This window comes from Manis pentadactyla, chromosome 4 (assembly GCF_030020395.1).
Source record: "Manis pentadactyla isolate mManPen7 chromosome 4, mManPen7.hap1, whole genome shotgun sequence".
Taxonomy (NCBI): Eukaryota; Metazoa; Chordata; class Mammalia; order Pholidota; family Manidae; genus Manis; species Manis pentadactyla.
Window position 1 is genome coordinate 151,784,843 of NC_080022.1, and position 139,028 is coordinate 151,923,870.

General features: G+C 39.8%; 2 protein-coding genes across 2 annotated transcripts; both read left to right on the top strand.

The window, feature by feature from the left end:
- The first annotated feature begins 9,431 nt into the window (after positions 1-9,431).
- LOC130683513 (AP-2 complex subunit beta-like) lies at positions 9,432-82,735 on the top strand. Its single transcript, XM_057501221.1, is given in 17 exon segments — positions 9,432-9,745; positions 14,353-14,412; positions 20,005-20,110; positions 23,216-23,351; positions 33,230-33,475; positions 44,950-45,140; positions 47,141-47,362; positions 47,871-47,991; positions 48,122-48,217; positions 55,419-55,534; positions 57,287-57,452; positions 58,772-58,870; positions 64,396-64,422; positions 64,424-64,462; positions 64,464-64,660; positions 82,073-82,155; positions 82,596-82,735. Coding segments are annotated over 15 exon segments (1,848 nt in total). The 5' UTR covers positions 9,432-9,745; positions 14,353-14,375; the 3' UTR covers positions 82,122-82,155; positions 82,596-82,735.
- A 26,325-nt stretch (positions 82,736-109,060) lies between these two features.
- On the top strand, positions 109,061-115,845 carry LOC130683514 (uncharacterized). The gene is made up of 6 exons (XM_057501222.1): positions 109,061-109,179; positions 109,292-109,393; positions 113,340-113,386; positions 114,717-114,765; positions 114,846-114,952; positions 115,062-115,845. The coding sequence occupies exons 3-6, from the start codon at positions 113,340-113,342 to the stop codon at positions 115,183-115,185; spliced, it is 327 nt and encodes a 108-aa protein (XP_057357205.1). The 5' UTR covers positions 109,061-109,179; positions 109,292-109,393; the 3' UTR covers positions 115,186-115,845.
- Positions 115,846-139,028: the final 23,183 nt, after the last annotated feature.

The following is a 139,028-nucleotide window of genomic DNA, read 5'->3' on the forward strand; positions in this document are numbered from 1 at the left end:
CATCTATAGAGCAAAAAGGCATCCTACAGTTTGAGAGAATATATTCATAAATGACAGATGTGATAAATGGTTGACATCCAAATTATATAAAGAGCTCATGCACCTCAGCAAATAAAAAGCAAGCAATCCAATTAAAAAATGGGCACAGGATTTGAACAGATACTTCGCCAAAGAAGAAATTCAGATGGCCAAAAGACACATTCAGAGATGTTCCACATCGCTAATCATCAGGGAAATGCAAATTAAAACCACAATGAGATATTACCTCACACCAGTTAGGATGGCCAACATCGAAAAGACAAACAAAAACAAATGTTGGTGAGGTTGTGGAGAAAGGGGAACCCTCCTACACTGCTGGTGGGAATGTAAATTAGTTCAACCACTGTGGAAAGCAGTATGGAGGTTCCTCAAAAACTCAAAATAGAAATGCCATTTGACCCAGGAATTCCACTCCTAGGAATTTATCGTAAGAATGCAGCAGCCCAGTTTTAAAAAAAGACAGATGCACCCCTATGTTTATCACAGCACTATTTACAATAGCCAAGAAATGGAAGCAACCTAAGTGTTCATCAGTAGATGAATGGATGAAGAAGATGTGGTACATATACACAATGGAATATTATTCAGCCGTAAGAAGAAAACAAATGCTGCCTTTTGCAACAACATGGATGGAGCTAGAGGGTATTATGCTCAGTGAAATAAGCCAGGCAGAAAAGACAAGTATCAAATGATTTCACTCATCTGTGGAGTATAAGAACAAAGAATAAACTGAAGGAACAAAACAGCATCATACTCACAGAACCCAAGAATGGACTAACAGTTACCAAAGGGAAAGGGACTGGGGAGGATGGGCGGGAAGGGAGGGATAAGGGGGAAGAGGGGGCATTGTGATTAGCACACCTAATGTAGTTGGGGTTGGGGACATAGGAAAGTCAATATATGCAGAGAAGAGAGGTAATGATTCCGTAGCATCTTGCTGTGCTGATGGCCAGTGACTGTAATGGGGTATGTGTGGGGGACTTGATATTAGGGGGAGTCTAGTGACCATAATGTTGTCCAAGTAATTGTACCTTAATGATACCAAAAAAAAAAAAATTAATTGATCAGTGAGAAAAAGAAATAACGAGTCACATTTCCAAGTGAATTTTAAGTCATTTCTTCATTCTTCCCATATGAATCCTTATGAAATACAGACTGACCTCCTGTCAGCCCTTAGTGCTACGTGTTTGCACCATAAGCTGCAAAGGGACTGTACCATTTGGAGCCGGGATTTGTATGCAGATCCAATACCAAATCTTATATCCAGTGCCACCCCTAGAGACCTCCAAACGAAAGGCCTTACACAAGGTAAACATCAAACAGGTCAGTGGAATTTCTTTCTCTAGAGGCCATTTGAATCTGTGAAGATTCTGATCCCCTGAAATATCCTAACAGGAAGGCTGCTGTAGGCACTGCCCTAGTCAGGGTCCCCATCACAGCCCCCACGGCTCCTCAGTCTCTTGGCCTCTCTCATCAGGACATAAGCAAAACGGGCCCTAGATGCCTCCCCTTAATTGCTGCCTTTCCCACCCAACGATGCCCACTGACGGAAAACCGCCCGCAGGGATCCGTTGGAACCCAAAAGAGCGCTGCTCCCATCACCACCGCATTCCAGGCGGGGGCATGTGGGCGGGAGATGGATCTCAGGGCAGCGACTCAGGGTCAGCCACTACCTTTATCTGGTCACGGTGGTGGTTTTCCGCGGAGACGATGGGGAGGCTGCAGTGCCACGTTCCCTTATTTACCTTTGAATTTTATAAATTTTAAAAAACAAATTGGGAATTAGGAGTCCCTACATAAGGTCACTTTACCAGGACAGTGACTTCCCCAGAGCTGACTTTGCAATCTGCCTGAAACAAAATAAGTTAATAGATATCACAATTTCACATTTAATTTTTTCATAGCTGAAAGTTTTGACTCGTGGCACCATCTCTCTGCCCTTGTGAGCTCACAGGCAACATGGTGAAGTAATGAGGAGCAAGGTGACGTTTAAAGGACAACTCAACCGACTGCAGTCCTGGTTGGTAGCATTTTTGTCCTGAGCAATGTGTGATGATTGTGATTTTATTCTGCATGAATAAACATGCCCATAGTACCCGTTGGGAAGGTTATTCCTACTTCAGTAACTGAAAGAAGCGTTCTGCGAAATGCACCACTTCCAATGCCTTGCCTCCTGCGCAAGTTTGAGAATGGGGAGTACGGAGATAACAGGGGATGGGGATCCTGCCTGTAACCTGCGTTCAGGCCGGTTAAGGTGGGAATAGGGGTAGGGGGAGCTGTGCAACAGCCAGTCATGCTTTTAGAAAACGAGTAAGTATAGACCGGAAGGGGATGGAAGAATGTACACTGTTCTGCTCAAAAGGCAACCCCCAGAACAGTGATTTCCAAGCTGTGGCCACAGGTCCTTGTGATGCTGGGGTTTTTGTTTGAGGAGTGGAAGAATGAACTTAGCAAACACCCAAGGTAGGCGAGCCAGGGAGAGGCTTTTATTGAGAGAGACAGTGAGAGGACAGAGCTCCTGGCTCGAGCCAGGAGGATACAAGAGAGCCCATAAGGGTTTTATAGGCAGTTGAGGATTTGGGGGAACATGAAAAAAGGCTTACAGGTGTGGACTTGTTAAGTGGGCCCTGAATATTTAGAATTAACTTAACATAAGGAATTTCCTGCTTTGAGTTCTCCCTGGGATTCCAGCATCTTGGTCAGGGAGTGTTAGGGTCCAGGACTCCGGGGTTTCCCCAGAGAACAAACCACACGGACACGGAGATGTAAATCCAAGCAAAGTCTTTATTCAGCCAGCTAGCTGGGGCCGACAGCACCTCTCCTGACACGCAGGTCGCAGGTCGAGTCCGAGCTGTCGACCCCCCAAGCAACTTTAGGTATAGATTATATAGGATTTCCACAGCCATTGCACCAAAGCCCACACATTACCACAACCAATGAATTTGAAACACATCCCATACTTTAACCAATAAAGTTGAAACGGGAACCCGCCGCTTGCCTGACCTTTGCACGAGCATTCCTTAACGTCTTGTCACGAGTTTCGTCCCCCTTAGGGTATGGAAATTGGGTGGCTCTCGCTCTAGGGTGTTTCTTGCATTCCTTTACAGGAGCATATCAAACAAGGCCACCTGCCCTGCTTCCAGAGTGGACTGATTTATTGTGTATTTGTTAAAGAGTAAGTTAAGAATCTTACTTCTTAAACTTCCTGGGTGTTAAAATGCAATCTTTTCTTAAGGTGGAATCCTTCTTTCCTTTTACTATGTTGTTTACAGCTGGGTCTGCATGCTGAATTCGTTGCCCAGTTTGCAAATCTCTTCATCAGATCTGAAGGAGGAAAGACAGCACATAGCCCTGAGCCTTTTAGCATGCTAAAGTGAATCTTACACATGATTACAAATGATTAGCATAATAAAAGCATGTGCTACTCTTCTTTATCTGGGGAATATTAACTGATCTCACTGAAGAATGATTCTAGGGCTTAATATTTCACAGAGTTTTGGTAGGGGAGGTTTCTTGCAGGGAGTTACATTGCTCTGACTGTAAATATCCTGCCTTGCTTTTTCTAGAGGCCCTCACCCTACTCTGACCACATCCATGGTCCCTGTCTCACTTAGAAGGCCAGTTAGAGCAGGGGCCTCTCAATCATGTGCACACAAAGCACTGTTCAGAGAGCAAGCAAATCCTGTGTCTCCAACAAAGGAAATTGCTGTATCACTAACAGCGATAATATATTGAGTCTAAGTACATGTTGTCTCTCTGAAATCTTACAGCTTCCTGTGAGGTAGATCTTCTCTCCAATTAATCAGGAAACTGAGACTTGGGGTGCAGGTGAGTGGGCAAATAACTTGCCCTAGTTCACAAATACATTCATCACCATTCTTTATGTTCCAAGAGAAAGAAATCAAACTAAAATATGCTTAAACCAAAAATGGCATACAGTATATTGGCTGTAGGTCCAAGGACAGGAAATCCTGGGTAAAAATAACTCTTTAAAAACTGAAAACAGTCAAAGGGAGAAATAAAGTTTAAAATCTGTTTATTGCTCACAGACTGCAGTCTGGGGCCGCTTCTCCCTTTCCTGCTCCTGCAGAAGCCAAAAATCGACCCTCCCCCTCACTTCTCGGGTACAGATAAGCCCTCCATGGCCCAGGTAATTATCCATTGATATGGAGATGAACTTCTCTCCACCTCTGAGGAATGATGCAAATGCACTAAAGCCTTACTTCTTTCCACCACTGAACGCCTAATGATATGCAGATGTACTAAAGCCAGGCAAGATATTCTGGAAATGTTACCGTTTTACCCACAATGGCTCTTATAGCAGGGAGGCCTAGGGGCTTAAAGTTGGCTGCATCCAGGGCTCAAACAATGACCTCCTCCCCCTTCCGTCTCTCAACTCTGCTTTCCTCTGTGATGCCTTCTGCCTCAGGGGTGCCTCACTGTGGCAAAGATGGTCCCGGATAATTGCAGCTCTGCACCGCCGCGGAGCTAAGCTCTCAGAGGAAAGCCCATCCTCTGAAAGCCTCTAACTGGCCTGCTTGGACAACGCGTCCCGGAGGAGGAGACCCCAATTTGCCATGCATGGTCATGTGCACATGCTGGGTGGGGCCTTAAACCCGCGCTTCATTCCGACTGGATCGGAGGGAGTAGCGGGAGCTCAGTGAAACGTTACGAGAAAGGATCTCTCACCAGAAGACCAGGGGGTGAGGAAAGCGCCGGAGGGATCAAAGAGTGAATGAAGTGAGATTGATCCAGCCCTTAAGCCTAAAGTCTTCACAGGCTTTCACATGTCAGTAGATGCTATCCTGGTAAATAAAAGAAATTCATTGACAAGCCTTCCTGGTAATTTTTGGTCCTTCTGTATTTTTTTCCAATTAATGCATACTAAAGGTATAAGTACTATCCTGAGGTGGTCCCAAAACGTTCATGTTAAATAGGGATCCTTAACTTGAGGTTGTGCTCTTGCAAAGAGAGAGTAAAGGAAGCAAGAGAGGGGAGCCGGGAGGGGAGCTCCGGGATGGCAGCTCTGTGACAGGTGGAGGAGGTGACCGGACACACTGGAGGACAGCCCAGGGAGGGGCTCTGAGGGAACCGGGCACCAGCTGCTGCCGCAGAGCACTGGAGGGGAGCTGGGGGGTGGTAATGGCAGGCAGCACAGAAAGGCAGGTGAGGAAATTAAACCCCTGGCGTCTGGGCACGCAAATGCAGGACACCATTAAGCTCTGGGGTGCACAATATTGCCACAGTCACACTTCTGTAAACTTCATTCTCTGGAAAGGGTGACATAACTAAACCTCAAGAATGGACTGGGCCAGGGCTGTGAATGAACTAACTCCTTGCCGATGTCATTAGGAAGTCGAAAGGCAGTGTCTACAATGGATAGAGCAAAACCCAGAAGTACAGGAGATGTGGAGATGGGCGCCAGAAGTTTCAGCTGGAGCCCAGGAACAGCGGGCGCGGCCAGGGGCTGGTCCTGGGGAACAGCTCGTGCGGCACGTTTCATCACCATTTCAGTTCACTTAGCACTATTTGAAAACTGTGAATAATGCAAGGTATTTTGAAGTTTATTATTTTGTGATGTTTATTTTTCCCCCAGCTTTATTGAGGTACAGTTGATAAAAGATTTTAAATCCATTTTTGAAAGGAGCTCGAAGGACCAGCTTTCTACAACAGAACCCACAAGAACAATGGCTGTTCCTCTGTCAAGAGAGAGGGCCGCGTTATTAAGAGTTTGTTGATTTCAATCAGATGCCAAGTAAGGATATAAGTGGGGTTCAAACAAGAAAGGGAGGATCTCACTCCAGTGCTCAGAAGTGCAGTTAAAGGCAGGGACCTGACTAGACTGGAAAGATGAGAATTAGCCAGAACTGTAATAACAATAGCTAGCCATCTTTAAGTGCTTACTGCAGACCAGAAACTGTCCTAAGTACACTATTTTTCCCAGTTTACAGATGAGGAACTGAGGCTCAGAATTTTTGTAACTTCCTGAAGTCACATCCTGGCCTCTCTGCCTGAGGCTAAGGGGCCATAGGGTGGTGTGACTGACTTTCCTTCTCTGAACATCAAAAAAAGTTCACTTAGAAGTTTCTATCTTCAATACCATCTAAGGGGGCCTGTGAAAAGTACCGATACTGTGGCAGCTGTTTCAGCCCCACCCCTCAGGCTGCCCGGGTCCCCTCACTGTTCTGGGAAGAACCAGCAAACAGTGTGGGATAGAGCTGGGGTTCATCCCTAAGCATTCCTTGTTCCAAAGCCCACTTGCTGTACCACTGAACTATGCTACCGCTCCCACCAGAATCAGAGAGAGCTGGAGGAGAATTCTGCTTCTACCATTCATTAGTTGTGTGGGCCCCCAAGTTACTTAAACTCCCCTAAGCCAGTTTGCTTACCTGTACTGTGGGGACAGCAATGTCTCCAACCTTCCTGGGGGTTGGTGAGGACAAATCACAATTCCTACCTGGCAAACAGTTAGAGCCCTTATTTCCCACAGATGTTAAATTCCGTACCCCTCGTCTCCTAGGTAAGGTTAGGGCAGAGATTCTCACATTTTATTGTGTTTCAGATCCATCGATGATGAGGACAGGACAGAAGAGGGGAAGTGTCAAGCGTAAATTTCCTGGACCCCATCCTAGAGTGACTCTCTGGGCTGGGGTGGGGTTCAGGATTCTCCAAGTTGGACCCGTCCCAGGGGAATCCGGATGCCTGCAGTTCTCCCATCTGGCTTTGAAGAACCCTGGATGGTGCTTGAAATCTCACAGACCCGCGGGATGAGAGCTGCCTTTGCAAATGTTTTGGGCCCCTCCTGCACTGGCCTCCGTGTCTGTGCATTCTCCCTTTCCTCCTTATCTCCCTCCCATTCTGACCTCCTCCTCTTACTCTTTTCTTATTTTCTGGCTTCCTCTCCACCTCTTGGTGCACCGTCCCCCGAGCTCAGCCTCCACTCCTACTGATCAGATGCTTTTTTGTCAGTACCTTCTGCAATGGCTCTTTCCTCTACTCACCTGGAGGTCTCAGATCAAAAGTCACCACCTGTGGATACCCTTCAGCCCCCTCCTCTGGTACCTTGACGATGCCGGGGTTCTTGTTCTCGAAGCCAGACAACGAGCTTCACAAACACTCAAGGTAGGAGAGCAAAAGTACAGGTACACAGTACTTTTTATTTAGAAGTACAGTGAGAGGAAAGGGTGCCTGGCTCATGCCAGGAGGAAACGAGAGGCTGGGTTGGTGCATTGTCTAGGGGATTTATAGGCAGTTGAGTATTTTTGGGAATTGGGGTCTTTGGGTGTGGACTTGTACCACCTGCCCTGCCCTCAAGGTGGACTGGGTTGTTGTCTGTTTGCTAGGGGTGTTTATAGTGAAGTCACAGGTTATGCTGAGATACCCTTGCAGAATGCTCAAACATTCCAGGCCAAGTTGCTCCTGGCCTTTTGACATTTAACTGATCTCACTGAAGTTGTCTGTATTCCTAGTCTGGTGTCTTTACCTAGAGAAGTAGTGTGACCTTGACTTTGCATAATGCTGAACACAGAGTTTTGATAGGTACTTTACATTGTTACATTGCTTTGACTGTAAATATCTTGCCTTGCTTTTTCTGGAGGCCCTCACCCTAGTCTGTCTAAGCCCATGGTCCCTGTCTCAGTAACCCTTTGCAAGCACCTTTCTTATTGTTCAAATTACACTGAAATGTGAGATGTGTTTTCTGGCTGGAGTCTACCTGGAGGACTCACGGTCCATGGATGAGATCTTTTGTGGAAATGTGCATCATGTGTGTGCATTCCCGTCTCTTTCATCCCTGTATCCCACATTCCATCCTCCTCCCCAGGATCCAAGGCTTCACTCAGCTTCACAAAGGGGTGCAAGATGAAGATGTAACTGCAGAGGGAAAATCCCGGGACAAAATACCTTTGAAACCTAAATTGAAGGGAGAAATCAACTGGGAGAAACTCATTTTTTACCCTACAAGCAGTCAGTCATCCATTTCTACTCTCTACTGCCTCTCACAACCCCGGTTGCAAAAGGGGCCCCACCCAGCCTCTCCTGTCCAGATAAGCCCTCTATGGATATGAAGACTACTTCTCTCCACCCCTTAGAAACACCTGTTGATATGGAGATGCACTAAACCAGGAAAGATATTTTGGAAGTATTGCAGTTTTACCCCTACCCACTCCCAGAACAAGCCCACACATGCTGCAGGGATGTGGACAGGCCTGGGAAGTAAGAAGACCTGAGATGGAGCCTCCTAAAAAGTGAAACAGGAGATTAACTGTGGGGGGGGGGTCCCCACAGCTTTTGCAGACAACTGGGCAAAAACTTTTTGTAATAACAGGGATGTTGTGTGCTCCATTTTGGGGGAGGGGATGCTTGTGTCAAGTCACTGATGCTTGGCTGCACCGGTTATGACCAGAAAGGACTCTGACCTTTCCCAGAGATAGGAGGACATCTTCCTTCCCGGAGAGGCCCAGTGAGCACAGGACCCCTGGCAGAAACCAGTGGAGCTTGCTTCCAAGAACTGGCCTGTTTCCCAGCCAGCCCTGTAGCCATCCCCGAAGCCCTCCTGGACTCGCTCCTAGTGGTAACTCCTCACCTCCACACTCAGGCCCTAGGCTCCCATTTGAACGAAGCCTACATGTGTGAAGTGTCTGTATCAAGACAAGACGCTCCCTGCTACTTTTGACCTTTTCTGAGTCCATTTGAAAGAAAAATGTCACTTCTATCGCGAAAGGCAAGTAAACAACATGGCTAGTGAGAATCAGCTGACCGCTTGAGCCTCGTGCCCGGCAGGGCTGATGGGCGGGTTACAGAAGCGTGCCCAGGGACTCTCAAGGAGCTCCCTCGGTATAAGGTATGGTTAAAACATGTTTTTTTTTTCTTGAAGTCCGCCAGGCTCTGCCGACCAGACTGCTCTGGTGCTCTCAGGGAGGCCAAAATAGAGTAGGCATTACTGGTCCCACTTTGCAAGTGGGCAAACTTAAGTAAAGGAGGCCAAGCTACTGCGCCAGTGTTACGGTGTTGAGACCAGGCAAGGTCAGCAACCCAGAACAGCATCTAACTCTGACGCAAACCCTGCTGGAGGCGGGCAGTAAGGACGCCTCAGCGCTTGGTGCTCGCGAACCACAGGCGGGCTCCTAAGCTGGGAATCGTCCGGTTTCCAAGAGCACAGGCCCAGCCCCGCGGCTCCGCTGGCCTTGCGATTGGCTCCATGGGGCGGGGGCGGACCAGAGCGCCTACTCGACGTCATGGCGTCGGGCAACGAGTGCGGAGCTTCCGTTTGTCAGTGGCCGGGAGGCCGCTGCGTCGCGTCGTAGGTCTGAAGCCCGCTGTCGCCGTGTAGCCCTCGACCTCTCCCCGCTCCCTCTGGTGAGTTAGGGGTCGGGGGCGAGGAGGGCAGCGGAAGAGCGGCTCTTCGTGACGTCAAGCCCCTGGTTGCCTTGAAACTCCTGCTTCAGACCCCTTACCCTTCCCAGTCCAAAGCCCGGGGCTTTGGCCCACTCCCACGCTAGCCTGCGGCTCGCACTGCCCCTGCGGGCATGACGTTACGCGCGAGGCGAGGTCTTCTGACGTGAAACGTAACTGTCCACCATCTTTGTCCCTGGCAAGTGGGTTTTGCGCAGTGGCTTAGACCTGGAGGAATCGTGACGCGCAGGAAACCATTAGACCACCTCTCTGGCTGCGCCGTCAGGCAGCTGCCGCCCCGCCTTTGCCCTCGGTGAGTCCAAGACAGCTTACTTTGGGGTATGTCCCTCACTGGGGGAAAAGGGGAACCCCAGGTTGGGCGCAGGCACGCGCGGCAGAGGAGATCCTGGGAGCGTGACCGTTGAGGCCGGAGTGAGCCGGCGGGTATGACCGATGGGAGGAGGGGGTTTAGAGAAGGACTCCGCCGCTCTTCTGGGAAGAGGGGCTCCCCTGATGTGGTCGCTGGGAGTTGAGGGGCACCGGGGGGGAGATGTGTTCGAAGAGTCGCGGTGGGTTAGCAGGGCCAGAGACCAGGGGTGTGGCCGTTAGAAGCGAGAAGCCAAGGGGAGAACCTTCCTTGTTAACGTCTTGGCGTCGTTCACTGAGGTACTGGGAACGTGCCTAGCCAGCATGAGGGAAAAGGGGTTCCCCAGAGGTTGGTCGCTTGGTGGGCAATCTGCGCCCGTCTCCCGTAGTTAAAGGTTAAGGGACTCCTCTTTCCCATCTGGTAATGGAGGAACATATCTGTAGAATCTTGAACACCCAGGGAAAGAAGACGAATTCCTGACATTTGGGGGAAGGGAAGAGAAACCTCCAAAACTGACCTGATGTGAGAGAGTGGGAAGTGAGGGGGGTTCCATTTCAGACTTGGATTTTTTTTTTCTGGATTTATCAGGAATGATCTAGTTTGAGAAAGGCTGTAGATTAAGCCAGAGGTAAAGAAACTGGAACTTCCTGTTTCGTATTCTTTGAATGCAAAGAATTTATTCATGCTGTTTTCAGAGCTGTCTTCTTTGTGAGGGGCAGGCTTTAAGTGTACTCACTTGGCTGCTTCATTATCCAGCGTAAATAGTGTTGATGCCTCATTAAACTTGGATTTTATAAAGCAGTATTTGTTTGTTTGTTTGTTTTTATTAAGGTAACATTGATATACACTCTTAGGAAGGTTTCACAAGAAAAAACAATGTGGTTACTACATTCACCCTTATTATCGAGTCCCCCCACCCCCTTACGCCATTGCAGTCACTGTCCATCAGTGTAGTAAGATGCCACAGAGTCCCTACTTGTATTCTCTGTGCTAAACTGTGTTCCCCGTGACCCCACACACACCAGGTGCACTAATCATAATACCCCTCAGTCCCCTTCTCCCTCCCTCCCCTTTGGTAACCACTAGTCCCTTTGTGGAGTCTGTCTGCTTAAAGCAGTGTTTTTTAAATGCCAAACACTGTCCTGATAATCACTGTGGTTTAAAAGAAAAACGCAGGTAGTAAGTTTAGAAAAGGCAGAATGACAAAAAAGGTGGTCTGAATGAGAAAAAATTTAAATCATTAGTTACTTTCCTGGTATACCTCAATTGCTTAGCCTCAGGGTACATTTATAAAGTAATAATAGAGAGCAGTGGATGAAGGAGATGCAGCTGTACAGCAAAACGTGTAACACATTCCAGTGATGACAAAGCGTGGCAGTAAAGTGAGAACTATTCGCAGGTATTTGAACAGTTTAAACTCCCAAGGAAGCAGAGAGGATAGTGTGTTCCAACTGCCTCACTGAAAGTTGGATGGTGAAAATTAATAGAAACCTAACATTCTGTGAACTAAGAGACTGAAGAAAGTCCAGTTCTTCCAGTTTTTTTTTTTTGAACATCCACATTTTAATGTGTACTATTGTAGGCACTGGTTTGAACCAAGCTGAACATGTAATGAATTGAGTAGGGTATGTTCCTTTTCCTTCCTTCTTTGCTAACTTTCAGGCTTAAGTTTTCCAAAGTTTAGTGGTATTTCAGTTAAGAATTGGATGTAAAACTTTTAAGCTTTGCTCTTTTTTCCTTACTGTGTAATATTAACAAATTGCTTTGGAGTCTGTCATGTTTAAATGGAAATCAGTTATAATTTCTTATGAGCTAAATGATAACTGAAGATACTTTTGTTTTTGCAGCATTATCGAAATAGCTGATTACCGCCTGTCACCCTTGTAATAGAAGTTTGCTGGAATGACCTTTCCGCTTTATACTTTACTCTGGCCAGTTTTTCACTATGAGCACCAGGCTGTAAATTCCATCTGTGTGTAAAAAGGGGTTTAGTGGCCTCACCAACTCTAATTTAGTTGTAATTTCCCAGAGACCTATTTTAAATTAAGACCTTATTAATTTTTTTCTGGCCTTATTTTCTTTAGGAGAACTGGAAGGAGGGAGTATAGGAAGAGAAGAGACTTTCACAAGCTGTATTTGGTAGAAAGTAGGTTGTGTTAAATCTAGATACATAATCTGTATAGGGAGGAGGCCTTCTCTCAACTGTATTCCAAAGTTTTTCAAAAATATATAGATAATATAACTTTTATATGAAATTCATGTAACATAAAATCAACTGTTTTGAAGTGAACAGTTCAGTGGCATTTGCAACTGCCACCTCTTCTCATTCGTTTTTGTTTAGACTTTCAGGGAGTTTCTTTTGGGCTTAAGACAGGAACTAACTTGATAAAGTCATTATGGGTAAGCTCTGTACTATTACTGTGTTACAACAGCGTGAGCTCAGAGAGTATGTTTCTCCCTTTAAGAGCTGGGATTCTTAATGTAGGATCTAAGATTGCTTGATAACCTGCTCTTGCTGAAATTTTGTGGGTGGCACATTATTCTCTTGTTAAGAGCACTGTGCTCACAGTGTGAATAGGACAGAATACATTCCTTGACAGTGAAATTTGGTAGGGGAGGTAGTGAAATGTGTGGGTCGCTAATAAAGGTAGGATTTAAGACTAGGTTAATTTAGTGTTTAACAGATTGTGGTGAAAACTGTTAAGAATTTAATGTGTGTGTATGAGAGCTTTGGAATACAGAAGAATTTCTTGTGCCTTCCAAAGAAACTGGGTGAAAAATTCCAGAGTTTTGGTTTTAAGTCTTCAGCAGCTTCTAAATGTTGATGATCCCATGGGCCTTAGAATAGCATAGTAACATCTTGGACAGACTGTAACAGCCTAGAGTCCAGGTGGGCTCAGTAATCATTTCTGGATACTTATTAGGTAACCAGATTTATTCCAGGTCTCTTATGTGAAGGGCTCCTTTCCTCAGTTTGCTCACTTCACATTTAGTTTACATTGTGAATTGATTAAATTATACCATTCTTTGAATTTTTGCTGGAAAGGCATTATGATAAAGTATTGCATAAGGCAAACCTGGTACAGATTTTTAGTTATGACAAATACTGTGAAAACAAATTTTTGCATTCTATAATATTTGTGAATTCTAGCTCACTTCTTTTTACAAGGTAATTCAGTGAAATTCTGGTTCAACCAAAACATTCTTATATAAGAACCAAGACTGTAAATAGCAAGCAGCTGCTTGAAGAGATAGCCTATGAGTCTAATTTCCCTTAGAGTGTCCACGTAACACATTTAGAGATCAGATTTGAGCCAGGCTTTTTTCATGATTTCATGTTTATCTGGCTCTTTTTCCTTAATTACACTGATTTCTTTAGTGCTTAGGTCTTTTCTCTCAGATCCATATTTACTGTTGTTTGCCAAATGTGTTATCACTCAAGTTTGCCAGATGTCACTCGTTTTTGACTGAACAGTACCGAGCAGGTGCCAGGGTATCTGTCCTAAATTTGGTAGTAAGTATTGGTAGTGATTGTGATAAGGAGCACGATACTCATTTTTGAGTACAGAAGGAATGTTATTAAAAGAAAATTTTAATGTATTTAGAGAAATCAAGTACATTGGACAAAGTCTTGGAGTTTTTCAAATGAGAAAACATTGTGTCATTGTTTAGGAAGAAATGTGACCAGTTGCTACTGTTTTTGTTTTACTGGTAGAGCCATGTGTCCCTTGGATTAATTCTCCTGGGAAATGGAACAGCAGAATTAACCTTGAGTCTGGGACTCATGTTCTTTTAAGTTTTAGCACCAGTTCTGATTCTCTTTTGTTATAAATATGACAGAAAAACAGTCACATTTTTTTTTGCCCTGTTTTTAAGTGTAAACTGATATTTATTCTTTGGGAATAGTGTTAGGCTAAGTGTAGGTTGTTGCAAATAAGAAAACCATGATTAAAAAAAGAATTCATGTGTAAAGCATGTTTACCTCTCTAAAATGCTTTTGGGGGAAGAATACTGTCCTATTAATTTAGGCTTTTTTTCTGAAAGAGCTTCCTTTCATTGAAAGTTGCCTGTAATGATGAGTAGGGTAGCAGAACTGTTTTCTCTTTAGACCTTATACTGCTTCAGAATACATGTTTTGGAATGACTCCATTTTGAGGCAGAAAGTAAGTCATATTTTCCTGAATGGAAAACAATGGGGAGATCTTTCAAAACAGCTTTTCCCTATCTTAAATATTTGAGTCACTAACTGAAGGTGTATTTACAAAAAGGTCTAGTTTTAGGTCTTTTAAGCTTTGGGTAGAAAACTGTGGATAAAATCACAAAGCCATAATAGGTTCAGATTATCGCTCCATTCTATTTGGCCTTTGCCCCAATTAGCTCCTTGAGGCAAGAGTTAAGTTCTTTTATCTTTGCATCTATTGAATCACGAGTAATGGTGATAAGAAGATACCCATTTTTGAATACCGAAGTTCTTACAAATGTCCTTAAAATTAATCAAATGCCTTGCTGGACATAAATAACTTGGATAAATGAATTCTTTTTTCTTGCTCTAGGTGCACATTAAAGATCCAAAACCATGACAGATTCCAAGTACTTCACAACAAATAAGAAAGGTAAGTATACAAACCTGATCAAAGAACTTTTGAGTTCTCTTGAGATTCTTCAAAAGTTGTGGTATAAGATTGCCACGAGTGGAAAGTTCTTGACGTCTTCAGATAAGTAGACATCCACAGTCTCATTGAGGACCTTCTGCTTCTACAGAAAAGTATATTTGAGTAAATTCCTGAAGTATAGGTTTCTAAAGATAAGACTGTGCTGTACATCATTTTGACTTAAAGGTCATGTTTTAGTGAAAGGAAGGGCTCCAACACGGATCCGTTGAAAATTGATAGATCTGAGAAGAAAAGAGTAAGCAGCATGTTTCTTTTCTTTTCATTTTTTTACTTGGAAATAAACATTTTATAAGAAATATGATTAAAGCAGTATAGATATATAAAAAATAAAAATGAAAGTTCTTTTTCCCCTCCTTGTACCTGAGGGGAACTAGGTGTGTATACTCAGTCTTTTTCTGTGCATATAAATGCATATATTAATACTTACAGTTTAAACATTTTTCTGTCTTTAACAAAAAAGGGGCCATGCAAAACTACATAGAAATGTGATGTTTTTACATCTTTCCATACAGATCCACCTCATTTTTGGGCTTTGTTTAATATATTCTTTGTAGTTAAAATAGGGAACCATTTGAGTCAATTCCATGATTTTAAAGTCAGGCTGTTGATTAATAAATTTGAATTTATTAGCTCGTCCATCTTTGTAGTGAGAAATAACATTTGTTTTTACATATGACTGTGGGGCTAGAAAGTAAGCGTTCTTAGGAAAAGTCCAAATCCCTCATCTTTTGTAAAATTGTTCCTAAATAACAAAGTTCATTTCTAGTGCTATGTACATGGCCCTCCCATCAAAAGCAGGCCAGTTTAGCCCTTCTCAGGCTGTTGTGCGCCTCAGCTGAGCTGAGCTTACTCCTCAGGATCAGAATTCTGTGTTATTGTATTCAGTCATCCTTATAGTTACTGAAGTATTCTGGGCATGGTACCAACTAGCATTCCTCTTATTCTCCAACAGCTTACCTTCTCAGATGTACCTTTTCTCCTCTCCCCCAGGGGCTGAAATATGACTGCTTTTCTGCCCCAGAATTTATCTTTTTTGTTATTCCATGTAATGTTTACTGGCCTCAGCCTCCTGACTGTTGTGAGATTGAACTGAGTTTGGTCTTTCGTCTTGAACACTTTGCAGAGCCTTTCTACGTTGATTTATTAATTCCATTCATTTATTCGGTAAATGTTTATTGAGTGCCTACTATGTGTGAGTCAGATTTTCTCAGCACTGTAAAATATATAGAGTTACTATTAAATGCCCTAATTTCTTTCAAGTTAGAGTATACCAAATGCCTAGATCTTGTTTTCTAAATATCATTTCCCACTAAAAGGAGTCATGATTCTTTGGAGAAAGGGCTGATTCCAGGGCAGGGTCAAGGCAGAGTACTAGGTGAACATAACATCTTGTACCAGAAAGGGGGGGAGCGCTGAAAAAACAATGGGACATGTCAAGGAGCGATGTGGTTTGAAGGGGCTCCCACTGGCCAAATTTGAGATGGTTTAATCATATAAAAAAGAGATCACGGTGAACTCTAACTCATTGAATAATATATATGTATATACACATAAATCATCATCATAACTAATTCAGGCAGGAGTCACTGATGAATGCTAAACCAACTAGCGGGTGAAAGTTTTTGAGGAAGGGATATTTAAATAGTCTCCAAGTTACCTTTTCACAGATTATTTACTAATTATAAAGGAAAAAATAGTAACTTCACAGTGTCAAAACTTGGCATTTACCACCTTAAGTATTCCATGCTACCATCACCAGTAGATAAATTAACATTTGTCTCTTGATGTCGTGCACTGAGAACACACCATCACTTAAGAATTTGCTGCCAAGATGCTTAACCTCAGTGTAATCGTGAGGGAATACCTGTGACAAACCCAAACTGAGGGCGTTCTATAAAATAACTAGCCTGTACTTAAAAGAAAATACTATCATGAAACACAAAGGCTGAGGAACTGTTGCCCATTAAAGAAGACTAAAGAGATATGACAGTAAATGTATTGTATGATCCTGGGCACAGCAGGGTAGGGGTAAAATTGCTATAAAGGACATTATCAAGACCTTTGAATAAAGTCTAAAGATAGATGATGGTGACATATCAATTGTAAACTTCCTGATTTTGATCATTATATTTTGGTTATGTAAGATAATTGTTCTTACGAGTTATACACTGACATATTTAGAGCTAAAGGACATGATGGCTGCAGCATACTGTTAAATGATTCAGGGAATAAATATGTAAATCTAAAATATGGTAAAGCAAATGTGGCGCCAGCATTAACAATTGGGGAATTTTGCAACTTCCCTTTAAGATTGAAATGATTTAACAGGCACATGAAAAGATGTTCCACATCACTAATTATCACGGAAATGTAAATTAAAATCATAATGAGATATCACCTCACCCCAGTTAGGATGGCCACCATAGAAAAGACTAGGAACAACAAATGCTGGCCAGGATGTGGAGAAAGGGGAACCCTCCTACACTGCTGGTGGGAATGTAAACTAGTTCAACCATTGTGGAAAGCAGTATGGAGGTTCCTCAAAAAACTAAAAATAGAAATACCATTTGACCCAGGAATTCCACTCCTAGGAATTTACCCTAAGAATGCACAATCCCATTTGGAAAGAAATATGCACCCCTATGTTTATCACAGCACTATTTACAATAGCCAAGAAATGGAAGGAACCTAAGTGTCCCATCAGTAGATGAATGGGTAAAGAACAGGCGGTACATACACACAATGGAATATTATTCAGCCATAAAGAGAAAACAAATCCTACCATTTGCAACAACATGGATGAAGCTGGAGGTATTATGCTCAGTGAAATAAGCCAGGTGGAGAAAGACAAGTACCAAATGATTTCACTCATTTGTGGAGCATAAGAACAAAGCAAAAACTGAAGGAACAAAACGGCAGCAGACTCACAGAATCCAAGAATGGACTAACAGTTACTAAAGGGAAAGGGACTGGGGAGGGTGAGTGGGAAGGGAGGGAGAAGGGGAATAAGGGGCATTATAATTAGCACACATAATATATGTGTGGGGGGCACGGAGAAGGTAGTATAGCACAGAGAAGACAAGTAGTGACTCTATAGCATCGTACTATGCTGATGGACAATGACTGTAAATGGGGTATGTGGTGGGGACTTGATAATGGGGGGAATCTAGTAACCACAGTGTTGCTCATGTGATTGAATATTAATGATACTAAAAAAAAATACTGTTAAAAAAAAGTTTGAAATTATTTAAAAAGAAAAGAAAAATAGGTCATACTATAGTTGCCTGGAGTGAACAAGGAGCTCCAGAACATTTTCTAGAAAACACAAATATGTCAGTCCTATTCTGTCATTTGGAGGTATGTAAGGGTACATTACAGAAACCTCCACAGTGAGTTGTTGAAGTGTATCAGCTGCTAGTGGCTTTCAACCTTGCCTGCACCTTAATGTCGCCTAGGAAGTTTAAAACAATACTGGTGAGCCCCCAGAAATCCTGATTTCATTGGTCTGTGATGTGGCCCAGTCGTGGGGGATTTTTAAAATCTCCCCACGTTTTTCTAATTTGTAACCAAGATTGAGAACCATTGCTAGCTGCTAACCATGTTTGGTAGATTTTTATAGGGGGAGGAGTAGGGGTAAAAGATAGGAATTTAATGGTATGTACAAGATAGATGTCTGACTTAGTGGCCCTCCTTGGCTCCACCCAGCTTATTCCCTATTTTTATTAATTATATCTCCCCAAAACCATCAGTCCCTTGTCACTCATTTTCAGCTTTTTTCAGAATCTCTTATTCTGAAATGTGTTTATTTATTCTGTTAATGACCAAGCTATTCTATAATGACATGAAAGGTTTAATTTTAAAACTCACCTAACTTCTCAAACCTTCCTTCTCTTGCAGTGGATCCTGGTAACCTTTTTTAATTCAGGGATTTGTTTAAGTTTAAGACTTACAGATTGAATCATACCTGGGTGAACCACCACATTTAGAAAAAAATGGATAGACCGAGTTCCCTTTACTTCCTACATCGCCCACCAGAACTGCCACTGGAACATACTCTTTAAGTTATGCTGTTGGAATAGTTTCAGTTACATCCTGTTTTGATTCTTTAAGTCCTGCTGCTAGTCCCAGTGCAGACTTTCTGAAACCCTGCTGCTTGTCCTTTACAGTTCCCGAAAGTAAATGATGGGAACCCAGAGAGCTGGATTTGGCAGCAGAGGACTTGGTGAAGAGACAGCTGACTCTTAAAAGGTCTAGCTTTTCTGGTTCAGCTGTTTTTGCAGCTGTCCATTAAATCAGTGATTTTTGTAACATTGATTTGGTTGTCCTGTTGGCCATGGCTATTTGTGTAATAAATCTTTTTAGTGCTCAACTTGTATGTTTCTTGCCAGTTTCATCCTTCCCATTTAGAGGCTTTAGCAGATCACATAGTTTGCCGCCCCCACTATTTCTAACTGGTGAATGAGGTCTGGTTAAAATGAACATCAAGAGCAGCCGTAAAGGTGGAGGGAAATGAGGCAGTTATTGTAGCAGAGTTTAAGCATACAGATGGAAGGTTGAACTGGGAGTAGTCTACTTTTTCATGGACTTAGTGGTGTATTTTCTTTCTTTTAAAAACAGCAAGGATTGTTACCTTCTCTTTTCTGGTTCAGCTTTCTGAAGATAGATGAGCCTGGGCCTTATAGTTCCCCTGGCCTTCACAGTGCAGGGCCCGAGGGTCACTCAGGTTGGACCTTTAGAAATGACTCTGGTTTGTACCATTCTTGAAACTTCAAGATTATAATTTCTGTTTGATTGATTGAATAGGATGAAGCCTTAAAACCCACTGGCTTCTAATTAGAGAGCAGTGATTCTCAATCCTAGTTGTGCATTAGAATCGCTTGGGGGAACTTAGAAAAATATGAACTTAAGAGTTCTCCTTGACATGCTGATTTATTTGGTCCAGAGTGGAGCCTGAGCATTGTTATTTTTAAATACTTCCCAGGTAATATTAGTGGGTGGCCAAGGTTGAGAACCTCTGGATTCAGCAGTCTGGAGAGACAGCTCGAAGGTAGCTCGCTCTGTCATTAACTCACTGTGACCTTTGAGCCTTGGCTCTTTATTTGTGAAGTTGAGAGTGGGTGAATGATATGATAACTGGAGTCTCTTCTGGCTTGAAGACAATGATTTGTGAACCCTTTCCTTGTCTGCGTGTATTGTTCTCCTAGGATCTTGCAGTTCTGATGGGAGGTGATCCCGCAGATGCCATTTTTTCCTCATGGTGTTAAGATTTCAGGAGATCCGTTTTCCCACTCCTGTGCCTCCTCAGATCTCGATTGTACCTTCCTCTTTGGCCATACCTTAAAAAACGGTATCCTCATCAGTGGGTCAGTTGATGTTCTAGGGACTTGACTTGTACCTATCCGATAACTGAAAAATTTTTATTTCAGTTACTGCCCTGCCTCTGGTCTGGTGTTGTTGTGTTACTTGTTATGTGGTACACTGTTCTGCTCTGGTTCTCCCGTTTGGGGACCTCACCCTTCTGTTTTCTTGTAGGAGAAATCTTTGAATTAAAGGCTGAACTCAACAATGAAAAGAAAGAAAAGAGGAAGGAGGCTGTGAAGAAAGTGATTGCTGCTATGACTGTGGGGAAGGATGTTAGGTAAGGGTGGTCACCCCTGCCGTTGGTCACTTCAGACCCATATCCTACTTTATGGCTTTTACTGCTTTTCTTTGACAACTGTTATAATCATAGACCCTATGAAAATGGATTTGTCCCACTGAAAACGTCATGAGGGAAATTACTTCTCTGTTAACTCATGGCTTAAGCTTTCTTGATCTTGTTTTGGCAGAATAAATAGTTTGATTTTGTTGCATACATGCAGCATAAAACCTGAGAGCTGGCACAGTTACAAACCTGTTCCTGAATTTTAGAAGATGATAAAAATATACTGGGAAGCAGAAACTCTTATGTTCTTTAATTGGCTCAAGTCAGTACCCTTAACTTTACAGCTCTACATTCAGTTGCTGAATTCAAGATGAAAACAAATGTTAACAAAATGCATTGGGTCTTTTTGGTTTTTTTATTTTCTTTCTTCCTTCCTTCCTTCCTCCCTTCCTTTCCTCCTTTTTCTCCCCTTCCTTCTTCTTTTTTTTTGTAGTTGATATATCAAGAGCATTTTGAATTAAGTAAGGATTATCTGTAGGCCTCTCAGGATTCCTAAGATTCTTCCAGCGAGTCCATGAGGTCATATCTATTCTTATAATAATAATACTTTGCTTTTTCACTGTGTTGCCATTTGTACCTCTGATGCCTTAGCATAAATCAAGGCAGTGATGCCAAACTATGACAGTAGTCAATGTATATTCTTCACCACTGTGTTTTTACAGGAAAAAGGCAGTTTCACTTAGGTCTGTCCTTCATGAAGCATTGAAACTTCTACTTTGCTAAACCTTGAATCTTGAGTACAGGTCTTACTAATAATCCATGTGGTGAAATAGGATATACTGAGTTAAATAAAATAAAATAATTAATTTGTTTTACTTTTTTAATGTCCTACCAGAAAATTTAGAAGTATGTCAGTCATTCAAAAATACGGTGTCCCCATTTCAAACAATTGTGCAAGGGCTTTTCTTTTTCAAGTCAGCCACCACACTTTGCTGTGCAGAAGTGCTTTATACGTAATTATTATATTTTATTTAACTCAGTATATCCAAAGTAGTATTATTTCAACATGAAGTCAATATTAAAAATTTATTAATGAACTCTTACATATTTTTCATGCCAACTCTTCAAAATCCAGTATATGTTTTATATAGACATCACATCACAGTTCAGACTAGCCACATTGCAAGCGCTCAGTAGCTCTATGTGACTAGTGGCTAACCTATTGGAAAGTTCAGGTTTCTAGCTTTATAGGTTGGTACTTAACAATTTTTACCACTAGAACTTTGACTGTTCTTTTTTCTTGTGTTGAAGTATAGTTGATATAGAAGATTACATTGGTTTCAATTATACAACACAATGATTCATCAGTTAAACCCATTATTAATTCCTCACCCCAAGTAGTGCGGTTACTATCTGTCAACACAGAAAGATGTTACAGAGCCATTGACTATATTCTCCATGCTGCACTACCATCCCTGTATATTATGATTGGAAGTTTGTGACCCTGTATACCATCCCCAACACCCGCCAGAAGCCCTCGCTCACCTACTCACACCACCCCTCCTCCCCTATGGTGTCTGCCAGAGCTTTGACTATTTTTTATCAAGATCTTGATCTTGTGGAGGTTGTTGGAATTCGTTTCTTTAGGATCTTACATTTACTATTAGCTCATGTTTCACATTTATTTACTGGTTTTACTGTTGTTTTCACATGAGCTATTTCCTATTACCCTAGGACATGGAAAGAATGGTAATTTTTGAAGAGTGTCAGTTAGTGTTTTAAATATCTACATGTGCATGAAACTACACTAGGTACATACAGGCAAGTTAAACATAGAGTTTGCCTTCCAGGTAAGAAGTCATTGGTTCATTGGAGGTAATGGTGGATTCTTTGACTTTGCAGTCCATCTTCATCTTTGTAAATAATTTATATTTCTGTATACTGTTTTTCTGCATGTACAGGAGTTATACTATATAAGCAGGTTTTCAGTCATTCTGTTAACTTTTCTGTAGAATGTACTGACATTTGCTTCTTCTTTCTCCTGTACTATTAGTAAGATATTTAGAAGAACTGAAAGTTTGTAAGGTACTTTGAAAAAGCCTTGGGGGACGATTAATTACTAACTTCGTGTAAAGGTAACGTTAACCATACTTAAAAAATACGGCTTGTAATTTAAAATCTGACACACTCAATCCTTCCATGCAAAAGGTGATTCTTTGTGTACGGAAATATAAATTTGTTTTCTTTGGCTTTATAGGTGAATGATAGACCAGGCAATGACTTGAACATGGAAAAAGTATAAATTCCTTTTCTTTTTGAGTGCACTCATTTTCATTTGTTTGAATGTGTAATGTTAAAAATAAATACATTCCACTAAAAGAGAATCAGGATGTATTAAAAAAATGACTGAGTCTAGTTGTGGGATTAGAAATACACAAAATGAGCCTGGATGGAATGTGCCTTGTTCTCTCAGAAAGCAAGGAAGCTATTGAAAACACAGATATATATCACAAGAACCCAGGAGTTAATAACTAAATAAGTTAAAATCAAGGATGGAAGAATATGAGTTTTAAAAAGCTTAACAACTGTAGTTCTTTGAAACTGCAATGAATTGATAGGAAGAATTTGAATTTTTGTATGTGATACTGTGATATTTTAAAAAATGATTCCTCAAGGTATGCCCAAAAATATTATGTATAAATGATAACAATGTCTAGGATTTGCTTAAAAATAATCCAGAGCAACCATATGGAGTAGGGACTGGGGGAGGGAAGAGTAGGTTGAGGCTATATATCAAATAAGATTGGTCATGGGTCAAAAGTTGTTGGTGACTGTGTGGAGAATATACATCAGGTTCACTCTACTACTCTTTCCTTTTGTTTGACAGTTTTTGTAAGTTAAAAAAAATTATTTTTAGAGACCTTCGTGGAACCAACACTGTAATTTCTTTAGTAATTTGTTTCTGTGATAATAATTATCATGTGGGGACACTTGTCCTTGCATCCAATCACTTTGTAAAATAAGGTCATTTCTTCATATTCGATCCAACAGCTTTAACACCAACATCTGTTGACTCCCTTCTTTTTTCTCTCTTCTCAGCTCTCTCTTTCCAGACGTAGTGAACTGTATGCAGACTGACAACCTGGAGCTAAAGAAGCTCGTGTATCTCTACTTAATGAACTATGCCAAGAGTCAGCCAGATATGGCTATCATGGCTGTTAACAGCTTTGTAAAGGTAACTTCTCCCCAAAGACTCAAGAGCAGTCTCTTCTACCTCAGCCTTTACAGAAGTGTTTCTTGATATAGTGCAAACAAGCAACCTCTGTTCCAAAAGAGGGCCTCCAGAGAAGTAGAGGCAGTGACTGGGAACATTCATATCTTAAGCACGTATATGCCTGCATTTGTCATCCAGTTAAATGGGGAGCCTTGTTAGTTGGGCTTGGTGCATCCTTGGAGATGGAGAAGAAAGCCAGGTGAAACCTGTTGTACCTTCCAAGGCTGACAGAGGTTGGGCTTACCATTGTAAGATCAGTAAACTGGGGCTTTAACTATTTTATCTTTGTAGAAATTATGCTTACAAGTCCAAAGTAGTGGAAAAACTGCAGGAGCTACTACTTTTGCTTCACATAAGGTGTTAAAATGTTTGATAAGGTTTTGTATTATGTGAGTTTTGAAATGTGTTCAAGGAGAGGACATAGTGTAGTATCTTCCTAAATACCCACCTTGGCAGTTTCAATAGTTACCAACCCACAGCTGGGCTTGTTTTAATTTATACTCCTCATAAATACTTTGTTGACCCCTACCCCTCTCCTCCTGGATAATTTTAAAGCAAACCCTGGAAGTTACAAGGATGAAAAATAAGTTCATCCTTACATTTATCATTATCAGAGTAAGATCTGTTTTCCTTCCTTCCTTCCTCCCTTCCCTTCCCTTTCCTTCCCTTCCCTCCCCTCCCCTCCCCTCCCCTCTCCTCCCCTCCCCTCCCCTCCCCTCCCCTCCTCTCCCATTTTGGTATCATTAATGTACAATTACATGACCAACATTATGATTACTAGAGTCCCCCTGTTATCAAGTCCCTTCCACATACGCCATTACAGTCACTGTCCATCGACATGGTAAGATGCTATAGAAGCACTACTTGTCTTCTCTGTGTTATACTGCCTTACCTGTGTACCCCCTCCCACATTATGTGGGCTAATCATAATGCCCCTTTTCCCCCCTTACCCCTCTCTTCCCACCCATCCATCCCAGTCCCTTTCCCTTTGGTAACTGTTAGTCCATTCTTGGATTCTGTGATTCTGCTGCTGTTTTCTTCCTTCAGTTTTTCTTTGTTCTTATACTCCACATATGAGTGAAATCATTTGGTACTTGTCTTTCTCCACCTGGCTTATTTCACTGACCCTAATACCCTCTAGGTCCATCCATGTTGTTGCAAATGGTAGGATTTGTTTTCTTATGGCTGAATAATATTCCATTGTGTATATGTACCACATCTTCTTTATCCATTCCTCTACTGATGGACACTTAGGTTGCTTCTGTTTCTTGGCTATTGTGAATAGTGCTGCAATAAACATAGGGGTGCATCTGTCCTTTTCAAGCTGGGCTTTTGTATTCTTACAGTAAATTCCTAGGAGTGGAATTCCTGCGTCAAATGGTATTTCCATTTTGAGCTCTTTGAGGAACCTCCATATTGCTTTCCATAGTGGTTGAACTAATTTACATTCCCACCAGCAGTATAGGAGGGTTCCCCTTTCTCTACAACCTCGCCAGCATTTGTTGTTTGTCTTTTGCATGGTGGCGATCCTTACTGGTGTGAGGTGATATCTCATTGTGGTTTTAATTTGCATTTCTCTGATGACTAGCAATGTGGAGCATCTTTTCATATGTCTTTTGGCCATCTGCATTTCTTCTTTGTATAACTGTCTATTCAGCTCCTCTGCCCGTTTTTTAATTGGATTGTTTACTTTTTGTTTGTTGAGTTGCATGAGCTCTTTGTATATTTTGGATATCAACCCTTTATCGAATCTGTCATTTATGAATATATTGTCCCATACTGTAGGATGCCTTTTTGTTCTACTGATGGTGTCCTTTGTTGTACAGAGGCTTTTCAGCTTGATATAGTCCCAACTGTTCATTTTTGCTTTCGTTTCCCTTGCCCGGGGAGATATGTTCCTGAAGAAGTTGCTCATGTTTATGTCCAAACGATTTTTGCCTATGTTTTTTTCTAAGAGTGTTATGGTTTCATGACTGACATTCAGGTCTTTGATCCATTTCGAATTTACTTTTGTGTATGGGGTTCGACAGTGATCCAGTTTCGTTTTCTTACATGTAGCTGTCCAGTTTTGACAGCACCATGTGTTGAAGAGACTGTCATTTCCCCACTGTATGTCCATGGCTCCTTTATCGAATATTAATTGACCATATATGTTTGGGTTAATGTTTGGAGTCTCTATTTTGTTCCACTGGTCTGTGTCTCTGTGCTTGTGCCAGTACCAAATTGTCTTGATTACTGTGGCTTTGTAGTAGAACTTGACATTGGGGAGCGAGATCCCCCCCCACTTTATTCTTCCATCTCAGGATTGCTTTGGCTATTTGTGGTGTTTGGCGTTTCTATATGAATATCTGAACTATTCCAGTTCGAATGTTGTTGGTAATTTGATAGGGATTGCATCGAATCTGTGTATTGCTTTGTGTAGGATTGCCATTTTGACGATACTAATTCTTCCTTTCCAAGAGCATGGGATGAGATTCCATTTGTTAGTGTCCTCTTTAATTTCTCTTAAGAGCATCTTACAGTTTTCAGGGTATAGATCTTTCACTTCCTTGGTTAGGTTTATTCCTAGGTATTTTATTCTTTTTGATGGTATTGTGAATGGAATTGTTTTCCTGATTTCTGTATTAGTTCATTGTTAGTGTATAGGAGAGCCACAAATTTCTGTGTATTAATTTTGTATCCTGTAACTTTGTTGAATTCGATATTAGTTCTAGTAGTTTTAGAGTGGAGTCTTTAGGGTTTTTTATGTTTAATATCATGTCATCTGCAAATAGTGACACTCTGATTTCTTAATCAATCTGGATTCCTTGTATTTCTTTGTTTTGTCTAATTGCAGTGGCTAGGACCTCCAGTATTATGTTGAATAACAGTGGGGCGAGTGGACATCCATGTCTTGTTCCCAATCTCAGAGGAAAAGATTTTAACTTCTCGCTGTTTAGTATGATGTTGGCTGTGGGTTTATCATATATTGCCTTTATTATGTTGAGATACTTGCCCTCTATACCCATTTTGTTGAGAGTTTTTGTCATGAATGGATGTTGAATTTGCTGAATGCTTTTTCAGCATCTATGGAGATGATCATGTGGTTTTTGTCCTTCTTTTTGTTTATTTGGTGGATGATGTTGATCGATTTTCAAATCTTGTACCATCCTTGCATCCCTGAGATGTATTCCACTTGATCATGATGGATGATCTTTTTGATGTATTTTTGAATTCGGTTTGCTATTATTTTGTTGAGTATTTTTGCATCTGTGTTCGTCAGGGATATTAGTCTGTAATTTTCTTTTTTTGTGGTGTCTTTGTTTGGTTTGGTATTAGAGTGATGTTGGCCTCGTAGAGTGAGTTTGGGAGTATTCCCTTTTATCCTACTTCTTTGAATGTTTAAAGAGGATGGGTATTAGGTTTTTACTAAATGTTTGATGAAATTCAGCAGTGAAACCGTCTGGACCAGGAGTCAATTTCCTTGCTGATAATTGGTGTATTCAGATTTTCCGTTTTTTCTTTGGTCAGCCTTGGCAGGTTGCATTTTTGTAGAAAGTTGTCCATTTTTTCTAGGTTATCCAGTTTGTTACTATATAATTTTACATAGTATTCTCTCATAATTCTTTGTATTTCTGTGGTGTCGGTAGTGATTTTTCCTTTCTCATTTCTGATTCTGTTTATGTGTATAGACTGTTTTTTTTTTTTCTTTTTTCTTGATATGTCTGTCTACAGGTTTATCTATTTTGTTTATTTTCTTGAAGAATCAGCTCCTGCTTTCATTGATTGTATTGTTTTATTATTCTCATTTTTATTCATTTCTGCTCTAATCTTTATTATGTCCCACCTTCTCCTGACTTTGGGCCTCATTTGTTCTTCATTTTCTAGTTTTGTTAATTGTGAGTTTAGACTGTTCATAGGGATTGTTGTTCGTTCCTGAAGTAGGTCTGTATTGCAGTATACTTCCCTCTTAGCGTGGCCTTTGCTGTGTCCCACAGATTTTGCATTGTTGAGGTATCATTGTCATTTATCTCCATATATTGCTTGATCTGTTTTTATTTTGTCACTGATGTATTGATTATTTAGGAGCATGTTGTTAAGCCTTCATGTGTTTGTGGGCTTTTTCATTTTCTTTGTGTAATTTATTTCTAATTTCATACCTTTGTGGTCTGAGATGCTGGTTGGTACAATTTCAATATTTTTAAATTTACTGAGGCTCTTTTTGTGGCCTAGTATATGATCTCTTCTTGAAAATGTTCCATGTGCACTTGAGAAAATTGTACATCCTCTTGCTATTGGATGGAGTGTTCTGTAGATGTCTGTTAGGTCCATCTGTTCTAATGTTGTTCAGTGCCTGTGTCTCTTATTTTCTATCTGGTTGATCTATCCTTTGTTGCTATTGGATGGACTGTTCTCTAGGTGTCTGTTAGGTCCATCTGTTCTAATATGTTGTTCAGTGCCTCTGTGTCGTTACTCATTTTCTGTCTGGTTGATTTGTCCTTTGGAGTGAGTGGAGTGTTGTAGTCTTCTAAAATGAATGCATTGCATTCTATTTCTCCCTTTAATTCTGTTAGTATTCGTTTCACATATGTAGGTGATCCTGTGTTGGGTGCATAGATATTTATAATAGTTATATCCTCTTGTTGGACTGACCCCTTTATCATTATGTATTGTCCTTCTTTGTCTCTTGTGACTTTCTTCATTTTGAAGTCTGTTTTGTCTGATACAATTACTGCAACTCCTGCTTTTTTCTCCCTATTAGTTGCATGAATATCTTTTTCCATCCCTTTACTTTCAGTCGCTTGTAGGCAGCATATAGACGTGTCTTGTTTTTTTATCTATTCCGTGACTCTATATCTTTTGATTGGTGCATTTAGACCATTTACATGTAGGGTGATTATCGATAGGTATGTGCTATGTACTTATTGCCATTGCAGGCTTTAGATTTATGGTTACCAAAGGTTCAGTGGTAATTCTCTTACCATCTAACAGTCTGATTTAACTCAGTTCGTATGCTATTAGAAATACAACCTAAAGGTCTTTTTTTTTTTTTTTTCTTCTCTCCTTTTTCTTCCTCCTCCATTCTTTTTGTATTAAGTATCATATTCTGTACTCTTTGTCTATCCTTTGATTGACTTTGGGGGTGGTTGATTTGATTTTGCATTTGCTTAGTAATTAATTGTTCTACTTTGCTGTTGTTTTATTTCTCCTGGTGATATCTGTTTAGCCTTAGGAATACTTCCATCTATATCAGTCCTTCCAAAATGCACTGTAACGGTGGTTTGTGGGAGGTAAATTCTCTCGGCTTTTGCTTATCTGAAAAATCATTTAATCCGTTCTTCCAAATTAGATGATAACCTTGCTGGATAGAGTATTCTTAGTTTGAGGCCCTTCTGCTTCATTGCATTAAATATATCATGCCACTCCCTTCTGGTCTGTGAGGTTTCTCTTGAGAAATCTGATGATAGCCTGATGGGTTTTCCTTTGTATGTCATATTTTTTCTGTCCGTAGCTGCTTTTAAAAGTCTGTCTTTATCCTTGGTCTTTCTGCCATTTTAATTATTGTATGTCTTGCTGTTGTCCTTTTTGGGTTCCTTGTATTGGGAGATCTGTGCATCTCTGTGGCATGAGAAACTATCTCCTTCCCCATATTGGGCAAGTTTTCAGCAATTACATCCTCAGAGACACGTTCTATCCCTTTATGTCTCTCTTCTTCTTCCTCTGGTACCCCTATAATGCAATAGTTGTTCCATTTGGTTTCATCACACTGTTCTCTCAATATTCTTTCATTCTTAGAGATCCTTTTTTCTCTCTGTGCCTCAGTTTCCTTGTATTCCTCTTTGCTAATTTCTATTCCATTAAACATGTCTTCTGCTGCCTCTAATGTGCTTTTAAATCCCTCAATTGTATGTTTCATTTCAGATACGGAATTTCTTAATGATTGAATCTCTATCTTAAATTTGTTCTGAGTTCTTGTATATTTTTCTGTACCTCCATGAGCATGTTTCTGATTTTTGTTTTGAGCTCTCTTTCAGGAAGATTGGTGATTTCAGTTTCATTTGGCTCTTGTTCTGGGGTTTGTGAGATTTTGGTCTGAACCAGGTTCCTTTGACGTTTCATATTTCTATGTGGTGCCCTCTAGTGCCCAGAAATTCTAGTGTCTGGAGCTGCTCAGCCCCTAGAGTGAGGTTGGGTGTTGTAGTGGAGGAGCTCTGGTGCCTGGGGGCAGGATAGAGCTGTTTCCTGATTCGCAGCTACAGTCGCCTGTCTCCAGTATCAGAGCCAGTGGGCTGAGCACAGAGGTGTAAGTCTCTGTGCTTTGCGTCTCTAGCTGATGTAGGCGTGGCCTCCCTCTGTCTGGCCTGACACCAGCGCAGTGACTGCTGATTTGTGAGCAGGTACCGGCAGGCCAGGAGGAAGGCTCAGTAGGCTGGGTGTCACATAGCTGAGTAGTCAGCCAGGGGGATGGAGTGCCTGAAGCTCCACAAAGTTCCCAACCTGCTAGGCAGAGCGCACCCAGACAACCTTGTCCACCTCTCCCTTCTCCTGTGCAGCAAGCTCTGTGCAAACCTTGCCCCTTCAGCAGCCCTCTCACTGCTAGGAAGCCTCTCAGACCTACTGCCTTTCCTTTGTCCCAGAGCAGCCGGATGTGGATCCCTGTCCTGCTCAAACGGCCCGAATCTCAGTCTCTCAAGCACTCTGCCTGTCCCACCTCCCCAACCCCACCAACCTCCAGAGCACCACACAATGTAGGTTTGTACTTGCAAAGTAGATCTCCAGGGCTGGGTATTCATCAGTTCTAGGCTTCCTCCCGCTCCGTGCTCCATTTCTCTCCCTCCTGCCAGTAAGCTGGGGTCGGGGAAGGACTTGGGTCCCAATGGATCAAGGCTTTTGTACGTTACCCTGTTTCATGAGATCTGCTCTGTTCGTGAGGTTTGTATGCAGTCTGGTGCAGCCTTCTTTTCTGATGCTTTTTTAGGTTTGGTTGTATAAACTATATTTTCATACTATATGTGGTTTTGGGCAGAGTTCTCTGTCTCACCTCTCACGCCGCTGTCTTGAATCTCATCAGATCTCTTTTGAACATAACTACATTACCATTCTCACATCTTTAAAAATTGACCATTAAAAAATTGCTTACTTTACTGAATATTCAGTCATGTTTTTCCTACCATTAGATTTAATTAACATGATAACGATGTTCCAGTTAGTGTATATATATTTTTTTACTTCTTGTTTTTTTTCCTCTGGAATTCAGTCTGCATTAAAAAAAAATCATACGGCATTTCTAAACTTAGCTTCTGTTAAACTGTTTTGAAAAACAACAAGTGTGCTCTCTTCCTTCTCTTGGAATTTTTGTTCTTTTCCTGTGTTTAGCTACATAAAGCAGAATCAGAGATAACATAATATTTCATACTGTCTGTTACCTCATATATGTACTACATCATTGGAAAGAATTTAGTTTACATTTTTTGGAAGTGAGCATGCACACAGGTTTATAATAATTACAGAGACTTTATAAGGTAGGACAATTTAAGGTGTGGTCTTTTTGTGGTATACTTTGGAAGCACTTGCTAGTAAAGGAGAATGTATGTTACTCAGGATTTCAGAGGGCATTCTTAACTCCAGAAACGTAGGTCAGGCCCAAAACCAGTTTCTGTGCTCTCTCCTTTCTTGTCTGTAGGCCCCAGAAATCCAGTCCTCTTTTCTCCCTGCTTGATATTTGCAGACTGGCTGTGGAGTGGGACACGTCTTTCCACTTCCTCATTTTATCCCTGTATCAGAATACCAGACCAAAGGCCTTTACTGTTTTTTGTTGTTGTTGTTAGACTGTTATATTATTAAGGTAATGTTGATATATACTCTTATGAAGATTTCACATGAAAAATATTGTGGTTACTACATTCACTGATATTATCAAGTCCCTTCTGTACCCCATTGAAGTCACTGTCCATGAGTGTAGTAAGATGCCACAGAGTCACTACTTGTCTTCTCTCTGCTGCAGTGTCTTTCCTGTGACTCCCTGCACAGCATGTGTACCGATTATAATACCCCTCAATCCCCTTCTCCCTCTCTCTCCACCCACCCTCCCCCACCCCTTCCCTTTGGTAACCGCTACTCCCTTCTTGGAGTCTTTGAGTCTGCTGCTGTTTTGTTCCCTTATTTTTGCTTTGTTGTTATACTCCACAAATGAGTGAAATCATTTGGTACTTGTCTTTCTCCGCCTGGCTTATTTCACAGAGCATAATACCCCCTAGCTCCATCTGTGTTGTTACAAATGGTCGGATTTGTTTTCTTCTCATGGCCGAATAGTATTCCACTGTATATATGTACCCCATCTTCCTTATCCATCCATCTACTGATGGACACTTAGGTTGCTTCCATATCTTGGCTATTGTAACTAGTAGGGGTGCATATAACTTTTTGAATCTGAGATCTTGCTTTCTTTGGGTAAATTCCTTGTTCAAATGCTATTTCTATTTATAGTTTTTTGAGGAACCTCCATACTGCTTTCCACAATGGTTGAACTAATTTACATTCCCACTAGCAGTGAAGTAGGGTTCCCCTTTCTCCACACCCTCACCAGCATTTGTTGTGCTTAGTCTTTGCGATGTTGGCATCCTAACTGGTGTGAGGTGATATCTCATTGTGGTTTTAGTTTACATTTCCCTGATAATTAGTGATGTGGAGAATCTTCTCATGTTCCTGCTGGCCATCTGAATTTCTTTGGAGGAGTGTATGATCGTCCTCCCATTTTTTAATAGGGTTATTTGCTCTTTGTGTGTTGAAGCAGGTGTTTGAGTTCTTTATATATTTTGGATGCTAATCCTTTGTCAGAGATGTCGTTTACAAATATATTCTCCTGTACTGTAGTATGCCTTTTTGTTCTACTGATGGTGTTCTTTACTGTACAGAAACTTTTTAGTTTGATGTAGTCCCAGTTTTTCATTTTTGCTATTGTTTCCCTTGCCCAAGCAGATGTGTTCAGGAAAAAGTTGCTCATGCTTACATTCAAGAGATTTTTCCATTTTCTAAGAGTTTTATGGTTTCATGACTTACATTCAGGTCTTTGATCCATTTCAAGTTTACTTTTGTGTGTGGAGTTAGAAGATAATCCAGTTTCATTCTCTTACATGTAGGTGTCCAGTTTTGCCAACACCAGTTGTGGAAGAGGCTGTCATTTTGCCATTGTATATCCGTGGCTTCTTTACCATATATTAATTGAGCATATATGCTTGGGTTTATGTCTGGGCTCTCTATTCTGTTACCCTGGTCTGTGGGTCTGTTTTTAAGCCAGTACCAAATTGTCTTGATTACTGTGCCTTTGTAGTAGAGCTTGGTGTCAGGGAGTGTGATCCCCCCAGCTTTGTTCTTTCTTCTCAGGATTACTTTGGCTATTTGGGGTCTTTTGTGGTTCCATATGAATTTTAGAAGTATTTGCTCTCATTCGTTGAAGAATGCTGTTGGTATTTTGATAGGGATTGCATTGAGTCTGTAGGTTGCTTTAGTCAGGATGGCGAAGCCTTTTCTGTTTCTAGGACAGGTCCACTAATGGCCGTGGGATGGTAACACCAGATTGTTAGGCTTCTGTCTAATGCAGGAATTAATACTACTGGTTGTTTTCTTCATTGTGTATATAAGGCTGTTAAATGAATTCCTAACATAAACTCTTGTTTGTACTTGAAGTGAGTATGAAGATTTATACTTAGAAAGAGGGTATAGCATGAGAGATTGAGTTCTGGTGTAGAATGTAACTGGATGCTTACATTAATGAAATACTATTTTGTGGCTTATATAAACTAGACTGTTGACTTTAGTCCCTGTGTACGCATGTAGTTGTCAATGATTGTTTTTTGTAGGACTGTGAAGATCCCAATCCTCTGATTCGGGCCTTGGCAGTTAGAACCATGGGGTGTATCCGTGTGGACAAGATTACAGAATATCTCTGTGAGCCCCTTCGGAAGTGCTTGAAGGATGAAGATCCCTATGTTCGGAAAACAGCAGCAGTCTGCGTGGCAAAACTCTATGATATCAATGCCCAAATGGTGGAAGATCAGGGATTTCTGGATTCTCTGCGGGATCTCATAGCAGATTCAAATCCTATGGTAATAAGATGCTGCTTTTTTTTATAAGAGCAGTGTTTAAAATGGGTCCCTTTAAAAAAGCATGTTTAAAACAAATCTTATCTTTGGGACATTAAACCATAGGTTAGCTATGGAAAGCATGACTTCTGTGTCTACCATAGTTTGTCTCTCTCACACCCTAGGTATTTCTGAGGTGAAAACCAAGTACGAAAGTACAGGGATCTTAAAGCAAACCTCTGCATCATCCCTACCCCTGTATTTGTTAAAAAACAAACATATTCTTCATCATTTTTTTAAGGAGGTTTCACCTTAACTTTATATCAATTTTTTAAAAGATTACTTCTTCAGATAGATGTTTGTGGTATTTTCTGGTAGTGTGGGAATAGAAACCTAATAAAAGGTACCATTACTGGCTAATGACTATAATGAATTCTTCTGCAGGAGAATTGTAGGACGAGATTATTTTTAGCCAACTTAATTATGTTCAGATGTTTGGCGGCTAGAACATATTTCTCTTACTGACATTTTAAACTTTTCCTGTACAATGAATGGGCATGAGTCCTAAGTGGTACTTTGACTCTCTTAGTGACGGAAGCTCATTTGAAACTAGTGATTGGTCCCAAAGTATCATTTACCAAGAAGATGGAGGACTATAGCTACGTTCTCTCCCCATTTTTCCTAATGAATTATTTACTTGGAGGTGAATTACATTAAGAGTTAATCAGTGGGTAACCTCTGAATACATTTTTTTGGTTGAACTTTTTGAAATAGATGGACATGTCTGCTTTGACCTCTCCTTTGGTTTGTCTTACTCTTTGGATAGCCATGGATTCTGTTTTATAATGTCCTTCAACTTTTAGTACCGAAGTCTAAGGATGACGCAAGCCACATTTTTTTAAAGGTACTGAGATACTAGCTATCATCAGGAATCTTTTAGCCGCCTCCTGGGCATAGAAGTGGGTGTGTGTTTGTATGTGTTTAAACCATGACTTCTGACAGGGTTGCCACCAGTGTTCGAGGATTCAACCCTGCCTTTTCCCCCTCAAGCAGCACTGTATGACACCTTTTTAAAAAATTCATAGATTTATAAGGCAGTAATATCTGTTTTTTAGAATATTGAGCTGGCACCCACTTGTGCTTTTGGTGTTGCTTTTGATTCAGTGTGTTATTCTGAGCAACTGTCTTTGAAATTTTCTGCCTACGGACAAATGTGAAAATGTTTTGCCTGCACACTCCAAGTTTTGGGCATCCAGATGAGCAGGATATCACATACCCTGTGGAAACTTGTTGAACATTCAGTGGGGTTAAGAATGTGGAGTGGGATGAGGTAGAAATGCGTTGTATCTCGTACAGGCAATTCCATTTGGGAGAGAAAAAGGCGTTTTTACACTGACGTAAGTTCTTCAAAGCAGGACCTATAAAGTCAGATGGTCAGGGATACGGACTAACAGAGTTTAGTAAAGGCTTTTTTTTTCTGGTACCTAAGAAGCACTTAAAGATCTTTATTCAGGTGAATTGAGAGGTTGAGATTATCTGGAACAAGCCTAAGTTGTCTGATTTATTCAAAGTTTTCATTGTAGAGGATGGGCTGTTTTTTACATAGTCCATAGTACTGATGGGAATTTTCAAACATACTCAAAAGTAGAGTGACTAAATGAATAAACTAAATATAAAATGAATCCATGAACCCATTTACTATCACCACAATCAGTAATTATCAGTACATGCCAGTCATGGGTCACTATTTACTATAACATAGTAACTATAGTCCTTTTTAATAATTCTCAACCTGGTTTTACTACAAATCAGCAAATGATTTGGGGAAATTTTACAAAGTATCTTTGAGAAAACTTCTGGAGGGAATTTAAGGTCACTTGGTAGATTTTTTAGGAACCGTTTCAGGAATGCCTTTTGTTTTATTGTATCTTTATTGCATATTTTCTTAGAGCAGGTGTCAGCATTTGGTCCTAAACTGTTGGACCTACTTCCCCCTAAACAGAGTATCTTTCTGGTTCTTGTCAGATTTCTCAGTAGCAGATCTTTCCCTGATACTGTTCAGCCTATTGCAACCAGGGTGCCCAGGGTGCAAAATTCAAGGAAGCATTTGCTCTCAGGTGCCGACTCTGAACTTATGTAAGCCTGAGAGTGGGGTGGCTCTTTACAGTATGTGCCGGAGTGGCTTGCCTTACTCTTCTCCTGGCTTTGTTTTACAGACTCATTTTTAAATCATGTTTTGAGTTCTTCATTCTTGTTGTTTTAGTGAAGGACTTGAAAGGCTTGGACTAATAGGTAGCCAACACACATACACACATGCCTACTTTTGATCTTGAATCCATACTTTTCCATCTCAACTGTATGTCCTGCTTTTTGCCAGATAGTATTAAAACTATCATTAGACCACAGATCTTCCTTTAGGAGTTCGATCAAATGGTGTTGATGGGAAACAGGTAAGTGTGTGAGTGTTAAGCACCTTCCAAGATGTAATGGTGGAATGTAAGGTGTAGTAGCTCAAACATACGAAAATCTCCTAAGGCTTATGCTGACCCTCTGTCATTAGGAAACAGGAAATTTAAATTTAAGTGTATTCTGTGCCAGGCACAGTGATGAGTGCTTTTACTTACAGTGTTTTACTTAGTTGTCATATCTTCCCAGTGATGTGGAGGTTATGTACTACATCTAGATATGTATACTCAGAGAGGCTAAGGAATTATCCCAGAGTCATATAGCTAGTGGTAATGTAACCGGGTTCTATTCCAGTTCTTAGTCCCAGTACCCATTATTGGTCCTCACCTTAATGGATGTATGTCTACAACAGCATTTTCTCAAAACAGTTAAAAATTTGAACATGAAGGCCTTTAATTATTTTTAAACTGTTTTAATATGTAAATCCTCTCAGTCCTCTTGTTCTGATAATGGGTATGAGTTCTACTTTACTGCTCTTGAGGGGTAGTTTGGGTCTACTTTTTTGGAAGTTGCTCCACACAGTGGCAGCCCTATTACCAGCAAGTAGTAAAATCACTTGCAAAAAAAAAACAACACTTCTAGGGGGTTCTGCCTTTGTAGTTCCCTTGTAGCTCACTTCAGAAAGATATCCTAGATGTGAAGGCCCCCGACCATCAGCAGATGTGACCTTGACGTCTGAGAGTGAACTGTTGGTCAAGGTCTGGCTACTCTTGGGGTTCTGTGGACCTCCAGGCTTGTTCCTGGATGGTGTAGCTTGCTACAAGTAAAGAACTATTTTATGTTCATTCCCTGTCTTTTTTGGTCTTCATTTTCCTGCAGTTGTTTTACCTTTATACTTGAGTTAAAGCTGACTTACAGTGAAATACGGATTGAAAGAGAACAGACTTCAAAGTAAAAAAGTCTCACTGTTAAGTTGTAGTGTAACCTCCCTGAGTCTGTTTCCTCTTCTGTAGAGTGAGGGGTGCTGTGTCAGAGAGTTGTTGGGAGTATTAATTGAGCTTTTGCATAAAAGTACCTTGCTTGTGGGAGCTAATGAGATGACGGCTGCAGCTTCTGTAATTATTAAATAGATATTAGGCAAAAGTTAACATTATTGCTAAAATATTTAATGATTCAGATGATTCCTGTGGTATTTGTGTAGTGGATCCTTTTCTGAGGGAATTAGAGCTAAACTTGTTTTCAGGTGCAGATTTTATTAATCCATTATTTTGCAAGTAAACCTGTATTCAGAATGAGGAAACACTGTGGAGTGACAGGAAAACAGCTCCCAGGATTTCTTCACAAATGTCACTTTGCACTTTTCAATGATAGACTGTTCTCTGACGTTTTTGCCCACACTTTAGGATTTTCCCTCCTTAATACGGTGTTTCTTTTCTTTCTCAGAGGTGTTTTGAGGTATTCCAACTTCAGTTACCATATGTTTAAATCTGCCACTTGAGACTCTCTTGACAGCCCCACAACATGGGCTTTGCTTGTTAGTGAGCCCAGTTTTAAGTCCCTTTGGCTTAGGGACTTAGCCCCCTTTGGTCTCCATCTTCTAAGCCTTCTCGGTTCAGATTCCATCACTCTGAGAGCTGCCCATGGGAATACCCCTCTTCCACAGCTCTGTCTTCTCTGCAAAAGCACAAACTGCTGAATTAGTTAAAAAAAAATAATTTGTTGAAGGCTCTTGTGCAGAAGCAGCATGCTCTCAGAAAAGCCTCCCCTTGGCCCATTATAGCCTTTAGCAAAGGTTCTAGTTAAACTGTCAGCTTCTTTTAATTTGAACTTATTCTGGACAGCTGTTTATGAGAAATACTTTTCTTCCCAGAAATACTGTATTTTAACCATGCGCTAGCCAGCATGTAGAAGCAGCAGGGTATTGTGGCAGAGGTTCTTAGCTGGAGGTGATTTTGATCCCCAGGGAACGTTTGGCAATGTCTGGAAACACTCAGTTGTCATAGCTGATGAAAGGGGTGCTGCTGGCATCTAGTAGGTAGAGTCTAGGGGTACCTTAAACATTCTGCAGTGCACAGGGCAGCCTTACAACACAGAGTTGTTTGTCCTGAAGTGTCAGTGGTGCTGCTAAGGTTGTGAACAGTGGAGTTGTGGAAATAGCACATAGCCTTTAGGGCAAGAGTGCCTGCTGTTTTGAGTCCTGACTTGACTTCTTACTAGTTATTTTAAATGAGCCGCAGTATCCTCATGTGTGAAACAGAGGTAAAATGCCTATTTTACTGGATTATTTTGGACACGAAGGACTTTATTTATAATGCTTGGTATACAGTAAATGCTTAATAAACCGCAGCTATTCTTGAGGAACAGACCTACCATCATGCAGGCTTTGATTTTTGTAATTTTATTTAGGACTTAGGAGGTTTACTTTATTGTGGCTTGTTGTCAGTGTGAGATTATAATAAATCCTGGAAAACTCAGGTCTCTCTAGGTCACTTTGTAAATTCCAGAAGGATTTTTGTCAGAAATATTTGGTGTCCATGTGGGCCATGTTAAATTGTCTATTAAAGATAGGCCTAGAACAAAGAGAAAACCTTAATAACCTCACTTGATTTAGTAGTTTGACTTCTTTTATTCCCAAATATATATGAGTAGGATAGTTATAAAATTAAAATATTATACCCAAGTGATACTAGAAATGCCTAATGCTCATCATGCCAAATGTCCATAAAGAAGTCCCAGAGCTGGTAGAATTTTCGTCATGCATGAGAGTGTCAGTGTGTGGTCGGCAATTGACAGGAGTAATGTAGGAGGTAGTACGTTCAGTCTGTGTCTGGATCCCCTAAGTGAGTAATGTTATATTTCGTACTAAAAGAGGAGCCACTGTTAATTTCTGCAGGATTGGAGTTGTTGTGTAAGTGGAATCCTTGGAGGCTACTTTGATTTAAGTCCAATTACCAGCTCTTGAATTTCCCACTGGTTCATCTGAGTGCTTTTCGGTCTCTACTTAGAGAGGAAGCAAGTCATTTCTATTTTCCTTTATACTAAAACTTATAGAAATCTTTTTCTGTGTATTCTCATTTTTTAAAAAACATCAGTTTATTTATATTATTACGAACTTAGGTGTTTTTTTTTTGTCTTAGCTCATTTGGGGGAGAATAAGTTTAGATTTATAGAAAAGTTGCAAAGACAGTACAGCAGGTTCCCGTAGGCCTTTCATTCAATTTCACTTACTGTTAACTGTTACCATCTTACGTGATCATGTCACATTTATCAAAACTAAGAAATTAACATTGGTACATTACTATTAAGTAATGTATAGGCTATTTGAATTTTACCTGTTTCAACACAAATGTCTTTTTCTATTCTAGGATTCAATCCAGGATACCAAAATGTATTTAATCACTTCTTTTTATAAACAGTTGACTCTATATGAAAGTATCTCAAAAACAGAAAAGTGCTTTGTAACTGAAATTTTTTAACCACTCCATAGTGGTTAAAATTTAGGCTCTGGAACCAAACAGACTAGGATTTGTATCCTGGTTTTGCCGGATGTTAGCTGTGTGGTCTTTCTAAACTTCTCAGTATCCTCATTTCCAAATTGGGAATTGTAAACAATGCTTCTATTATGCAATTGTTGTGAGCATTCAAGGATATTAAGTTTGCAGAGAACTTAATACTGGACCTCATATAGAGGTAATCTGATAAGCCCTTAATAAAAATAACAAACATTTATAATCTATATTGTACAGTGAGCATGGTGCTAGATGTTAATGAGTTTAGAAGGGTTAATCTTTCAATGGCAAGTGGATATTTTTACAGATAACCTAATTCTTTTGTGTATGTTATTTAAGGCCAGACATAGTTTTTTTAGGGTAACACTGAGGGCAGCTTGCCCATAAATGAAGTTACATCTCTTTACAATATTACTGCGTCATTCTCAATTACTTTTAAAAAGTAAGTGTTCAAGGATGTACCTTTAAGGCAGTTTTCATCACAACTTCCTGAAAACTAGGTCTGTTGTACACATTAATTCAGTAATGTACCAAAGATCATGGCTTATCATTTCTTAGTGTCCCCTTTTAGATAATTTCAAGGCTCTAAATTGGAGAAGGATTATTTTACTGTCGAAAGGATGATTGTAAGCGTTAGGAAAATAACTTGTGTTGTTTTGTACATGTTGCAGCATTCTTTAGTGTGATTTTAGGGTCAGTGAGTCAAGTAACTCCTTGATTCTTAAGAGTGCCTTTTGTCCATTTGTAGGTACTTATTTGTAGTGTTTTGGCTTTGAGAATATTTCTGTTTTTTTCTTACCACATCTTAAACCATGTAAGTAGTGAATTTTTTTGAGTCTACTTTGAAAATCGCTTCTTGTTACCATGTATTCAAAGTTTCTTGCCATAATGAGATCAGCTAAGTAGATGTTGAGTCAACTTCCTAATTCCAGGGAAGAAGATGGGAAAAAAAATCCAACAGTGTAGAATGTATTATAGTTGATATGTTACCTGTTAGCATTCTGGACAGTGTCTTAGATTAAAGCCTGAGCTGTAAGTGTTACTTGTTTGAGGGGGAGAGTTAACTGGTACTGCATTGTCTCTGTGTCCTTAAGGAGAGGACAATGACTGAAACATTCTTAGACCAAATATATGTTAAAGCCCCATGCTTTAACATGTCCTTTGAGGCAAACTCCATGAAGGAGAAAGTGAGATCGCAAACTGTTGCTGATTTTTAGAAGGATAAAAAATATGTAAACCACCTATTTATTTAATCATAATAGTTCTGGTCAGTTATTCTACAGCTTTCAGCGTATTCAGGTCTTCAGGGGCACCCAGCCGAAAGAGTTGCAAATTGAACTGGAAAGCTGATTGTGTGACCTTGAAGGTCATTGCTTAGAATTGAAAATTCTCTAAAAAGTAATTTAGTTAATAGGAGGAAGGCACTGTTTTGGAAAGTGCTATCTTGGGTTCTGAAGCTGTGAAAATAAGTGGAAGGAGTGCAGGATGAAAACCATTGAAAGGAACAGGCAAGTGTGTGAGAGATTTCTCATAAAGGAGCTTCTGTCTCTGATACTCCACTTCCACTGTGTACCTGGATTTCCTCTGGGGTTCTTTTTTACAGGATCACTTTTATTCTAACCATACCCCTGCTGCTCCAGCTTGCTCCTTTAAAAAAAGAAAAGTCAAATTCATGTCCTGCATCTAAGGTAGGGGTAGCTATAAATAAGATTTTGTAACTGGAGAGTAAATCTTGCCTCTTTCAAATGCTGCCAGGATATGATTATCTCTGAAATATATGAAGTAGAAGAATACATTTTCCTCTCCATGTAAATCTGCATGTCACCTTTGCCTGGAATAATATTTTGATATATCTCCCCCAACTTTTATTTTTCTTTCCCTTCCCCCCCATTGCAGGTCACAGCTCTTGGAACTTGCTTAGAGTGATTAGTACTCTGTCTCTAGAGTACTAGTTAGACTGTGGTATCAGATATAGGCCTAGAGTTCATATTTAAGCACTACCCCTTTCTGGCTATATTGAGTAAGCAAGTCACAGAATTTCTCTAACCCCATTTATAAATTAATTTTTAAAACCTGTTTTCTTTATCTGTAATAAGTGGATTTTGATAGCAGCTACATCAGAGTTGCTGTGAGCATGAATGGTGCACAGTAAGTCTTCAATAAACTTTAGCTATCATTGTCTTTTTGTACAACTCATTCTATTAAGTATAGGTCAGAATGCAAATTGCTTACTTTAAAGGACATTCAGCAGGCTCCAAGGGTTCATAGAAGTACTAAATTGAAGAGAAGTCTAGTTAAGGCAGAGAAAGATTTGTCTAGTTTTGAGTGTGATTTTATATGTATCTTCTGGCAAGATGAAATATAAAATATTATTTTTACTCTATGGATGTGTTCTTTTGTAGCCTAGATGCCAACTTTTTATAAATCGACCAATGTACTGAAGAAACTCACTTAAGAAAACCTATTTGAAAATCCATTTTTAAAGCAAAACTTGCTTTAGAAACCCTTTCTTTCTTGGGAAGTCTAGTTTTTCACTGTTGTCTTCATGTTCTTTTAGTATTTCCTAAGAAAAATGGCAATTTTCTAGGGGGAAAAATACTAACATGTGTTAGTTACAGTTCAAATTCAGAGTGATGGTTCAAGTAAAAGAGAGAACTTTGTTTTAATATATGGTATCAAGGCAGTTACTGCAAGGGTTTGATTTGTTCTTTGTGATACTGATTTATTTTTTGGAGGCTTTCTAGGAAGAGGAAGTAAATCTTAAGTTTCAATTTTAATTTTAAAGTTTATTTTTTTAAATTGGCAATATAAAAAGAAAATCAACAATATAGGTACTAGGATATAGTACAAAAATCTGGAGAAACAGAGTATAAACATTGACAATTGAATCATCCTGTATACCCTAGTTAGCCATCCAGTTGCTGTCTTGAAGTCAGTTTCTTTCTTTTTCTACTTAAAATTCAGTGTAACTGGCTTATTTTAAGTTTCCAGGAAAGACTGAGAGAAACATGGCTTATTGACCAGGAGAACTCTAAGCAGTCTCTTATGAGCCTGCTTTGGTACATTTCTGAAAATGTAACAGCCTGAATGTGAAGATGTGGAGATGAAAGGGAGAAGGTAGAGCTTTGTTATTGGGGGGGGGGGTACATCTTTCTGGTAGATCATTGGCTCAGTGACCATTTGGCAGTGATCTCCTTTTCTCAGTGAAGGCTTTTCTAAACATGATCTTGTAATCTGGTTTCTCTGGATCTTTTCATTAGACTTACATTTCCCTATTCCCTTTCTTGTTTTAATGTGATAATAAGCAGAAATCGCCTGTTTTACCACCAGAACATATGCTTTATTAGCTGCATTATATACTTGGTTTAATTTCCAGTTGCCTGTGATACTAACAGAGGGATTCTAATGCTTCATTCCTTTCAGCCACTGCTTTTTTTAATTACCCCAATTTTCACTTTTTCTTCTATGTCTCCTATTAATAGACCTTATGTTTAACTTAAAAAAAAAACACCATTAAAGGTTTTGGCTGGCAGCAATAGTAAATGTGGTAGGATGTTTTATTTTGGACAACTGGTTACCAAGACTGGGCATATGTTGGCAGCAATAGATGAAAACAATATTTGGTCTTCCTGTATGACATTTTGATCCTTTATCCTGTAATTGAATCTATCAAGTGTATCATGCATGGGAAATAAAATAACCTTTTTCCTGCGTGTAAAGCACTGAAATGATGGAGGGGATTATTCTTTCACTCTTTATGCCTTTAGTTTTCACTAAATGCCATCTTGATGGCGGAGTCAGCAAATAAAAATTAAGTCAGAAAACAACTTCATATATGCTACCATGTCATAGGTGGACTAGTTGTTTCTTCCCAATTTGTCTTAATAACAAAAATACTGTATCCATAACCATATTTACCACAAGTCGTTGATTTCTCATCTTGCAATTTTTGTTGTGATCATAAAATTATAGCTAAAGATGATTCTATTTGTGGCATTATCATTCACACAATAATGGATATTGCTATAAATGTATTATTCAGCTAAAAAGTCATATTCTCTCGACACTTACTTTCTAGGTAAAAACATGCTAGAATAAACCGCCGGCTACCTAGATAATACGGGTATTCAAATAGTTAAATTGTGGCCAATATCTTTCTTTTCTTTCCAGCAAAAGGATAATCACACAACTCTTAGTTTCTCAAGCTTTTTACAAGGGACTTTAGCAAGAACTACAATGAGCTGACATTTTTGAGAATTTTTTTTTTTTGAGAAGATGGGTTTTTATTTCTTCTTTAAAAAATAAATAAATACAATGAATACACTGGCAGAGAGTGTCTTTGATATATGTAAGTAATTACTGAAGCTGCTCTCTCCCCTCATGTCTCATTTGTACTTAAGAATATTTATATTTAGCCTTACCTTGCTATTTTTAGTAACAACTGGGAGCCTCACAGCAAACATGGTTTTAAATTGACTTGTACAGGACCGTTGTGTAGTTTTTCTGTTGTTTTATTTTTAGGTGTTGTTGGAGTTTTTAAGTTAAACATTGATTGGTTGTAGATTTGTCAGTTATATTAAAAACCTATAATTTTGGGAAAACTTAAAATTTGTTTTCATTTCATTTTGTTTATTTTGCAGCTTATGTGGATTCCTAGATCTGTAAGTCAGGATACAAGTATAGTTTTTAAATTTGGTAGCAATTTTTCATTTATTGTACTTCCTGAAAGGAGGATACAGTTGAGATACCATAATCACTGATTCTAAGATGCCAGTGATTGTAAGATGCATTGATATTTTCTGTGGTACCTGGAAAGAAAAATACTTCCTATTAAACTTACATGCTATTGATTACAAAAGGCATCCCAGTTTGAGGTGTGAATGTAAAAAATTTCAACTTACCCTTAATTAATTATGCTGTTATTATCACCTTAAATTTGCACAAGGCTTTGTAGATGCGCTTATACATATGTCATCTGATTTTATCTTCAAACTAAAATCGATGTTTGGATTAAATTATTCCCAGTTTTCAGATGAGGAAACTGAATTTCACAGAGATTGAAGGTTTGTGGCAATCCTGCATCAAGCAAGTCTTTCAGCACCATTTGTCCAACACCATTTGCTCACTTTATGTCTCTGTTGTCATGTTTGGCAATTCTTGCAATATTTCAAACTTTTTCATTATTATTATATTTGTTATGGTGATCTGTGACAAACTTGCCAAAAGCTTAGATGTGGTTAGAATATTTTTTAACAATAAAGTATTTTTTAATTAAGACATACACATTTTTTTAATGCTATGCTACACTTAATAAACTGCAGTATATGTAACATAACTTTTATATGCACTGAGAAACCAAAAAATTCATTCGACTCAGTTTATTTCAGTGTTCACCTTGGTGCAGTCACTGAGCTAAGGTGTGCTTGTATGTTTTGAAAGCAGTTTTATCTGTTTATGCTGCCTGTGGAAATGTTCAGGAATAGTAATGACTTGATATCTATAAAGTGAGTTAGAGAAGGTTAAGTATTTGTCTGTAGATGTACTGTTTTTGGTAAATCAAAGTCTTACCTGCTTCTTTCCCAGGTGGTGGCTAATGCTGTAGCAGCATTATCTGAAATCAGTGAATCTCACCCAAATAGCAACTTACTTGATCTGAACCCACAGAACATTAATAAGCTGCTGACAGCCCTGAATGAGTGCACCGAATGGGGCCAGATTTTCATCCTGGACTGCCTGTCTAATTACAACCCTAAAGATGACCGGGAGGCTCAGAGGTCAGTCTGTTTGCCTGCATGGTGTCTGGGAGTCTTGTCTGATTGAACAAGTTCTAGTGTCTGTATGAGAATAAGGGTCTGTTATGTTGAGGAAGATCAGTGGCTTATGGGATAGATACTGCTGTCCTCGTGGTACTTTCTCATTCAATTTAGGAACATTTTAGGTGGTGGAGTAAACCATGAAAAAATAGCTTTTCTTAAGCAGTGTGTGTTTTTCATTTCTTATGTGAGCAGTACAGTTGATTTCTCCTAAAATCTGCCTCATCGTGGTCTCACATCTCCATACAGCGGTTCCTGGCCATTTGACAAACAACGGTTTCTGAGTGTCTCATTGTAGTGACAAACTTTCACTCTGTCAGGTACATAGTAAGTGGCTTGATAGGAATTAATTGATCTGAGCTATACCTGTAATTTAGTACTAGGTAAAGTGTGTTTGCACCACACACACAAAAAATTTCTATATTTAAAGTATTACAATAGATACAGAAATCAAAGCACTCTGAATTTAGAGAAGATTTTTAAAGGTACACCTGGATTGTTCTCAGCCCTTTGCTCCTTTCATGTTACAAATTTTCTCTATCAGAAATGAACTCCTACTAAATTTCATATACACATACTCACATTTTAGTTTACAGAGTTGGAATCTTCACCAATTTTTATGAGCATTTTATGTATATAGGCATTGTAGTAGGCAAAGTACTTCTGAAGAAATATTGGCTTTGTATTAAAGCTGACATATTTTAATTATGGTAGATAAGAACCTTCCTTGCCTGGCTGAAGCTCAAGCTACTATAACGTAAGTGCTCTTCACTTGTCTGGGAAATTGTTCCCTCTGGACTTCACTAAAGTTTACCTTGATAGATCCTTTCACTCATTGAAAGTACAAGTATCTTCTGGAAAGAACTTTACGATGATAAAATTTTATTTTCTGTTGGTCATTGACATCTCACACTTAATTACTCAGCAAATATTTTTTGAGTCCATGCTCTTCTAGGCCCTGAGGATATAGAAGTGGATGGGCAGAAATTGTAGCCCTCCTGGAACACTTATTCTGAGGGATGGGGACAGAAGTACATATTATATGTATATATAGTAGAATACGTAATATGTCAGATGATGATAAGTGCTAAGAAGAAAGGTAAAGCAGGGAAAGATCTAAGCGATACTGGCCACTTGGGACTAGTCAGGGAAGGCCTTCCTGAGCAGGTGGCATTTGTATAAAGACCTGAAGGAGGTCAAGGAATTTAGTCAAGTAGATCTAGGAGGAAAGGAGAGAAACAGTTTATCTTGTATCCTTAACTGAATATAGGTAACTAGCTGCTCATGTTGCATAAGAGCTATAAAAGATTAATTTCTGAAGAACGCTCGAAAGATAACTCAGTATTCAAGATTTTGTAAGGCATGTAAGTGTACGTGGCAGGAGCTAAGACAAGGAGAAAAGGTTGAGAGAATATTTCAGTGCTTCTGTTAAAAAAACAAACAAAAACCCTTTGAAAGATTCTCTTATTCTGAAGACAAGCAGTTGGGTAGTTTTCTCTGTCAACCCACTTCTTCCTGCATCTTACAATGAAACCTTCAGCCACACTTGGATGGTATCTCTCACTATGAAATAATACTCAGAATGCTTAATTTGACTTCCTGTATGTTGAGGAGAAATAGGCTGTGAGGCAGGGAGCTCTTACATAATAAGGGGACACAGAACTCTGAAAAGGAAGGTAAATAGTGTGAGCTTCAAGTGTTTGGTTTAGTAGCCAGTTTCCTTCCAGTTTGAATATCCCTTATTGTTGATTTCCTAAAGTCTACCACTGTACATGCTCTGCCTGTAGTTTGCTGGCTTTGCAGTATTGGATCCCAGTTTTATTACCTATGCTTGGAACTTTGACTTATCTAATTGATTCTTTAAGTTCCTATACTTGGGCCATGGAACTCTGACACATTATAGACTGGATTAAGCACAGAAATTATAACTCAAGCTGTTAATCTTCCTTTTCTGCCCTCAGCATCTGTGAGCGGGTAGCTCCCCGACTATCTCATGCCAACTCAGCAGTGGTGCTTTCAGCAGTAAAAGTCCTAATGAAATTTCTAGAGTTATTACCTAAGGACTCTGACTACTACAATATGCTGCTGAAGAAGTTGGCCCCTCCACTTGTCACTTTACTGTCTGGGGAGCCAGAGGTGCAGTACGTCGCCCTGAGGAACATCAACCTAATTGTCCAGAAAAGGTTGGGAAAAAATGAACTAGTGATGATTTAAGTGTTTATCATTTTGAATTAAACTGAATATCGATATATAAAGAGGCAATTGTTAAGCTGTGTTTAATGTATGGAAATGAAAATGTGTGGCCGAGCAACTTGCTCAGAGTCAGCAGGGCATTGATTTCAGAGTGTTCCTGTAATAAATGCTTGGTGTTGCTCTCCAGTTGGGTTTGTTTTCTGAGGGCCTCTTAATGGTATCCTAGCTACTGCCTGCTTAATATGGAGCAGGCCATTATCTGGAGGCAGATTGTCATTCTCCCAGCAATTCTTTTTGGCAGTATATATCCTGACCATTAAAAAGGCTAAAATAGTCTGCCAAATAGACAGTTAAAGGGATGTAGAGGAAGTTTGTGGGTTTTTCCCTGGGGCGAGTGGATAGGGAGCAGAGAGGCACAGCTTAGGTATCAATACAGACTTAGTAGGATATATCAATATATGTCTCACTTTTCTTATCTCGGGTTTCTTCATTCCACAGGCCTGAAATCTTGAAGCAGGAAATCAAAGTCTTCTTTGTGAAGTACAATGACCCTATCTATGTTAAACTAGAGAAGTTGGACATAATGATTCACTTGGCATCCCAAGCCAACATTGCTCAGGTGGGATCTAAAGCAGACTCAAATTATTTATAGTGACTTAGATCTTAAGGTCTGGCTTTCAGAAAAAGGTAGACCATGAAATTGCTGTTTGAAAATGCTTAGTCATTGTCCACTTCTGGATTTTTACCAGGTTCTAGCAGAACTGAAGGAGTATGCCACAGAGGTGGATGTTGACTTTGTTCGCAAAGCTGTGCGGGCCATTGGGAGGTGCGCCATCAAGGTGGAGGCAAGTGTCTGGTGGTAGCTCTGATCACTTCAGGGGATTCTGAGTATTCACTCCTTTCTTTAAAATACATTTTTAAAGTTTATTAAAGGAATAAAGGACATAGTTAAAATATTAAAGAACTTTTAGTAAAAAGCAGGTGTCCCTGGTCCCTCCCCTGCCAGAGAGAATCATTTTGACTGTTTCTCATTTTAGTTGTTTTGATTATTTCTGTATCTCTAATATGTTTGTGTTTTACTTTTTGATTTACCAATTATAGACATTGTCTATTAACTTTCTGCTATGACGTAAGCAACTTAGTTCATATATCCTACCATTCCTACTTCTACCCTCCTATTCTCTGGTATAGTTATACCATGAAATTTATGTTCCTTTATTGATTATCCTTATAAATTGAGATAATACACCTATATCTCTTGTTCTGTCAACTGTAGTCCTGCAAAACAGTATGCATACTGTGACTGTAAATATGTAGAGTCACCACAGTACACATAATAGTTATTTTCTTACACAGACTTCTTTTTCTCAAGTTTTATGATGGCCTCTTTTTCTTGAATTGTGTGTCTTCATTCTAACCCTATCTTCAACCAGCTTTTCAAGCTTATATCAAATCTGTATAAACATTTTGTCCTAGTCCCTTTGAGCTTCTAGTCCTCTGTCCTCTCTCTTCTTCCAGTCTGGCTGATTGCTTTCTTGGCCTCTGCACAGCCATCATTCCATACAGCCTCTCTTCATTGCTGTTTCTTGTCATTGGTACGTTTTTGTAGTGATCCCTTTTTTTGTGGTTGTAGTAGGTTCTCAGTCTGGGATATGAATTGTTGTTTGTTTCTGCAGTTTGAATTGAATCATCTGGGGTATTATATGGGTGACGTTTTCTTGTGTATATATATAGCTTTTCAATTAAGGTGTTTACCATGCATATAGTAAATTGCAGCCCATTTATATTAAGAATGAGATGACAGAAAGTTCACTAGGATTTCTGTGCACCTGTAGGTAACACTTTGTATTCGCAGGTTTTCTGCTTTAGGGCAGGGAGTTGATCTTGGTAGTCCTGGAGCCTCTCTGTGGTCTTACAGGGCCGATTGGTTTCTAGCTTGGTTGCAGCCTTCCAGTAGGTATATGAGCTACAACTTGCATTGCCCTGCTTCATCAGTCACCAGTCCTCCACTTGTTTTTCCTCATTCAGAAATTTGTTGAAAATATTGATGGCCTCTATTCACTGTGATTGGTAGATTCAGAACTCTGTATTTGTTCTTACTCCTTGACTGTGTGCAGTTCTGCTTAGATTCAGTGTTGGACCATGTGATTTCTCAAGGATCCTAAACTAATTTGTGCAGTATGTCCAGCCAGGACTTCATGAGAAAAAAAGGAAACATCCTGTGTCAAAGAAGCTTCTATGAAAGCCCAGTTCCTAATTGCCCTTCCTTGTTTTTATTCAACTCAGTGATTCTTCATTAGTTAACCACTGATACATCATTTAGTAAACTAGCTGTTACAGCAAGGAGTTAATTAATCCTCTCTCCTCCTGGTTCTTCTCAGTTGCTTCAGATTCTTAATACAGTTCTGTCACTCCATTTCAGAAATGGGAAAGTCTGTTACATCTTTTTTTTTATTACCACACTTCACATACTTACCTGTCTTTTTTCTTTTTCTTACTGAGGTATAACCACCTACTTAAGGTAGATAGTTTTCAAAAGAATTGTGGTAGCTTAAGAGTTTCTTTTTGCTTTTCACTGCCACACTGTCATTGTCTTACTGATCTCTGATAAAGTTGTAAAGAGTTGTACAAGATTATATCCAAAGTTAAAGAGATTTTTCTACCCCTGGAATTAACGATGGCCTCATGTATTGGAAATGATGGCCTCATGATGGAAATTGTTTTCAAAACATTTATATTCCTGGAGGCCATTGGTGCCATGATTGTCACTAATGGAAAAGTTGTCATAATGTGGAAGAGATAAGCTTTTCTTAATTTTTTATTAAAGTATCATTGATACACCATTTTATTTTGGTTTCAAATACACAGCACCGTGGTTGAACATTTATTTACATTATTAAGTCCTCACCCCGTCCGGTGCAGTCACTGTCCACCAACATAGTAAGATGTTTCAGCATCATGAACTACTTTCCGTGCTGTACTACTAGCCAGTGACAAACCTATATTGTGATTGTGAATTATTGTGCCCCTAATCTCTGCCCCCCGCCCCAACCTCTTACCCTTGCTAACCACTATTCCCTTCTCGGTGTGTATGAGCCTATTGCTATTTTGTTCCTTCTGTTTTGCTTTGTTTTTATACTCCACAAATGAGTGAAATCATTTGGTATTTGTCTTTCTCCACCTGGCTTATTTAACGGAGCGTAATACCCTCTAGCTCCATTCATGTCGTTGCAAATGGTAGGATTTTTCTTTTTATGTCTGAATAATAATCCATTGTGTATGTACCACATCTTCTTTATCCATTCATCTTTTGATGAACACTTAGGTTGCTTCCATATCTTGGCTATAGCAAATAGTATGGCAAAAAACATAGGGGTGCATATCTCCTTTTGAATCCAGGATCTTGTTTTCTTTGGGTAAATTCCTAGAAGTGGAATTCCTGGGTCAAATGGTTTTTCTATTTTTAGTTTTTTAAGGAACTTCCAAACTGCTTTCCAGTGGTTGTATCCATTTGCATTCCCACCAACAGTGTAGGAGGGTTCCCCTTTCTCTGCATCCTCACCAGCATTTGCTGTTCCTTGTCTTTTAGATAGTAGCCATTCTAATGGGTGGGAGGTGGTATCTCATTGTGGTTTTAATTTGCCATTTCACTGATGATTAGCGATGTGGAGCATCTTTTCGTGTGACTGTTGGCCATTTGAATTTCTTTGGAGAACTGTCTGTTCATATCCTCTCTACTTTTCTTAATTGAGTTACTTGTTTTTTGGGTGTTGGGGGCGTATAATTTCTTTTTGGATGTTAATCCCTTATTGAATAATTGCTTACAAGTATATTCTCCCATACTATAGGATGCCTTTTTGTTCTGCTGATGGTACCGTTTGCTGTACAGAAGTCTTTTAGTTTGATGTAGTCCCATTTGTTCATTTTTTATTTTGTTTCCCTTGACTGAGGAGATGTGTTCAGGAAAAAGTTGCTGATGTTTATATCTAAGAGATTTTTGCCTAAGTTTTCTTCTGAAAGTTTTATGGTTTCATGACTTACATTCAGGTCTTTTTGATCCAGAAGAGATAAGCTTTTGATGGCTTTCACTTCTTCCTATGACTCAGGGCTCCGTGGTGGGAAAATGAAAGTATGTGAAGAATGAATTTTCTCTGGAAAGTTGAGATCAGCCTTCAAAAGTCGTGCCTTTTTTCTAGTGCCCCGTTAGCTTTGGTTACTTGGATTTGCCTGCAAAGTTTTTGTAGAACTGTTTCAATTATGAAAGTTACCAGTTGGAAAGAGTTACCTAGTCCCCCAAACACAGTGGTTGGGAAAGGATAGGCAATGATTGCCTTGGGATAGAGGGACACGACCCAGCCAGAGAACTGTGACAGACTTGCTGTACAGCTTCTAAACTGAGCTTCTGCTTTCTCTCAGGGCCTCTTTCTCTTTTTTTCAAATGCACAGTAGGTTTCAGAGATATGACAAATGAGAAAAAAGGAATTTTCATTTAGTACTTAGCTAAGAGAACTAGGCCTATTGGAAAGTTTATGTGTCTTTAAGAGTTGGAGTTATATTTTTATCATAACTGTAAGTTCAGGTGTGTCTGCAAGTATACTGAGGTGAGGAAAATGCATTAAGTTGTTTAAGTTAAAGATCAAGCAGTATGCTGTTGAGTCAATAAATAATACCGAAAAAGCAATCCCATAGTACTGTTTTTTTATTCCAGTAACTTTTGCCTTTTTGTTTTTTTTTAATGGGTTTTACTCCCCCACCCCCAGCTTTACGGAGATATGATTTACAAGTTAAAGTTGTATGTATGTACAGTGCATACCTATTTCTTTAAGGAGAGAAGCAAACCCCTCTCCGTTCTTAATCTTCTAGATAAAATCAAATTATTTTATTTAAAATAATTTAAGGCACTAAGTTAAGACCAGGAGTTCCTTACTTCTTCGTTTTCTGTTCTTTGGTGTTCACTATTTCTTATTTGTATAGATTAAGATAAGATACTGATTTATGTCTTATCCCTTAAGTCAGAAATAAACAACATTTTCATTTTTTCCTATTAGGAAAGTCATATGTGTTTACTACATAGGGTGATAAAATAAGACAAGTCGAAATAGAACACACTGCTTTCTCTTTACCCCCATCCGTGTTCCATCTCCCAGAGATGATATAGGCTTGATTTTAAACCTTGGTTTATATAGTTCTCCATGCATGGGTGTATTTTTTCCAAAAGTGAAATCATCCTACAAATGCTATTAACTTTTGTAGTTTGCTTTTTTCACTTATTATACATGGACATTTTCCCATGTTACCAATAACATTTTGTGTCAGTTTTAGTGGTATAGACAAAATGTGTGATTGCTTCATAATTTATTTAGCCTTTCCCTTATTGTAGGACTGTAAAGTTGTTCTGCTCTTTTTCCCAATAATGGTGTAAGGAGGATCCTTGTAGTCAAGTCCTTGATTTCTAGTTGAGGTGAACATATTTAAAATCCTTTTTTATTAAAGATATTAACCCTTCCTTTTTTTAGCAGTTATTTTCCCAATTTGTTTTCCTTTGGATTTCATTTAACTTCTTAATGCACAGATGTTTACATTTGTTTATGTAGGGAGTTCTCAGTTTTTTTCTCAATGGTATCTCCATGGCACACCCTACAAAGTAGTCTTTTTCACTTTAAAGTTAGGGGCACCTTTATTTTCCAGTTTTATGGCAGTGATTTTTTTTTACACTTAAAGAGGTTTTTGATAATTAAAATAGAAATAATTTTGCTAAAAGATATGAATGTGAGGATCAAACCCCAGAACAAATCATTCTTTTCTTACTGTTATGAAATATCTTAATCATATACTAAATTTTATATGTGTGTATATGTTTCTTTGTTTTTGGGGCTTTTCATATCTCCAGTGATTAGATGTTGATTTTGCTCCTCTGCCATCCTGCTTTAATGGTAATTTTTTTCAAAATCAAAAGCAATATGATTTTGATGACAGTTTGTTCAAAAATTATTAGCCCAGACTTAAAATGTTTTTTAAATGCATCATGGGAAATGGTTTTTTGTTTGTATTTATAATAATGATACTAAGGGCTCTCTAAATGTTAGCTTTATATCAAGCCCTGTGCTAAGCACTTATTAGCATTATTTAACTTGTGAAAATTTAAACCTTACAGAAGCCTATATTCTACATACTTTATAATTCATCATAACTTCTATATTTAATTTTCCTGTTTTGCTGTTGTAATAACAGCACAGGAATTACTTGCTGAAAATGAATTAAGTAGAATCCAAAAATAGCGAATATAGAAAAGGTGGCAGAGTCATTTCATGATGCAACAGAATCATCCTATATATGACTTTGTGTAAATAGCCTCAGCTGCAATTTTGTTTTCATTAAATGGCTTGGAGTGGTTGAAGTTATTATGGTATCCGTGACTGTAATGGGGTATGTGGTGGGGACTTGATAATGGGGGGAGTCTAATAACCATAACATTGCTCATGTAATTCTACATTAATGATATAAAAAAAAAGTTATTGTTCCTTTAAAAGATTTTATTACAGAAATTTCAGGCATACAGTAATGTAAAATTGATTAATCAGTTCTCATGTACTCATCATGCATCTGAACAAATATGTCTTCTCCCTCTCCCTCCCTGTTTAAGGGAGTGGGGTGCTATTGTATTTTAATGCATATGCAAGATATGATCTTAATAGAGTAGTCCAATGTGTATATGTAGTAGATAAGGTCCTTTAAAAAGTATTGTCACAATACCTTACCCATACCCAACAACTAACAATAATTCTTAATCTCATTGAATACGCAGTCCATTTTCAGTTTCCCTGATTGTCTTTTGTAGTCAGCTTGTTCAAATCAAAATCTAAATAATATCCACACATTGTATTTGGTTATTATATTTCTTAAGTCTTCACTTATTTGGTGCCATTTATTGAAGGAAACAAGTCATTAGGCTTGTACAATTTCCCAGTCTGTATTTGGCTGGTTTTATTTTAGTGATGTCATTTATCTCATTTCTCCATCCCCTTTGGATAATTAAATCTAGACGCTTGGTAGTACTCATGTTTACTGTTTTTAACAACCATGCCTCTTAGGTGATGCTGTGTGCTTACACAGCATCTTATATGGAGGCATGTAATGGAGTGATCCATCATAGTACATTGTTATATATGATAAATCAGTCATTGGTTCGTTTAGAATCTTTCTTCTGCAACTTTTCTCCTTTTAAAAACTGACCTACAGTTTTATTTATTTATTTATTTTATTAAGGTATCATTGGTATACACTCTTATGAAGGTTTCACATGAAAAACATTGTGGTTACTACATTCACCCATAGTACTATATCCCCTCCATACCCTATTGAAGTCACTGTCCGTCAGTGTAATAAGATGCCACAGTCACTACTTGTATGACTTACAGTTTTAATAGATTAATTTTGTTATTTGTATTCTCCCAAATTCCCCTCAGTAATAAAAGCTGAGTAGATTAAATTCCATTTTTTAGATGTGCTAGAGGCTGTGTAAATTGCAATTTAGGGCCATAGACTTTCAGTTATATAGTTCAAAAGATGGAAAATTTTCCTTAGAGCTTTTTGATTCAGATAACTTTGAATACATAATGGAAGTTGTGGACTCTCTCCCTGGAGAATATGCTTATATGTACATTTATTTCTATTTAAAGACACCTTCAGGCTGTCTGCACTCATCCGTGAACTCCAGATAAAGACCTCTGACCTCATTCTTTCCTTATTCTTTACTCCTACCTTAACTTATACTTTCTTTTAATTTCTATTCTTCTGGCTATCCAAGATGATTATTTTCATTTAAACTAACTCATATGTTAGTATACTTTGTAATGAATAAAATTTGGGGTTTATCTAGAACTTCTGTGTCTCGCCATCAGTTAGCTCAGCCTTGAGTGTAGGTTGCTCAGATTAAGTGCCTGGTCTTTTAGTCTGGTTTGGTTGATGCACCTGTTTGTTTTAATGTTGAGGTTGCATTATTGGAAAAATCATCTGACTACTAATTTAATATGTTCCTCTTTGCAGCAGTCTGCAGAGCGCTGTGTGAGCACATTGCTTGATCTCATCCAGACCAAAGTAAATTATGTGGTCCAAGAGGCGATTGTTGTCATCAGGGACATTTTTCGCAAATACCCCAACAAGTATGTTGAAGTACTTCTGCCCTGCTTTCTCAGATAATTTAGGAAAATTTTTAAGTAAGACACTTTGAAATTATCTAGGTAAGAATTATTCTTACATCATGTAACTGGTCTTAAGAGGATACTTTATTAAATATCACCTATAAAGTGATTGGCACAGGATTAAAACCTGATTTTTCAGTAATAAAAATTCTTCATTACTTTTAGAAGAATTGAAACTCTGTCTTAACATGTACTGTTGGTTAGCATATATTGAAAACGAGATTCTTTGGTGGTGAAGTTACTATTAATATTAAGATACTCATATAGTCTAGGTTGTCTGGGTATAATTACCAGACATAATTAATGATTATGTCTTTTCATTCTCAGAAATGTCTCAGTTTGGATGATAAATTAAACGACCATCGTGCTGTAAAAGCCAGGAAGGTGACATCTGCCCTGGTCACTTTACATGTTGCCTAGTACTTTGTAGAAAATTATAGGACATGTAACAATAGATTTTCAGTCTCAAGCCTTTTTTGAAGTATTATAGCTGTTCCCATAAAGCTATGCAAAAAATCTACATTTTCACTCCACAGAATTTTTACATTGAGGTCTCTTAGTTTATGAAGTGAAAATACTATTTTAGTTTTTATTTTGAAAGCAAGTATTTAGAAATCTAAGAGAGTGGAATAAGAGCAGGTCTTGAAAGCATCCTAAATTTCATTTTGCCTTATAGTCTTAGAGAGATCTTGTGCTTGAAGCTTCTTTTTAGTCCTTAAAGACAGTGTTAAATGAAGGAACTTGCAGTACGTTAGCTTATGGTAGACTCGTAATTAGGAAAAATATTACAGCAAAGTTGTGGTATATTAAGCATTATATATATATATATATATATATTTTTTTTTTTTTTTGGGAAAGGGGCCATGTATTTTTATCACTCTTCTAGAAAAGAGGAGGGTTGGCTTCTAAACTTGGTGATTAAGGTAGAGATGTATATCTCAATATGATTGGTAGAGAAATGTGTCTACTTTGGTTTATGATTAGCATGTTATGACAGTTTTAGGAAGAGCTACCAAGAACCTGGTTTAATCAGTGGAGGGAGGGCAAACAGTTAAATGAACTATTCAGTTGTCTACTTCTAATTTATTATACAGTGTCATTCAATGTTTTAAGTCAAATTAGCAAGGAGACAGATTCAACATGGTATAAGAGAGCTGTAGATCTGTAAAATTAAAATAAATATTTGAATTGTTTCTTTGGAGAAACATGTCATTAGTGGGGGTACCTTGGAAGGAAAGAACATAAGTATGTCTATAAAAAGCAGAAATAGGTGGATTAAGGGACAGAATTACTATTTGTAGTGTGGATGCTGCTGTCTAACTCTATTTTCCTAAAAGTAAAGTGGGGTTTCTGTTCCTCTACATGAAGGCAAAATGGAATTAGACAGGAATCTTCTTCGATCTAGTTATAAGAAAGATTGTTAGAAATATAAGTGGTATCATGTGACATCACAGGTTAATTTTTCCTTTGAAAATAATATATGATGAGCTTTCTATAATATTTTATGGTTTAATTATTAAAACATAATTGAAGGGAAATTTAGGACATTTATTATCTTCTGGCCTAAAGTCTTTATATTCTTTTGACTGTGAAAGCTTTTATAGTTTGATGGTTTGGTTTAGGGAACCTTGTCTGTGGTTTTGCCTTTAACTCACTGTTAAGTACAGTTCACAGTTTAGCCCTCAGTAACCACAGTCCATTTTGTTTTATCAGGTATGAAAGTATCATCGCCACTCTGTGTGAGAACTTAGACTCGCTGGATGAGCCAGATGCTCGAGCAGGAATGATTTGGATTGTGGGAGAATATGCTGAAAGAATTGACAATGCAGATGAGTTACTAGAGAGCTTTCTGGAGGGTTTTCATGATGAAAGCACCCAGGTGAGTGATCTGTATCCTGTGTCCTAGATCTTTTGGGGAAGATTTCAGGGAAAGTAAAGGTTAGGTAGTTTTGTATGTGTGTGCATGTGTGTGACTTGATATGTATATATAGTATACATATATATGTATGAATACACACATGTACGTAAACTGTATAGAGACAGAAAGAGAATGTTCATTTATGTGTGTGTGTGTGTGTGTGTGTGTGTGTGTATATACATATGCATAGTATGTTCATTTTTTTGCCAAAATTGATGACCTTTTTCAGTTGTGCTGATTGCTGATTTCTGGTGGAACAAATCTGCCTAACTTAGACCATGGTTCCCAAACTTTAATGAACCGCAGAAACACCTAGAAAAAAAACCCCACCTAGAATGCTTACTAAAGCACAGGTTGGTGGGCCTCACCCCTGCAGTTTCTGACTTGGTATGTCTGAGATGGGCCTAAGCATTTTCATTTCTTACAAGGTTCGGGGTGCTGCTGCTGGTCAAGACCACACAACTTTGACTTAGAGCAGTAGTGGCTTAACAGGTAACTACCACCTGTTAATTTCCTGTCACCTGAAGATGATTACCCATTCCTGGAAGTAGTCGTTATGGCTCATTACAGCAGGGGTTTCACCTGGGGCTTCGGTGAGGGCTGGCAAGTTTAGTTTGTACAGGTTCTCTGGATGGCTAGACTCCTTCCCATCTTCTCTCTCTCCTTTACCAAAATTGAGAGACCTGACCTAAGAGCCACAGGCTCAGAGAAGCAGATAAATTATTTAACCCTTTCTCCTTGGCATTTGTACTCACTGCAATTTGAAATTCATGTATGTAGTTCACCACAGCAATTTTAATAGGCATTTATAAAGGACCACATGTAAGACAGTGCCTGCATGGTTCAGTAGCCCACTCTTAATTAGCTATGATCTGGCATACTTCTACTGTGTTGACTCATGCCCCAATACAACAGATGATTATTCCCCCAAAGTTGTTGTTTTGGTGGAAGTAAATAATAAATGACTTGCTTAGGAACCAGTTTCATTGCCATCAGGATGTTAGCATGTACTTTAAAGAAATACAGGTGATTATCTGGGCAGGAAATAAATAAGCAATTTTTGATGCCAAGGATGCGATTGGGGGAATAGGAGGCATAATGAGTTTTTAGTTGTTGAATACCTATGGCCATTGTTGATACTGACTGAATCTTAACCTTGTCTCAAGCAAAATCAGAAAGATCCCATTGTAATTTATAGTTGGGGAAATGCCACCTTGGGAATGATAGTGTGAAATAATGCAAATGCCTTCATTTTTATCTACTGAATTATATCTGCTTAGGTGCAGCTCACTCTGCTTACTGCCATCGTAAAGTTGTTTCTCAAGAAACCATCAGAAACACAGGAGCTGGTACAACAGGTCTTGAGTTTGGCAACACAGGTAAGAATTCTGGAGAAAAACATGAGGTTGATTTGTCTGGTTAAATGGTGAGAAATTATGAAGCTCTTCCAAAGAAGGTTCATTTGAGGAGATTTTAATTAGGAGTGCAGTCTTTAGATCCTGTTAAAATATAAAAACAGTGCCTCTTACACATATTCCAGTGAATTATAACTGATTATGTGGCTTTTAAATGAATTAGACCGACTCCACTTTCTATGATAATTCATGAGAATAGAGTTTCGACTCTAGTGTTAATAAAGGACATATTATGTAAAAAAGACATTGAGTCTCACAGTACCTACTTCTGGGTGTCTTAATTTTAGCTTTCAAATGAAAATAACCATTGTAGGGGTGGTAAGTGCCACGCCAGAGATTTCACACATTGTCTGCCATGTGGAGTGCAAGGTGCTCATGCTGCTGCTTCCTTAGTTACTTGGTATTTTTCATCCTGCCCAGGATGGGCTCTGCTTTCAGGAATGTGGCAACTGGCCTTAGAGGTCAGGTAACTGTTAGTGATCATCAATCCATCATGATTTAATGATGTTCTTCATTAAATTGGAGAACAGGCTGGCTTTAGCAGGCTGTCAACTCTTCAGATGTGTCTACACATGGAATCTGGTCCAGATGGACCATATACCATTTTTCTCTTTCATTTCCACTGAAATTTGAAACCCTTTCACAGCATTTGCCTAGTTCTGAGCTGTCGTCCCTATTATTAATTTTATATCTTTTACAATTTATTTGTAAGAAGTCTTTGAAGTGATTTTTTAAATTGCCCTTCAGATATCTTCCTTTGCCTGAAGCAATTACCATAACCGTCAAGGCAATGGTTACTTAGTATTACTTTTTCCTACTGAATTGAGCATTCTAGACTTCCTGTTCCAGACCCTTGATCACGCATTTGTGTCTCTATTAAGATGAATTCAAAATAATTTTCTAGAGAGAATTTTGGCCTTGTTCCCTCCCTGCTAACATCTAAATAGATAAAGGATAATCTCATCATCAAGCAGGTATCATTGGTAGGTTGCATTGTATTCACAAGTTCTTGACCCTATCTCCATCCATCTCCATTGTCTATTAAGGCCCGTATTTAACAGGTAGCATAGGAGAGCTATATTGAATTCTTATCAGAGTTCAAACTCAATCTTATTAACTCCCAATATTTATCAAAATTTTGCCTGAGGTAAAGTGTTTTGGGAATATTGCTTAAAGGTTAACAAGGACACTTGTATTTACAGATGATTGAAATTGACCACTGAACCAACCCAGAATAGTAGAGAGCTGTGTATCTAGACTGTATTGTATCTGACCCTTAATAGAATTGCTTTTACTGAATTAGACTGATACCATCATCTTGTAGTAAGGGTTGCCATGAGAAACTATCATGTTTGGATCTGTTAAAATCATTGTTTATGCCATTATATATTTTCTTTGTTATGAGGCCCCGTGAAATTTCTAACTAGTTTTGGGTTCTCCTATACATTGGTGTATATAGTTAATTGCCTCTGAATGGCTTATCTGACGAGATTACTTTTTTATATTAGTTGTTTGAAACCTTAGAGTCAAATAAAAATGTTATGTAAAAAATGTGTAGGTTATTGTGGCATATATTTTTCTGCCTCCAGTTCCAATTTATGCTCTCTAGCCTAAGATGAATTTTTGTATGTTTTGCTAAATCCTCTTCTAGAACTGGCAGGGTATAAATAAACCATCAGACATTCTCGATTCTAGACTTTCTGTACAAAGACTAGTATAGAATCTTATTAGCAACACTCATCTGTACACTGCTTACAGTGTACCAGGCATTTTGATAAGCACTTGAGATATTAATCTCAGTAAGCATTGATAATGTTAGTATTTCTATTTTATAGTTGAGGAAAAACTAAGACATAGAGACCCCTGTTAGTATGGGCTGGAGCTAGGACTCAAGTCCAGGTAGCCTGGCTCTAGAGTCTGCCCTTATCCACTAGACTATGCTGCTTTTCCAGTCTGAAGATTTAAGAATGACTTTGAGAGTACACATTCCCTGCCTTCCCTGCCTGAAGCACTATTGTGCGTAAGCCAGTGTGTATAAATGAAGCATGTAATTTTAAGATCATTGTGGATGATAATTTCATATTTGGATGTGTATCGTGTCTAGGCTTGCCTTTCCTATCCAATTAATGAGGTCTGAGAAGTTAGAACAAAAGAGCAAAAGTTTTTTCCACTGGATGTTTTTTCAGAGATTTTTTTTCTCAAGTTTGTGAAATAAACCAAATTGAATGAAGTTGGTAAGTGCCAATTTAAGTTGAGGGCAGTGTAATCTGAATTATGTTCATTTGAATTTGGTGGTAGAGTTCTGTTTCTGCCACATTCAGTGGTTCGGGACATGATTGAGCATATTTCCGTTTCATACTGCTACCCTTCTATCTAATAGAGTTAAAACTGTACCTACGCTGAGAATTCAGTGAAGTATATGTGAAATCTTTGTGCTTCTAATTTGAAATAAAATGGTGGTATGCTTAGAAATACTATTAGCTAGAGGAAAAGAAAACCACCCCTTGAATCTGTGGCTTCATTTCAAAAATTTATACTTTTTGCTTTGACAGTTAAAGAGGAATTAGTAAACAATGCATGCAGAAGTGACCAGACTTCAGTAATTAACCTTTGCAAGTACACAGAAGAGAAGTCTTCATCTTAGTTTTTCTATGAACGTGAGACTACCATCATCAAAATCACCTGTGCTGCTTGTTAAAAATCAAATTCCTGGGCCCCATTGCTGACAGAATGAATCAGAATCTCTGTGGTTTGGGCCTACTATAAGCACTTTCACTAAAGTTGGTGCACATTACAGCTTACAAATTACAGTTTTAGAGCTTGCCTGGTAAGAATTGTTTTGGAAGCTCTTAAATGTTTAGAAATACACTGTTTTCTCAAGATCCTGACAAAGTCCTTTGGGGTCAGCGGTACAGTAGATTGAAAACCAAACTTTAAAAAAATATGTAACTATACTTTTTTTATACCATTGATGTACAATCTTATATTGATTTCAAATATATGACACCGTGGTTCAACAGTTACCCATATTATTAAATCCTCACCCCCTGTAGTGCAGTTACTATTTGTCAACATAGAAAGATGGAGAACCAAATTTTTTGAGTCACTGAAGATGTAATGGCACCTTAAATTCATAAAAAGTTTCCATTTCCTTGTCACAAGTCTTGACCTGTGGCCCTGATTGTGGCCTCCATATGAATAGTGAGACTGAAAGCCAGCTTTTAGTTGGCCTGATGAATCAGCCCTCAGAACAACAGTTTGAACAGGGGAGGAGGTCCTTGCCTGCTCTTGACGTTAGTCTTGGAAAATTTGTACTCATTTCTCATAGGACTATTTTTTTAGTCAGTGTCGCTTAGGACTTAAAGTGTTTTTCTATCTTTGATCCAGTGATTCTGTCTCTAGCAACTTGCTCTTTTGCAGTGTTTTGAATTTGTGAGAGACTCATAAATTTTTTTCAAAGAAGTACATAATTTTGTGAATTCCCAAAGGAACTTTCTCTTTTTTTTTGCCATTTGGTTAAATATGTGCATAATATATGAGAGAAATAAATTGAAGTAAAATATTTCATTTTGATCAGTATATTATTATTAAACTATATTATAAACTTTAATTCCTTTAACTATAGTACGTGCCTATAAAGACAAATGAATTTTCCCAGATTAGTGATGTGCAGTGTTTATTTTAATTGTGTAATAAAACATAATTAGTCTACAAATTTTAAATGATGTGCTTTGGGGACTGAATATGAAGTTTAATGTTTTAATTTATATATTCAACAAGAGCTAGGGTAAGGATTGCTTTCCTGACCTGATGTTTTGAGAAACTTGGGTTACGCTCTTTTAAAAAGTCAGCTTGTTCATGTTTTATAATGTTCAAGCTTTATTTCCCAATGGAAATCTAAGTGAGAGGTTTCAGGCTGCTATTTATAAACACTTCCTCAGAAGCAAATTATCCTGCTCCCCCAAAATAACAAAACAAAATCATCTACATTGGATATTACCACTTTTCTTTAACCCTGGCATTTCAAATACTCTAAACATTTTTATATGACATGAACTTCACACATATATATATTTCTAATAGAATATTGCAAATAATGAGATAAAGATTATCCAGATAAAATTTACCACTTTTATACTCTGTTAACTTGCTGTATCTCAGTGTTGTTTGTGTTTTTCTTTGTCTTTAGCCAGCAATGTGTTATGAGTACAGATTGATACATAACTAAGAAAAACCGTTTAAAACAATGTAGTCAAAAACATTCGGGTCTCTACTTGTATTGAGCTGAATAAGTGCCTTAAGTGGCTAACTTAGGAACCAGTTCATCTGCTTGATGAGAAACTCGTGTAAAAGCTTTCAAGTTGGCCTACTTTAAAGAAAATAATTTTGTATGTGTGTTTTAAACACAGAAAGTGAAATGGAGACTTAGTATTACCTTTAATAACATGTTATTGCTGGAACAACTGGTACATAAACAAATATAGACATTCTGAGAAGTAGATAGCAGAATATTTATTGCTACTTTGTAATGATTACAAAAATAGACAGATAGATAAATGGAAGGAGGAAGAAAGAGGCAGCAATCTGAATGTCCATTAGTAAGTAATGACAGAGTACTGCATATACAGTGGAAAACTTCACCTTTGTGTGCCAGTATGGAAAGCAACTTGCAAAGCACCATATATCATATGAAACTGGTTTTGTATGAAATAAATATACTGATGCATGGGAGTTGTCTGGAAAAATATATATACCACACTGTTAATATGACTGGGGGGTAGGGATTTAAGATGGGGAAGGATGGATGATTGAGGAAAACTTATATTATGCACTTCTAAATTGTGATGTGGCATTGATTAATTTTGTTTTAAGCCATTAGCATGTGTAAAATTATGTTAAAACTAACTTAAAAGACCACTAAATTCAAGTGTCACCCTTTTTGGAAGCACTTAATTACATGCTGTCTTTAACAATTTTTATTATTTTAGGTAATAGTCCCTCCCATACAACATTGTGATGATGAATCTGTGATCTTGTTAAAGTGAGGCGCTATGTGCTGTTACTTCTTTATTTCCAGGACCTAGCCATTGTCACCATAGTAGCTACTTAATGCATATTTTAATAAAGAAGAAAGGTATGGATGAAATATATATGAGATATATTTCATGAACAATCCTGCTAGTATTTATAGGAGTTAAAAAATTATTTTCATGTCCCGAGACCATCTCAGACAGTTAATTTTTACTGGGTTAAACTTTAGTTCCCTTTTCTCAACTTCCCTTTGGATTTGAGTCTTAGGACTAACCCACTGCACTTAACATTTAAATTCCTTGAAATATTAGAGATTACAGAATTATGACTGTATTAAAACTATATTGAGTCTAACTATGTAAATCTCTCCAGCATTGCCTTCATAACAAACGCAACAGTCTGGGTTCCTGTATGCAGAAAAATGCCACTTACGCCTTCTTTCCCTTGCCTTCCCCAAGGATTCTGATAATCCTGACCTTCGAGGCCCGGGGCTGTATTTATTGGCGCCTTCTCTCAACGGATCCTGTCAGTCACAGCCAAAGAAGTAGTCTTGTCTGAGAAGCCACTGATCTCTGAAGAGACAGATCTTATTGAGCCAACTCTACTGGATGAACTAATCTGCCACATTGGTTCTTTGGCCTCTGTGTACCATAAACCTCCTAATGCGTTTGTGGAAGGCAGTCATGGAATCCATCGCAAACACTTGCCAATACATCATGGGAGGTAAGCAGGTGAAGTAGATGAATTAGAGTGAGAAGTGACTCTGTTTAGACAGAGTTGGTTTTCTTCATGTTTTTATAATGTAGAAAAGAACTTGCATGCATTTTGCCTACCTGCTGGACTGCCCTGAGGGTTTCATCTGAATACAGTGAGCACACATACAATGACAGACAGAGGCCCCTCTGTGTTCTAATCTGGGAGAAGATAGGATTGTGGCTTTCGTGGTGGTGCAGACCTTCTAAACTGATAAAATGTGAAAGCTGCTTAGGTCTCCAGTAAGAGGCTAGAAATCTTCCCAGGGTTGAAAACTTGGAAGAACTCCTATATGTACATTTAACTGTCTTTAGCCTTTAACTTTGGTTGGGGCTTATGGAGAAAGTTATCAGATATTGCTTCCCTTATGTTGTAAAGCTGTTAATGAAATAATATTTACAGGTTGTTTTATAAAAGCAGCTTACATTCTTTGTGGACATTGATTCTCAGTTACTTGTGCCTGTTCTAGCAAATTAAATTGATCATCTCATTAAGGAAATTCTGTTATGAATAGGTTCTCAGGTAACGTGAAACTCGTAAGGTATCTTTAAATTTTAGTTTGGGAGGAATGACTGTAATAAACTCTTATAGTGGGAATCTTGGAATCCTTTTGCAGTCTCCTTCATTAATCATAGTAAGGCTTAAATCTAAGTAGAATTTAATCCCAGAGGCATTAGAGTACTGCACTTCCATTAAAGAGTGTCTCCTACCATTCTCTAATATACACTGCGGTTTAAGTGGTTAATGAGTAGCCAGAGTGCAGGATTTATTGCTTTACAAATTAGCGTAGTCCACATTTTGGGTTGACTATTTAAAATCTATTTAAACAGACTGTGGGCACGGATAGACAAAAAGGAAAGGGCGATACCAAAAAAACTTAGTTTCTTTCATTAGCCTTTATTTGAGTTGAGTCTTTGGTTTTAGGGTAAGTGCTATGATTTTCACCCATAGGGGATTTGAGGCTTCATAAGGATTAGGCCTTGTAGTAATAGTGTGTTTTTCCTTGTAGGCAGGCATATTTAACATTCTCTAGATACGACCATTTGATTTTAAGGTGTCTCTCCTTGTCTTGCTCTGAGTTTTGATAATAGATAGGAATTTACTGATAACTTTTGATCTTCACCTGGGAGAGGGAAAGTTAAACTAACAAACAGAGCAGCCCTTTCTAGAACACAAGGTAAGAACCAATATTTAAACTATTTAAAAAGAAACAATCTCTTATATAGGGTCTTTACCTGACTAATAGCCTTTAATTTCTTACCTTCACAATACCATATGTGGTTCGGCTTTTTAGATAACCTTTCTGTCCATTTGTCCTTGTTTTCTGTTCTTAAAGGAAACACAAACACAGAAAAGTCCCCTTTGAAATAAATAGGGGCGGTATATTGCTGTAAATGGCATGTCTGTAGTAGTCCTGACATTACCTAGCTCTCTTCTGCAGCATAAGGTTAATAATGATATTCTTCTGACATGAAATAACAGCAACATTGTAAAACCTTATTCTGCCTCTTCTAGAAGTGTAAAAATACTTACCTTCAGTAAGTCTTTTAAAATCACTTGGGAAAGAAAGGGAAGTGCTTTTCAGTTGGGTGTTGCTCGTAGTACTTGTTAGCTGTAGGGGTGAGATGGTAAATAGTTGTCTAATTTAGAAAAATCTCAATTTTTAAAAAAACTTCTTGCTTTGACAGCTGTGCAGTTAATGTCCCATGAATTCACAATGGGAAACATTTTCATGTTAATTTGCTTGTATTTTCCACTAGGAATGAATGCATAATAATGATTTACCATGTTTTTAACTTGTAGAAATTATTGGATCATTTACCTCTTTTCATCTGACTCACTTTGTCTTCTCATAATACTCTTCCTTTTCCATTACAGTGAAGGAATATATGTACCTTGTTCACCTATTCTGCCTTGTATTTATTTCAAGGTTCTGATAAACAGTGTGACAGACATCTCCTTAAATGGTATGTGTCACAAGATGAGAGAATTTACATCTGCAGAGAATAAATGCCCTTTATAGAGATCTCATGTACTTCTTACCAGATGTATATGAAATCGCTTCCCCTTTTGGCTTTATTAATTTGGGGCTTACTTATATTTGCCCCACCCTGTCTACATACTTCTCATCTTGGCTTCCTTGACACTTTTTTTCCCTAGGTTATCTTCCTTAGCTTGTTTTTCTCTCTTTAATCTTTGCAATTCTGTGTTCATTCCCTTCTTGATTATTAATCTTGTTTGTATCACAAGGTTCATTCTGAACCTTCTCTTTCTGTGTTTGTCTTTGTATTCTCTTGGCAGAATTCATCTGCTAAAAACAGCAATACCAGATAGAAGGTTTTACAGTTTACACCATGTTTTCATTTGATCCTCTAAAGTAAAACCGTGTTTTGGTAACATTTTTATCATATTATTGGTGAGCAAACTGTCTCAGAGTTGTTGTCACTTGCCCAAGATCATGCAAGTCGTAGTTGTTGGAGTACCACTTGGTCTTGGTACTCTTATTCTAGACCCCCTACTCTTGTCACCACATCACATCTGCTGATTTCACCTGAGATGTGTATATGAATTTCTTCCAAGTTTACCTCTCTGCCAGTCCCTTGTCTGTAACTCACTGTTGGACTTCTTTTTTTTTACTTGAAACTTCACAGTTGAAAATACTGTACTGTTTTTCCCATTATCCTTCCAGATTCCTCTGTGATTATAAGGAGCATCACTAGTGTTGTGCTGCTTAGTTTTTGTTTGTGTATTCTCTGAGTTTGAGTCTTCATTGTTTGTCTTCTGTCTTCAAGTGTTGTCAAAACCTATCTAGGCTTTTTGGGTTTTGTATTTTAAAAAACATTTGTTTATTTACGGACTTTTTTTTCTTCTACATTTTTTCTTTTATTAAGGTATTATTGATATGCATACACTCTTATGAAGGTTTCACATGAAAAATACAATGTGGTTACTACAGTTACCCATGTTATCAAGTCCCCACTCATACCTCATTGCAGTAACTGTCCATCAGTGTATAAGATGTCACAGATTCACTATTTGCCTTCTCTGTGCTACATTGTCTTCCCCATGACCCCTCACACCATGTGTACTAAACATAATACCCCTCAATCCCCTTCTCCCTCCCTCCCTCCCTCCCTCCCCATCTGCCCTCCCACACCCCTCCCCTTTGGTAACCGCTAGTCCCTTGGAGTCTGTGAGTCTGCTGCTGTTTTGTTCCTTCAGTTTTACTTCATTGTTATATTCTACAAATGAGGGAAATCATTTGGCACTTGTCTTTCTCTGCCTGGCTTATTTCACTGAGCATAATATCCTCCAGCTCCATCCATGTTGTTTCAAATGGTAAGATTTGTTTCTTTCTTATCACTGAATAGTATTCCATTGTGTATATGTAACATGTGTCTAATTTATCCATTCATCTACTGATGGACACTTAGGTTGCTTCCATTTCTTGGCTGTTGTAAATAGTGCTGCAATAAACATAGGGGTGCATATGTGTTTTTAAACCTGAGAACTTGTATTCTTTGAGTAAATTGCAAGGAGTGGGATTCCCGGGTCAAATAGTATTTATATTTAGTTTTTTGAGGAACCTCCATACTGCTTTCCACAGTGGTTGAACGAATTTGCATTCCCACCAGCAATGTGGGAGGGTTCCCCTTTCTTCACATCCTCACCAGCATTTGTTGTTCTTGGTCTTTTCGAAGCTGGCCATCCTTACTGGTGTGCAGTGATATCTCATTGTGGTTTTAATTTGCATTTCCCTGATGATTAGTGATGTGGAGCATCTTTTCATGTGTCTACCATCTGAATTTCTTCCTTGGAGAAGTGTCTCTTCATATCTTCCGTTCGTTTTTTAATTGGGTTATTTGCTTTTTGGCGTTGAGGCGTGTGAGTTCCTTATATGTTTAGGATGTTAACCCCTTGTCGGATATGGCATTTACAAATATATTCTCCCATACCGTAGGATGCCTTTTTGTTTTATTGATTGTGTCCTTTGCTGTACAGAAGCTTTTTAGTTTGATGTAGTCCCATGTGTTCATTTTTTGCTGTTGTTTCCCTTGCTTGAGGAGATGTGTTCAGGAAGAGGTTGCTCATGTTTATATTAAGGAGATTTTTGCCTGTGTTTTCTTCTAAGAGGTTTATGGTTTCATTACATTCAGGTCGTAAATCCAGTTCGAGTTTACTTTTGTGTATGGAGTTAGACAGTAATCCAGTTTCATTATCTTGCATGTAGCTGTCCAGGTTTGCCAACACCAGTTGTTGAAGGAGCTATCATTTCCCCATTGTATGTCCATGGCGCCTTTATCGTGTATTAATTGACCATATGTGGTTGGGTTTATATCTGGGCTCTCTAATCTGTTCCATTGGTCTATTGTTCTGTTCTTGTGCTAGTACCAAATTATCTTGATTATTACTGTGGCTTGTAGTAGAGCTTGAAGTTGGGGAGCATAATCCCCCCAGCTCTATTCTTCCTTCTCAGGATTGCTTTGGCTATTCAGGATCTTTTGTGGTTCCATATGAATTTTAGAACTATTTGCTCTAGTTCATTGAAGAATGTTGTTGATATGTTGATAGGCATTGCATTGAATGTGTAGATTGCTGTAGTCAGGATGGCCATTTAAACAATACTAATTTTTCCTATCCATGAGGACGGGATGTGTTTACATTTATTGGTATCTTCTTTCTCTCGTGAGTGTCTCGTAGTCCTCAAAGTATAGCTCTTTCTCTTCCTTGGTTAGGTTTATTCCGAGGTATTTTATTCTTTTCTATGCAATTGTGAATGGAATTGTTTTTCTGATATTAATGGAATTTTTAGTGTTCTTTTTAACTTTATTTTCTTTATACAATATTTATATAAATCTTAGAAAATATACAAGATAAAATGGTGTAACAAACATACACTCATTGCTCAGCTTCAACAGTTACCACTATTTTGCCAGTCTTGGTTCACTTATCGTACCCACAGTGCTTTCTTTGAGTTTTTGTTTTTTGTGGGGTGTTTCTGAGGGAGCTGGAGTACTTTAAATCAAATCCCATTCCAGAACTCATATCATTTCACTACTAAATCCTTAACTTGGTATCTTGAATAGATAAGGACTTAAAAGAAAATCACATTATCAAGCCTAACAAAAGTAGGAATCCGTAATAGTCAATACACAGTCTGAATGACTTCTAGATTTTCTTGTCATCTATATTTTATTTATTTATTTACTTATTAAGGGGTCATGGATGTACAGTCTTAAAAAGGTTTCACCTGAACGGTACTGTGGTTTCAACATCTACCCATGTTATCAAGTCCTTACCTTTCCCCACCCCCGCGTTGAAGTCACTGTCAGCATAGTAAGATGCTACAGAGTCATTACTTGTCTTCTCTGTCCTGTACTGCCTTCCCCATGACCGACCTATATTGTGATTGTTAATTATACTACCTTTCAATCCCTTTCTCTCTCCCTCCCCAATCCCTTCCCTTTGGGAACCGCTAGTCCCTTCTTGGAGTCTGAGTCTGCTGCTGTTTTCCTTCCTTCAGTTTTGCTTTGTTACACTCCACAAATGAGTGAAATCATTTGGTGCTTGTCTTTCTCCGCCTGGATTATTTCACTGAGCACAGTACCCTCTAGCTCCACCCATGTTGTTGCAAATGGTAGGATTTGTTTGCTTCTTATGGCTGAATAATATTCCATTCTGTATATGGACCACACCTTCTTTATCCATTCATCTGCTGATGGACACTTAGGTTGCTTTCATATCTTGGATATTGTAAATAGTGCTGGAATAAACATAGATGTTCATGTGTCTTTTTGAATCATGGGTCTTGTTTTCTTTGGGTAAATTCCTAGGAATGGAATGACTGGGTCAAATGAGATTCTGTTTTAAGTTTATTTATTTTTATATTATTTATTTTGGTATCATTAATCTACAGTTACATGAGGAACATTATGTTTATGAGATTACCCCATCATCAAGTCCCCCCCACATACCCCATTACAGTCACTGTGCATCAGCGTAGTAAGATGCTGTAGAATCACTACTTGTGTTCTCTGTGTTTTACAGCTCTCCCCGTGACCCCCACCCCCTACATTATGTCTGCTAATAGTAATGCCCCCCTTTTTTCCCCTTATCCCTCCATTGCCATCCATCCTCCCCAGTCCCTTTCCCTTTGGTAACTGTTAGTCCATTCTTGGGTTCTGTGCGCCTACTGCTGTTTTGTTCCTTCAGTTTTTTTCTTTGTTCTTATACTCCACAGATGGGTGAAATCATTTGATACTTGTCTTTTTCTGCCTGGCTTATTTAACTGAGCATAATACCCTCTAGCTCCATCCATGTTGTTGCAAATGGTAGGATTTGTTTTCTTCTTATGGCTGAATAATATTCCATTGTGTATATGTACCACCTCTTCTTTATCCATTCCTCTACTGATGGACACTTAGGTTGCCTCCATTTCTTGGCTATTGCAAATAGTGCTGCGGTAAACATAGGGGTGCATATGTCTTTTTCAAACTGGGCTGCTGCATTCTTAGGGTAAATTCCTAGGACTGGAATTCCGGGGTTAAATGGTATTTCTCTTTTTAGTTTTTTGAGGAACCTCCATACTGCTTTCCACAATGGTTGAACTAATTTACATTCCCACCAGCGGTGTAGGGGGGTTCCCCTTTCTCCACGTCCTCTCCAACATCTGTTGTTGTTTGTCTTTTGGATGGTGGTGATCCTTACTGGTGTGAGGTGATATCTCATTGTGGTTTTAATTCGCATTTCTCTGATGATTAACAGTGTGGACCATCTTTTCATGTGTCTGTTGACCATCTGAATTTCTTCTTTGGAGAACTGTCTGTTCAGATTATGTGCCCATTTTTTAATTGGATTATTTGCTTTCTGTTTCTTGAGGTGCGTGAGTTCTTTATACATTTTGGATGCCACCCTTTATTGGATCTGTTATTTATGAATATATTCTTCCATACTGTAGGATGCCTCTTTGTTCTGTTGATGGTGTCCTTTGCTGTAGAGAAGCTTTTCAGCTTGATATAGTCCCACTTGTTAATTTTTACTTTTGTTTCCCTTTCCCAGAGACATAGGTTCATGAAGAAGTTGCTCATGTTTATGTCCAAGATATTTTTGCCTATTTTTTTTCTAAGAGTTTTATGGTTTCATGACTTACATTCAGGTCTTTGATCCATTTCGATTTTACTTCTATGTATGGGGTTAGACAATGATCCAGTTTCATTCTCTTACATGTCGCTGTCCAGTTTTGCCAACACCAGCTGTTGAAGAGGCTGTCGTTTCCCCATCATATGTACATGGCTCCTTTATCGTATATTAATTGACCATATATGTTTGGGTTAATATCTGGACTCGCTATCCTGTTCCATTGGTCTGTAGGTCTGTTCTTGTGCCAGTACCAAATTGTTTTGATTACTGTGGATTTGTAGTAGAGCTTGAAGTTGCTAAGCGAGATCTCCCCAGCTTTATTCTTCATTCTCAGGATTGCTTTGGCTATTCGGGGTCTTTTGGGGTTCTATCTGAATTTTAGAACTATTTGTACTAATTCATTGAGGAATGCTATTGGTATTTTGATAGGGATTGCATTGAATTTGTAGATTGCTTTGGGCAGGATGGCCATTTGGACAATATTAATTCTTCCTAGCCAAGAGCATGGGATGAGTTTCCATTTGTTAGTGTCCTCTCTAATTTTTCTTAAGAGTGTCTGATAGTTTTCAGGGTACAGGAAGTTTTCACTTCCTTGGTTAGGTTTATTCCTAAGTATTTTATTCTTTTTGATGCAGTTGTGAATGGCATTGTTTTCCTGATTTCTCTTTCTGCTAGTTTACCGTTAGTGTATCGTAATGCAACAGATTTCTGTGTGCTAATTTTGTATCCTGCAACTTTGCTGAATTCAGATGTTAGTTCTAGTAGTTTTGGAGTGGATTCTTCCGGGTTTTTTATGTACAGTATCATCTTATCTGCAAATAGTGACAGTTTGACTTCTTCCTTACCAATCTGGATGCCTTGTATTTCTTTGTTTTGTCTAATTGCCATGGCTAGGACCTCTAGAACTATGTTGAATAACAATGGGGAGAGTGGGCATCCCTGTCTTGTTCCCGATCTTAAAGGAAAAGCTTTCAGCTTCTCGCTGTTCAGTATGATGTTGGCTGTGGGTTTGTCATATATGGCCTTTATTATGTTGAGGTACTTGCCCTCTGTACCCATTTTGTTGAGCGTTTTTATCATGAATGGATGTTGAATTTTGTTGAATATTTTCTCAGCATCTGTGGAGATGATCATATGGTTTTTGTCCTTCTTTTTGTTGATGTGGTGGATGATGTTGATGGAGTTTGGAATGTTGTACCGTCCTTGCGTCCCTGAGATGAATCCCACTTTATCATAGTGTGTGATCCTCTTGATGTATTTTTGAATTTGGTTTGTTAAATTTGTTGAGTATGTTTGCATCTTTGTTCATCAGGGATATTGATACTTAATTTTCTTTTAGTGGGGTCTTTGCCTGGTTTTGGTATTAGAGTAATGCTGGCTTCATAGAGTGAGTTGGGAAGTATTCCCTCCTCTTGTATTTTTTGGAGAACTTTAAGGAGAATGGGTATTATGTCTTCTCTATATGTCTGATGAAAAATTATGTTTCACATATATTTTAGAACTATTTGTTCTAGTTTGTTGAAGAATGCTGTTGGTATTTTGAAAGGATTGCATTGAATCTGTAGATTGCTTTAGGCAGCAGGATGGCCACTTTGACAATATTAATTCTTTCTATCCAGTCATTTATTGGTGTCTTCTTTAATTTCTGTTATGAGTTTCTCGTGGTTTTCAGAGTATAGTTCTTTCACCTCCTTGTTTAGGTTTATTCCTAGTTATTTTATTCTTTTTGATGTAATTGTAAATGGAATTGTTTTCCTGAGTTCTCTTTCTGCTAGTTCATTGTTAGTATATAGGAAGGCAACAGATTTCTGTATTTCGTACCCTGCAAGTTTACTGAATTAAGTTATTACTCTAGCAGTTTTTGGTTGATTCTATATACAGTATCATGTCATCTGCAGACAGTGACAGTTTAACTTCTTCCTTACCAATCTGGATGCCTTTTATTTCTTTGTGTTGTCTGATTGCTGTGGCTAGGACCTCCAGTACTGTGTTGAATAAAAGTGGTGAGAGGGCATCCTTCTCTTGTTCCCAATCTGAGAGGAAGGACTTTTGGCTTTTTGCTGTTAAGTATGATGTTGGCTGTGGGTTTGTCGTGTATGGCCTTTATTATGTGTGGTACTTAACCTGTATACCCATTGTGTTGAGAGTTTTTATCATGAATGGATGTTGATTTTTGTCAAATGCTTTTTCAGCATGTGTTGAGATGATCGTGTGATTTTTCTCCTTTTTGTCGACATGGTGTGTGATATTGATTGATTTTCAAATATCATACCATCATACCATCCCTGGAAGGATGCCTGCTTGATCATATGGGTGATCTTTTTTGTGTATTTTTGAATTCTTTTTGCTAATATTTTATTGAGAATTTTTGCATCTAGGTTCATCAGGGATATCAGTCTGTGATTTTTGTTTTTTTTGGTGTGTTTGTCTTGTTTTGGTATTAGAGTGATCCTGGCCTCACAGAATGAGTTTGGAACTATTCCCTCCTCTTCTACTTTTTGGAAAACTTTAAGGAGGATGGGTGTTAGGTCTTCTTTAAATGTTTGGTGAAATTCAGCAGTGAAGCCATCTAGTCCAGGTAATTTGTTCTTATGTAGTTTTTTGATTACCAATTCAGTTTCATTGCTGGTAGTTGGTCTATTCAGATTTTGAGTTTCTTCCTGATCAGTCTTGGAAGGTTGTATTTTTCTAGAAAGTTGTCCATTTCTTCTTGGTTATCCAGTTTGTTGGAATGTAATATTTCATAATATTGTCTAATAATTCTTTGTATTTCAGTGATGTCCATAGTGTTTTTTCCTTTTTTCTTTCTGAGTCTGTTTATGTGTGAACACTCTCTTTTTTTGACAGGTCTGTCTAGGGGTTTATCTGTTTTGTTTATTTCCTGAAAGAACCAGCTCCTGGTTTCATTGATTCTTTCTATTGTTTTATTCTTCTCAATTTATTTATTTCTGTTCTGATCTTTATTATGTCTCTCCTTCTCCTGACTTGGGGCCTCATTTGTTCTTCTTTTTCTAGTTCCATTAATTGTGAATTTAGAGTGTTCATTTGGGATTGTTCTTGTTTCTTGAGGTAAGCCTATATTGCTATATACTTTATTCTTAAAAGTGCCTTTGCTGTATCTCACAGGTTTGGGGCTGTTGATTTTTTATCATTTGGCTCCATATATTCCTTGATCTCTGTTTTAATTTGGTCATTGATCCATTGATTATTTAAGAGCATGTTGTTATGCCTCCATGTGCTTATGGGTCTTTTTGTTTTCTTTGCAGAATTTAATTCTGGTTTCATACCTTTGTGGTCTGAGAAGCTGGTTGGCATAATTTCAAGCTTTGTGAATTTACTGAGGCTCTTTCTGTGGCCTAGTATTTGATCTATTCTGGAAAACGTTCTATGTTCACTTAAGAAGAATGTGTATCCTGCTTTTATTGGGTGGAATGTTCTGTAGACGTATATTAGGTTCATCGGTTCTAATGTGTTGTTCAGTGCCTCCATCTCTTTACTTATTTTTCTGTCAGGCTGATCTGTCTTTTGGTGTGAGTGGTGTGTTGAAGTCTCCTAAGATGAGTGCGTTGCATGCTGTTTCCCCCTTTAATTCCGTTAGTATTTGTTTCACATATTTAGGTGTTCCTATATTGGGTGCATAGACATTTATAATAGTTATATCTTCTTGTTGGACTGACCTCTTTACCATTACATAATATAATGTCCTTGTTTGTCTCTTATTACTTTCTTTGTTTTAAAATCTATTCTGTCTGATATAAATAAGTACTGATCCTTCTGCCTTTTTCTCCCTATTATTTGCATGAAGTATCTTTTTCCATCCCTTCACTTTTAGTCTCTGTGTATGTCTTTGGGTTTGAAGTGAGTCGCTTGTAGGCAGTATATAGATGGGTCTTCTATTTTTATCCATTCTTCAACTCTGTCTTTTGATTAGTGCATTCAGTCCATTTACATTTAGGGTGATTATCAATAGATACATCCTTAATGCCATTGTAGGCTTTAGACTTGTGGTTACCAAAGGTTCAAGGATAGCTTCCTTACTATCTAATAGTCTATCTTAAATTGCGTATTGCACTATTTCAAACACATTCTGAAGGTTCTTTTTTTGTTCTCCTTGTCTTCTTCCTCCTCCACTCTTTATATATTAGATGTTATATTCTGTACTCTTTGTTTATCCTTTGACTGACTTTGTGAGTAGTTGGGTTAATTTTGTATTTGCTTGGTCTACTTGCTTTACTGTGGTTTCATTTTCTCTGGTGACAGTTATTTAGCATTAGGAGCACTTCCATCTAGAGCATAGGTTCCCAACCTTTTTTGGCTCAGCGCCCACTTTTTCAAAAAGTGATTTGATAACAACCGCATACGTGAATTCTACTATACTATAGATAAAACAAGGGCACATTTTTTCAAAATATTTTATTAGAAGTAATTAAAAATATTAACATATTGCTCAACGTATAATTACAATTAAGAAAATTTTTTTTAATTAATGTTTTAAAAGATTAATGAAGTCCTTATGAGTGAGAGGGTTGAGCTTGGTGAGATGACACTAATTTTTCGATGTTTGCTGTCATTGTTGTCATGAGCAACCTTTTTTTTTATTTTACATTTTAATTTAATTTTGGTATCATTAATGTACAATTACATGAGCAACATTATGGTTACTAGACTCCCCCCATTATCAAGTCCGCACCACACACCCCATTACAGTCACTGTCCATCAGCATAGTAATAAGCTATAGAATCACTACTTGTCTTCCATGTGTTATACTGTCTTCCCCGTGCCCTACCCCCTACATTATGTGTGCTAATTGTAGTGACCCTTTTTCCCCCTTATCCCTCCCTTTCCACCCATCCTCCCCAGTCCCTTTCCCTTTGGTCACTGTTAGTCCATTCTTGGGTTCTGTGAGTCTGATGCTGTTTTGTTCCTTCAGTTTTGTCTTTGTGCTTATACTCCACAGATGAGTGAAATCATCTGATACTTGTCTTTCTCTGCCTGGCTTATTTCACTGAGCATAATACCTTCTAGCTCCATCCATGTTGTTGCAAATGGTAGGATTTGTTTTCTTCTTATGGCTGAATAATATTCCATTGTGTATATGTACCACCCCTTCTTTATCCATTCCTCTACTGATGGACAGTTAGGTTGCTTCCATTTCTTGGCTATTGTAAATAGTGCTGCGGTAAACATAGGGGTGCATATGTCTTTTTCAAACTGGGCTGCTGCATTCTTAGGGTAGATCCCTAGGAGTGGAATTCCTGGGTCAAATGGTATTTCTAGTTTGCGGTTGGTTTTTTTTTTATTATTCATTTTATTATCATTGATCTACAATTACATGAAGAACATTATGGTTACTAGACTTCCCCCTTCAGCAAGTACCACCCCACAAACCCCATTACAGTCGCTGTCCATCAGCGTAGTAAGATGCTGTAGACTCACTACCTGTCTTCTCTGTGTTGCACATCCCTCCCTGTGCCCCCCTCACATTATACATGCTAATCATAAGGCCCCCTTTTTTATCCCTGCCCTTATCCCTCCCTTCCCACCCCACCTGCCCAGTCCCTTTCCCTTTGGTAACCGTTAGTCCATTCTTGGGTTCTGTGAGTCTGCTGCTGTTTTGTCCCTTCAGTTTTTTTCTTTGTTCTTATACTCCACAGATGAGTGAAATCATTTGGTACTTGTCTTTCTCCGCTTGGCTTATTTCACTGAGCATAGTACTCTCTAGCTCCACCCATGTTGTTGCAAATGGCAGGATTTGTTTGCTTCTTATGGCTGAATAATATTCCATTCTGTATATGGACCACACCTTCTTTATCCATTCATCTGCTGATGGACACTTAGGTTGCTTCCATATCGTGGATATTGTAAATAGTGCTGGAATAAACATAGATGTTCATGTGTCTTTTTGAATCATGGGTCTTGTTTTCTTTGGGTAAATTCCTAGGAGTGGAATGACTGGGTCAAATGAGATTCTATTTTAAGTTTATTTATTTTTATATTTTTTATTTTGGTATCATTAATCTACAGTTACATGAGGAACATTATGTTTATGAGACTACCCCCATCATCAAGTCCCCCCCACATACCCCATTACAGTCACTGGGCATCAGCATAGTAAGATGCTCTAGAATCACTACTTGTGTTCTCTGTGTTATATAGCTCTCCCCGTGACCCCCACCCTCTACATTATGTCTGCTAATAGTAATACCCCCTTTTTTCCCCTTATCCCTCCATTGCCATCCATCCTCCCCAGTCCCTTTCCCTTTCATAACTGTTAGTCCATTCTTGGGTTCTGTGCGTCTACTGCTGTTTTGTTTCTTCAGTTTTTTTCTTTGTTCTTATACTCCACATATGAGTGCAATCATTTGGTACTTGTCTTTCTCTGCCTGGCTTACTTCACTGAGCATAATACCCTCTAGCTCCATCCATGTTGTTGCAAATGGTAGGATTTGTTTTCTTCTAATGGCTGAATAATATTCCACTGTGTATATGTACCACATCTTTTTTATCCATTCATCTATTGATGGGCACTTAGGTTGCTTCCATTTCTTGGCTATTGTAAATAGTGCTGCGATAAACATAGGGGTGCATCTGTCTTTTTCAAATTGGGATTTCCTTTCCCCCGGACTTACAACAGCGCTCCTCTCTCTGGGGTCGCCTCCACATTCCAAGGGCATTGCTGTAACTTTTTCAGCACACCTCCCTCTGCGGTCGCCTGTAGTTTCTATGTCTGTAGCCTTAAACTTTCACCAGCCTCTCAGGGTGCATCTCCTCCCTAAGGTATCCTACACATTTTCTCTCTTTAAGTAACTTCAAATAAAACTTTTACCCCGCTTCACTACTGTGACTCTGCCCTTCCATTCTTTGTTGTGGTGGGGACAAGAAGCAAGGAAACTACACAACGCTGCCCCAACACCTGGACAGCGTGCTGGCCTGGTGGGGGCTACTGTTGGCTGTTTCAGACAGCTGCGTCTGGAGGATGGCTACTGACACCTTGTGGCTGCCAGAAAGCCCTTCACAGAGATCCTCACCCCCAAGGGATGCTGCCAGCCCATGTCACTCTCCATCACTCCATCTGTTTCTGTGGAGATGTTGCGCTGGTTCTGACGTTGCCCAGCATCACCATGTTCGTCCGTGACCTCCAGGGTCGTCTTTGGCATTGCTGGTGGAACCCAGAATCCATTTTCCTCAGGATCCAGTTCACAGAGTGTTTGATGAGGACAGAGAGGACACTGAAAAAGGAGTCGGTGCAGCAGACGCCAGTGAGGTTGCAGACAAATTTGGCGAGGCAGTAGAGGTCTTGGCTTTCATACTGGGCATTCTGGCTGCTGACAGAGGTCTCCAAAGCCAATGATGCTGAGTGCCACAAAGTAGAGCGAGGCAAAGTAGCTCTACCCCGATGTAGGCATACATGGCTGAGGCGCAGCAGACGCGGAGGAAAGTCACGCACAGGATCGCATGACGTAGTACACGGAGGGCTTCCAGCCAGCCAAGCGATCCACCTCGCACTTGCCTGGGTTCTTCGGGCGCTCCTGCGTGGTGGCGGAGGAAGCTGCACAGCTCGTAGCGACTCCATTTGCAGCGTGGCTGAGGTTGGCCAGGCGCTCCTCCCAGCGCTGCTCTGCCTGGCGCGCGTGCCATATCCCTTAAGATGACCAGGGCTGCAGCTGCAGCCGCAAACCCCACTGGCCTTGGCCAGGCCACTAGGGAAAATCCCGAGCCGGTAAGCGGTGGCTGCAGGCTGACTGGCCCAGTCCACCCCCACCCCCACCTCCCCGGGAGGTTCGGGGCCAATTGGGGCGCTCAGCCCAGCCCCGGGACGCCCGATGGCTGTCTTACCCAGGGCCGTTGGGCCCTCCACTGGGCACGCGGTTCACAGGGCCGACTTGTAGACCGGTCCTGTGGCGCTAGCCCCCCGCCATCCCCACCCCCCCTCCGATCCACTTTTTACAAAGCAGGGGCGCATGTTGCACTGGCGCAGTACTGCGTGAGCCTTGGCCACACATGCGCAGTGACTGAAGGATAGTGACCTTTTGCGGTTGACACTGGAAATGACAAAACCTTATGGGTGTGGGAGCTGAGCTCTGGACCGACGGCTCAGGTCTCACATGTGAGCTGGGCCAAGATTTAGGGGTGGATGGGGAAAGCCGCCCCTCTGGTGATCAGGACACCAGGAGCCCTGCCTTAGCCCTCACCCGCCTTGTAGTGTCCGCTGAGAGGAGTCTTTTTCTGGAGCGAACCTCGGCAATTCACTGGCCCCAGCAGATTTTTGAGAGGAAGCTCTCAACAGCACGTGTTGCCTTCTAGTGCTTCTCAAGTCCTAGGATTTCAGAGGAAAACACAATTGTTCGTGAAATAAGTGTTTTGGGTTGCACACTCTCCACAATTACCTGGGGAATATGAGGGGATGGGAATTCTGTTTCCAGGACGGGGAATTTCATGTGCTGTACTTGGCGTGGGACCACCCCACAGCATTCTCTGTTCATAGTATTCTCCCAGTTTGGCCTTCCGTATTCAGTCCAAGCCTTCCCAAATGCTGCAGTGGCCTGTCCTGGTTTCTATGCCATCATCAAGTTTTATTCAGCAAGGGCTGCCCACGAGCCCAAAAGGCATGTGATCAGAAGCAGCTTTTTGAGAAAGCTGGAGTGTTGGTGGGTCCAATTCCTAGCTCCACTGGGATGAAGTGCTGAGTTCAATAATTCACAGGCTAGCATTTGCACAGCACTCTGGTTTGCAGAATGCTTTCAGCTCCATTGCTACACTGATCCTTTGCTTCTCCCTCCGCCCTTTCTTTTTAGATGAAGAAACTTGAACTCGGGATGGTTAAGTAACTTAGTTAAGGTTCATGACAATAACTGGAAACTAGAAGTCAAACCCAAATATACTGATGATACACCCCATGCCATTTTATGCTACCCCTTAAGAAATCTTCACAAGAGATGTCTTATGTTTACTATCATGTGGATTTAGAATGTGTGAGCTTGACAAACTCTTTCATCAGTTGTAACATACAGGAAGCTTCATAGTCATAGTCATCACTCTCAAAGTGTGTATTCAGAACTGCCTTCAGTTTGCAGAAAACAGTTAAAAAGTTCTCTAATACATTGTAGAAATCTTACTCCATATTCTGCCATCCAATTTCACTTTCCCAGAGCTCCAGAATTACATTTCATTATGCACCTAAATTCGACCACCAATTTCTTTATCAAGGACCATTTCAATTCCTTTAAATAAATGAGTGAGGCTTAGATTTTGCAAACCTTTCACTTTATAATTGTATGATTCCATAAACCTTCTCTGATTGTTCTTGATTTGGCTATTTGCTACTGACCTTACTGCCTATTCTTACCCATATTCCTTTCCTCCTTGATTTAACCTTGATTAAATTTGATGACTCTCCTCAGATGTGACTCCACTTCTGTACCCTGTTGAACACCCCTTCAATACTGGCTCTATTCCCTGTGACTGCAATGATTACTTGTTAGACATTCTTTAATTTGAAGACTATGATCTGCTTGCTTCTATCCTGTGACAGTTTCACATAGCCACTCAGATATTACAGATGGTATTGGAAAGATTACAAAACAATTACTTGGTATCAGTTATGATGCCAGACCCAGTGGCTTCCTTGGGAAACTGCACCACCTCCACCCTTACCCTTCTCTTAACCAACAGCCACTATCCCTGGGCCACTATCTGGTCCAGGGCCACCCAGATGTGCAGCCCAAATCCTGTCTCTGTCAGTGGGAAGGGGGATCTGGAGGGAGGTGTCTGTAGCCTTTGCTTGGGGAGGGGACGCTTGGACTCCATGATTCTGAGAAAGGACTCGCTCAGGTGGTGTGGAGCCGATCTCAGCCTGAGCCTAACGTGTCATATATGAAGGGTGGGACTAGGCAGGGGAGGGGCACGCAGTTGCCAAGGATATGTGAGCATCAGAGAGCTGTCATAATGGTTCTGCTCTGGCTTAAGGGAGCTGCTCTGGTCCTCTGGCTCACTGTGCCCTGGAGTCTTTGCTGCCATGTCCTGGCTGCGTTTCTGGGCCCCGTGGCTTCTTGTGTTGCTACCATTGTGGCTGCCTGTCCAGGCAGCCCAGCCTCCGGGTTGGGCCCTGGATCCTGTGCAGCTGACCCCCAGACCCCCAGGGCCAACCGAGTCCTGGTCTTCAGATCCCTCCAATCTCCCTCTTGAATTTCGCCATCCACGTCAACAAGTGATGCATCCTGTAGTTCCTTTCTGGTACACAGGTCCAGCTGGAGAGCTGCCCCCAGGACCAAATCTTTGGGACAAGCCTGACCAGCATGAAAGTCAGCCAGAGGTGGTTCCGGTGGTAAGTTGAGACCAGAATCGGGTCCTAGATCTGCCTCCTTGACTGAAAACTGAGACTAAAACTATAAATGTAGATCAGGCTGAACACCAGTCATTTGAAATACTTGTTCCACCTCTAGGTAGTGATAGTTCAAAACCAACAAGGTTTATTGTTTCACTTCCAAACTCAAAGAAAGATCTAGCTCAGTATCGACGGCTTACCAAAGTTCTTATTGGAACTCCAGGCTGGTTTGCAGAGAAACATCTAAAACAACAATTGCAGGATGATTATTTAGCTCCCAATAGGGATGTTGTCTGTGCTAAGGAGAAGCTACCTGTAGAGTTTCTGGGTGGCCCACATCAACCTCCAGAGGCCCCTGAGGAAATTGAAGCTTTCTCCCAGAAAAGTGTCCCCATTCATCATGGACAGAAAGTTGAGGAGGCTGAATCTTTTCTCCCCAGGTGGATTTTCAGGATCAGCATCCAGAGTCCCCTGAAGAGCTAGAACCACTTCCATTGAAGCAGGAGGTTTTGTCTCAGCTTCCAGAGCCCCCAGAGATGGATGAGAACTACAAAGACCTGCAGGCGGCCCTGGCTGAGCCTTCCTACACTCCTGAAGAGGCTGAGCCTCCAGTCCAGGAGGAAGCCCTAGCTCCATCTTCAGCACGCCCTCAGGGGACACTTCCACATCCCGGGCAGGTTCCCAGTCAGCGTCCAAACCTGACTCAGGTCACAGCTGCACCTGTGGACCTGGACGTTTCCGGACCTCAGCAGCCAGAGCCATCTGAGACAGGTTTTCCATCACTGACTCAAAATTCAGTGGTGAACACCACCAAAAACAACATATGTGAGCTCTGTAGCTGCACAGATGAGACGCTGGCATGCGTAGGTCTCAGCCCAGAGCAGAAGCTCCAGAGTGTGCCCGTGCCAGAGCCCAACGCTCACAATGGCACCTTCACGATCTTGTAAGAACCGCCTCTTTTCATTTGTTCTCTGCATCCTGCCTGACCTGGCAGCATTTTCCTCAAGGTCTTCCTGGCCCCTCATTTCCATACCCTGTGTTGACTGATTTTGTTTTTATCTTTTGTTAATTATTCCTTGTCTTCCTTTTCCTTCTTAATACTGTTCTCCCTTCTCCATTCTTTTACTTGTAATTGCCCTCATTCTTTTTCCTCACCTCCTTTTTTTAGTTCTGCAATTTAAGTCTTTAACCTCTATTCTACCATTTTCCTATCAGTTTTAGTCCATCTTCTTTATAGTAACATGTCCCTATCCTCCTTTCACTGGTTAAGAGTAAAGATTCCGGAGATAGACTGCCTGAGTTTGAACCCAGGTCTGTCATTTATTAGCTTTGTGACTCAATTTCCTAATCTGTAAAGTGGGGATTATGGTAGTTACCATCCCATAAGATTGTTGTGAGATTTAGATGGGTTAATACACGTAAAGCTCTTCTATATGTGCCTAATGTATATATGAGTGTTAACTGTTATTATTTGGTCCCTCAGTTGTGCCCAAAACCTTTTCCTTGGCTTTTTATTTATAGCACCCTTTTTTTGCACGACCCAGGGCTAAGTACTGTGGGAGCCACGGATGTATAAACATTGTCTCCAGAACATGACAGTGATAGGTAGAAAGAAAGAATATGCATCAAAAGAGAGATGATAATTAAGTACTAAAAGAGATACAGACTCTAGGTACTGTAGTTCACCAGACCCTGTAATCACTGGGATATGGAGGTCAGGGAAAGCCACTTTGGATAAGTGACAATTTTAGCTGGGACTTAAAGAGTAGCTATAATTTGTTAAATAGGGGGGAAAATGTTCAGTGTAGGCAAAGGCATGGCTGCAGGAGTGATCAGGATTTCATAGACCAGTCTGGCTGTAAAGAACTGGTTAGGACGCAATGAAAGATTTTGAAAAGCCTTGACTCTCAGCTATCGGGGTTTGAAAGTTGCAGTATGAGGATGGAGAGCCATTGAGAGTTTTCAAGCAAGAGAGACAAATGATTAAAGCAGGAGGATTGTTTTAGATTCCATATGTAGCGTGATCTAGAGAGGAGAGCTTGATTCAGGGAGACCAAATGTACTAGCAAAGCCTAGGAGTGAAGTGAAAAGGGGCTGAATCAGAAGGGTAGCGCTGGGAGTAGAAAGAAAATCCTGAGAGCGCGACAAAGGAAGAGTCAGTAGGACTTCGTAAGTGACTGACTAGAGCTGGTGGGTGGGATGTGCAGGAAAAGAGGAAAATCAAATTTGACTCTAAAGTTTCTGTCCTGGGTGATGAGGAGAGTGATGGTGGTAGAACGGGGGGAAGTAGAGCAGCTGGGAAGGAGAGCCCGTTTGCGGGAGACGAGTTCAGTTGTAGGTGCCTTTTATCGGTGAGCGTAAGGCACGCAGAAGGCTTCTGGTTGGGTGGAAATTTCCACTAGGCAGAGGAGCAGACAGGTATGAGCTATTTCTGACTGCCCTGAAAAATAGGGAACTTGTTGCTGAGGGAAGAGAAGCTAAAGGGAAAGATTCAAAGTCATCCAGAGAGTTAGTGGTTGAACGTCAAGCATTAAACAGCTTCTTTTAAGCACAGGTAATTTATGGACACATTCTCCTTGTTAAAAAAAGAAAAAAGTCACAGAAGTATATAGGATAAAATGTGGAAATCCCAGTCCACCCTGCCTACCGCCCATAAGATAACTCCTGTTACCATTTTGGTGTGTGTCCTCCCTTCCAGTCTCTTCCCTTTGCATTTCCCCCCAGTGAGGTAATAGATTATTCCTTGCTCGGTGATTTGTGCATTTCCCTATGCACTGTCTCTAAGAGATCTTTCCATGTTAGTCCCTCTAAATTGTAATTGCCCTTCTCCTTCTTACTACTGGAGAGATCTCAACAGCGGGCACTGAGCCAAGTGTTTCCTTTATAAAGAAATCATAGTGTTTCTTTATATTTATTGTTGATGATAAATTTTTGCCATTTTTGCTATTTAGTTGTTTATCATTTTCTCTTTGGAAGGAGTCATTTGAGATACCTAGGTGATTTTAGAAAAAAATACTTTCAAGGTAATTAACTGGCATTATCTGCCCTAGAAGTTGGACAGAGAGGAAGTTCAGTTTCTGAGGAGATGCTCTATTGTTTGTGCCCCGTGTTACATGTTTATTAGCTGTGCAAACTAGGAAGCTGATAGCTGTGGTCACTAGAAAGCTGGTATTTTCTGCATTTGAATATTCCCCTGGTTGCCATGATAAGGGTGCCATGATTCTTTTGCTTATTCTGTTCATTCTTTTCCTACCTATTCAAGGATATGTACTGTGTTTCTTCACAGAAATTTCCAAGGAAACTCTATTTCTTACGTTGAAGAAAATACATGGAAGTCATACACTTGGGCTGAGAAACTGTGAGTATGTTCTCTCCAAATATGAACATGAAAAACTAGCTGCATTGTAACATGTTTCTTGGTCAAAAGTTTTGAGGTCTGAGAAAAGTTCTGAGAAAAGGTATTTCCCTTTCCGTATCTCAAATCTACCTCTATTGATTGCAATTCTATATTTATTTTAAAAATTAAATTTGGTGGGTTCTCTTTAAGAGTCAACTTAAACTTACTTTCCAGTATGTAAAGAACGCATGATCATGTTCTCGATGTATAAAAATGAAATAACAGGAAGAGTGAAAACCTTCCGTGTGCCCTAACCCCCCACCCCTGAGGTTACCACTACTCTGAATTTAGTATATATCCTTCCAGATCTTTTTCCATGCATTTGTCTATGTAAGTATTTACAGATAGCAAAATAGGTTTGTTGTGTGATTTTCTTACCTTTTCTACATAAAGGGTAACATCCTATGACTGAATGCTTTCACTTTTTGACACGATTTAGATTTCTTCCCACTACATAGAAGGCTACCCCATCTATTTAAACTCCTGCATGATATTTTATGGTATAGATTTATCACAGTTAATACTTCCTGAGTTGCTGGATGCTTAGATTCTGTTGTTTTCTTGTCACATGCATCGCTCCAATGAATATCCTTGTACTTGCATCTTTGTCAACATGAGCAAGTATCTCTGTAAAAGAGATATCTAGAAGTGGAATTGTTGGGACTAAGACTGTGTAGGTAGAAAATCTGAATTGCCCTCAAAACGGTTGTGCAATTTATACTCTAATCAACAGGCCATGACAGCTTCGTTTTCCTACACCCTCTGCCACTGGGTATTTTTTTGGCTGGTGTGTGATGGGTGAATAAGAGGGGCCCCATCTGAATTTGAATTTTTCTGATTACTTGGGAATTTAAATATCATTATATGTCTGCCAAACATTTGTATTCTCAGAATTGTCTGTTCTTTGCCTATATTTTTGTTGTCTGTAATTGTTTTTATTGATCTGTAGAAAAGTCAGTTTAGACACAAGTGATTTTGGAAAAAATATTTATATTTAAAGTAATTGACTGGCATTTTTGAAGACTATTGTATCATTAATCATTTGTTCAACTTGGACAAGTCAAATGACCTGTGAATTAATATTAAAGGACATGACAGTCATAGTAATCTAAAAACAGGGATTATGACCACCCTCAAATAGACCCCCCTTAGTTGTATATCTTATTTGTAAGGAAAAAAATGCTAGAACTGGACAGTTGTTTTTTTTAATTTATGAATTTCTTAAATACTATATATAGTTTATATTTCCCATGATAGAATATGATGTGGAGATTTTATTTCCCAGACTTCTAAGAAAAATGAAAGTAACTTGACACAAGAGATAAATAACAGCAGTTCCCACTGTGGAGTAGAGAGTCGAGCGTGAGGGTAGGCTGAGCGGCAGGGGTAGGAAAAACGTTTTGGATTGTGTACATCATACCTTTGGAAGTTTGAGCCATATAAATATGTATTATATGTTTTCAAAAAATAAACTGAAGTTTAAACGTAAATTTTTAAATCCATTTGTTGTAGAGTTTATACAGTATAACATGAGTCCAGTAAGGTTAGAAGATTTCCAAGTCAGTTTGAGATTTATACTTGGTAAGACGGAGGTTCCTAACTTGGAGTCAGTGGTCCCCAGGGCAGGATTTCTTAACTTTTTATGTTCTGTGAATCTATTTGGTGATCGACAGAAGCCTACCTAAGAAGTGATGTTTTTAAATGTATAATAGGTTAAAATACATATGAAAACAAAGAAAACCAATTACACTGAAATACTCTTAAAGAATAGTTAGTAGTGATATAGTAATAAATCTGCTTTTCTTGCATTAAATAACAATATGCAGTGGTATTTATTATAATGGTAATTATCATATGCAGTGGCATTTATTATAAGGTGAAGGTAGTGATGAGAATAAAGGAATTTTGAGATATCTGCAACAAAGGCATGATATGAACATATCTGATTTCTACTGGGGGTCAGATGAGCTATACTGCTACTCTGTTGTGGTTTGCTGCCTACATTCATGATGGAAGGAAATGCCAATTTAGAGGTTTTTGAAAATAGAGACAGACATGATTTCCCATTCAGGTTCGTACGCTGCATCCAAGCCATTCTGTTCACAGACCTGTGCCCTAAAGGGATGATAAACAAATGGAAATTGCATGTGCGCTTTTGCATATATTCAAGAAAGTGAAGTTTTCTAGGAAAAGGGTTCATAGCTTTTATGAAATTCTCAGAAGGTTCTTGTCTCAAAAGATTGAGTCACAAATGCAGATGAAAAGAAAGACATTTGTTTTTCCTGTAAAATTGTATTCATGCACATGGTGATAAAGGGATGATTTGTTTTAAGTAAAGGTAGTATATCTGAAAATCAATACCTATCACTTTGAATTCATTTCACAAATATTTACAGAGCATCTACTATGTGCCAGGAACTGTTTTATGTACCAGGGATACAAGCCCAAGAATGAAAAGACCAAATATCCCAGTTCTGAAGGGATTTACAAATATGTAATATAAATAAATATATTAACTATAATAGATAGGTGTAATTTCAAGTAATGGTAAGTGCTTTCTAGAGAAAGCAAGCAGGGGAAGGCGAGTAAATCAATTCCAGAATGGCCTACTGTTGACATGTATGTATAGGTAAGCCAAAAAAAAACCACTCTGTGCCCTGTCAATTTCCTAGAAGTTACAGAGGTGGGGAGAAGGATAGTTGCCAGTAATGTAGAGTCAAGAATGAATATTGCAAAATTCAGAAGATTGCTTTAGTGAAAGGAAGTGTGATCAGAAGATAAACATGAATGTTTCACTAATGTTAGTTCATACCTGGTTTTGATGTTTTCATTTTGTAAGAAAATTTCAGATCCCCCTTTAACTCTGATTCCTATAGTTCTACATATTTTTGCTTTAGTCAAAAAATATTTGGAGTTCTCCAGATCAATATGTTTTATTCCAGATTGTTGCTATGTGAAGCTCGTTTTTGGTGTAATTTTTCGATGACACTCATTCTCAGTCTAACTTTCCTTTAAGGTTGAATTTATTAGGGTTATTTTAAAAAAATTACTACCATGTCATCCAAAAACTTCAGCGAAACAAATCCCATTAATTGAAAATACAGACTCTTTAGTTACTCCCTGTCTTACCGTGATATTCTCTCCTGAACCAAACAGTCTGACAAGGGCATCAGCCAATCAGAGAAGACACTGCCATCAACAGCTGAGTTTCCGCCTCCATCTCTTTTCTTTTCCTATTGAAACCTTGTCAGTATTTATAATTTTTAAAGTGAGAATTAGTATACAAGTTTCATATTTGTCCTGATTTTTTTCATATACCATCATTTCCTATGACCTTTTTGTATATCATCAACAGTGTACACATAAGTTTTGTTATGTGATATGGGGGGAGGTACAGTTTTTTCCAACTGTCTATTGTTATGAAGAGGGTTACGATAAACAGTGTTGGACATGTTGATTTGTTTTTTTCTCTTTGGATCATTTCCATGGAAATATGAAACCATTACCTGACAGAAATGGGAGAACAGTCATAGCATCACCTGGTGACCATTCCCCCTGCACACATTCTGGCCACTGCTGCTGTTCCTTGTAATGTGAATTTCAGGCGAGGTCAGGGTCTTTGAGGCATTCTCAGGGCTCCAGGAGTTCTTTGTGGGAATCAAAATTTTTTGTCTTGGGATCCTTTTAAATGTATGTGCCTATATTCTGTGTAATTCTGTGTAATGTGAACCACCGTATAACAGAAAGGAATTAATCTATGAGGTAGAATTAATATCAATATGTGAGTAAGAGACCCTGTGAGGGAAAGCAGAATGTTTATATGCAGAACTTGGTGGAAATAGTTCACAAAGCAACATAGCATGTTCTCAGATTCCCCAAGGTGCTTGAAGGATGTAAAACTGTTAATATTACCTCCCAGGAAGGTAATTCCCAGGGAAGGGAAATTTGCTTTTGAAATCTTAAAGACTTTCTTCTGTAGTGGATCTCTTATCACTCCCTTGCTCCACTCTGGGAGACACTGGCTGTATACTCTCCTGCTCATCAGGTGTGAAGAAATGGGTGCGAACCATCCTGCCAGGCATGTTGTCTTTCCTGAGGGACTAGGTGAAGCAAAGGCGTGAACATTCGTGGGCAAACTCAGGTGTCAGGCTTGTCTGTGAATTATTCCCGTTCCCTTCATTCTGTATTCTGGAAAAATCATTGGCAGGATCTCTGTTTTCTAATTTATTCTTCAAAGGTGCATATATTGAGGGTTTTTATTATTATTAATAATAACACTTTTCATTCATGTAATCCTGAGTTGATTCTTTTTCACGGATGCACTATCTGACTTAGGATATCAGTTATGCCATTCTAAAGTCCTCTCGTGCTCCCTCTCTTCGCTCTGGTTCATTGGCTATCAGCTCATTTTGTTTTGTTTTCTGCCCGTAACGGAGCTGGCTTTCTTTGTCATTTGGTCATTCCTGAGTTTAGTTCATCAGTTGAGATTCTCCTGCTTGTGTTTCCTGTCTCTCGGACAGAGGTGACTTGAGCTGCTGGGGCTTGTTATTCCTAAAGGAGTCCCTGAAAGTCAGAGGAGGTGGGAGGTGGCTTCTGGTGGCGAGACAGAATTCTCAACCTTCCCCCAGGTTCTGGGCCCCAGGCCCGTTGAGCACCGATGCTCCCACCTGGAGGAAAACGCCCTTTGCTCTCTGGCCTGAGGAGGGAGGATTTGGGGCCACGGGCTGCCCCTGCTCCTGCAGCAGCATTTCAGCTCGTCACCCTGTGGGTAATTCCAGGCCATTTCTGGTAGGGAAGCATGTGTGGAGCTGCTCCCACACTTTGAGGTAAGGTTGTGGATTTTTAAATCATGTCTTTTCCATCATTCTTAGGGATTTAGCTGGTGGTTGGAGGAGTAGAGACTTGGCATTTTCCCATTTGCCAACTTGAAATAGCACAACTTCTTAGGAGAACAGTTTTTTGTACCCCTGCTGGATCCTAGGGAAACTCAGGCAAATGCATATCAAAATAGAAGTATAAGAAAGTTTAAAGCAGCATTGTTTGTAGTAACGAAAGCTAGAAAAATCTTGATATCCCCCAACAGTACAGTGAATAAATTAAGTCTAGCATAGTTAACAATGGAATATTATTCTTTAGAAACATAATGCAAGGCACATAAGTAATCTTTAATTTTCTAGTAGCCACTTAAAAAATAAAAGTAAAAAGAAACAGATGTAATGTGAACGCATTTTATTTAACCTTCATGTCCAAAATAATAATATTTCAACATGTAATGATTGTATACATTGTTAAGATAGTCTACATTTTTTTCATACTGTCTTTAAAATATCCAAAGTATTATAATTTCTACATGCAACTGGTATGAAACTTATGCATTCATATTCTTTTTTCCATATTAAGTCTATAAAATCTCAGTTTAGTTGCAAGATTTTTATCGGAAGTTACTTGATCTCTCTTTAGATATCATAAAATTTACAGTTGGAAAAATAGCATCATATGGCCAGGTCATTGCAAAATACTGAAATGTTTTCCAATAACTGCATTCAAATATCAATTTTGAATTTAACTTTTAAAATAGTTAAAATTAATTAAATTCAACTTCAGCTTCTCAGTCACACTAGCCACTTTCAAGTACTCAGTAGGCACATGTAGCCAAGCATGTAACAGTAGGCCTTAAAGTGAACCAACCTCAGCTGCACCTGAGGATAGAATGAATTTGCAAGGTAAGGTTGAATGAAAGAAGCAATGTAGAAAATAATACATATATAATATGATTCCATTTATATACTAAGTTCAGGAAGAGGCAATACTGCACTATGTTGTTTATGGCTGACACCTCACAGGTAAGACCACATTCCAAAAGCAGGGAGATGAGTTAAAAAGTCAGGACAGTGGTTACCTCTAGTGGGTCAGAGATCTGTTTGTGATGCGAAAGGGGCACACTGAGGGCTTCTGGGATGCTGGCAGTGTTCTTGATATGAATGATGTTACCTGGGTATTTGCTTCATAATTATTAACATGGACATTTTAACTCTTTTTTATTAAGGTATCATTGGTATACACTCTGATGAAGGTTTCACATGAAAAACATTGTTTACTACTTGTCTTGTGTGTGCTACACTGTCTTCCCTGTGACCCCACACACACCATGTGTATAGTACCCCTCAATCCCCTTCTCCATCCCTCTGCACCCAGCCTTCCCCACCCCTCCCCTTTAGTAACCGCTAGTCCCTTCTCAGAGTCTGTGAGTCTGCTGCTGTATTAAATGGGACATTTTTCTTATGTGTATCTTAATGCACTTTTTAGTTCCCCGAAACAATATTTTAAGTGGAGGGGGGGCATTGAACAGCTTCACTTGCAGCCTTGACATAGTTCTGTGTGGGGCTCCCGTAATAAGGTTCAGGCAAAGAGAGTGGGAGGAAATGGCAGTTCTGCTGACGATGGTGCCACCCACAGTTGGGTTCTGAACGTGACTTGGGGATCGAGAGAGTAGGTACTAAATACACATTTTGGTGTGAGGAGTGGAAAGGTGTGTGTGTGTGTGTGTGTGAGGGAGAGAGAGGGACACAGAGGAGGACATGACAGGAAAGATGTGAATGAAAACAGAGCAGAGATCACCATCCCTAAATTAAATAAGAATTAGGTTGTTTAGGTGGTACCATTATCATTACCCAGGTCTCCCCCACATGTAGAAATTAGTCCGGTACAGTAAATCGTTGTAATTATTTTGCATTTTGATTCAGAAGTAACCTTTCCATTTTTCAGAATTCTCAGTGACAATCAGTTGAGTGAATTACATAAGGACTCATTTGAAGGCCTGCTATCCCTCCAGTATTTGTAAGTTAGTTACTCACACTTATTTATGAGCTTTTAGTTATATTATCTATAACATAAATAAGGGGTTTAAATTAGACAATTTCTATAATTTCTCCCAACAATAAAAATTTATAATTCTGTAAGTCTGTGTAGGGAGGGCACTAGCCACTCTCTAGCATTAAATACCTCCTATGTGTTTTCAATTTTTTAATTATATGGACAAGCTATAGATAGAAAAAGCCTTCAGTTACAGAGGAAAAGTTGTAATGAGGTCTGAGCAATTACAGACACCCATAGGAGCCTTGGTATGTAAGTGTTCCTATGCCCTCTGTTTATATTAACATTTAGTTTATGGCCTATGGATCAAATCCAGCCCATGGTCCATTTTTATAGAGCCCTTAAGAGTGATTTCTACATTTTTCAAGGGGTCTAAAAGGAAAAAAGAAAAAGAAAGAAAAATATGCAACAGAGACTTTATGTAGCCTGAAAAGCCTACAATATTTACTTTCAGGCCTTCACAGAAAAGATTTATAAAAGTTAGTTTAGTGAGATGAGTGGAATTAAAGTGAACCTCATATTGTCACTTCAAAGACAAGAAAATATAGAATACTTACATAAACTTGAATTCCATTAATCCAGAATATTTTCACAATTTAATCTAAATTAACATCGTTAAGTACTTAGGCAGATGAATTATGTAAACAACATTATCAAGAACATAGCTACCAAGAGAAGAGACTGGTGTTCAGGATTTCAATGCAGGGATTGTTGTAGCAATATTAAAAACAGATGTTTGAATTGGTGATTAACTGGTAGAGTTGGAAATGTTTACATTGACACTAAATAAGCATATCAGAAATGGCCCTAACTTCTCTAATTACCAACTAATTGGCACCAGTCTCATTGTCAAGTAATGCCTGCATAGTACCTTTTTTTTTTTTTTTTTTTAGATAATTATTTTTTATTGAAGGGTAGTTGACGCACAACATTACATTACATTAGTTTCAAGTGTACAACACAGTGATAAAACATTTATATACATAATTCTAGGTTCCAGCTATCACCCTACCAAGCTGTTACAATATCTTGACTATATTCCTTATGCTATACATTACATCCCGGTTACTTATTTATTTTACCATTGGAAGTCTGTCCTTTTTTTTTTTTTTTTTTGTGAGGGCATCTCTCATATTTATTGATCAAATGGTTGTTAACGACAATAAAATTCTGTATAGGGGAGTCAATGCTCAATGCACAATCATTAATCCACCACAAGCCTAATTTTCTTCAGTCTCCAATCTTCTGAGGCATAACAAACAAGTTCTTACATGGAGAACAAATTCTTACATAATGAATAAGTTACATAGTGAACAGTACAAGGGCAGTCATCACAGAAACTTTCGGTTTTGCTCATGCATTATGAACTCTAAACAGTCAGTTCAAATATGAATACTCATTTGGTTTTTATACTTGATTTATATGTGGATACCACATTTCTCTCTTTATTATTATTATTTTTAATAAAATGCTGGAGTGGTAGGTAGATACAAGATAAAGGTAGAAAACATAGTTTAGTGTTGTAAGAGAGCAAATGTAGATGATCAGGTGTGTGCCTGTAGACTATGTGTTAATCCAAGCTAGACCAGGGCAATAAAACATCCACGTATGCAGAAGATTTCCCTCAGAACGGGGGGGGGGGTGGTGGTGGTGGTGGTGGTGAGGTTCTAAGCCTCACCTCTGTTGATCCCCAATTTCTCATGCATAGTACTTTTTGTTTGGAAGTAAGCAGATACTATGAAGCTATAAAAGCTCAATGTTTATTCTTCGTCTTTAGCATGCAGAACTGTATATGTCATCCTTATTATGCTAATTAATGATGCTCTTTTGCAAACAGATTCTTCTTGCAAAATAGAAGCTTAAGGGAATCGGATGTAAAGGGCCTTCCACGACAATAAAAATAGTCCCTTGAGTTTTCAAACCTTCCAAGCCATAAGGGACACTTTTGTATTGATCTTAGGTACCTCTGCCATGTGGGCTCCAAACCTTCCAAACACAAATGAAATAACTGCTCAGTGGATTAGGCCCTTCATTACTTCTATTATAAAATATTTTGTAAGCTAAGTATTTCACTATCGTAAGTATTCTCATTGCTTTAAAAAAATGCCAATCGATAAAAAAGCCAAAAAAGAATATGACAACCACTGTGCCTCGTATTACAGGCACAAAGATGGGTAAGACAGTGTTCCTACCGTCTTATGACCACTGTGCATAAGCACTGAATGAACGACAAAGTGCTGCAGAGGCCCAGAAGAGGGAGCTATTTGAAAAGCCATTTATTTTTAAATGATCACTTTTCTTCTACTCCCCAGCTCTTCATTCATTTCATAAATATTTGAGTTTATGTCCATGCATCAGTTTTAAACATGGTAGACAGTGCAGGTAAGTAAGAAGGAAGTTTATGCTCAGAGGAAATGGATGTGAAAATACCTATATTAAAAAGAGGAAATGGATGTGGGCGGTGAGAGTTATGAATTGTTCAGGGAGCACAAAAGCGGGGAAAAAGACTTCAAGGTGGAAAAAAAGATGTTACAAGAGCAACGCTGTTAGGGCAGCCGCTTGAGGGGCTTTTGGGTATCGTCAAACAGACATCTTGGGAAGAATAAGTTTGCAAAAGAAGAGTGGCAGAAGGGCAGCACACAGGAAAAATACCTTGTCCTATAGAGTACATCGGGTGTTAGGGCCAGACCTTCTGGGGCTTCGAAGGCCAAGCCAAGGGTAACAAGCTGTCATGTTATCTCGGCAGCACTCTAGGACAAACTTCAGCCTGCTGGAAGATCACTTGGAGGGCTTCTCACAGCCCAAGCACCCACCCCACAGTTACTGATTCAGTTGATCCCGAGTAGGGCTGAGAATTTACATCTTTGATAAATTCCCAAGCGATGCTGGTGTTTGAGAACCACTCATGGAGACTTAATGTGGTGACTTTGTGCAGGACCGATTAGAAAGGAATGAACCAGAGGCAGACATACCCTTCAGAAGAGTTAATACACATCTAGGTGAAAAGTGAGGGATTAAGCCTGAATCAATGGAAATAAGAGAGTCACCTCTAATAGTCAAGAGTGAGTGATTTAAAATAAAAATCCGATCGCATGTTGTTGTTTTTTGTTGTCCCACCAATGTGCAACTGAAGCAGTTAAATTCATGGAATATTAAAGCAATGGAAACCAAAAAGGAGCTTCCGTTAAAATAATAGAAAGTATAATTCTGAATTAGTTTAAAGTAATTATTAATTAGAGGAGTAACCTCCTTTCGAATTATGTGAAAGACGTCTTTTATTTTTTCTGGTGTTGAAATGGCCTAGAAAGAATAAAACCAGAAAGGTTTGTAAATGTGAGAATATTCCTTTCAATATTGGAAATTATATATGGAGATGAAAACTTTTGAGCTCCTACTATGGAATTTGATGGGACCAGAAAAGTTGATCTAATCAATCCTTCTGCTGTCAGGAAGGATTATCTCAACAATCTCTCAAGATGTATGGTTGTATATTTTATTTATGAAGATAATGAAAATGAGACTTAGGTGAGGGCAGGGATAGGGGCTCTGGAAGGTTCACATAATTTCTAAGGTTTAGAGTTTAGATAAGAGCTACTTATTCAATGTGGTTATTCTAACCTCTACTAGTTATCTCTGCTAATGAGATATCTGATAGCTGAGACAATATTTTTCCTTTTCCTTTTCCTAGAGATTTATCCTGCAATAAAATACAATCTATTGAAAGACGTACATTCGAATCACTACCTTTTCTGCAGTTTATGTAAGTTACAAATACAATTTAATTATGTTTGGAATTTTTATAAACTTAATTGTAAACCTCTTTGTTATTCATTTTGAAATATTGAAATATTTTAAATGGAGAGCTACTAAAATTATGTGGCCACATCCTTTTTGTGTCTAGGAAACCCTGGTGTAAGAATTATCATATCGATCCGAGTGACTCATTCTAGAGCAGGGGTCCTCAAGTAGGGTGATTTTGTGCCCAGGCGACACTAGGCCGTGTCTGGACACATTTTGGTTGTCAGAACTGTAGCTATGCTGCTGGCATCTGGGGGGCTGAGGCCGGAGATGCTGCTCAATAGCCTACCGTGCCCAGAACAGCGCCCACATGGGTTATCCAGCCCAAGATGTCAACAATGCAGTCATGGAACCCTTTTCTAGAGAATTAAGGATCACTTAGATGAGTGTGTTTTGAGCACTTATTCCTTTATATCTAGCAATACATGTGTAAACATGAAAGTATAAATCTTTCATACAAATATATTTTTATTCATATTTTCTGTAATAATACCACTGATACCAGGAAAAAAACCTAGATGTCAATTACTAATCCATCTTTCTCTTTTTTATAAAACAAGTATACTTGATAGACAATCTTTTTTTTCATACAAATGTTAAAAATAAAACAAATGTCTTCCGTAGTGAGATTTCTTTAGTGTACGAGGAAGTATTGAGGTTACGTTTCATCATATACAGATTAGAATCCCTGCCAAGGGGTAAATCATCTGAAATAATTTTTTCTTCTTCTTCTTGTATATTTTTTCTTGTAGAAATCTTGGTTGCAATCTAATTACAGAACTGAGCTTTGGAACATTTCAGGCCTGGCATGGAATGCAGTTCTTACACACATTGTAAGTGAAATAGAAGATGAATATGTGTAAAAAAAATGATGTGTAAAAACATGATACAGTTACTGGTTAGCAGCGGGTAAGCTCAGTATGAGCTCTGAAAAATTGTGTTAAGATCCATTTTTTTGCAATGAGGAAAGGAAGGTACAGAGAGGGGCCAGGAGACATGTCTGAGTCATACATGGCAGGCTCCACTTTCCTGATCTTTCGCACAGGCAACAACCGCACTCCAGCATGTAACACCCATGCCAGCATTGTCACGGGGGTCCACGACTGTGACTCTCTCCATGGTGGGTGGGCCTCACAGTTCCACTTCTGAACCTAACTGTTTCCTGCTCTGGGAACACAGCGCTGAAAGAACTGGGCTTAGGACAAAGTTCTCCAGGGAGCAAATGGTGTCGGTGCTTCCTCAGCCATCAGTTTCTTTTAAATGAAAGGAGTTCTGAAAACTTGCCACACGGATCTTCTCTCCCCAGTCACCCAGAAAAATACCTTTCAAACTGTGTTCACCTCTGATGTGAATTATCTGAGCAGTAGGAACCTTTGAGGAATGGGAAAAGATGTTAGTGTTAAGCTGTCATGTGCAAAATAGTCATAAAGAAAATACATTGCTGTAGCCTCATTCCATAAAGTTTCTTTCCTGACTATCTAATAAGGAATGGGGCTTTTCCTCCCTTTTGCTTGAGTGCTCTGTGGCACAGCCGAGTTCTCTGTGACACAGGCAAATCACTGGTTTCATAGTTTTCAGTGAATCAATCTTGCATTTCTTTGGCTAAATTTTTTCCTAAGACTTACTCTTTGTGATGCTGTTATACTCAGAATTGTTTTCTCAATTACATTTTTGGATTGTTCACTGCTAGTGTACAGAAATACAGCTAATTTTTGCTTACTCATTTTGTCTTCCACAACCCTGCTGACCTCATTGATTAGTGCTAACGGTTTTCTTCTAGATTCTTAGGAATATGTCTCGTGGGCTTCCAGTTTCCCAGGAATGTGTTGGAGCCTTTCAAAGTCTCTGTGAACATCTCCTCCCTGAGCTTGTCCTTTTACGCTTTTTGGTTGGACTATTTTTTTGTCCACTGCCTCACACACCTACCACATTAAACCATTTACCTGTAATTGTTTTAAAAAATGCCCTCTGAGGAGAGGCTTTTAGCACTAGGCAGCTCCCAGTCAGGTCAAAGACAAGCCTTTCAGGTAAGGTCCTCCAGGGCACCACCAGACAGTAACACGGAGACAAGTCTTTGGGAAGGAGGCTCTGAGGGACCTCGGGCTGTTTTTCAAAGCTATCACTGGACGGAGAGCAAAGGTCTAGGAGAAGTTAAAGCAGCACAGATCTCACTGTTTGTAGAGAAATTAATGTTTTTCTTGAACAAATTCTCCCCACATTGCTGTAAGCCCACTGATTAAATATCCAGAGTTTGGAAAAAGCTGGTTTGGCCATTTCTGCTAGCTTTTTGTTGTTGTTGTTGTTGCTTTTATAGGATAAATTTTCAGATGTCCTTACTCCATCATTTTCACTGATTCTCCTGCAACATGGTTTTAAATCTCTAAAGTCTCAATGAACACAGGCTAATTAGATATTTAAGCATGGGAGATGATTAGGGAAAAGGAATAAAAAGAGAAAATGTAATTCTCATAGAGGTTTCCCAGATGGGTAGATCAAGTTCGAAAAGGTATTTCTATATTTAGTGCTGTCAAAATTGAGGTTAAAGTAAAAGGTGTCTTAAATCCCTTTCTCCCATACAAGTTAAACCCAGGCTTTGGAACCAGAACTGAGTTCAGATTTCAGCTCTGCTTCTTAGTACTATCTTGATGATTTAGGACAAGTTATATAACCTCTCTTTACCTCAGTTTCCTCGCTTGTAAAATGGGGTAATAATAATATGTATCACATAAGGTTATTGTGACGATTAAATGTGAAAAGCTGATCACAGATGCCTGGCACCCAATATATATTAGTTGTGATAATAATACTCTGCAAAATGTACTGATGATTCTTGAGTAAAGTTAATTTACAAGAAGATTTTCCCTTCCTGTTTTTTTTTTCTTTTGGTCTGTTGTTTGTTTTAAAGAATTGGGAAGAAAATCTCAGCATTTTGGAATAAAAATTTGCATCAAAAATGAATTTGTTCATTGTATTGATGTGTAAGCAAAATGTTATTTATTTATTCAAAAAACTTTTATTAAATACCTAGTAAACACCAGGCACCATGTCAGGCACAGGAGTGACACTGACAGTAAAGTGTGGTCCCTGCCCTCAAGGAGCTGACAATCCAGGAGACTGACTAAGTGAACAGGTGGTTGCGTGCAGTGTAGCCAAGGCTGTGACAGGTGCAGGGGTTTTACCGCCTCCTCTCAGGTTTATCCCTTTCTCTTTGGATCCAAAAGCAAGGAACTGGTCCTGCTGTCACTGCGTGGTTTAAACTGTGGAACTGTTTTAATTTCCAGAACTGAAAGAAAAGCACCTTGAATTACGGAGGACCTAGGAATACCATTTCCTTCAGAGCAAGGGGATTTCCTCCCAGCATAGTCACTTTGTGGGATTCTCAATCTGAAAAGTTTTTGCTTTCCACTTTTTTCTGTGTTTTTCCTCTTTCTGTTCTCCCCTTTATCATCTAGAGACCTAGGTAGGTAGTTCCCAAAGGAAGAGTGCTTTACAGACTCTAAGTGTGATTTATAGTTAAAGACAGATAACAATTTTTTCTTTTAACCTTTAAGTCCTATTCCAAAAAAAAAAAAAAAAATGAATGCAAGTTTCGTGACATGCAGATAATTTTACTTCCATTGCATTTTTTCAGAAACCTCAGTCTTAATCCTCTGACAACTGTTGAAGATTCTTATTTTCTCAAATTGAGAGCATTAAAATATTTGTAAGTATTGCAACAATCTCATGGTTTATGAGATGATTTCTGCTCTTTTACTTTCATCAGAGATTACCTATTTTGCACTTTGGCTAAAAAAAAGTAATTTTAATTTTACCTGGGTTATTGAAATAAGAGTTTTGGACAAAGAAAGAATTAAGAAAGAATGTATATGTGCAAGACAAGCTATCAGAGAAAGAGAGTGGTGCTGAAGAACGCACATAGATATGGAATGTGCACATGCACGTAGAAATATAACTTATTCCAGAAAGCCAAGAGGAATACGGTGTATTTAGAAAAAGTCAATAATCTAGAGAGGTGGGTGCAGGTGAGAACGAGGAGCAGGGCGATGACAAAAAGATCATAGTGTTCAGGGCCAAGGTCATTAATTTTTAAATTTATTCCATAATTTCTCTCTGGAATTATCATCTGTGGCAGATAAACTCCTGCTGGCTAGACAGAGAAGCCAAAACTGAAGTAATAATGTGTCATTAAGTATCTTTTTAAGTATAGGGCTTTTGTCTTTGGGTTCGTATCATAAACGTTTGTGCTTTTTTACTTCAGAGACATGGGAAAAACCCAAGTGACACTTAAAACACTTGAGAGCATCGTCATGATGAGCCCCAAGTTAGAAAAACTGTAAGTTGATTTTTCTTGTATTTATTTTCACTTAGTTGATTTTTTAAGCTTTCATTATTTTATTAAGTCAGGCTTATTGAAGTATGATTTTCATGTATTAAAATTGGCTAAGTGTACAGTTTGATGAATTTTATCAAATGTATAGTTACGTAACCACCACCATTCGAAATGCAGAACCCGTGTTGTCTCCAAAAAGGCCCCTTATGGCCGTTTGCAGGCAAACCCCTCCTCCCACCACCAGCGCCTGGCCACCACCAGTCTGATTTTCGTCCCTGCAATTTTTGCCTTTTCCAGGTCTTCTCAATGAACTCATATCGCATGTAACCTGTTGTGTTGGCTCTTTTTACTTAGCATAATCTTTTTGCGGGTCATCCATGTTGTTACAGCTGTCCCTCCTTTTTACTGCTGAGTAGAGTTCCATACCAGTCATCAATTAACGAACATTTGAGTTGTTTCTAGTTTGGGCTATAAAAAGCTATGACAAACATTCACACGCAGGTCTTTGTGTGAACATGTTTTTGCTGCATCATATGCTAGGTATGTATTTAACTTTTGTTTAGCCTCCATGTGTTTGTGAGCCTTTTTGCTTTCTTTGAACAGTTTATTTCTAGTTTAATGCCTTTGTGGTCTGAAAAGTTGGTTGGTAGGATTTCAATCTTTTGGAATTTACTGAGGCTCTTTTTGTGTCCTAGTATGTGGTCTATTCTGGAGAATGTTCCATGTGCACTTGAGAAGAACGTGTATCCTGTTGCTTTTGGATGTAGAGTTCTGTAGATGTCTATTAGGTCCATCTGTTCTAGTGTGTTGTTCAGTGCCTCTGTGTCCTTACTTATTTTCTGTCTGGTGGATCTGTCCTTTGGAGTGAGTGGTGTGTTGAAGTCTCCTAGAATGAATGCATTGCATTCTATTTCCTCCTTTAGTTCTGTTAATATTTGTTTCAGGTATGTTGGTGCTCCTATATTGGGTGCATATATATTTATAATGGTTATATCCTCTTGATGGACTGAGCCCTTTATCATTATGTAATGTCCTTCTTTGTCTTTTTTTACTTTCTTTATTTTGAAGTCTGTTTTGTCTGATACCAGAATTGCAACACCTGCTTTCTTCTCTCTGTTGTTTGCTTGAAATATCTTTTTCCATCCCTTGACTTTAAGTCTGTGCGCGTCTTTGGGTTTGAGGTGAGTCTCTTGTAAGCAGCATATGGATGGATCTTGCTTTTTTATCCATTCTATTACTCTGTGTCTTTTGATTGGTGCATTCAGTCCATTTACATTTAGGGTGATTATTGAAAGGTATGAATTTATTGCCATTGCAGGCTTTAAGTTTGTGGTTACCAAAGGTTTAGGGTTAGCTTCTTTACTGTCTTACTGTCTAACTTAACTCGCTTGTTGAGCTATTATAAACACAATCTGATGATTCTTTATTTCTCTCCCTTCTTATTCCTCCTCCTCCCTTCTTCATATGTTGGGTGTTTTGTTGTGTGCTCTTTTTAGGAGTGCTCCCATCTAGAGCAGTCCCTGTAGGATGCCCTGTAGAGGTGGTTTGTGGGAGGCAAATTCCCTCAACTTTTGCTTGTCTGGGAATTGTTTAATCCCTCCTTCATATTTAAATGATATTCGTGCTGGATACAGTAGTCTTGGTTCGAGGCCCTTCTGTTTCATTGCATTAAGTATATCATGCCATTCTCTTCTGGCCTGTAGGGTTTCTGTTGAGAAGTCTGATGATAGCCTGATGGGTTTTCCTTTGTAGGTAACCTTTTTTTTCTCTCTGGCTGCTTGTAATACTTTGTCCTTGTCTTTGATCTTTGCCATTTTAATTATTATGTGTCTTGGTGTTGCCCTCCTTGGATCCCTTGTCATGGGAGTTCTGTGTACCTCTGTGGTCTGAGAGGCCATTTCTTCCCCTAGTTTGGGGAAATTTTCAGCAATTATTTCTTCAAAGACATTTTCTATCCCCTTTTCTCTCTCTACTTCTTCTGGAATGCCTATGATTCTTAAATTATTTCTTTTATATTGATCACTCAGCTCTCTTAAAATTCTTTCATTCCTGGAGATCCTTTTATCTCTCTCTGCATCAGCTTCTCTGCGTTCCTGTTCTCTGTTTTCTAGTCCATTAATGGTCTCTTGCATCTCGTCCATTCTGTTTTGAAGTCCTTCCAGAGCTTGTTTTATTTCTGAATTCTCCTTCCTTAGTTCTTGCATATTTCTCTGCAAGTCCATCAGCATGGTTATGACTTTTGTTTTGAATTCTTTTTCAGGTAGACTGGCTAAATCTATCTCCCCAGATTCCTTCTCAGGGGAAGATGTAGCAGATGCCGAAGCTGTCTGGGTTAGTCTTGTCTGAATCATATTTTTTTGCCTTTTCATGTTGACAGGTGCTATTGACTGTCAGCTGGGAGGGCCAAAATTTTCACTTACTACTGGCCTTTCTTTACTGGGGCAACTGCGACCCCTAGTGGCTTGTGTTGGGTAATTGCGTGTAGAGTGGGTCTTTGTGTCTTGCCTGGCCGGGAGGGAGAAATTTCCCTTTCTGTGGGCGGAATTTGTCTCAGGCTGCTTCTCTGCTTTCGCAGCGCCCGGTGGGGTGATGGATGGGGGGGCTGCTTGACTGTTTGCCTCCGTGAGGGGTCTCAGAGCTGTTGCCCAGGGGGTTAGTGCACCCGGTTTTCCCTGTAATTTCCAGCTGCTGTACTGTGACCTGGGCTGTTTCCGTCAAGCTGTTAAGTCCCTGTCCCTTTAAGACTTTCAAAAAAGCCCCCGCTTTTCTTTGTCACAGGGGCATCAGCTTCAGCACCCGCTCTGAGGTCTACCCCCTGTTCTCCCAGTATCCAGGGCCCCCTGGGCATATACTGTGTCTGCGCTCTGGCCCGGATGGCTGGGGCTGGGTGTTCGGCAGTCCTGGGCTCCGTCTCCCTCCCGCTCTGCCTATTGTTCTCCCGCCGGGAGCTGGGGGGAGGGGCGCTCGCGTCCCGCAGGGCCGGGGCTTGTATCTTACCCCCTTCGCGAGGCGCTGGGTTCTCGCTGGTGTAGCTGCAGTCTGGCCACTGTCCTGCGTCTTCTGGTCTCTCTTTTAGGGCTAGTTGTGTTTGTTGTATTTTCAAAAGTATATATGTTTTTGGGAGGAGATTCCCACTGTCCTACTCACGCCGCCATGTTGGCTCCGCCTCTATTTAACTTTTGAAGAAACTGCTAAGCTGTTTTCTAAAGTAGCTGCACCATTTTGCATTCCAGAAAGCAGTGCATGAGAGTTGGCTGTTGCTCCACATCTTCACCTGATCCTTATATTCAGTGTTTTACAAATGTTAGCCTTTCTTGGAGGTGTGTGGTTGTGTCTCATTGTGGTTTTGATTTGCATTTCTCTATTAAGATCTATTAAGATCTCTAATCTCTGATGATGTTGTCTATACATGTGCAGACATCTTCTTTAATGGCATGTCTGTTCAAATCTATTTTTTAATTAGATATTTGTCTTACTGTTGAGTTTTAAGAGTGCTTTATATATTCTCTAAAACGTCCTCTCTCTCAGATATATGTTTAGCAAATATCCTCTCTCAGGTTATAGCTTGTCTTCATTCTATTAAAAGTATCTCTGAAGACCAGAAGTCTTTAATCTTTGAATTTTGATTAGCTCTAGTTTTTCTTACAGGTTTGTGCCTTTTTTGTGTTTTATCTAAGAAATCTTTGTCTGGGAACCCATTGCCAGTCCAAAGTCAGAAAGATTTTTCTCTTATGTTTTCTTTCAATAAGTTGAATACTTGTTGGTTAATTAATTTAGGTCTATCTATGATCCATTTTTATTAGTTCATTTTCACATATAATGTGAGATAAGGGTCAAATGTCATTTTTTATCTTTGCAGTTTAAAAAAATGTTTCTGTAGGACTTTCTGACAATTTATTACACAACTTACTGCACCTTTAATTGTGCCATCCCCCTCCAATGCGGCAAGCTAACAGAAATTTGGTATTATGCTAAGGCTAACTGATGGCCTTACACAAGATTAGTATGGGGAACACCCCTGCATTTAGCAGTCTGCTCTCGCCGTTTTTGTCAGGTCAGCTGAGAAATGACTATTTTCCCCTCACCGTCAGATCTACTGGCCACTGCTCTAGCCTCGTCTTCGTCAACATCCCACAGCATCTGCCAGTCAGTCTGTCTCTTGTCAGCTACATGCCTTCCTCTCTGGGTATCCAAATAATTTCCCTATATGCTTAAAATACTAAAAACACACTGAAAAAATGAAATTCCTATGCATAATGTTATCTAATGAAGAGTTGATATTCAAATTTCCTCAGTTGTCTCCGTTATGTCATTTATTTCTAACAGATCAGTGTCACCCAGTTCTAATCCCTATCACCATTATTCTAGGCATACGATACCCACTTCCATTCTTACCCTACTGTTAGGCATCTCTGTCCTCCTGTTTGTTTACAGTATTCAAGAACAGCGGTTGGCCAGCTCATCCCTACCCAACTTCACAGGCCATATGTTCCAAGAACTCCTTTTGCACAGCCCTGTGGGAGGCCTGGGCCTGCCTCTTCTACCTAGTCAAGTAACTCCTTTCCCACTGATTTAATTCTCCGTGTTTCAATGTATAGGATTTTACCTAGCCGTATGGCCTGCTGCCTCTGCCAATTTAAAAGTAATATTGAGGTTTTCTACAATACAGTCAAGCTGCATTGTGACAGTGAATGTCTGACAAACATCGCATATTGTGGTGAGTTACCGTTACCCGATGATGTTTTATTTATATTTTAACTGTTAATTTTTAAACTAATGGTGTTAATTGCATTATTTTTATTAATTTATTAAGAGTTCAACTCCCTACATTTCTAAGAACTACTCCTTTGGATTCTCAGTTACATTAAGCTAACAGTGACAGTGATCCACATACTTAAATGAACAAGAGAAAGGAATGGAAGGGGAAAGAATGAACATTAGTGGCCACATCCTGTGTACTGTGCTCTCTGCCTGGTGCTTAAGCCCTGAATGAGAACTTACTCACACAAGTATTACAGTTCACAATCTGATTTTATATGCATTAGGTCTCACGTGCCCTTTGTCTTGTAGGACAAGTATAGATATATTTTTGTTTATTTTGTTTTTGCAATTTTTATAGAGGAGTACAAGTAGTGCTATTTTATGAAAGTTTCCTTTGGAACCTGAGAGTTTCTGGTTCTATAACCAGAAGCTGCTGCTCAGCCCACTTAATGGATGGGAAGGCTCTTCTGTTCTTAGACTGTCCAACTCTAAATTTGCTCTGAACTGAAGCCTTTCTATCCCCAAAAACACTCAGGTGCTTTTAAGTATTTTTCTATGTAGTAGGTTTTATTGGCACTAATGTGATGACTTCCAAAATAATGCTTTCATGCTCAGATAGCTTGAATACAGGTCTCTGGGGCACATCATAAAGTGATCTGGGGCACATCACAAATAATACTTTGCTTCTTCTATAAATACAATGTTGCTTATTTAAAATAAAACATTTTTTTGCCAGTTATATCATTCCCTTCTCCCACTAAAGGTGGGCAAAACAGGCATTTTCATTCTACTTCTATAGGTGAGGAAAAATGAGGTCCAAGTGTTATATATTGTAGCCTAGTGCTCAGGTCTGCTAGCCTCGGTTTGGGGCTCTCTGCAAGCCCATGCTCCTCCTTCCTCACGACCCTTACCTCCTCCTCTGACCCTCACCACCACCACCAAAAATACTTGTAATTCTGGAAAATAAACCCAGCTGGCCAGTGAACTTGTGCAGGTGCCCTTGGCCTTCACGTAGTCAGAAGCTTTGGATGGTTCCCCAAGTAAAGCTGGAAATACTAGAAATGAAATTAAATGAAAGCAAAGCAGGTGTCTGAAAAAATTTTGTTTTTTTCCCTTTTGCATTTTAGGACCTCAGGTATTGTTCCTTTGATTTATTGAGTATTCCACATTGATATAACAACCTGACAGCTCTCTTAACCCACACCCCTGATCCCTGCTCAAATTTAAGCAAAGAGCCAGGGTAGACATGGTGTTTTTTTGTTTTTGTTTTTTCCCCCTATATAGAGCCTTCTCTCATGGGGGCTGGGATATATGGAAGCAGGGACCAAGCAAAGGAATAGGTTGGTAGGTGGAGAAGGGCATATGTAGAAGAGAACTTGATTGCAGTGGGTGGTGGTGGTGTGGTCATCTGTGATGGTAGCAAGAACAGGAACACACTGCAGAGGTGGTGAGAGAAAGCTGTACACTCCCTTTGCATCTGAAGCACTACAGGATGGAGTATGTGAACGTGAGGAGTCACTGTTAGATCTGCAGAGAATCTAGCCGAGGGCGAGTATTTGTCTTCTAGCCTTGGCTTTTCTTGAGCACGGGACAATTGGCCGTTGGGGACCAATGGAATAATCCTGCACGTAGTACTGTATTTTGCACTATGGAGTGTTCCTAGCAGGAAGCGGCTCTTTCAAAAGACATATTCCTCTCCTTTTGTTGATGCCGACCATAGGTTTAAGTTTGTGTTTATTTTTCTCCTAATCAAACCTCAAATGTTTGCTGAGTCCTGAACTGTTTGACTGAGATATATGGTTATGGACTGACAAAAAGCTGTCTCATCAGTCTTTCATTATCAAAAGCAGTCTCTCCTTTTTTTTAAACTGAGGTATCATTGATATACAATCTTATGAAGGTTTCACATGATCAACATTGTGGTTTTGACATTCACCCATACTATCAAGTCCCCTCTACCCACCCCCAACCCCATTGCAATCACTGTCCATCAGCGTAGTAAGATGAAAAGCAATCTCTTCTTTTTGACAGATGATGAAACATCTATAGGGAACCCAGAAGGGTCGTTCATGAAGGCATTACAATCCCGGAGGAAGAGTAACAGCCCTGAGCTGACTATCGAGCCAGAGAAGGCGGCCGCAGACAAAGATGCCATCAGTTGGTCAGCCTTCAAAAATGAGCAAGAAGACTTTAGCAAGGAAAGTGTTGTTAGTGCACTAAGCTACATATTACCTTATTTCTCTGATGAATATCTGGAAGGTGCAGAATCAGCACTATTACAATTCATTAATCAACTTCTTTCAAACCTACAAGGAGTAGATGAGCCTGTGGGGCATTTGCAAAACAACGTAGAGAACACTTCTCTTCCACCTGAATCCAGCATTTCAGCTTACAAAAATAAACAGGGAATAATCTCTGTTCTGGAAGATATCATAGATGCCATGCCTCTACGTTCCAAACTTCTGAATCCCAGATTTCACCCCCAAATCTCCACCAAAACGTTGGAAACTGCCCAATTACAAGAAAACAGCCCACCAGACATTCAGAGAATAGGGAGGAGGCTGGGGCCTTTGAAGGTGGTCATCAAGGGCCCAAAGGGCATTCGGGAGAGGCGACGCAGACAAATGAGGAAGGCTGGCATCAACGGGAAGCAGAGGGCCCAGCTCCTTGCGGAGAGCACGGCCGAGGAAAAAGGCATCACGACCCCATCCCCAAGGGCGCCGGAGCAGCCTCACGTGGAGCAGCCCCCCAGGGAAACCGCAGGAAGCTCCTTCAACCCAGAGTCTTCATTCCGAGGGGAACAGGAGGCAGCCGTCCCTTCTGTCCAGTACTTGATGGGCAGGCCTCCTGCTTCCAATACTCCAAAATCTCTACCTGAGATTAAATCAAAATCGAAAGACCTAGCTGACAGTATTTTTGTTTTAGAAGCTGCAAGTGCTGGAATGAGAAATATGAAGGCTTCTGAACCAACCTCACACTTAAGAGAAAATTACCTCTTTCCTGAATCTTTGTGGCATGCGGGTCACAAAATACTCAAGGACAAAATGAGTAGACAGTTCAGCAATAAAGGTTCACACAATAGCCCGATGGTTGTGAACAAGCCTCCACTCACTGCAGTGAGCCTTATAAACTCCCCTTCACAAGAGGCTTTTTCATCATCAGAACTGACTTTTCAGAAAAATAATTTTCCAGATTTGTTTTCTCTTTTGGATCCAACTCTCAAACTGACCACGGAAACACAACAGGAACATGACAGTGTGGGCACTGGCTTACCCTCCACATCCACAGCCTTCCCTTTCCCAGGGAGCTCAACTGCAGGTGACCACCCCGAAGCTCAGCTAAACGAGCAGCTGCGGTCCCTCATCACCGACAGTGATGTGAGAAGGCTCATTTCTCGTGTTTGCTGGACTTTGAAAACGGGCTGCTCGGAGACCCACCTGAAACCAGCCTGTGCCAAGCTCATCTTCCAAACTGGCCTCCTGATGAAGCTTCTCAGCGAGCATCAAGAAGCAAAGGAGCCCAGGGCAGACTGGGATACAGACCAGTGGGAAACAGAAAACTACATCCACGGGAGTCCAGAAGCCCAGAGTGAACAGGAAGAGCAGGAGTTCCGTGAGGTGAGGATAACTCCCAAAACATGGCCCCCAGCCTGTTGGTCAGTTTGGGACATGGCATTGAAGCACCCCGGCAGGAAGACCGCGGCCCCTAGTCTGGGTCTTGTCTTGGCCTGGGCCTTTGGGGAAGACAGTGATCTCCCACTGTGCTCATTAAAGAATGATGCCACAATTGCTGGGGTAGGTGAGGAGGGGCCCTAACACCCAAGATAAACCAAGAAAATGCTGATTTATCATTAGCATTAGATTTGGTATGTTCTTGAAAAACATTTATGCTGTTGAATGAAATAATGAGATGTTATAAGAGCTTTTATCCTTTCCACCTCTTTGTTTTTGAGAAGACTTTTTCCATTATTTTTCCAGTTCCCAAAAGTTCTGGTGCATGGGTATCAAATCAAAGTCATCTTGGCATTGTCAGTGACAGGAGCAGTGCTGGTGTTGATTACAGCTTTCTGTCTCATTAAGGTAAGGACAATTAGTTCAGGCTTCCAGAGGATAATCTGTCTTTAGATTCAGAGTCCACAAACTGAAAATCAAAGCCTCTCTCCCACCTCTTACTACTTGATATTCCTTCTTAGTCACCAGGACCGACATATGCTTTATTCTCTTCCTGCAAAGTATATGCCAGAGACTTTTAAAGGAACCCCCCTTGCCGGAGATCTCTGTGGAACTGACACCAGATAATGAGCCATTAGACTGTTTTGAGAGGTTTAAGAAGGCCAGAGTTGACATGACAGTAAAGTATCTTCAACTCAAAACTAAGTCGATTTGACATCAGTCATTCTTTCTACCACTGATTTCTTTCCTTGTTGACTGGAATAATGAGGGATGTGTAATCTCCACCCTCATGAGCGATCAGTCACCCTGGAAGAAAGGACACGGCTAAAAGATAAAAGTGTGATCTTGTTGATTCACTAGCTTTATTTAGCAACTTTCTTCGCCATCACGTAAGGCACTGTGGAAATAGGTTCAGTCAGATCACTGCAGCTAAAGCCTATGTCAGGGTTTCTAAAGCACTTGGTATTGACGGTCCTTCTGGAGCTGGCTTGCCTGCCTGCCTTTTGTTCAATAACAGAATGGTTTGTTACTTTTCCCAACAGGCAGGGCTGACAACAACAGAGTGATTTAATTAGCCGGTAATCCTGACTCTACCTTACGAACCCAACCTCATTTCCTATATGTACCTTTTCTACTGTCGCGGCAGCCTTCTTTTCAGCCAGACCAGCTCCCAGGATGCCCAGTCGCATGCCCATTCCTACTTTTGTCTGTTCCTTTGCCCATTTAAAATTCCCTTGTTTCGCCTTGTAGAAGTCCCTTGAGTCTCTGAAAGCCAACTCAAGTTCATGTTTCTTCATGAACCCTTGCCTAAATACTCCAGTCCTCCTGGTCCTAGTCCTTCTGTGAGACTTACTACCATTTCTTAGAGCCCATGGTGAGGCATTCCTCTCCCCTGCGATGTTAATATGATAAGCAGTTTTTTAAACGTCAGCTCCCCAAGAGAGAAACACCAAGGTCAACACACGGTGGAGCAGAGCAGAGATAGTTATTTTTATAGGGTTATAACAATTTATTTTCTTTACTGATCAGAACACAAGTGTTGAAATATTTTTTCATAAACATGGAAACATTTAAGTGAACTAAATATTTTAAAGTGCACTTCTGTCTTTTGTACAATAATAAAGTCATTCAGTCTAGGGCAATAGAAAGCAAATAAGACCACAGCCTTGAGGTCAAAACTTCACAGTAGAGATGTTTAAGGACCGAATGGCTTCCTGGCCTATCTGTCTTGAGTAAAACCTGACTGGATGGATGAACTGCTAAAGAGAAACTTGTACCTGAAGGTCACTTGGTCAGGTCGCTTTAGTGTGCCACAGAGGCCTCTCCCTGTGATGACCTGAAACCCCCTGGTTGTGTAGACACAGCTAGTCTGTGTGTGGAACAGATATATTTCTCATTGTCATGTCATACTCTGGCATTCTGACTTTTTATCAATGCTGTGATACTAATCAGTTGAGATTGCACCGAGTGAGTTCTCTCTTGGAGAGTCTCTGAGTCTAGGACACTGGTAGCTAGCATGGGGTCAGCTTGCCAAGGCCTCTGGGAAGGGAGTCATTGGCCATTGCCCAGGCAGTGACCACTGTACCCCAGGTGACAGAAGTCCTTTTGCTGTTTTGGAATTCATATAAGCTTCCATAGTGCTTTTAATGTCCATGTAGTTTAACCTTGCATTTATATATATGTCAGTATATATATGGTTTCATTGTTTCTTCTCCTCACTTAGATGATAAGCTTTTTGAGGACAGAGACCATGCAATGTTTTTCCTGTGGTAGACAGTAATGGTGTTCAAGGGGGAAAGAGGAGGCAATGTCAGTTCCACAGTAAGGAACAATGCCACCTAACAATGCTCTGAGGTAGCATACGGAGTCCAGCAATAGACTGACCCGTGTGTTCCTAGGACTTTTGAAATGTCACCTTTTAATATTCTCATCGGTGGAAGAAGATGAATAAATGGTAATAGAACAGCTCCCTAACTATATGGGGGGGAGGGAGAAATAACAGCAGATCTCTATTTGTCACCTTAAATATACATATTTCAACAAAAAGAAAAGAAGAATCCATGAAAGTATTAGGAAAAAAATAGAAGCCATAAGCAATATTTTTATATCTTGTGGTGGGAAAGAGCCTTCTAAGCCTTATATGACAAGCAGATGCCTTTGATAGATTTGATCACCTTGCCTGTGACACCATTCGTAAACTTAGTACTGATTTATGCCAAACTTCCGACTACATCTGCCATACATTTTCTGATTTAATCCCCACACTCCTGGGAGGATGGTATCACCGTCTCTCTTTCACAGACAAAGGAGATCAATTTGAGGCCCCAAACAAAGGTAGAACCCAGTTGTGCTCAACTGCAAAGTCTGTGCTCCTTCACTCACTGTTGTTTTTCCTCCTTGAAGATAAAAATCCTGAGAAATATTTGAAACATTGAAGTTGAGTGAAAGCCACTGAAAGGATTAGTATATTTAATGTAAAAGTTTTCTACATCTAGGGGAAAAAGACAAACGATCCAGGGGAGAGGAGGACAATGGCAAGAGCAGGAGGCGTGCCGGCCCCGCCGCCAGTCCCTCCGCAGGGCCCGGCGGGTGCGGGTTTCCAGGAAGGCCTCTGCCACCTGACGGTATAAAAACAGTGTCTGATATTTTCTTCTGGTTAACGTGTTGTTGCATTTTTTAAATCCATCTAGAACTTGTTTATTTGCTGTTCAGTGAGGTTGAGGCAGAGAATCTAACGTTTTCTCCCACATGAAGATCCAATTGTTTTAAAATCCTGTATTAAATGCTTTATTTCTTCTTCACTGATCAAAAATACTGTCTGTGTCTGGACTCTATTCTGTTGATCCAGTTACCTTTTCTTGTACTAGTAACACACTATTTAATTCCAGGTGCTTAATAACTTATTTTAACATCTAATAGAGTGAGCTCCTGCCCTTTGATCTTCTTCATACATTTCATAGCTTTTCCTTCATATTTTCTAATATTTTCCAGAAAAATATTAGCTAGCTAGATTTTAATTTAAAAATTATCATCGGATTTGAATAAGATTGCTTTATATTAGTAGGTAAATTTGAGGAGAACTTACATCTTTACAACAATTTAGGAATGTGGTATCTCGGGTCATGTATTCATGTCTTCTTAAAGTCCTCCAGAAGAGTTTTAATGTTTTCATCACATAGGTCTTAGACGTTTTTTGTTAAGTTTACCCTGAGGTACTTTATGCATTTTTGCTGATGTAAATGGGGTTTTCTTCCATTTTAAAATTAGTTATCCATGGTATATAGGAATGCTTTTGAGGTTTGTATATTGATCTCTTGATTTTGTATCTTAGTGAATTCTCATATTATTTCCAATAAAATTTTAGTTGGTCCTCTTGGGCTTTTTAGGTTATTCATCACTTCAAATGCAAATATGTTTGTCTCTTCCCTTAACAATACTTCACTTTTCCTATCACATTGATTAGGACCTGCTCAACATTAATGAATAGTCGCAGTAGTAATAGGCACCCTACTCTTGTTCTTTTCTTTTTTCCACTCTTGTTCTTGAATTTAAAACAGTGATGCTGTTTAGGATCCTTGCGGATAATTTCTGTTCCTAGTTCCAAGAGTTTTTATTAGGGATTATCTGTTGAATGTTATCTAAAACAATCAGTGAAATATATTGCAAGCTACCTGCACGATCTCAAGTTAGGTACTGTGGAGGACTCCAAGGACAGTTAAATAGAACAGAATTCCTGTCCCCAAAACCGTTATCATCCCACTGGTAGATGAGATTTAAAATAAAAAGATGAATAAAGATTTGGAAATAGTGGTCATCATGTTAGATAATCATATCATGTTTTCTTTCAAAACAGATGTGCTCCCGTAGAAGAGCAGCGCTGGATGAAGAAGAACGCTCAGGGTAAATATTGATCTGGCTGTGTCAAAGTAGAATTTTAGAACTAGAGGAAAGCTTAGAACTCATCTGTTTCAATCACGTCATTTCACGGTGAGGAAACCATCAAAGGCAGGAAGAGTACTTACCCTACTGCCTCTCAGAAGCAGCTCCCCAGCCAAAGCTGAGTTAGAATGCGACTGGCACAGACGCATCTGCTGTCACGAGGCCTGGAAGGAAAGCGACTGGAGGGGGAAAGGTTTTGGTTGTACCTCTTCCTGCTGGGGGTGGACATGAGGCCTGGCCAGTGGACTGCTCATAGGCTCTGGGGAAAGGGCAGAGAAGGCCACATGGTCCTAGATGCTAGTCTCCTTCAAAGCTGATGGAAGGTCGAATATATGAGCCCTTCCTGTCAATCATCCCTTCGCATCCTACTGGCTTTCGGGTCCCCAGTGTCTGTTGCCTTTAACCAAACCTCACAGAATTTTAATTGGGAGAAACCTCAGTCAGGAATTTACCTCTACTTCTTATAATAAAGAAATGGAGAAGGAGAAAAGGAAATGATCTTGCCCCATGGTCATACTGAGAGCGAGTAGCAGGAAGAAGACGGTTCCTTCCCACTGGGGACTTCTCCACTGGTCATTGTGCTTGGGCTGTGAGCTCCATTTTATGTCATGACCCACTACACGTACCATATAGTCATGAGTAGTTTCTAAAACAAGCTTATTATGCACTCTGATTTTTTTCTATTCCATTTGTATTCAAAAGAATATTTTGTGTTTCAGTGCTGGTCATGACCTTTAAGCTGATTTCACAACCCATTCACTTGTCAGTGAGAGTCTGACACGTGAAAGTTAGTGAGTTAGTTGGACTCAGCAATAAGTTGGTGTGATTCAACCTGTAGGAGAAAGCAGTAGGGAAACGGAAGCACCTTCTCCCCCACCCACCAGCAAGTGACACATGTGAGACTGAGTCCAAAGGATACTGGTGTAAAATGCCTCTGGAGAGAGTGAAACGCTTCTGCCTGGTGTGCTTGAGCCGTTCGCTTACTGCACAAGGGCACTTGGCCAGTGGCCAAGAAGGTGTGTGGGGCTGAAATCCTGCCTACACTCCATGCCAAGCCACATACAAAGGTCTCCCCAGGGACACTGTGGGGCTATAAGGGACAGATACGGAGAAGTTCTGAAGCTCAGCATGCATGGAATGATTTTCAGGATCCCAGGTCTGTAGTGATTTTGCTTGTGATGATGGACTGAGGTACCCATTTGGTCCTAATAAGTCAGAGATACACATTGTGAGAGACATGAAAAATAGCATGAATCACTAATTATTATCTGTGTGTGTGTTTTCCTCTAAGGGGCTTCTTTCCACTTCCTGATAAACCCTCAGAAGAGCGTAAGAATCAGGTAAATTTGAGGAGGATCAAGTACTGTGCTGGAGAAAGCTGTGGATGTATGGAATTAATACCTCCTTTCTATTTTTTTAGAAGGGCTTTTCCTGGAGAAGGCGGCTTTGGCTCCGGAATATGTACAGAACTGTCAGTCCCCCACGTGAGAAAAACCTGGCACAGAATGTACTTGAGAAGGATGGAGGGTAAAAGATTAGGGACAATTTAAAATTCTTATCTAAAATGAGGTAATAACAAAAATTTTTATTAGTCCTTTTAAGAGTAAAAGATTTGGCATTATTCTTCTTGTCCCAGGGAGCTCAGTGAAGTCATAATAGAGAAGAATGTGACGTCAGGGTCGGGTGAGGAAGGAAAGGGAGCGAAGCGCAAGAAACCAGCACAGAGGGAGCCCCAGCCTGCCCCGGGCCACCTACAATAAAATGTGTAATTCTCTCTCCTTGAAATGTGTAAGCTCATAACCAATCCTGGCCGTCTGGTAAGGAATTAAAGTATAAATTGTTAAATACTTACGTGCAAATAACAAGTGCCATAGGCATGAAAAGCAGGGCTGAGGCCAGAATCCCTCGCGGCAGCCACTCCTTCCGCAGAGGTAATGCGGACAAAGAAGGATAAATGAGGTGTCCCTCCCTCGTTTCCCCAATATCATCAGTCCCTGGAAACTGGGAAACATATCATCCTCGAGGAGTGTAGATTATTAAGTCAAGGAAGTTTCTTCTGGGGCTCTCTCTCTCTCCCCTGGTTCGTCAAGTACCAGTTCTTTACAACCTCCTGACCTCCGGCCCACAGAGGATCGCCCACTGCTGGCCCCTCTCACAGGGTCTTTTGGAGGCCAACATGTAGCCTCTACATCACATATTGCATGATTCCATTTATACTAAATGTCCGGAATAAGAAAATCCATAGCTAATGGATAAGGGACTTCCTTACAGGGTGATGAAAGTGTGCTTGAATCATGTAGTAGTGATGTTGCACAACCTTGTAAATATACTAAAAACCACTGAAATGTATACTTTAAAATGGTGACTTTTATGGCATTTGAAGCATATCTCAATAAACAAAGATGACCTATCAGAGAAAAGTGTGTGTTTGTGGAATCGCAATGGGGGTGGCAAGTGGGTGCTGGTTCTTACTCTCAGGCCTCACTCCCTCCACAAAAAGGTGGATGGAAGTCCAGGAGTGCAGCATACATGGAGTCAGCGACAGTGAGCTCTGACAACAAAGAGGGAGCTTCCTCAGGCGGAGAAGGGAGAGACATGTGCCACCAATGGTATGTGCCCAAACCAGTGAGACACAATGGGGTCGCCTACTGTAATGAACGAGGGAGGCAGGTTTTTGACAAATGTCCCCTGTGAGGTCCCGGCTCCTCGTGGACTCCAGGAGGCTGTGTAGTGAGGAGTTAAGAGCAGGGCTCCAGAGTCCACCTGGCCTTGGTGAGCACACTGCTGTGGCCCCACAACAGTTCCCAAAGCTCATGGACTTCCCTTATCTGTGCAACAGGCATGGTGACAGCACCCACCTCTTATGACCGTGACAAAGACTACATGAGATAATATAGGTAAAATGCTTAGTTGAGTGTTTAGCACAAAGTAAGTTTCCCATAAACATTAACCTCAACTTGCTCCTGCAGTTGTTTTTATTATCATTGATAAGACTGCCTAGCCTCCGCGTATGCAAATGTAAGAATGTAAGCAAAGGAGCAAAATTATGGCAACAGCATAACCAAAATGGTTATCAATTATAAATGAATCCGAATCTATAGAAAGATTTTAGTGACAGAGTAGACTGGTTGTTAGAATAAGTGGGTCACTTACTGCCTAAAGAAATGCCACCAAACAGTAAGAAGCTTGTGTGATAAATTACAGAGTTTCCAGCAATTCAAAACCAAGGTCAAGGTGAAGTCATGTTGACAGAGCTTTACCAGAATCAGGAGGGGTCTTCAGGGCCTAATGAGAATAGGACATGTAAATCAAGTGGAAACTAGGGCTAGAGGTAAGATTTTGAAGGAAAGATGAGGGAGGGAGGGAAGAAAGTTTAAAAATTTGCAACATAGAAATGAAACAATGAAACTGCTACAGTCCCACTTCTGCTGGGTCAGAGCAGTGTTTCAAAATGTTTCTGTTCAGGATTTTTAAAACTTTGTGCTTTCATTTAGAAAACAATCTGAAAACAATATACATATTATATACACATGTATATATGTGTATATGAGTAAGTGAAATAAACAAAAAGCATGGCCTAAGAGTCTGGGTGATGACCTCATAAAGTACCCCTGCCAAGTGATTGTGATTCTGAGCCTGCGGTTTTCCTGAACATGAGGACTATCCAACTGGCAGTACATGCCATGTACTATTTGGCATTCATATACCTAAAGCACAGAGCAGGGCTGCATAAGCATAATCATTTCCAAGGGAAGGCCTCGTGACAATGACATCTGTCAAATCTTACCAAGGTTTTGCAGCAGTGTGTACAGAGACAGGTAGTGGGAGAACAGTGGTCACAGGTACCCAACAGTAAAATGAGAATGACACCACCCACTGAACACCCACCAGGTGTCAGGGGCTGCTCTAAGCACTTTCCATGCCTTAAGTCATTTACTCTTCCCAGCATTCCTACCCCCATTTTATGGAGGAGGACATCAAGGTCAGAAAGGTTGAGTAACCGCCCAGTGTTGAAAAGATGATTAATGAAAGACTCAGGGGTTCTGGCTCCTGAGTCCACATTCATTTTTTTAAAAATTATTCATTTATTTATTTTATTAAAGTATTACTGATATACACTCTTATGAAGGTTTCACATGAAAAAACAATGTGGTTACTACATTCACCCGTTATCGTGTCCCCCCCCAACCCATTGCAGTCACTGCCCATCAGTGGAGTAAGATCCCCCAGAGTCACTATTTGCCTTCTCTGTGTTACACTGTCTTCCCCGATGCCCCCCACACCATGTGTGCCAATCATAATACCCCTGAACCCCCTTCGCCTCCCCTCCCCCCACCTTTGGTAACCGCTAGTTCCTCCTTGGAGTCTGTGAGTCTGCTGCTGTTTTTTTCCTTTAGTTTTGCTTCATTGTTATACTCCACAAATGAGGGAAATCATTTGGCACTTGTCTTTCTCTGCCTTATTTCACTGAGCATAATACCTTCTAGCTCCATCCATGTTATTGCAAATGGTAGGATTTCTTTCTTTCTTATGGCTGAGTAGTAGTCCATTGTGTACATGTACCACCTCTTCTTTATCCATTCATCTACTGATGGACACTATAGGTTGCTTTTCCGTATCTTGGCTATTGTAAATATTGCTGCAGTAAACATAGGGGTGTATATGTCCTTTTGAATCTGAGAAGTTGTTTTCTTTGGGTAAATTCCTAGGAGTGGAGCTCCCAGGTCAAATGGTATTTCTATTTTTAGTTTTTTGAGGAATCTCCATATTGCTTTCCACAGTGGTTGAACTAGTTTACATTCCCACTAGCAGTGTAGGAGGGTTCCCCTTTCTCCACATCCTCGCTAGCATTTGTGGTTCCTAGTCTTTCCTGGTCAGTTGGCCATCCTAACTGGGGTGAGGTGATATCTCATTGTGGTTTTAGTTTGCATTTCCCTGATAATTAGCGATTTTCATGTGCCTGTTGACCGTCTGAATTTCTTCTTTGGATAAGTGTCTGTTCATATCCTCTGCCCATTTTTTAATAGGGTTATTTGCTCTTTGGGTGTTGTTGAGGTGTGGGAGTTCTTTATATATTTTGGATGTTAACCCCTTGTCGGATATGTCATTTACAAATATATTTTCCCACATTGTAGGATGGCTTTTTGTTCTGATGGTGTCCTTTGCTGTACAGAAGCTTTTTAGCTTGATGTAGTCCTATTTGCTTATTTTTTATTTGGTTTCCCTTGCCTGAGGAGATGCATTCAGGAAAAAGTTGCCCATGTTTATATTCAATAGATGTTTGCCTATGTTTTCTTGGTTTTATGGTTTCATGACTTACATTCAGGTCTTTGATCTATTTTGAGTTTACTTTTGTGTATGGGTTAGACAATAATCCAGTTTCATTCTCTTGCACGTAGCAACACCAGTTGTTGAAGAGGCTGTCATTTCCCCATTGTATATCCATGGCTCCTTTATCATATATTAATTGACCATATATGCTCAATAGAGGTCGCTGGGCCCTCTATTCTGTTCCATTGGTCTATGGGTCTCCCTGTTAAGTATGGTGTTGGCTGTGGGTTTGTCATATATGGCCTTTATTATGTTGAGGTACTTTCCCTCATCTCAGGGTTTTTTAGCGTCTATAATCCTGACAATTGTAGTTGAAGCTGGTTTGAAACTTCTGCTGGATTTCCCGTAACTGATCTGGCTGCTAATGCTGTTTGGTATTGTTCTGATTCAGTTTTTTTCTGCTTACCACTTTGATCTACAACTTCCCTCCACAGCCCACACAAGTCAGAGTTACCTTGAGTTCCTGTTTAGTTTCTCTCTCCCTCTCTTTCATTCCCATCCTTACAGATTTCAAGAACACTGCAGCGTTGACTCAGAAATTATTTTTAACTATGAGAAGAGGAGTTGTGCACTAGAGGGAATTGAGTTTGAGCTGTCTTGAACCATAATTAGTTCCTGATCTTGGCTGCTCATCAGAAACTTCACAGCATACATTTTTAAATTTGCAGATTCTAGGGCTCCTCCCAGACATGTGGAATCAAACTGAATCTTTATTTTTCAGATCCCCAGGTGATTCTATGGTCAGCCAGATTCGGGAACTACTGGATGCTCATTTCCTATTTCCTATTGTCACAGTCTCTTGGCTCATTACTGATGGTGGATTGTCATAGAAATTACTAGTCTTACAGACTGCCACACAAATCCACTTTGTACCAAATCTGGTTCCTATATGGCCAGTGCTTTCACTTCATGACGTTGCCTACATGTGCAAACAGAATAGGTAATTATATGATTACAGGCCAGTAATATAACCACAAATTATCCCAGAGATACAGCATTTAAAAAAGAAATCATACTTGAAAAACATCCTGTAAAAAAACCCATCAGGGTCCAGGGGATATCTTAATAGCTGCCATTCACAGAGCATTTAGTGTTGCCAAACATGTGCTAGGCACTTCATAGTACCTCAGTTATCCCTAGGAAGAAATTAAATTTCAGAAAGATCAAGTACCAATGTTGATAAAGTAACTTCTCCCAATCACTGAGTGTTTGACCATATACCAGGCACCAAGAACGTAGGAGTGGTTTCATAGCCACTGTCTGTTATCATCACAGTTTGTGCCAAACACATGAAACAAAGCATTGAATCTTACCACAGCCATTTGAGGGATATAACATTGTTTCCATTTTACATCAGTTCAGCTGCCCAAATTACATTTGGGTGCTTGAGACCTTATTTGAATCTTGTCACATCTGACTCCCAATCCACACAAGTACATGGGTGCCTCAAAGCTCAGTCCAAGGGAAGCTCCCTGGCCATTCCTGGGGAGCACTCTAAGTAGTGGGTGGGCGTTCTTTCTGTAACCCAATGTGCCCCACCCCTTTCAACATTCAGTACAAGGTTTCCCAAATGATCTCCATATTACAGTCTCAGGCACTTGCCCTGCAACTGAGAGGGGCCCAGGAAATCTGGAATTTTAACAATCGCACCAGGTGATCCTTACCAGGCAAAATTGAAAACACTGGTTAGGTACTTTTGGATGAGCAGAGGTTTGTTTTACAGACCTCTGAGTTGTGTGGCTGGCAACTGCCACTCTTCGGGGGAGGGCACAGCCACCAGCACAGCTTCTCACAGTGGCCTGTGGGGATATGAGGGAAGAGGAATGCTCCCTTCCTAATAGTGCTGCTCTGTTGCAGAGTTCTCTGAGATGTCTGCACTCCACTGCCTCTTCATATTTCATGGAGTTAGTGAAGAGCTTTGCATCTTTTACTTGCCCATCACCGTCTTCCTCTCTAGGCGTTAAGTTCAGGTGGCTGGGCCAAGAAACCACCTGTAACTAACACAAGAGGCTTTGCTGCCAAGAGTGACCCCTCTCCAGGCTGCAACGTGGAAAATGTCTCGCGTACAGTGTGGGAAACTGCGGAGTGGGAAGGGGCCTCCAGAACAACCAACCCGAACAGGATACAAAATGGAATGTACACTATGATTACAGCTCTGCTAAAATATATCTGCCGATGGACTAACACTGGCAATGAGTAAGCAAAAATGAAAACAGCTGTGTGATCCTGGGGTTAGAATGGGGATGAGCTTACTTTTGTTCTGTTTTTTACTCTTTCTCTAATGTTACTATATAGACCTAAAAATGAAAGGTATGTTTTTGAAATTTCTTAGTGTAGAAAACACTTCTCCCTAACATTTTTGTTTTGTAAGTCATTTTAGTTACTATGTTGATTTTGTACAGAAAATTTAGAAGCTAAGAATAACCATGTTGCTTAATATCACAAATATCCTAGTCTCAATATCAGATCAAATATATTACTATCAACATGGAAACCCATGCTTTTAACTTTGATGCCCAGGCAGGCAGAAGAGCATAGGGCCCAGAAATAGACATTGGAGTCAGGCAGACATGGGTTCAGAACTTAACTCGGTCTGTGATCTTGGGCAAGGTATTTATTTCCCTTTAGGCCACAGCTTCCTCAACTGTAAATTAAAGCTAATTAGTGACCAAATTTATTGAAAGCATTCTACATGCCAGGTTTTACTTCAATCCTCAATTTTATCTTATAGATAGTACTTTTATCTCTATTTTAAGCTAAGAAAGCTGAGTATTAAAGGAGAGAATTAATTTGCCTGAGGTCATCCAGCCAGTTTAAGTCACCAAAGGTTTTGGGGTTTGTTGCTTTTTCTATATTATGTTAAGGTTACGTTTTATGTTCCCATCTGCAATCCTGCAAGTTAAGCTCTCCCTCTTAACTTCTGTGTCAGGGTGACGAGCCTTGGCTTTACTCTCTGTGCAGATAGCACAGCATAGCCACCTGCTTCTGAGATACCAGTGACTGTTTTCTCATCAGAACACGATGCCAGCATTTTGTTCTCTTATTTAGGGCAACAAGTCTGTATGTTGTCAGGTACAGTGACTGGGGTTTTCCTATGCACTGCCGATCAGAACCAATATGAATAATGGGAATCTTTTACCTAGACCACCTTTGAGATCCAATAATCTCATCCCTGGTGACTTATAAATATTCCAAAGAAACATAAGGTTGTAGGTCTGAGTATATGACTGGCTTAATTTTAATAGTGTAAAATTGCTAGTGACCTAAATTAATAGGAGGATAATTAAAAAATTGAAATTCTGTATAATCTGTTGGTTTATTGTGTACCATTAAAAATGGCAATTTTGAAGACTATGCTACAACACAGGAAAATGCATGCACTAGTCAGCTGCTGCTGCAAAACAACCTTGAAATCTCAGTCATGCAATAATAAGCATTAATCTCTCAAGCATTTGCAGGTCAGCTGAGTTTTTGCCAATCCAGTTGGGATCAGTTGAAGTTGGCTCCAGGCCATGAGCCACGTTCAAGCCTGCTTCCCATCTCTCATTCCTCAGTGACTGGTGAGCTGCCCGAGGCATAGTCCTCGCATGGCAGTAGTAGAAGCCCAAGAGAGCAGTCCTAATGCTGAAATGTGTAAAACCTCTGAGTGTATCACAACTACTAACATTTTATTGGCCAAATAAAGTCACATGGCCAAGCCCTCTTCAAAGGGGTAGGCAAATATACTACAGATCTAATGTTAGGAACTACAAAGGGTATAGGGATAGGGAGTGGTGAATTATTGGAAAAAGAATACATTCTACAACAATGCCTCACAAAAAGGTTAAAAAGAAAACGTGCATGGGATATAAAGTTGACTCTGCAACTTCATCATAACACAATATTTTTGCATATCAACTAAAAATGGAAATAAACAAAAATGAATAAATATGCCTACATAACAAGATGATAAGAACCCTTTATTTTGCCTTTCTCCATTTCTCAAATTTGCACAACAGATTTATATTACTCTTCTTTTTAAAAGTGAGTTTTAGAAGACTCTCACAGCAGACAAGGTATTTCATCAAACTAACTGTTTTATCCTTTATCCTTTTATCCTTTTTATGAAGGTTGTATAGGAAAATTTAGAATTCTAAGTATATCCCGCCCATTCCAAATCTCAAACTCAAATCTAATGAACATCCAACAACATGGACTTTTAACTTTACCTGTTGCCTAAAAATAGTTTAAATTCCTTTATTCTCTTATTCTTCATTATTGCAGTGTTGATTATTCTCCACACTGACCTCTTTGAAGTCTCCAAAATTAGATACTCCTTTCCTTGAACAGAGGCATTGTCCCTAGTAGATCCTGATTTTCTGAAAGCAGCAAGTCCATTCAACAAATAATTACTGAGCACTTGCCATGTTTGAGGTACTGCACTAGTTGTTTTTGGGGAAATTAAGATGTATAAGTGACCATTCTTACTCACAAGGAGCTTATGGTCTTATGGGAAGAGCAATGTGTACATGTCTGTTTGAGGAAAGAGAGAACAGACTAGAAAGTCTCAGTGGTTCTCAACCCTCCTGGCATATAAAAAGAATCATCTAGACAATGTTTAAGTTAAGACAAACCCACGTCCAGAGATGCTGATGCTGATTTAACTGGCCTGGTATCTGGCCTGATCACTGGTATACTTTAAAGGTCCCCCCTGGACAGCCAGGGTTGAGAACTACTGGGTTAGGCCTTCTACTTTAAGTCTGACTGAGTTCTTTGACTAGACTAAGAACTGGCAAAGCTCTCAAACTCAGTACTTAAAACAATCAGTTCTTTTTAAAATCAATTATTTTACCAAAAATTATGTAATGCATGTATGTATTTTTAAAAGGTAGGTACTAAGGATTAAGACTAAAATATAACAGTTCCCTGTTCTCTCCATTCCTCCAATCACCCTCTACTTTTGACCGTTTAAATTATTTTTAGAGAATTCACACATCTCCTCTTATCCAAATGTTAACACACTGGTATATTTTGCTTCATCAAAAACAAATTAATTGCACAGCTTCATTTCCTCCCACCCAAAAGCGCCTCCAAGATCCCCAAGGAAAGGTAAAAAGGAAGAAATGTCAAGTGATTGGAGAACCAAGAGGCAGGGGAGAGGTTCTATTCAATGCATGGCCAGGAGAGCTGGCTACTGGGTTCAGACTGGCCCTTCTGGTGGCTGAGCAATTCAGAAAGGCAGCTAAGAGTGCTTTTCCAAGCGCTGTCTGCTCTCCCACCCCTTGGAAAGCTGACAGGCTTTATCTGAAATTATAGCCAAAGGAATGTTTCCACACTTCCTCCTGGATTCATGCCTCTCCAGCTTCAATAAAGTTGTCTTAAACCTTTCTTGAAGTCAAAAAGAGTCTGGAAATTGGAACATTTCCAAAATAATTAGAAAATCCTTACAGAAAAAAGAAAGCAAGATTGCATTGAACAGCACAGGACTGGCTTAGGTATTTCAGGAGCTGACTAGAGCAAGGGAACTTTGACTGGATTTCTAGTTCACATATATTGGAAAGAAGACACGATAGGAAGAAAGAACATGGATTCTGCTATTCCAACAAGTACTTCTCTAGCACAATTTAAAATGAGTTTGGTGCTATCAACAGAAAACAGCTTTTAGGCCATAGAATGTCTGCAAAAAGGAGAGACCAAGTTTAATTTAGGGGAACAGTGGAAGTTTAATTGAGGAGGTGGGCATTTGAACAAGGAGTTGACAGACAAGTAAGGATTTCAACAGGTAGAGGGGGCAGAAAAGGGTTTGAAGGTTGAGAAGTGGCCGAGGGCCAACCAGGAATGGGTACTGGTGGCAGAGGTGGCAGAGTTGCCATCTAGGGTCCCCATGAACTCCGAGTTGGATTGTAAAATTAACTCCAAATCATAATGGAAGAAATCAAGGGTGTTCACAGGTGCATCCATTTCCCAGGCCAGAATCAGAGTATAAACCATTTCCAGCCTAGATTAATTTATTAAAATGTAGAGAATTGATTTAAGCAGAAAATGTGGTGGGAAGAGTGAGGCAAATTTGGGTAGTCAACCAGGAAACTTTAGAAACTAGGAGAGAGAAAAAATTCCATCTGAAGCAAATAATATGGGACAACTAGTTACTCTTAAAATGCTACATTTGCTTTCTTTTGTAAACCTGACCTGTCCAGTCCTCGTGATGGAAATACCTCTTTTTTTAGAGATGATTGCAATAGCCTAACATAGTCTGAAGTTTCCATACATTTGAATCACATTACTAGCTCCCCTTGCTGCAAAGCAACGCTTATGTAATTTGGTTTTGTTTATTTTCTCAAAGAACCAGCTCTTGGTGTCATTGATTTTTTCTACCGTTTTATTCTTCTCAATTTTATTTATTTCTTCTCTGATCTTTATTATCTCCCTCCTTCTGCTGACTTTGGCCTCAGTTGTTCTTCTTTTTCCAGTTTCAATAATTGTGACTTTAGACTATTCATTTGGGATTGTTCTTCCTTCTTTAAATAGGCCTGGATTGATATATACCTCCCTCTTAGAACTGCCTTCGTTGTGTCCCACAGAAGTTGGGGCTTTGTGCTGTTGCTGTCATTTGTCTCCATATATCGCTTGATCTCTTTTAATTTGGTCATTGATCCATTGATTATTTAGGAGCATGTTGTTAAGCCTCCATGTGTTTGTGAGCCTTTTTGCTTCCTTTGTGCAATTTATTTCTAGTTTTATACCTTTGTGGTCTGAGAAGTTCGTTGGTAGAATTTCAATCTTTTTGAATTGATTGAGGCTCTTTTTGTGGCCTAGTATGTGGTCTATTCTGGAAAATGTTCCATGTGCACTTGAGAAAAATGTGTATCCTGTTGCTTTTGGGTGTAGAGTTCTGTAAATGTCTGTTAGGTCCATCTGTTCTAGTGTGTTGTTCAGTGCCTCTGTGTCCTTACTTATTTTCTTTCTGGTGGATGTGTCCTTTGGAGTGAGTGGTGTGTTGAAGACTCCGAGAACGAATGCATTGCATTCTATTTCCTCTTTTAATTCTGTTAGTATTTGTTTCACATATGTTGGTGCTCCTGTATTGGGTGCATATATATTTATAATGGTTACATCCTCTTGTTGGACTGACTCCTTTATCATTATGTAATGTCTTTCTTTATCTCTTGTTACTTTCTTTGTTTTGAAGTCTATTTTGTCTGATACAAGTACTGCAACACCTGCTTTTTTCTCCCTATTGTTTGCATGAAATATCTTTTTCCATCCCATGACTTTTAGTCTGTGCATGTGTTTGGGTTTGAGGTGAGTCTCTTGTATATAGATGGGTCTTGCGTTTTTATCCATTCTATTACTCTGTGTCTTTTGATTGGTGCATTCAGTCCATTTACATTTAGGGTGATTATTGAAAGATATGTACTTATTGCCATTGCGGGCTTTAGATTCGTGATTACCAAAGGTTCAAGAGTAGCTTCTTCACTATCTAACCGTGCAACTTAACTCACTTATTAAGCTATTATAAACACAGTCTGATGATTCTTTATTTCTCTCCCTTCTTATTCCTCCTCCTACATTCTTTATATGTTAGGTGTCTTATTCTGTACTCTTTTCTGTTTCCTTTTGACTGCTTTTGTGAATAGTTGATTTTATTTTTTTGCCTTTAGTTAGTATTTGGTTGGTCTGCTTTCTTTGGTGTGATTTTATTTTCTCTGGTGACATCTATTTAGCCTTGGAGTGCTCCCATCTAGAACAGTCCTTTTAAAATATCTTGTAGAGGTGGTTTGTGGGAGGCAAATTCCCTCAACTTTTGCTTGTCTGGGAATTGTTTAATCCCTCCTTCATATTTAAATGATAATTGTGCTGGATACAGTATTCTTGGTTCAAGGCACTTCTGTTTCATTGCATTAAATACATCATGCCATTCTCTTCTGGCTTGTAAGGTTTCTGTTGAGAAGTCTGATGATAGCCTGATGGGTTTTTCTTTGTAGGTGACCTTTTTTTCTCTCTCTGGCTGCCTTTAATATTCTGCCTTTGTCCTTGATCTTTGCCATTTTAATTATTATGTGTCTTGGTGTTGTCCTCCTTGGGTCCCTTGTGTTGGGAGTTCTGTGTGCTTCCATGGTCTGAGAGACTATTTTCTCCCCCAGTTTGGGGAACTTTTCAGCAATTATTTCTTCAAAGACACTTTCTACCCCTTTTTCTCTCTCTTATTCTCCTGGTACCCCTATAATGTGAATATTGTTCCATTTGGATTGGTCACACAGTTCTCTTAATATTCTTTCATTCCTGGAAATCCTTTTATCTCTCTCTGCCTCAGCTTCTCTGTATTCCTGTTCTCTGATTTCTATTCCATTAATGGTCTCTTGCACCTCATCTGGTCTGCTCTTAAGTCCTTCCATAGATTGTTTTATTTCTGTATTCTCCCTCCTAACTTGATCCTTTAGCTCTTGCATATTTCTCTGTAGGTCCATCAGCATGGTTATGACCTTTATTTTGAATTATTCTTCAGGAAGATTGGTTATATCTATCTCCCCAGGTCCTCTCTCGGGGGTTGTCTTGGTAATTCTGGACTGGACCAAATTCTTCTGCCTTTTCATGGTGATAGAGGTCGTCGTAGGCAGGTGGCATGTGTGTCAGCTGAGAGAACAATCCCTTCCTGCTTGCTGGTCACCCTGCCCCTCTCTGCTGCCTGTGCTGGTCACCTGCCCTCCAGGAGCAGTGTCCAGGTTAATCCCCTGAGCCACCGTGGGCGGGGCAGCCCAGAGCCCTGTGGGGAGAGGTAGGCATGCCAGGTGTGCTCTCCTGCAAGAAGTGCGCGCCTTCGTACCCTGCTCCAGCTTCTCTGCCTGTGCCGGGCAGCTGCACACTGGTGGCAGCCTCTGGGTCTGGCCCAGGCGGCTGCATGGCAGGAGGAGACTCTGGGCGGCAGCTGTGGGCACGGCTGCTCTCAGGCTGCTCGGCCACTGTGGCAGGGCCATGCTGGAGGGGGAATGAATGGCAGGCTGCTTATCACCATGAGGGGTTTCAGAGCTGCGCTGCCTCCCAGGGGGCTGGGGCGCCCAAAGCTCCTCAGAATTCCCTACCTGCTGGGCTGAGTGTGCCAGGACCATTCCATTGAGCTGCGAGGCCCCTGTCCCTTTAAGACTTTCAAAAAGCACTCGCTTTTCTTTTGTCTCAGGGGAGCCAGCTGTGGGGACCTGCTCACAGATTTTACTTTTCCATTTCCCTAATATCCAGCACACCATGCAGTGTGTGTCTGCGCTCCCAGTGCGGATCACCAGGGCTGGTTATTTAGCAGCCCTGGGCTTCCACTCCCTCCCCACTCTGACTCCTTTCCTCCCACCAGGGAGCTGGGGTGAGGGGTGCTCGGGTCCCCCCAGGCCGTGGCTTGTATCTTACCCCCTTCATGAGATGCTGAGTTCTCACAGATGTAGATGTAGCCTGACTGTTGTACTGTATCCTCTGGTCTCTCTTTTAGGAATAGTTGTATTTGTTGTATTTTCAAAAAATATATATGGTTTTGGGGGGAGATTTCCGCTGCCCTACTCATGCTGCCATCTTGGCTCTTTCTGTAATTTGCTTTTGTATGTTATTATTTAGTGTACAGATTAGCAAAAGCAGCTGGCCCGCTTATTACTACAGTCCTCACTATCAATTGACAGAGTGGCATTTTCATTCATGCACTGTTTTTTGTATGTTTAATTAGCATAAAGCCATCCTTAAGAGACTGATCCAGACTTGGTGCAAAGAGGAAATCAGTTCTGGGCTTGTACAGCTTGAGGCCTATAGGCAGAAGGACATGCCAACAAAGGTGCTGCCCTTGAGACACCTTGTCAAAGTAAGTAGCCTGGAGGAAAACCTACCTCCCACCCCCAAAATAGGCTAGCAAGGCTGGCTTGCATTAGAAACATTGGGAGATGGGAGATATAATAAAAGATGCATTAGGAGAGTAAGTCAAGGAAAGCCTTGAGAATTGGTTTGGTCTGAAGACTGCAGGAACTCACTGAACAGGGGACATCACAAAATCACTTCTCTGAGGAGAACCTCTGTGGTTGACAAGGTGAAAGACAGATTGGACTAGGAAAACCAGTGGCAGGGGAACGGTGTACAGGGTGGAGGTGAAGTGGATTGGAGAAAGGACGGTGACAGTGCAAACAGTGGAGGGTCAGTCTCAAGAGACATTTGACATTTGAGACATGAAAAGGAGCAGCTGCCACCTGCCTGGGAGAAGGAACTCTGCTCTTCCTGGCTACCTGTACTGTTTGAAATCATTTTCAGAAAATTGCCCTCTTTTCGTAAAGCAGGTAGAGGTGTATAATGGCTCTTGAGGCAAAGCAGAGCCCATGAACTTCCTCTGACAGGGCACTTTCTGGACTAAGCCCAGACACAATATTCCTCTCCAGGCCTGAAAATTGCTGAATGCTGTCTAAGATGATGTGACTGCCTGAAACACCAGAGGCCTGGCTGAGCACAACCTTTGTTGCTCCATGGGTCTGAAATTCCATTGCTTTTAGCAATTCAAGCTCATAGCATCCTCTGTCTTCCCCTTTCTTGCACAGAATTGGGATGTCTTTGGGCAGATAGCCACATTGGAACAGGTTGTGACATCTTTCTGCATGTGTTTCACAATTTGTTCTGTAGTCAGGTTAGTCTCTGTCTCATACACCCCGGGCAGAGCCTGGGCACACACTGCTTCCTCGTAGGCAGCTTCCCTGAACAATGCCAATGTGTCTGGAGACATGCTGGAGGGAGGATCCTCTTTGATCCTCTTCATTTCTTCTTTCATGTCCATTGCTATTTCCAGAGCACAGTGGATCTCGCTGGTGATTATTTTTTGAGGAAACTGAGCAGATGGAGGGGGAAGGCCAGTGATATCTGCATGATGGATTTGGAAAGGATCCAGAAAAATCCAGAGGATCCCGTGGTGAAGGTTTTCATTTCTACTCCCCCTCACCTTTGGATGGGTGATGCTCTGAGCCTTCATGTACCAGTCTCCATATGAACTGCAGAAATTCTCAATCTCATCCATTACTACGTATTTAATCCTTAGGAACTCCCCTTGCATGAAGGTTTTCCAGGTCACAGCCAGACAGGTGGTTTGTTGACTGCAAGGACGAAAGGGAGAGTGGGACCTCAGGCATATAAACAAAGGGAATACTGTGCATTCATTACTCTCTGGATTGAAATCAGAGGCAGTTCTTATATGGAGGCTGATTCATTGATCAGTAATGTCCTGAATACTACACAACTGCTCTACTTACAAGATACCTGACAGACAGAACACATAGTTCTAAACCCCATTCTGTGGGGTTATCTAGTTAAATCAGCATGTGAAATTTTTTTAATGAACCCAGGTAGGAGATTTTATTATTTCTATTCATAATCCATTTCTGCTGATTGACAGTCCCTGAAGACAAGCTCCTTACATCTAAAGGAAATCTCTAAACTAATGTACACTTGTTAATACTGTTTCTTTACTTGCTGTCCTAGTTAGAGCTAGAGAACAGTCGTCTAGAGGCATATCACAGTCTTTATATGCAAAAGAGGTATAGGCTAATACAAATTCCTCTAAAGCAAATCCCATTTCCCCCACTTACTTGTGGTACAAAACTGGAAGCATCTTTAGATTTTGGTAAGGAAAACATCAAGAGGTTGCCGAGTTCTATGGCATGTCGAGTAGGGTAACACATCTACAGGCTAGGTCTCTCAGGAGCTACTACTCTGCTTACTTAGTTCAGTATCCCTTTATGGTATGCTTTAGCATATCAGAGGAGGAGGAATAAATGAGAGGAGGCAAGAAATAACCAAGTTTGTTTAAAGAAATATGTGCATGAGTGAGAGCATAATATGTGTGTGTGTGTTTGTATTTTGCTTTTTTAGATAACAACAATTTGGTTATTTCTTTTCTCCTCTAATTTGGATCCAAATAGTATCAGTCATTACTACAGATTTCCTGATTTCATATGTGCAGTTCCTACATCTTGAATCATAACTAGTCATGTTTTTCTCTTCCAGCTTGGACAGTGTAGACTTCTTGAAGAAAAGCACTGATTCTTAGCCATCTCTGTATCTCCCTCACATTAGGGATTCAATAGATACTTGCTGGATTGAATTTACCTTTTGACTAAGAAGTTTAAAAACTTACCTATAAAGCATAATACAGAACGTAGCCCTTAGCACAGTTACAAGATGCTCCATAATTGGCATCTGCCTCCTTTCCAACTTTATCACTGCCACATACCCACATCGCTCCCTGCTCCATTCAGACCTGCTGTTCTGATTCTCTGGTGTCTCCATACCTTTCTACTTACTGAACCCTTTGCCTTCATCTTAGCTACTTCTACTGACTTGTTAAGAGCGTGCCTAAGGATCTCCTTCACTGGGAAGTGTTTGCTGACCAACCTCCAGCCTAAGTTAAGAAAAGTGTTTCTTTATTATCATAGTAATTACACAACATTGAGTTTGCTTAGTTTTTCTTTGTCTCCTTTATTCAGTTTTATGGCCAGGTCTTCAATATGCTTTCTGCCTCTAATACTAAATGTATACAGTACCTAGCACATAAACCAAACCAAAAATTTAAATGAATTTGCCCTCATTTTCTACATTGCATAACAACCTAGAATCATAAAATTACATAGTTTTGTATACAATTTCAGAAGCAAATTTGCATACTTTCCTGAAATTATTGATTGAGAACAAGTCAAACGAAAATCTTTATAAACAAAATCAAATGGTATTAAATTCAAGTTTCTGTTAGGTACAATGTCAAATTAACTGAAATACCCCATGATTTTCAAGCATTAAATATCAAGCAAAAAGTATCTTTAAAGCAAGGTAGACTTATTTCTACCTTTCCTAATTTTAAGGACACATATTGTGGGAAAAAAATGTTTCTAGTTACATAAATTTAAAGCTGGCATGTTTGGCAAATTTTGTAATGAGAGGGTTAAGTCTGAACATTCCACAGGACCCATTTGTAGCTCAACTACCTGATCACTTGGAAATGTGTATGTAGTTGGGGATCTTGCATTTACACAGCAAAACCTTAAACAAAAAACACAAATTACTTTTGTGATATTATGGAAAACACTGACTAAATACATTTATTGTGTTTAGTTATTGAAACACGTTACATAATCCCTTAAGGAGTCACTTTCACAAACATAGAGGGTATCTTTTGGTTTGCAATGAAACAAATTCTTAATTTTCTCCATGATCTTAATGGCTATGTTCCCGGAAAGCAGTGGATGAACAATTCTCGTGTCTCGTGAAGGCTCTCTGAGAGCAATTCACACTGCTCCGCTATGAGCAAATTGAAAAACTCACAGCCCAACCAGTCACTCAGAAGAGATCTAGAGCACAGAGAGACCACGATAAGGGCCTGCAACAAGTCTTCCATTTCATCCTCATTGGCTAGCCTGTAGGATTCGGGGTAGTGCACAGGGATCTCTCCAGGTCTACACTGTGCGCCTGGGCAGGTGCAGCAGTCTTGGAATAACACACACTTTCCCTGTGTAACCACCAACAGTTCCCAGTTTCTGTTTTAACTGATGAGCAGTGTCTTTGGCATATTCAAGCCCTCCGGTTCCTTAAGCCAACATCACTAGCCCAGCTTCTAGAAAATATCACAATCCCCTGAGAACATTGAAGTATCTGTGTCTTCATTAATTCCTTCAGTCCTGTATGATCTGAGAATAGCTTCTTACAGAGGGATTCTGGTTTAAATTGTATCTCTTCTTGAGTCACTGAAAATGTAAGAAATAGACATAAGTTACTAAAATTTACAAAGCATATCATAAGTATTCCTGCAACATCATAGGAAGAAATGAGCCCAGCCATGGAACTTCCTTTTCTACAAAAAAGGCAACCACTCTTCAAAGGCCAAAGTTATGCAGTTCACATTTCTGGCAGTTTTCAAACAGAGGAAGACCACAGAGAGGGATCTTCACAGAATAGCCTGCTAGCATGCTCTGCTCAACCCCAAACGGTCCACTGCTGCTAGGAAGGTATTTCTTCCTGCTAAAGGTTTGTGTGTGTGTGTGTGTGTGTGTGAGCCTGATACTTTTGAGAAACTAAGAACTTTCCTATAGAACAGTGATTCTTAACCTGTGGCAATTTTGTTCCTCAGGGGACATTTGGCCATGTCTGGAATTTTTTGATTGTCATAGCTGGAAAAGTGCAACTGACATCTAGTGGAGAGGCCAGGAATGCTGCTAAATGTCCAACAATTCACAGAGCAGCCCCCCTCAACAAAGAATGATCTGACCCAAATGTCAGTAGTGCCAAGGTTGAGAAAGCGCTTTATGAAGAGTCCAGGTGACTCCATGGCTCACCTCCTTCTGCATCAGAAAGCTAGGGGGCAGGTCTCTTTTGATATAGATGTAAGGAATTTAGGAGAACTCCTAAAGTGTCTTAGATTTGGAGAACAAAAGCCGTATGTGACTGGAAGTCCCAAAGCACATAAAAATGTAGTGCGGATATGATGACAAGGAAACAAGAGTCAGGATCATTTTCTCTGCTAAGTCCGACATGTGACTTCCTCTATAGAGAAAGGCGTGGACTAATTGCTACCAACTCCTCCCAACTTAATTTTAGAAAACAAATAGTCTCTTCAGGTGCAATCATGAAGGAATACCTGGAAACAAACGTTGTTGTAGAGCCCTCTTAAATCCCAGGACTTTTATAGGATATGGTGAGCTTCTTAGTGCAGAGGAAGCTGATGCAATTAGGTGAAAGCTGTATTCTGCGGTCAAACTGGAAGTTGCTAAACAAATACATGGAAAGTTCTTTCAAATGAAAAGAAAAAGTAAAATAACTTAATTTTTTTAACTTCCTCCTGTTGATATGTGATATGTATGGTGCCTGAGCCACTCAGACAGTTTTCAGGCCTCAAACAGTTCACATGTTAGGAAAAGAAGTGTGGGGACTCCTGCAGGTTCATGCATCTCTAAGTCACTGTGTGACTCATCTGGGGCAAGTCATTCCACCTCTCTCTCATGCAACGGTGAGGCGATGATCCCTACATTTCCTTCCAACTCTAATATTCTCATTTCAAGTCTTCTCTAAGAGGAAAAGGCTTTCTGTTGGGGGATCAGAAAAAGTTAAGCACGGTATTTTTTTCATATGGTTATGATTGTCTTAAATCCCCATCCAACAATTTAGATAGGATAGAAAGTGGCAGGATCTCTAGTTTGGGGTGTGTGTGTGTGTATGTATGTGTGTGTGAGAGAGAAAAATAAACTCAAACAAATTTTGGACAAGGAAAGAATGATGCAATAAAATCACTAAAGTCTTGATACAAGCTTCTTTTATCCAATTTGAAACATAATGACCATGAGGGGAAACTGGTAAAATTCCTTCGGCCTCTTAGTCCTTCATGGATTGATCAGAAATCACCACAGCTGATTCTGAGCAAAACTATAAGGGAAGTGAAAACACAAGTTTCCTCCTGCCTCTGCCCGACCACTTTTCCCTGCCCAGAATCTCCTTTCTCTTTAATTTTCACCCACTTGGTGGCTCCCCACACCCAGTAGTTGAAGGTATTAGCTCCTAACGTTAACTGAAACAGTTCGGATATGTCAATAAGCTTCCCTTGAAAGAATTAGTGGAATCAATCTTAGTTAGCAGTGTTTCCCTAAAATATCATCTTCAGCGTGTAACTTTTTGATGAAAGTTTTGACAAGGAACATCATCCTGCAAAATTTTTTCAACAGGTTTTCACAGTGCATAAAAGGGAACATACACTAATTTATGGCTGATGGATATTTAAGCTTCCTTAAAATGGACTAGAACCCAAGCATTTCTTGATCTCAAGGAGTTCACATTTTGAGTATTTGGAAGTAAAGCTATTAGAAAAAGAATATTTGTAAGCAAAAATGGCTTTCTGTTCTTTAACTGGATTATCTAACCAAATACCCACAGAAGGCAGAGAAGGGGGTTCCTCCCTGGTTACTGGATAATGTCTTCCCTTCGGCTTTAGCTGACTGTGCATCCAGCATCATGGCCACCCAGTGCTCTGCTGTCAGCCTTGTGACACAATTGTCCCTCATGATACAGATCATGTCTGTAAAACAAACCTCTGCTCATCCAAAGGTACCTAACCAGTGTTTTGAAATTTCCCTGGTAAGGATCACCTGGTGCGATTGTTAAAATTCCAGACTTCCTGGGCCGCTCTCAGTTGCAGGGCAAGTGCCTGAGACTGTAATATGGAGATCATTTGGGAAACCTTGTACTGAATGTTGAAAGGGGTGGGGCACATTGGGTTACAGAAAGAACGCCCACCCACTACTTAGAGTGCTCCCCAGGAGTGGCCAGGGAGCTTCCCTTGGACTGAGCTTTGAGGCACCCATGTACTTGTGTGGATTTGGGAGTCAGATGTGACAAGATTCAAATAAGGTCTCAAGCACCCAAACGTAACTGGGGCAGCTGAACTGATGTAAAATGGAAACAACAATGTTATATCCCTCATATGGCTGTGGTAAGATTCAATGCTTTGTTTCATGTGTTTGGCACAAACTGAAGTACTAACAGACAGTGGCTATGAGACCACTGCTAAGTTCTTGGTGCCTGGAATATGGTCAAACACTCAGTGATTGGGAGAAGTTACTTTATCAACATTGGTACTTGATCTTTCTGAAATTTAGTTTCTTCCTAGGGATAACTGAGGTACTATGAAGTGCCTAGCTCAGGTTTGGCAACACTAAATGCTCTGTGAATTGCAGCTATTAAGATATCTCCTGGACCCTGATGGGTTTTTCTTACTGGATGCTTTTCAAGTATGATTTTTTTTAAAATGCTGTATCTCTGGGATAATTTGTAATTTATATTACTTGCCTGTAATCATATACTTAACTGTTCTGTTTGCCACATGTAGGCAACGTCATGAAGTGGTAACACTGGCCGTATTGGAATCAGATTTGGTACAAAGTGGATTTGTGTGGCAGTCTCTAATACTAGTAATTTCTATGACAATCCACCATCAGTAATGAGCCAAGAGACTGTGATAATAGGAAATAGGAAATGAGCGCCCAGAAGTTCGTGAAACTGGCTGACCATAGAATCACCTGGGGATCTGAAAAATAAAGATTCATAGTTTGATTCCACATGTCTGGGAGGAGCCCTAGAATCTGCAAATTTAAAAATGTATGCTGTGAAGTTTCCGATGAGCAGCCAAGATCGGGAACTAATTATGGTTCATGACAGCTCAAACTCAATTCCCTGTAGTGCACAACTCCTTTTCTCATAGTTAAAAATACTTTCTAAGTCAATGCTGCAGTGTTCTTGAAATCTGTAAGGATGGGAATGAAAGAGAGGGAGAGAGAAACTAAACAGGAACTCAAGGTAACTCTGACTTGTGTGGGCTGTGGAGGGAAGTTGTAGATCAAAGTGGTAAGCAGAAAAAAACTGAATCAGAACAATACCAAACAGCATTAGCAGCCAGATCAGTTATGGGAAATCCAGCAGAAGTTTCAACCCAGCTTCACCTACAATTGTCAGGATTATAGAGGCTAAAAAAACCTGAGATGAGGGCAAGTACCTCAACATAATAAAGGCCATATATGACAAACCCACAGCCAACATCATACTTAACAGCGAGACTCATAGACCAAAGGAAAAGAATAGAGGGCACAGATATAAACCTGACCATATATGGTCAATTAATATATGATAAAGGAGCCATGGATATACAATGGGGAAATGACAGCCTCTTCAACAACTGGTGTTGCTACGTGCAAGAGAATGAAACTGGATTATTGTCTAACCCATACACAAAAGTAAACTCAAAATAGATCAAAGACCTGAATGTAAGTCATGAAACCATAAAACCAAGAAAACGTAGGCAAACATCTATTGAATATAAACATGAGCAACTTTTTCCTGAATGCATCTCCTCAGGCAAGGGAAACCAAATAAAAAATAAACAAATAGGACTACATCAAGCTAAAAAGCTTCTGTACAGCAAAGGACACCATCAGAACAAAAAGCCGTCCTACAGTGTGGGAAAATATAGTTGTAAATGACATATCTGACAAGGGGTTAACATCCAAACTATATAAAGAGCTCCCACACCTCAACAACACCCAAAGAGCAAATAACCCTATTAAAAATTTGGCAGAGGATATGAACAGACACTTATCCAAAGAAGAAATTCAGATGGTCAACAGGCACATGAAAATCGCTAATTATCAGGGAAATGCAAACTAAAACCATAATGAGATATCATCTCACTCAAGTTAGGATGGCCAACTGACTAGGAAAGACTAGGAACCACAAATGCTAGCAAGGATGTGGAGAAAGGGGAACCCTCCTACACTGCTGGTGGGAATGTAAACTAGTTCAACCACTGTGGAAAGCAGTATGGAGGTTCCTCAAAAAACTAAACATAGAAATACCATTTGACCTGGGAGCTCCACTCCTAGGAATTTACCCAAAGAAAACAACTTCTCAGATTCAAAAGGACATATACACCCCTATGTTTATCGCAGCAATATTTACAATAGCCAAGATATGGAAAAGCAACCTATAGTGTCCATCAGTAGATGAATGGATAAAGAAGAGGTGGTACATATACACAATGGAATACTACTCAGCCATAAGAAAGAAAGAAATCCTACCATTTGCAATAACATGGATGGAGCTAGAAGGTATTATGCTCAGTGAAATAAGGCAGAGAAAGACAAGTGCCAAATGATCTCCCTCATTTGTGGAGTATAACAATGAAGCAAAACTAAAGGAAAAAAACAGCAGCAGACTCACAGACTCCAAGAAGGAACTAGCGGTTACCAAAGGTGGGGGGAGGGGGGCGAAGGGGGTTCAGGGGTATTATGATTGGCACACATGGTGTGGGGGGCATCGGGGAAGACAGTGTAACACAGAGAAGGCAAATAGTGACTCAGTGGGATCTTACTCCACTGATGGGCAGTGACTGCAATGGGGTGGGGGGGGGACACGATAACGGGTGAATGTAGTAACCACATTGTTTTTTCATGTGAAACCTTCATAAGAGTGTATATCAGTAATACTTTAATAAAATAAATAAATGAATAATTTTTAAAAAAATGAATGTGGACTCAGGAGCCAGAACCCCTGAGTCTTTCATTAATCATCTTTTCAACACTGGGCGGTTACTCAACCTTTCTGACCTTGATGTCCTCCTCCATAAAATGGGGGTAGGAATGCTGGGAAGAGTAAATGACTTAAGGCATGTAAAGTGCTTAGAGCAGCCCCTGACACCTGGTGGGTGTTCAGTGGGTGGTGTCATTCTCATTTTACTGTTGGGTACCTGTGACCACTGTTCTCCCACTACCTGTCTCTGTACACACTGCTGCAAAACCTTGGTAAGATTTGACAGATGTCATTGTCACGAGGCCTTCCCTTGGAAATGATTATGCTTATGCAGCCCTGCTCTGTGCTTTAGGTATATGAATGCCAAATAGTACATGGCATATACTGCCAGTTGGATAGTCCTCATGTTCAGGAAAACCGCAGGCTCAGAATCACAATCACTTGGCAGGGGTACTTTATGAGGTCATCACCCAGACTCTTAGGCCATGCTTTTTGTTTATTTCACTTACTCATATACACATATATACATGTGTATATAATATGTATATTGTTTTCAGATTGTTTTCTAAATGAAAGCACAAAGTTTTAAAAATCCTGAACAGAAACATTTTGAAACACTGCTCTGACCCAGCAGAAGTGGGACTGTAGCAGTTTCATTGTTTCATTTCTATGTTGCAAATTTTTAAACTTTCTTCCCTCCCTCCCTCATCTTTCCTTCAAAATCTTACCTCTAGCACTAGTTTCCACTTGATTTACATGTCCTATTCTCATTAGGTCCTGAAGACCCCTCCTGATTCTGGCAAAGCTCTGTCAACATGACTTCACCTTGACCTTGGTTTTGAATTGCTGGAAACTCTGTAATTTATCACACAAGCTTCTTACTGTTTGGTGGCATTTCTTTAGGCAGTAAGTGACCCACTTATTCTAACAACCAGTCTACTCTGTCACTAAAATCTTTCTATAGATTCGGATTTATTTATAATTGATAACCATTTTGGTTATGCTGTTGCCATAATTTTGCTCCTTTGCTTACATTCTTACATTTGCATACGCGGAGGCTAGGCAGTCTTATCAATGATAATAAAAACAACTGCAGGAGCAAGTTGAGGTTAATGTTTATGGGAAACTTACTTTGTGCTAAACACTCAACTAAGCATTTTACCTATATTATCTCATGTAGTCTTTGTCACGGTCATAAGAGGTGGGTGCTGTCACCATGCCTGTTGCACAG

Bases quoted from the DNA above. Each gene is read 5' to 3' on its own strand.
- LOC130683514 (XM_057501222.1), top strand. From the start codon at position 113,340: ATGTGCTCCCGTAGAAGAGCAGCGCTGGATGAAGAAGAACGCTCAGG. The intron at 113,387-114,716 runs GTAAATATTGAT...TTTTCCTCTAAG, and splicing joins GATGAAGAAGAACGCTCAGG to GGGCTTCTTTCCACTTCCTG. The intron at 114,766-114,845 runs GTAAATTTGAGG...CTATTTTTTTAG, and splicing joins CAGAAGAGCGTAAGAATCAG to AAGGGCTTTTCCTGGAGAAG.